Source organism: Ranitomeya variabilis, chromosome 1 (assembly GCF_051348905.1).
Source record: "Ranitomeya variabilis isolate aRanVar5 chromosome 1, aRanVar5.hap1, whole genome shotgun sequence".
Taxonomy (NCBI): Eukaryota; Metazoa; Chordata; class Amphibia; order Anura; family Dendrobatidae; genus Ranitomeya; species Ranitomeya variabilis.
The window spans coordinates 767,733,908-767,878,086 of record NC_135232.1 but is presented as its reverse complement, the minus strand read 5'-3'; positions in this window follow the sequence as shown (position 1 = coordinate 767,878,086).

Genomic DNA, 144,179 nt, shown 5'->3' with positions numbered 1-144,179 from the left:
CTGCTGCTGCCCAGCTTGCAAATTCCCAGGCACTCTGATAAGGGTTTTTGCGGTCCTGGTTTCTTAAAGGGAAAGCACGCAACATATTTAAGTGTCCCCAGCTAATGGCTGGGAGACACTTATTATGTCAGCCACCTCCACCAGTTAGGAGGTACCTGTGCAACGTGTTTAGCCAGCCAGTATGCATGCTTGCTAGTTCTCATGTCCCCTGTCTGTTAGTACCTGCTAGTACCCACTAGTGACTGTCAGTATCTACCAGTACTTGATTGTTCCTGCCCATTCCTGCTTTTATCTTTCAGCGTCTGCCCACCTGCATACCAGATTTACCTGACTGCACCTGGCATGGACACTTGCATACCAGCGGAGACTGTCAGCATCTGCCTTGCCCACCTGCATACCTGCTGCATCTGACGTTGCTGCCTGCATACCAGCTTTACCTGTCTGCACCTGCCATTGCCACTTGCATACTATTGATCTGTCTGCACCTGCCTTGTCTTCAAGCATACCTGCCGAGCCTGCCTGTACCAGCCTTCCCATTTCCCATGCTCCTGCCCCTTTGGGGGTCTGCTGTCTATCCAAGGTCTGTCTTGGAGTAGCACCTGGCGTCTATCTGGAGCCAAGTTTAACCACACCATCAGGGGCTCTAGCAAAGAGTCGGGTGTTCGCTTAGTCACGACCCTCTAGTCTCTCCTCGGTCCATGGCACACCACGTCCACCACCATTACAGGTTACTCAGGCCATGGAACCCGCTGGCTCTCCACCCTTTCCACTCTCAAACCTTTACCAAGAGGTCTCCCACCAAAATGACCAGCAGGACAAGGTCTTGTTCTATCTGTGGACTCTGACCACCTGCTTGGAAACGTTGACATCTGTAGCTGCATCTGCTCCTGCCAGTCTGGGCAACCTCAACCACAACTCTCCAGTGTGCCAGCTGTGTTCCTTGTACTGGAACCCGTCTGTCGGCTCGACCTTATTATGACAGTGATCCTGTGTTATGCCATGGATTCAGCAACTAATGCACGCTGCACTTTGAGCTCTTGGCTCGTCAGTTCCTATCAGATCAGGCCAAAGTGGCATTCATCATGTCCACTTTTACTGGCACAGCTCTGGTGTGTCTTAATCCCCTATGGGGAGAGGGGATCCAACTTCCAAATGTTTTTTTGACGTCTTCAGCAAGGTATTTGATGAACCTGGCCAGGTTTCTTCACAACATCCTACCTCCTCAAATTGCTCTAGGGAAACTTCACAGTCGGCCAATACGCCTTCTGATTCCGTATCCTGTTGGCCAAACCCGCTTGGAACAAATGGCCACCTTCTGGGAGGGCCTTTCCTGGAGAGTTAAAGACAAGCTGGCTGGTCATTATATTCCCGCCTCGCTGGATGACCTGGTGTCCCTGGCTACCTGGCTCAACATCAAGGTTCAGGAGCGCTCTAAGGAGGTGACTCACTAGAGAAAATCTATGCGCTTGGCTCCTACCTTTCAAAGGCCGATTATACCACAAACCTCAGCTTTGACTCCCTACTCTGAATGCATGTAAATCGACCAAGTAAAGCTGGTTAAGCATTGTCAGGAGGTCCGTTGTGTCAAGGGGAGGTGCTTCTATTGCAACAGACTCGAACACTTAATTCGCTCAAGTCCTGAAAAAACACTAACCTCCAAAGCCTAGGGTCTGTTGGAGAGGCTACCCTGGGCAAGGACTACTCCTCTGCTCCACTTACATGGCCTACCCAAACTCCGGTCCCCCAGGAACTTTTATTCAACAGTCCTGTCAGGACTCTGAACATTTTTTACCTTTTGTGCATTACTGCCCTTTTCCAACATGGCGTCTTTGGTCTCATGTGCACTTGTCTTCCTGCTATAAAACTCCTCCCCAGCCTTCAGTCTGTGCTAGATTACTCTGCTTTGCATCCAGCTCCTGATTACTCCCTGGCCTTGCACCTGCACCTGCTCCTGTGAACCTGTGTTGGAGATCCTGCCACTCTGCTCTGAGTTCCTGCTGCATGCACCAGTGTTCAGTAATCCTCCTTCATCTGCTGCTCGTGTTACTTCCATCTGCATTTGCTGGACATGTAAGCTGTTTCTGCTCTGCAAAACCTGAGACTATTAACCAGGCCTCCCTGGTTGAGCTAAGATATGATTTGAACTGCCTAATAGCATATCTATCTGTGTCTGGACTTAAGGTACCGTCACACTAAACGATATCGCTAGCGATCCGTGACGTTGCAGCGTCCTCGCTAGCGATATCGTTTAGTTTGACACGCAGCAGCGATCAGGATCCTGCTGTGATGTCGCTGGTCGCTGAATAAAGTCCAGAACTTTATTTGGTCGTCCGATCGCCGTGTATCGTTGTGTTTGACACCAAAAGCAACGATACCAGCGATGTTTTACACTGGTAACCAGGGTAAACATCGGGTTACCAAGCGCAGGGCCGCGCTTAGTAACCCGATGTTTACCCTGGTTACCAGCGTAAAAGTAAAAAAAACAAACAGTACATACTCACCCAGCGTCATACCTCCCCCAGCGTCTGCTTCCTGACACTGACTGAGCGCCGGCCCTAAAGTGAAAGTGAAAGCCGCTGTGCTGTTGGGGCCGGAGCTCAGTCAGTGTCAGGAAGCAGAAGCTGGGGGACGCTGGGTGAGTATGTACTGTTTTTTTTAACTTTTACGCTGGTAACCAGGGTAAACATCGGGTTACTAAGCGCGGCCCTGCGCTTAGCAACCCGATGTTTACCCTGGTTACCCGGGGACCTCGGCATCGTTGGTCGCTGGAGAGCGGTCTGTATGACAGCTCCCCAGCGATCAAACAGCGACGCTGCAGCGATCGGCATCGTTGTCGCTATCGCTGCAGCGTCGCTTAATGTGACGGTACCTTAAGTCAAGGATCTATTCGTGTCAAGTTTCCTCAAGTATAACTGTGCTTCATAGACTTTCTGTTTGTTTGCATCTACCTCTGAAGTTTCCTATTGACTGCTAAGCTGCGTTTATTATTTGCACCAAGTGTTGTGGACTTGAGTTTCTCTCTGCACCTGCTTGATTCACCGTGTGATAATATAAACTTTACCACTTATAAAACTGTGACCTGTTGTCTTGTTCCACGCAAAGAGTCTCCTGAATTATCCCTTATAATTATTACAGGATAATCTAGACATAAAAAAAAGGAGACTGCTGGAACAATGACTGCAGAGAGCAGATTAGAGCAGGTGTTTTCCATAATTAGATCACTGCAGAAAGATGTGGAAGGTCTACAAAAGAAGTTTGGAAGCTTTGAACACAATCAACAAGTGTTTGGGCAAACTTTGCAGGACTTAAGCAATCGCATGGCAGCCCAGGAAAACAAACTTGCTGGCATAGAGTCCCAGTATGGACGGGCTTTTCAGGACATAAGCACGCAAATAACTGCACAAGTGACTTTACCCTCTGGGCAACCGCCACCAGCTAGCCCACCTAAGTTGCCCCCATTCAGATTTAATGGTGATCGTGACAAATTTCGTGGCTTTGTGAATCAATGTATGCTATATTTTGATGTGCATGCTGACCGTTTTCCTACTGATATATCCAAAGTATTGTTACTGACCTCACGAGCGCTCGCCTGGGCGAATCCGATGATTGAGTCTCGTGACCCATGGATAAATGACTTGGATGATTTCTTGGCCGCTATGGCATTAATGTTTGATGACCCTAATCGCCGTGCAACCGCTGAATCTGCTTTGTTTTCTTTACTCCAGGCTAAACGTTCTGTTATTGAGTATGCCACTGAATTCAGGAGATTGGCGGTAGATACCAATTGGGACAGTTATGCACAATTGCCTATTTTTAAAAGGGGTCTGTCTAGTATTATAAAAGATAACTAGCTCGCTCAGAGTCACCACAAGAACTAGAGACATTTATACAGCATTGTGTGCGCATAGACATTCGCCTTACTGAGCGTAGGCAGGAGAAATTTGCTGCATATAACCGTATTTCTAACTTTTCCCTTCCTTCCAAAGAGCCTGCAGGTAAAACATCTCGGGAAGTAGAGGAGGTGCCCATGCAAATTGATTCCGTTCAGAGACGCGAGATCAATGAGCGCTGGGAGCATCGCCTTCGTGAAAGTCTATGTTTCTACTGCGTCCAGTCTGACCACTTCTTGATCAATTGTCCTAAGTGTCCTAGACGGCCTAACAAGGTGCTAGCAGCAATAGGGGAGTATGAGAACTGTGATGATGAATCTGACATCTCTGAATGTAGCCTGCCTTTAAACGCTGTATTCCATTCACTTTCTATGACTTCACCCCCCAAGGAACTGAAGGAAAAGAACTCTCACTGTTCTCTCCCTATTAAGATCCTGTGTTCAGGAAAGTGGATTTCCAATTCAGCTATGATTGACTCTGGTGCAGGTGGCAATTTCATGGATATCGCATTTGCCAAGGAACATGGTATTAAAATTCAGCAAAGAGCCTCTCCAATTACCATGGAAACAGTGGATGGGTCACCTTTAATCTCTGGGCCTGTGGATCAGGATACCGTACCCCTTGAAATTTTGTTGGAGCCTAATCATCAGGAGCAACTTTCTTTCTTGCTAATTTCTTCTCATTTTCCTGTGATTTTAGACATTCCTTGGTTGCGTTCTCAGAACCCAATTATCAACTGGGAGACAAAGGAGATTATCTTTCCAACAAGGAGCAACTCAGCATTAACAGAAGCTGTCCCTGAGTCCACGGCTATGGAACCACATGTACAGGTATCTTCTTTACCTCCAGCATATAAAGAGTTCTCTGACCTCTGTGACAAGAAGAATGCAGAGCAACTTCCTCCACACAGGCATTATGACTGCTCCATTGAGTTGCTTCCTGGGGCAGATATTCCTTTTGGTCACGTATACCCTTTGGCGGCACCTGAGCTTCAAGCCTTAAAGGAGTATATTGCTGAAAATCTGGCCAAAGGCTTCATACGTCCTTCTTCCTCACCAGCAGGGGCACCCATTTTTTTTGTAAAGAAGAAGGATGGGACCCTGAGACCCTGTGTTGACTATCGGGAACTCAATAAGGTAACCGTACGAAACCGTTACCCTTTGCCTCTGATTCCCGAATTACTGGAAAGAGACCGCCATGCTAAGGTATTCTCTAAGCTGGATCTTCGTGGGGCTTATAATTTGGTGCGTATTCGTCCAGGGGATGAGTGGAAGACAGCATTCAGATGCCGGTATGGACACTTTGAATCTCTTGTGATGCCCTTCAGGCTTTGTAACGCCCCTGCAGCATTTCAACACCTTGTTAATGACATCTTCAGAGATTTGTTGGACCAGTTTGTGGTGATCTATTTGGACGATATACTAATCTTTTCTGACTCTCTACAGGAACATGAAGAACATGTCAAAACTGTTTTAAGACGTCTGAAAGAGAATCAACTGTATATCAAGCCGGAGAAATGCGAGTTCCATCGTTCTGAGATACAGTTCTTGGGTTATATCATCTCTCCCCAGGGGCTGAACATGGAATCTGGTAAGATTCAGGCTATCCTTGACTGGCCAGCACCCAAGAACATTAAGGAGGTCCAACGTTTTATTGGTTTTGCAAATTTCTACAGACGCTTCATTCGAAATTTTTCTGATATTGTCCATCCCATTACTTCCTTGACAAAGAAGGAAAAGCCCTTTAAGTGGTCATCACAGGCTCAAGAAGCTTTTGATTGGCTGAAGATCTGTTTCACATCAGCACCGCTGTTGATACACCCAGATCCAACACATCCTTTCATTGTGGAGGTGGACGCTTCTGATAATGCTTTGGGGGCTATTCTCTCCCAAAGAACTGGAGAGAAGGGTCTGCTACATCCTTGTGCTTTCTTTTCCCATAGACTAACCTCAGTAGAGTAGAATTACGATGTGGGAGACAAGGAATTGCTGGCTATTATTGCGGCTTTCAAAGAATGGAGGCATCATCTGCAAGGAGCTGCACAACAGATCATAGTGCTAACTGACCATCGCAATCTAGAGTTCCTTAGATCCGCTAGATGTCTTTCTCCTCGTCAGGCTCGTTGGAACTTATTCTTAAATCAATTTAACTTTGTTATCTCGTACCGTCCAGGTTCTCGTAATGGGAAGGCTGATGCTTTATCCCAAATCCATGCTGCGGATTCCATACCTGGAGCCCCGTCCAAGACCATTCTATCTGATGCCAATTTCATTGGAGTTATCGATGATCAGGACTTGTGGAAGGAGTGCAGGAAGGCCTATGAAGGTGATGCATTTCTGGCCAACCCACCTGTGGATATTAATCTTGTCTTTAAGGGTGGCATGTGGTTCAGAGATCGACGTATCTACGTCCCGGAGGTCGTCCGTCTGCAGATCCTCAAGTTGGTACATGACTCCAAGCTGGCTGGTCACAGGGGGGTACATAAGACACAAGAGTTCCTGAGCCGATTCTTCTGGTGGCCAACTTGCCTGAAGGATACCAAGGACTATGTTCTCTCTTGCGAGGTATGTGCCCGTTACAAGACTCCTCATGTGGCACCTACGGGTCTTCTACAACCATTACCTGTTCCATCCCGCCCTTGGGGGTCTATATCAATGGACTTTATTGTGGAGCTGCCTACATCGGGGGGCATGAATACAATCATGGTGGTAGTTGATCGCCTGACTAAAGCTGCTCATTTTGTTCCATGCACCGGCCTCCCCTCTGCTAAAGATACAGTGAACTTGGTTATGCAGAATGTCTTTTGGTTGCATGGGGTGCCGGATGAGATCATCTCTGACCGTGGAGTACAGTTCACTTCAAGATTCTGGAAGGGGTTTTGCTCTGCACTCAATATTAATGTCTGTCTCTCTTCTGCTTACCATCCCCAGACAAATGGTCAGACTGAGCGTACGAACCAGACGCTGGAACAATATCTAAGATGCTATGTCAGCCACCTCCAGGATGATTGGTTGGAGTTGTTGCCGTTAGCCGAATTTTCATATAATAATTCTCAGAGTGCCTCCACTAAATTTACACCTTTCTTTGCCAATCTGGGTTATCATCCATGTATTTTACCTAGGTCTCCAATTAATTCTCCAGTTCCAGCAGTGGAGGAAAGGCTGACTGCGATGAGACAAAATCTGGAGGTTCTGAAGGAATCCCTGACCACGGCTCAAGAACGTTATAAGAGATCGGCTGATAGATTCTGTAAACCTGCACCCATGTTCAAGGTAGGAGATTCCATGTGGTTAGCAACTAAGAATCTGAAGTTAAATGTTCCTTCACAAAAACTTGGACAGAAATTCATTGGCCCTTTCAAGATCAACGGTATTGTGAGCTCTGTGGCCTGCCGGCTGAAGCTACCTAGGACAATGAAGGTACACCCAGTTTTTCATGTATCTTTACTAAAGCCTGTATCTCCTAATACCTTCCAGGGACGTGTTGTGCCACCTCCGCAGCCTGTGGTGATTGATAGGCAAGAACAATTCGTGGTGGAGGAAATTATTGATTCCAGGATTCGCAGGAATCGGCTCCAATATCTGATAAGATGGCAGGGATATCCCCCTGAGGAAGACTCTTGGGAACCTGTGGAAAACATCAATGCCCAACAGAAGATTTCTCGTTTTCATCAGAGATTCACTGAGAAACCAGGTCCAGCATCGTCCTGAGGCCGCTTCTAAGGAGGGAGTAATGTCAGGACTCTGAACATTTTTTACCTTTTGTGCATTACTGCCCTTTTCCAACATGGCGTCTTTGGTCTCATGTGCACTTGTCTTCCTGCTATAAAACTCCACCCCAGCCTTCAATCTGTGCTAGATTACTCTGCTTTGCATCCAGCTCCTGATTACTCCCTGGCCTTGCACCTGCACCTGCTCCTGTGAACCTGTGTTGGAGATCCTGCCACTCTGCTCTGAGTTCCTGCTGCATGCACCAGTGTTCAGTAATCCTCCTTCAGCTGCTGCTCGTGTTACTTCCATCTGCATTTGCTGGACATGTAAGCTGTTTCTGCTCTGCAAAACCTGAGACTATTAACCAGGCCTCCCTGGTTAAGCTAAGATATGATTTGAACTGCCTAATAGCATATCTATCTGTGTCTGGACTAAGTCAAGGATCTATTCGTGTCAAGTTTCCTCAAGTATAACTGTGCTTCATAGACTTTCTGTTTGTTTGCATCTACCTCTGAAGTTTCCTATTGACTGCTAAGCTGCGTTTATTATTTGCACCAAGTGTTGTGGACTTGAGTTTCTCTCTGCACCTGCTTGAATCACCGTGTGATAATATAAACTTTACCACTTATAAAACTGTGTCCTGTTGTCTTGTTCCACGCAAAGAGTCTCCTGAATTATCCCCTATAATTATTACAAGTCCGTTGTAGAGCGGTATAAGATCCCCATCCAACATCTACAGAATCGTTTGGTGGTATCATCCATGGATGGGAAACCTCTATCCGAGGCCGTTCTTTTCGCTTCCGAGCTGGTAGAACTTTGGATAGGAATGTTGCACTCGGAGAAGATCCCTCTTAATGTACTATTAGGTCTGTCTCATCCTCTGCTCTTGGACCTGCCATGGCTACAGAAACAAGAGCCTGTTTAGGATTAGATTACCAGAGAAGTACTCCATTGGGGCCAGGCCCCATGAGAGATGTCTTGTCCCCATTTGTCCTATTCGACCTCTGGCTATTCCATAAAATTTACCTGGCTTGCCTCCCGCTTAATGGATTTATGTGGATGTATTTGATAAAAAGAAGGTGGAGATGCTACCACCACACAGGTTGTACGACTTCCCTATAGATCTCCTTCCTGGCTCTTCTCCTCCACGAGGCCGTATCTACCCTCTGTCGCAGACTGAGACCTGAGCCATGTCAGAATATATCAAAGAGAACCTAGCAAAGGGATTTATCAGGAAGTCATCCTCCATGGCTGAAGCAGGATTCTTCCTTGTAAAGGATCAGGACAGCTCACTTCATCCCTGTATTGACTATAGGGTTCTCAACCAGATAGTGATCAAGAATAAATATCCTCTGCCCCATATATCAGAGTTGTTTGAGCGTCTCACAGGTTCCAGAGTCTTTACTAAGCTTGACCTGCTGGGGGCATATAACCTGATCTGAAAACATCAGGGGTACGAGTGTAAAACTGCTTTTAACACCTAGGATGATTATTATACGTATCATGTAATGCCGTTTGGGATCTGTAATGCCCCAGCAGTCTTCCAAGAACTGGTGAATGCCATCTTCCAGGATCTTCTCTACATGTATGTGGTGGTTTACCTGGACGATATATTAGTGTGTGGTGGTTTACCTGAACGATATAATAATAATCTTTATTTTTACATAGCGCTAACATATTCCGCAACACTTTATGCACATTATCATCGCTGTCCCCGTTGGGGCTCACAATCTAAATTCCCTATCAGTATGTCTTTGGAATGTGGGAGGAAACCCACGCAAACACGGAGAGAACATACAAACTCCTTGCAGATGATGTCCTTGGTGGGGTTTGAACCCAGGACTCCAGCGCTGCAAGGCTACAGTGCTAACCACTGAACGTGTGTGTGTGTGTGTGTGTGTGTGTGTGTGTGTGTGTGTGTGTGTGTGTGTGTGTGTGTGTGTGTGTGTGTGTGTGTGTGTGTGTGTGTGTATATATATATATATTCTCCCCCAATCTGCCCCTACACAGAAGTGATGTCTGCCAGGTTCTGCAGAGATTGAGGAAGAACTATTTGTATGCCAAGTTTGAAAAGTGCACCTTTGAGCAAACCTCTCTTACATTCCTAGGGTCCATCAACACTGAGAACAGACTGAAGATGGATCCCAAGAAGATATCCGCTGCCCTGAAGTGTCCCTGTCCTGACAGTCTGAAAGCAAACCAGTGTTTTTTTGAGTTAGCAAATTACTACCGCCTGTTCATTTCGCATTTCTCCTCTTGGACTGCCCCAATTTCTCCCTTTTCGTGAGAAAGCTAAACCTAGGAATGTGTACTCCGGAGGCTGAAAGCAACTTTGTCTCTTTAAAACAGCCTTCTCCACCGCTCCAGTGCTGCACCGGCCTGACAATAATAAGCAATTTTTTGGAAGTGGATGCTTCTTCCTCTGGGACCAGAGCCATCCTCACCCAGAAGTCTCATTTCAGCCTTATGGTGACCTTCGGTTTCTTCTCAAAGTCTTCTCTACTCCAGAACGCAACTATTCGATAGGCGATCAATAACTGGCTCTGGAGGAGTGGCGATTTTTGCTTGAAAGATCGATGCATCCTGTAATTATTTACACTGACCACAAGACCGTAGCCCATCTGCAGTAAGCACAGCCGCTAAATCCGCGTCAAGCCAGGTGGTCTCTGTTCTTCCCCCATTTTGATTTTGTTCTTAATTTTCGGCCAGCAGACAAGAACGTCAGGGCAGATGCACTTTCTAGGTCCTTTCTGTCTTCTAACCCCGAGTAAGAGCCTCAACACATGATTGAGTCCTCCAATATGGTACCTGTTGCTCCAGGGGATTTGTCCCGGGTTCCATAATAATAATCTTTATTTTTATATAGCGCTAGCATATTCCGCAGCGCTTTACAGTTTGCACACATTATCATCGCTGACAATCTAAATTCCCTATCAGTATGTCTTTGGAATGTGGGAGGAAATCGGAGAACCTGGAGGAAACCCACGCAAACACGGGGAGAGCATACAAACTCCTTGCAGATGTTGTCCAAGGTGGGATTAGAACCCAGGACTCCAAGGCTGCCGTGCTATCCACTGAGCCAACGTGCTGCCCATCCTAAATTTCCTTTATCACTGAATCAGACTGGAAATGGGTCATTCTGTGTGGTCACTCATCTAAATTGGCTGGTCATGCTGTACAGAAGAAAACGGCTCTGCTCATTTCATGGCATTATTGGTGGTTTTCCCTGTGCAAAGGTTTTGTGGATTTTGCCTCAGCCTGTCTCTCCTGTGCCCAGAATAAGACTCCGAAACAGCTTCCAACTGGTCGGTTAATTCTTCTCCCCATATCATCAACTCCTTGGTAGCACAACGCGATGGACTTCATTACCGATCTCCCAGTATCGACTGGATGTATCGTCATTTAGGCAGTTATGGAATCGGGTATCATGCTCGCTCCAGTTAGCTTTAAAGATGTTTTTGAGGTAGAAAATATTCTGGCCACTCAAAGGGTAAGATGAAAACCCTTTTTCTTGTGGATTACAAGGGATTCGGTACTGAGGAGAGGTCGTGGGAGCCTAAGAAGAACATCCATGCCCCTCTCCTCCTGGAGAGATTTCTTTGGACCTGAAGAAGGGGGGGCGCAAAGGGGAGTACTGTATCCTCCTCTCCCTCTGGCAGGAATACCGACTCATTCATCACCATGGCCCCCTTCCTGCACTTCCTTCTCCTCCTGCTGCTGCATGGTGTCTACACACAGCTGAAAAATTCATGGACACTGTGCTTAGGGCACACATGCTCCCAGTCTCTTAAAGAGACAGCACACCATGCAATGTCCTAAAGTTTCCCCAGCCAATGGCTGGGAAATAGTTATTATTTAAAGCACCTACACCTGTTGGGAGGTGTCTGAGCAAGATTGTTGGCCTTATGACCTTTTTGGACCCTTACTGATCCTGTGAATGTGGGCGACACATTTACTTGAATAAAGCTGTGTCGATGTACACCTGCAGAGCCAGTGGCCATGGTGCTGGGGAAAAAGTGAAGGAAACGATTCTATACCTTCACTGTGTCCCCTATATTTTCCATATTACTGAGGGTCTCACAGATTGGACCTCCACCGAAAATAAAGATATGGTATATTATAGCCATATGTAGTGTTGAGCATTCCGATACCGCAAGTATCGGGTATCGGCCGATACTTGCGGTATCGGAATTCCGATACCGGGATTCCGATACTTGCCGCGTATCGGATACCGGAATCGGAAGTTCCAAGATTCAAAATGCAGAAATTCAGCCAATGAGAATGATTCCAAGTGTGGGCACATCCTGTTTAGCATGGAGGGCATGAAACTACTGGCAAGGCTGTGATTGGCTGCTGAAATGATGTCATGATGCAGTTTAAAAGTCGCTGGCGCCATTTTGCGATCACTCTGCTGTGAATTCAGTTAGTGACAGGACGCTGTTTGCTGACTGAGGGACAGTTTAGAGATAGCGATTTGCTTCTTTGTGCTTTCCAAAGGCTAATTTAGCAACCGCTGTGTTCACCTACTATTCACCTTGCTTTTGCCTTGTAGCGCTGTTTTCACAGCGATCTGCAAGGTCTGTGTGTGTGTGTGTGTGAGTGCAGCCCACTCTCTAGTCTGAGTGCAGCCACATAGGCCATCCATAGCTGGTTGTATTCAGTTCAGGGAGGGTGGTTCATTGCCTCATACTGTTCTTTTTTTTTTTTTTTTTTTTTTCAAGTAGTGTAGTCTGCTGCTAATTTATTCAAAAAAATCCTATTAGTGTCTTTCCACCCGTCTCCAGCTAATTTGTGGAAAAACACTACATAGGATAACGTAGAGGAGGGTTTTTGGGCCTTGCAGCGCCGTTTACGGCTGTCTGCACGGTCTCCGTGTGACTGCAGCTCGCCCTGTAGTCTGTGAGCAGCCGTAGCCTGGTTGTCTCCAGCTCAGGGTTGTTCACTGCGTCATACCGCCAAATCAATTTTCATTTTGTTTTAAGTAGTGCAGGCTGCCGCACATTTTTTCAAAAAATTCCTATTAGTGTCTTTCCACCCGTCTCCAGCTAATTTGTGGAAAAACACTACATAGGATAACGTAGAGGAGGGTTTTTGGGCCTTGCAGTGCCGTTTACGGCTGTCTGCACGGTCTCCGTGTGACTGCAGCTCGCCCTGTAGTCTGTGAGCAGCCATAGCCTGGTTGTCTCCAGCTCAGGGTTCTTCACTGCGTCATACCGCCAAATCAATTTTCATTTTGTTTTAAGTAGTGCAGGCTGCTGCACATTTTTTCAAAAAATTCCTATTAGTGTCTTTCCACCCGTCTCCAGCTAATTTGTGGAAAAACACTACATAGGATAACATAGAGGAGGGTTTTGGGGCCTTGTAGCGCCGTTTACGTCTGTCTGCACGGTCTCCGTGTGACTGCAGCTCTATCTGTTGTCAGTTCAGCCCCCAAAAAATAAATAAATAATAAAGTTCACCAAACACACCAGTGACACCACTTTACATTTGTGTAGGCCACATTAGCTCATATTAAAGTCTAGTCCACACTTTAGAAAATTAGTGTTTCTTATACCTGTTAGGAGGAGTTGTTCAGGAATAAGCACACAAAGCCGTTAGTACTTTTCTGCTTATCTTTATCAGTCAACCAAGATGAAGAAGGCAGTGAGTAAGGCACGTGGGCGTGGGCGCGGAGCAGGGAGGGGACGTGGGGATTCTGTGCCTGCTGCGAGCACCGGTGACTCATCAGCACCCACTTTCACCAGGCAACAGTCGTTCATGCGCAGCTTTGTGTCAGAGCGCCGTACACCGCTGCTGCGTGAAGAACAAATTGAAGCTGTTGTTGGATGGATGGCAGCTAATGCATCAACTTCAATTAGTGCCACATCCTCTCAGACACAGAGCACTGGAGAGCAGCCATCTGTCTCTTCACCACCTGCCAAATTGCCCAGGCAGACAGAGAGCCCAGGACAGGAGCCGTCTCTACTTCTGTTCTCTGAATCTCTTGGCTTGGAAACAGGGGGCCAGCCAAGCAGCATTGGAGAAATGGAAGAAGAGGCAGGGTGCAGTGATGCCCAACAGCTCTTTCTCTCTTCCTCTGAAGAGGCGGGTGGGCCAGTGGCTCCGGTCACCACATCGCAGGCCGCATCAGCTGATGATGACACTCAGGTGCCACTTACTGGTGCGTGCTCTGCTGCTGAGACTACCCAGGAGGAGCAGTTGGGGGCAGAGGGTAGTGTAGATGATGAGGTCCTTGACCCATCTTGGCGTGAGGGACAGGAAGGTGGTGGGAGCAGCTCTGAGGAAGAGATTCCCCGTACGGCCCAAAGAGGGAGAGGGAGGGGGAAGACTGCGGATCCTGCAGCCTCCGCTTTGGCACCCGTTAGGAGCATGTCTCTTCCAAAAGCCAAAAAGGGCGCTCCCAAGACTTGCAGTGCCTGGTCCTTTTTTGACACAGTTGCAGATGACATTTGCTATGTCAGATGCAAGGTGTGTCATCAAAAAGTCAAAAGAGGTCGAAATGTCAGCAACCTCAATACCTCCAACATGTGGAAACATGTGCGCAACAGGCACCCGGCGGAGTTAGAAAAACACACTGAAGAGCTAGGCCAACCAACAGCGGCAGCTACCACCTCTTCAGCTCGTGTTGCCTCTTCCTCTAGCTCACACGCAGCTGGTTCGGCTTCCTCCCAGGATCGCCGTGGAAGAACCTCTGGCCCTGTTGTCCAGAGACCCGCTGTAATTCCACCCGCAGCACCACTTTCCCAGTCATCCACACACTCCCAGCCCAGTCTACAGCCATCGGTAGTACAGGCATGGGAGAAAAGGCGGCCTTTCTCGTCAAACCACCCACGAGCACAGGCTCTGACTGCAGGCATTGCCAAACTTCTGTCACTGGAAATGCTGTCATTCAGGCTGGTGGAGACTGACAGCTTCCGTGACTTGATGTCATTGGCAGTCCCACAGTACAATGTGCCCAGCCGCTTTTACTTCAGCAGGCAAGCCGTCCCTGCCCTGCACAAGCATGTGGAGGGACACATAAAACACGCGCTACTGAACGCCGTCAGTAGCAAGGTCCACCTCACCACCGATGCGTGGACCAGTCAACATGGACAGGGGCGATACCTTTCCCTCACTGCCCATTGGGTTAATGTCGTTGAGCCGGGTACAGACCGTGTGAGTGGCACAGGATGTGTCCTGCCCACTCCAAGGATTGCAGGAATCCATTCTGTACGCATTGACTCCTCCTCTTACACCAGTTCCTCAGAATCATCGCTGCAGGAGCCGTCACAGTCCACCTCCACATGGACCCGTGATGAACGTGTACCTGTTACGACCGACATGAGCACAGCCGTGGCCAAACGTCAACAGGCCGTCTTGAAATTAATTTTTTTGGGGAATCGTAGCCACACAGCGCAGGAGCTCTGGAATGCCATCAAGCAGGAGAGCGATGTGTGGTTTGTGCCAGCGAATCTCCAGCCAGGCATGGTAGTGTGTGATAATGGCCGAAATCTGGTGGCAGCTCTGGGCCTCGGCAACCTCACTCACATCCCATGTCTGGCACATGTGCTCAATTTGGTCGTGCAGAGCTTTTTGAGGGACTATCCGGATCTTGATGCACTGCTGCACAAGGTCCGCCTAGAGTGTGCTCACTTGCGGCGTTCCAGCACGGCAAAAGCGCGCATTGCGGCTCTGCAGCGCCGACACCGCCTGCCGGAACATCGCATCATATGTGACCTACCTACCAGGTGGAATTCCACGTTACATATGTTGGAGCGGTTGTGTGAGCAGCAGCAAGCTGTAATGGAGTACCAGCTGCTTCAGGCGCAAAGAAGTCGCAGTCAGCGCCGTACAGACTTCACAACCACAGAGTGGGCCACTATGAATGACGTCTGCCAGGTTTTGCGTCCCTTTGATTATTCCACGCGGATGGCGAGTGCAGATGATGCACTAGTCAGCATGACTGTCCCCCTTATCTGCCTGCTTGAAAAATCACTGCAAGCGCTAAGGGATGATGTTGTGGAAGAGGTGGAGGATTGTCATGATCTCCATGGCTAGAGAACATAGCATAAGCCTATATAGGAACAAGCTCTTGGAAGATGGGAACTGTACTGACCATGAACTAAACCTACCGCACAACTAGAAGTAGCCAGGTAGCATGTCCTACTTTTTATCCCTATATGCCCAGCGCCGGCCGGAGAACTAAATAATGCTAGCAGAGGGAAATATAAGACCTGGCTCACCTCTAGAGAAATGCCCAAAAAGGAGACAGAGGCCCCCCACATATATTGGCGGTGATTTTAGATGAAATAACAAACACAGCAGGAAAATAGTTTTAGCAAATTTGAGGTCCGCTTTCTAGATAGCAGAAGACAGAAAGAACACTTTCATGGTCAGCAGAAAACCCTAACAAAACACCATCCAGAAATTACTTTAGGACTCTGGCATTAACTCATAATACCAGAGTGGCAATTCCTGATCAACAAGAGCTTTCCAGACACAGTAACGAAACTGCAGCTGTGAACTGGAACCAAAAAGCAAAAACAAACATGGACGAAAGTCCAACTTATCTAGTAGATGTCTGGGAGCAGGAACAAGCACAGAGAGGCTTCTGATAACATTGATGACTGGCAAGCAACTAACAGAGAAGCCAGATTATATAGCGACACCCAGATCTGATGAGAACAGGTGAACAGGAAAGATGATGACACAAGTTCAATTCCACCAGTGGCCACCGGGGGAGCCCAAAATCCAAATTCACAACAGTACCCCCCCCTCAAGGAGGGGGCACCGAACCCTCACCAGAACCACCAGGGCGATCAGGATGGGCCCTATGAAAGGCACGAACCAGATCGGAGGCATGAACATCAGATGCAGTGACCCAAGAATTATCCTCCTGGCCGTATCCCTTCCACTTGACCAGATACTGGAGTCTCCGTCTGGAAACACGGGAGTCTAGGATTTTCTCCACAACGTACTCCAACTCACCCTCAACCAACACCGGAGCAGGAGGCTCAACGGAAGGCACAACAGGTACCTCATACCTGCGCAATAACGACCGATGAAAAACGTTATGAATGGAAAAGGATGCAGGGAGGTCTAAACGGAAGGAAACAGGGTTAAGAATCTCCAATATTTTATACGGACCGATGAACCGAGGCTTAAACTTAGGAGAAGAGACCCTCATAGGGACAAAACGAGAAGACAACCACACCAAATCTCCAACACAAAGCCGAGGACCAACACGACGGTAACGGTTGGCAAAAAGCTGAGTCTTCTCCTGGGACAACTTCAAATTGTCCATCACCTGCCCCCAAATATGATGCAATCTCTCCACCACCGCATCCACTCCAGGACAATCCGAGGACTCCACCTGACCGGAGGAAAATCGAGGATGGAACCCCGAATTACAGAAAAACGGGGACACCAAGGTGGCAGAGCTGGCCCGATTATTGAGGGCGAACTCCGCCAATGGCAAAAAAGCAACCCAATCATCCTGGTCAGCAGACACAAAACACCTCAGATATGTCTCCAGGGTCTGATTAGTCCGCTCGGTCTGGCCATTAGTCTGAGGGTGAAAAGCAGACGAAAAAGACAAATCTATGCCCATCCTAGCACAGAATGCCCGCCAAAATCTAGACACAAATTGGGTTCCTCTGTCAGAAACGATATTCTCAGGAATACCATGCAAACGAACAACATTTTGAAAAAACAGGGGAACCAACTCGGAAGAAGAAGGCAATTTGGGCAGGGGAACCAAATGGACCATCTTAGAAAAACGGTCACACACCACCCAGATGACAGACATTTTCTGGGAAACAGGCAGATCTGAAATAAAATCCATCGAGATGTGCGTCCAAGGCCTCTTAGGAATAGGCAAGGGCAACAATAATCCACTAGCCCGAGAACAACAAGGCTTGGCCCGAGCACAAACGTCACAAGACTGCACAAAGCCTCGCACATCTCGTGACAGGGAAGGCCACCAGAAGGATCTTGCCACCAAATCCCTGGTACCAAAAATTCCAGGATGACCTGCCAATGCAGAAGAATGCACCTCAGAGATGACTCTACTGGTCCAATCATCAGGAACAAACAGCCTATCAGGCGGACAACGATCCGGTCTATCCGCCTGAAACTCCTGCAAGGCCCGCCGCAGGTCTGGAGAAACGGCTGACAAAATAACTCCATCCTTAAGGATACCTGTGGGCTCAGAGTTGCCGGGTGAATCAGGCTCAAAACTCCTAGAAAGGGCATCCGCCTTAACATTCTTAGAACCCGGTAGGTATGACACCACAAAATTAAACCGAGAAAAAAATAATGACCAGCGCGCCTGTCTAGGATTCAGGCGCCTGGCGGTCTCAAGATAAATCAAATTTTTGTGGTCAGTCAATACCACCACCTGATGTCTGGACCCCTCAAGCCAATGGCGCCACTCCTCAAACGCCCACTTCATGGCCAAAAGCTCCCGATTCCCAACATCATAATTCCGCTCAGCGGGCGAAAATTTACGGGAAAAGAAGGCACAAGGCCTCATCACGGAGCAGTCAGAACTTTTCTGCGACAACACTGCCCCAGCTCCGATCTCAGAAGCGTCGACCTCAACCTGAAAAGGAAGAGCCACATCAGGCTGACGCAACACAGGGGCAGAAGAAAAACGGCGCTTAAGCTCCTGAAAAGCCTCCACAGCATCAGGGGACCAATTAGCAACATCAGCACCCTGTCTAGTCAAATCGGTCAATGGCTTAACGACATCCGAAAAACCAGCAATAAATCGACGATAAAAGTTGGCAAAGCCCAAAAATTTCTGAAGACTTTTAAGAGAAGAGGGCTGCGTCCAATCACAAATAGCTTGAACCTTGACAGGATCCATCTCAATGGAAGAGGGAGAAAAAATATATCCCAAAAAGGAAATTCTCTGAACCCCAAAAACGCACTTAGAACCCTTGACACACAGAGAATTAGACCGCAAAACCTGAAAAACCCTCTTGACTTGCTGGACATGAGAGTCCCAGTCATCCGAAAAAATCAGAATATCATCCAGATACACTATCATAAATTTATCCAAAAAATCGCGGAAAATATCATGCATAAAGGACTGGAAGACTGAAGGGGCATTAGAAAGACCAAAAGGCATCACCAAATACTCAAAGTGGCCCTCGGGCGTATTAAATGCGGTTTTCCACTCATCCCCCTGCCTGATCCGCACCAAATTATACGCCCCACGGAGATCAATCTTAGAGAACCACTTGGCCCCCTTTATGCGAGCAAACAAATCAGTCAGCAACGGCAATGGGTATTGATATTTAACCGTGATTTTATTCAAAAGCCGATAATCAATACATGGTCTCAAAGAGCCGTCTTTTTTTGACACAAAGAAAAAGCCGGCTCCTAAGGGAGATGACGATGGACGAATATGTCCCTTTTCCAAGGACTCCTTTATATATTCTCGCATAGCAGCATGTTCAGGCACAGACAGATTAAATAAACGACCCTTTGGGTATTTACTACCCGGAATTAAATCTATAGCACAATCGCACTCACGGTGCGGAGGTAGTGAACCCAGCTTGGGTTCTTCAAAGACGTCACGATAATCAGACAGGAACTCAGGGATTTCAGAGGGAATAGATGATGAAATGGAAACCAAAGGTACGTCCCCATGAGTCCCCTTACATCCCCAGCTCAACACAGACATAGCTCTCCAGTCAAGGACTGGGTTGTGAGACTGCAGCCATGGCAATCCTAGCACCAAATCATCATGTAGATTATACAGCACCAGAAAACGAATAATCTCCTGGTGATCCGGATTAATACGCATAGTTACTTGTGTCCAGTATTGTGGTTTATTATTAGCCAATGGGGTGGAGTCAATCCCCTTCAGAGGAATAAGAGTCTCCAAAGGCTCTAAAACATACCCACAACGATTGGCAAAGGACCAATCCATAAGACTCAAAGCGGCGCCAGAGTCGATATAGGCGTCCGTGGTAATAGATGACAAAGAGCAAATCAGGGTCACAGACAAAATAAACTTAGACTGTAAAGTGCCAATGGAAACAGACTTATCAAGCTTTTTAGTACGCCTAGAGCATGCTGATATAACATGAGTAGAATCCCCACAATAGAAACACAACCCATTTTTCCGTCTAAAATTCTGCCGCTCGCTTCTGGACAGAATTCTATCACACTGCATACTTTCTGGCGTCTTCTCAGTGGACACCGCCAGATGGTGCACTGGTTTGCGCTCCCGCAGACGCCTATCGATCTGAATAGCTATTGTCATGGACTCATTCAGACCCGCAGGCACAGGGAACCCCACCATAACATCCTTAATGGCATCAGAGAGACCCTCTCTGAAAGTAGCCGCCAAGGCACACTCATTCCACTGAGTAAGCACAGACCATTTACGGAATCTCTGGCAGTAAATTTCAGCTTCATCTTGCCCCTGAGATAGGGACATCAAAGTTTTTTCTGCCTGAAGTTCCAAATGAGGTTCGTCATAAAGCAACCCCAAGGCCAGAAAAAACGCATCTACACTGCGCAACGCAGGATCCCCTGGTGCCAATGAAAAAGCCCAGTCTTGAGGGTCGCCACGGAGCAGAGAAATCACAATCCGAACCTGCTGTGCAGGGTCCCCGGCAGAACGAGATTTCAGGGACAAAAATAACTTGCAATTATTTCTAAAATTCTGAAAACCAGATCTATTCCCCGAGAAAAATTCCGGCAAAGGAATTCTCGGTTCAGATACCGGAGCATGAACAACAAAATCTTGCAAATTTTGTACTTTCGTGGTGAGATTATTCAAACCTGCAGTTACACTCTGAAGATCCATAATAAACAGGTGAACACAGAGCCATTCAAAGATTAGAAGGAGAGAGAAAAAAAAGAAAGACTGCAGCATAGACAGACTGGCAAATGATCCAATTAAGAGCACAAAAAAAAAAAAAAAAAACTCTCAGCAGACTTCTTATTTCACTCCTTTCTCAGCCAAGGAATTAACCCTTTAGTGGGCCGGTCAAACTGTCATGATCTCCATGGCTAGAGAACATAGCATAAGCCTATATAGGAACAAGCTCTTGGAAGATGGGAACTGTACTGACCATGAACTAAACCTACCGCACAACTAGAAGTAGCCAGGTAGCATGTCCTACTTTTTATCCCTATATGCCCAGCGCCGGCCGGAGAACTAAATAATGCTAGCAGAGGGAAATATAAGACCTGGCTCACCTCTAGAGAAATGCCCAAAAAGGAGACAGAGGCCCCCCACATATATTGGCGGTGATTTTAGATGAAATAACAAACACAGCAGGAAAATAGTTTTAGCAAATTTGAGGTCCGCTTTCTAGATAGCAGAAGACAGAAAGAACACTTTCATGGTCAGCAGAAAACCCTAACAAAACACCATCCAGAAATTACTTTAGGACTCTGGCATTAACTCATAATACCAGAGTGGCAATTCCTGATCAACAAGAGCTTTCCAGACACAGTAACGAAACTGCAGCTGTGAACTGGAACCAAAAAGCAAAAACAAACATGGACGAAAGTCCAACTTATCTAGTAGATGTCTGGGAGCAGGAACAAGCACAGAGAGGCTTCTGATAACATTGATGACCGGCAAGCAACTAACAGAGAAGCCAGATTATATAGCGACACCCAGATCTGATGAGAACAGGTGAACAGGAAAGATGATGACACAAGTTCAATTCCACCAGTGGCCACCGGGGGAGCCCAAAATCCAAATTCACAACAGAGGATGAGGATTCACCATTTCCATCATCTTCTGGACAGTCAGCGCCACGTGGTTCCTCACAAACGCGTAGGCAGGGGACAGTTTGTGAGGAGGATGAGGAGGAGTCAATGGAGGAGGAAGACATCCGTCCAGAGGAGGGAGTTACCGAATTGTCCAGTACTCAGTGTGTACAGCGAGGGTGGGGTGATGACGAGCGGGCAGAGATCACGCCTCCAGCAGGGGACAGCGTTTCTTGGGCAGTTGGCAGTCTGCAGCACATGGTGGATTACATGCTGCAGTGCCTGAGAAACGACCGCCGCATCGCCCACATTCTCAACATGTCTGATTATTGGGTGTTCACCCTCCTCGATCCTCGCTACCGGGACAACGTAGAAAGCCTCATCACACCGTTGAACCGGGAGCGAAAAATGCGGGAGTACCAAGACACACTGGTCAATTCCATCATCTTCTCCATTCCAACTGAGAGAAGTGCTGCTAGTGCATTCCAAAGCAGCTCAGTGCGTCCAGGCAGTGGTGGAGGCTCTGCACAAAGAGGGAGCAGAAGCAGTGCCTCTGCCCAAGGCAAGACCAGTATGGCCCAACTGTGGCACAGTTTTCTGTGCCCCCCACAAAAGTCTACACCATCACAGACGGCTCCAGTCAGCAGGAGGCAACGGTTCCGTCAGATGGTGACAGACTACATGTCTTGCCCTCTTGCTGTACTCCCAGACGGCTCTTCCCCTTTCAAGTTTTGGGTCTCAAAGCTGGATACATGGCCAGAGCTAAGCCAGTATGCATTGGAGGTGCTGTCTTGCCCTGCGGCCAGTGTATTATCGGAACGTGTCTTTAGTGCTGCAGGTGGTGTACTAACTGACCGTCGCATGCGACTATCCTCCGATAACGTTGACCGGCTTACTTTCCTGAAAATGAACAAGGCCTGGATCTCGCAGGAATTTGCCACTCCTCCTCCTGATTAAATAATTAGGTCACTGTATACGTTATCCAGGTCTCCTGTTGTGTTCATCTTTCTACCACCTGAACTTAAATTCCTGGGCTCCAACACCGCCAGTTGAGGCTCAGAAGTGCCGTCTGCACAGTCAAAACATACGACCCAGTGTTATTGGGTTTCAGTAACGTCAGCTGATCCCCAGCTGTGTAGCCGGCAATGTGTCATGCGACCGCCACGCTGACACAACAACTGAAATGTAAGGGAATCTGTCCCCCCCCCAAGGCGTTTGTTACTGAAAGAGCCACCTTGTGCAGCAGTAATGCTGCACAAGGAAAAGGTAGCTATTTTGGTTTAGCTCCTTGCACACGCAGAACTTAACACTTATAAAATGTGTCCACTGATACCGTAAAACCGTCCCGGAGGTGGGACTTTCCTTCGTAATATGACGCAGTACAGCCGTCATTCCTCCCCCCCCCCCGGCGCCGCGCCCCGGCTCCTCAGCGTTGTTTGATTCCGTCCCGGAGCCTGCGCTGTTATGTTATCCCGTGGCCAGGCACACTTAGCGCTGCCCGTCTTCTGGCATCATTTAGTGTCAGGATGGCTGCGCCTGTGCGGCCGCGCTGGCCGAGAGCCCGGCTCGCAGTGTCTTCTGATTTAATCCCACTGGGGGCCTGGGATCCATGGACATGCGCAGTGCATATCTGAACCTCCACCTCTCACTCATCTCCCTATGGCTTCTTCAGACTGTTCGGTGTCAGCTGGTCCCTAATAGCATGCCACGGCCGTGACACCGCACAGTCTTAAGAAGCCGTAGGGAGGGGAGTGAGAGGCGAGGATATGCACTGCGCATGGCCATGGATCCCAGGCCCCCAGTGGGATAAAATCAGAAAACACTGCGAGGCGGGCTCTCGGCCAGCGCGGCCGCACAGGCGCAGCCAGCCTGACACCAAATGATGTCAGAAGATGGGCAGCGCTAAGTGTGCCTGGCCAAGGGATAACATAACAGCGCAGGCTCCGGGACGGAATCAAACTACGCTGAGGAGCCGGGGCGCGGCGCCAGGGGGGTAGGAATGACGGCTGTGCTGCGGCATATTACGAAGGAAAGTCCCACCTCCGGGACGGTTTCACGGTTTCAGGGGACACATTTTATAAGTGTTTAGTTCTGTGTTTGCAAGGAGCATGATGAAAAGAGCCACCTTTTCCTTTTGCATCTTTTGTGCTGCACAAGCTGGCTCTTTCAGCTACAAACGCCTTGGGGGGGGTTAAAGGTTCCCTTTCGACTTTCTCAGGCTTCGGCCTACATTGTGTTCCTCTGCTTTTCCACCTGTCCCTGGGCTCCAACACCGTCCAGAAGTGCTGTACGCACAGTCAACAGTCCCTCCTCTGTTATTGGGGTTCAGTAACGTCAGCTGTTCCCCAGCTGTGTGTGTGGCAATCCCTCCTACCTCCTCCTACCTCCTCCTCCTCCACCTGTCCCTGGGCTCCAACACCGCCAGTTGCCGTCCAGAAGTGCTGTACGCACAGTCAACAGTCCCTCCTCTGTTATTGGGGTTCAGTAACGTCAGCTGTTCCCCAGCTGTGTGTGTGGCAATCCCTCCTACCTCCTCCTACCTCCTCCTCCTCCACCTGTCCCTGGGCTCCAACACCGCCAGTTGCCGTCCAGAAGTGCTGTACGCACAGTCAACAGTCCCTCCTCTGTTATTGGGGTTCAGTAACGTCAGCTGTTCCCCAGCTGTGTGTGTGGCAATCCCTCCTACCTCCTCCTACCTCCTCCTCCTCCACCTGTCCCTGGGCTCCAACACCGCCAGTTGCCGTCCAGAAGTGCTGTACGCACAGTCAACAGTCCCTCCTCTGTTATTGGGGTTCAGTAACGTCAGCTGTTCCCCTGCTGTGTGTGTGGCAATCCCTCCTACCTCCTCCTACCTCCTCCTCCTCCACCTGTCCCTGGGCTCCAACACCGCCAGTTGCCATCCAGAAGTGCTGTACGCACAGTCAACAGTCCCTCCTCTGTTATTGGGGTTCAGTAACGTCAGCTGTTCCCCTGCTGTGTGTGTGGCAATCCCTCCTACCTCCTCCTACCTCCTCCTCCTCCACCTGTCCCTGGGCTCCAACACCGCCAGTTGCCATCCAGAAGTGCTGTACACACAGTCAACAGTCCCTCCTCTGTTATTGGGGTTCAGTAACGTCAGCTGTTCCCCAGCTGTGTGTGTGGCAATCCCTCCTACCTCCTCCTCCTCCACCTGTCCCTGGGCTCCAACACCGCCAGTTGCCGTCCAGAAGTGCTGTACGCACAGTCAACAGTCCCTCCTCTGTTATTGGGGTTCAGTAACGTCAGCTGTTCCCCAGCTGTGTGTGTGGCAATCCCTCCTACCTCCTCCTACCTCCTCCTCCTCCACCTGTCCCTGGGCTCCAACACCGCCAGTTGCCGTCCAGAAGTGCTGTACGCACAGTCAACAGTCCCTCCTCTGTTATTGGGGTTCAGTAACGTCAGCTGTTCCCCAGCTGTGTGTGTGGCAATCCCTCCTACCTCCTCCTCCTCCACCTGTCCCTGGGCTCCAACACCGCCAGTTGCCGTCCAGAAGTGCTGTACGCACAGTCAACAGTCCCTCCTCTGTTATTGGGGTTCAGTAACGTCAGCTGTTCCCCAGCTGTGTGTGTGGCAATCCCTCCTACCTCCTCCTCCTCCACCTGTCCCTGGGCTCCAACACCGCCAGTTGCCGTCCAGAAGTGCTGTACGCACAGTCAACAGTCCCTCCTCTGTTATTGGGGTTCAGTAACGTCAGCTGTTCCCCAGCTGTGTGTGTGGCAATCCCTCCTACCTCCTCCTACCTCCTCCTCCTCCACCTGTCCCTGGGCTCCAACACCGCCAGTTGCCGTCCAGAAGTGCTGTACGCACAGTCAACAGTCCCTCCTCTGTTATTGGGGTTCAGTAACGTCAGCTGTTCCCCAGCTGTGTGTGTGGCAATCCCTCCTACCTCCTCCTACCTCCTCCTCCTCCACCTGTCCCTGGGCTCCAACACCGCCAGTTGCCGTCCAGAAGTGCTGTACGCACAGTCAACAGTCCCTCCTCTGTTATTGGGGTTCAGTAACGTCAGCTATTCCCCAGCTGTGTGTGTGGCAATCCCTCCTACCTCCTCCTACCTCCTCCTCCTCCACCTGTCCCTGGGCTCCAACACCGCCAGTTGCCGTCCAGAAGTGCTGTACGCACAGTCAACAGTCCCTCCTCTGTTATTGGGGTTCAGTAATGTCAGCTGTTCCCCTGCTGTGTGTGTGGCAATCCCTCCTACCTCCTCCTACCTCCTCCTCCTCCACCTGTCCCTGGGCTCCAACACCGCCAGTTGCCGTCCAGAAGTGCTGTACGCACAGTCAACAGTCCCTCCTCTGTTATTGGGGTTCAGTAACGTCAGCTGTTCCCCTGCTGTGTGTGTGGCAATCCCTCCTACCTCCTCCTACCTCCTCCTCCTCCACCTGTCCCTGGGCTCCAACACCGCCAGTTGCCGTCCAGAAGTGCTGTACGCACAGTCAACAGTCCCTCCTCTGTTATTGGGGTTCAGTAACGTCAGCTGTTCCCCAGCTGTGTGTGTGGCAATCCCTCCTACCTCCTCCTCCACCTGTCCCTGGGCTCCAACACCGCCAGTTGCCGTCCAGAAGTGCTGTACGCACAGTCAACAGTCCCTCCTCTGTTATTGGGGTTCAGTAACGTCAGCTGTTCCCCAGCTGTGTGTGTGGCAATCCCTCCTACCTCCTCCTACCTCCTCCTCCTCCACCTGTCCCTGGGCTCCAACACCGCCAGTTGCCGTCCAGAAGTGCTGTACGCACAGTCAACAGTCCCTCCTCTGTTATTGGGGTTCAGTAACGTCAGCTGTTCCCCAGCTGTGTGTGTGGCAATCCCTCCTACCTCCTCCTACCTCCTCCTCCACCTGTCCCTGGGCTCCAACACCGCCAGTTGCCGTCCAGAAGTGCTGTACGCACAGTCAACAGTCCCTCCTCTGTTATTGGGGTTCAGTAACGTCAGCTGTTCCCCAGCTGTGTGTGTGGCAATCCCTCCTACCTCCTCCTACCTCCTCCTCCTCCACCTGTCCCTGGGCTCCAACACCACCAGTTGCCGTCCAGAAGTGCTGTACGCACAGTCAACAGTCCCTCCTCTGTTATTGGGGTTCAGTAACGTCAGCTGTTCCCCAGCTGTGTGTGTGGCAATCCCTCCTACCTCCTCCTACCTCCTCCTCCTCCACCTGTCCCTGGGCTCCAACACCGCCAGTTGCCGTCCAGAAGTGCTGTACGCACAGTCAACAGTCCCTCCTCTGTTATTGGGGTTCAGTAACGTCAGCTGTTCCCCAGCTGTGTGTGTGGCAATCCCTCCTACCTCCTCCTACCTCCTCCTCCTCCACCTGTCCCTGGGCTCCAACACCGCCAGTTGCCGTCCAGAAGTGCTGTACGCACAGTCAACAGTCCCTCCTCTGTTATTGGGGTTCAGTAACGTCAGCTGTTCCCCAGCTGTGTGTGTGGCAATCCCTCCTACCTCCTCCTACCTCCTCCTCCTCCACCTGTCCCTGGGCTCCAACACCGCCAGTTGCCGTCCAGAAGTGCTGTACGCACAGTCAACAGTCCCTCCTCTGTTATTGGGGTTCAGTAACGTCAGCTGTTCCCCAGCTGTGTGTGTGGCAATCCCTCCTACCTCCTCCTACCTCCTCCTCCTCCACCTGTCCCTGGGCTCCAACACCGCCAGTTGCCGTCCAGAAGTGCTGTACGCACAGTCAACAGTCCCTCCTCTGTTATTGGGGTTCAGTATCGTCAGCTGTTCCCCAGCTGTGTGTGTGGCAATCCCTCCTACCTCCTCCTACCTCCTCCTCCTCCACCTGTTCCTGGGCTCCAACACCGCCAGTTGCCGTCCAGAAGTGCTGTACGCACAGTCAACAGTCCCTCCTCTGTTATTGGGGTTCAGTAACGTCAGCTGTTCCCCAGCTGTGTGTGTGGCAATCCCTCCTACCTCCTCCTACCTCCTCCTCCTCCACCTGTCCCTGGGCTCCAACACCGCCAGTTGCCGTCCAGAAGTGCTGTACGCACAGTCAACAGTCCCTCCTCTGTTATTGGGGTTCAGTAACGTCAGCTGTTCCCCTGCTGTGTGTGTGGCAATCCCTCCTACCTCCTCCTACCTCCTCCTCCACCTGTCCCTGGGCTCCAACACCGCCAGTTGCCGTCCAGAAGTGCTGTACGCACAGTCAACAGTCCCTCCTCTGTTATTGGGGTTCAGTAACGTCAGCTGTTCCCCTGCTGTGTGTGTGGTAATCGCTCCTACCTCCTCCTACCTCCTCCACCTGTCCCTGGGCTCCAACACCGCCAGTTGCCGTCCAGAAGTGCTGTACGCACAGTCAACAGTCCCTCCTCTGTTATTGGGGTTCAGTAACGTCAGCTGTTCCCCAGCTGTGTGTGTGGCAATCCCTCCTACCTCCTCCTACCTCCTCCTCCTCCACCTGTCCCTGGGCTCCAACACCGCCAGTTGCCGTCCAGAAGTGCTGTACGCACAGTCAACAGTCCCTCCTCTGTTATTGGGGTTCAGTAACGTCAGCTGTTCCCCAGCTGTGTGTGTGGCAATCCCTCCTACCTCCTCCTACCTCCTCCTCCTCCACCTGTTCCTGGGCTCCAACACCGCCAGTTGCCGTCCAGAAGTGCTGTACGCACAGTCAACAGTCCCTCCTCTGTTATTGGGGTTCAGTAACGTCAGCTGTTCCCCAGCTGTGTGTGTGGCAATCCCTCCTACCTCCTCCTACCTCCTCCTCCTCCACCTGTCCCTTGGCTCCAACACCGCCAGTTGCCGTCCAGAAGTGCTGTACGCACAGTCAACAGTCCCTCCTCTGTTATTGGGGTTCAGTAACGTCAGCTGTTCCCCAGCTGTGTGTGTGGCAATCCCTCCTACCTCCTCCTACCTCCTCCTCCTCCACCTGTCCCTGGGCTCCAACACCGCCAGTTGCCGTCCAGAAGTGCTGTACGCACAGTCAACAGTCCCTCCTCTGTTATTGGGGTTCAGTAACGTCAGCTGTTCCCCAGCTGTGTGTGTGGCAATCCCTCCTACCTCCTCCTACCTCCTCCTCCTCCACCTGTCCCTGGGCTCCAACACCGCCAGTTGCCGTCCAGAAGTGCTGTACGCACAGTCAACAGTCCCTCCTCTGTTATTGGGGTTCAGTAACGTCAGCTGTTCCCCAGCTGTGTGTGTGGCAATCCCTCCTACCTCCTCCTACCTCCTCCTCCTCCACCTGTCCCTGGGCTCCAACACCGCCAGTTGCCGTCCAGAAGTGCTGTACGCACAGTCAACAGTCCCTCCTCTGTTATTGGGGTTCAGTAACGTCAGCTGTTCCCCTGCTGTGTGTGTGGCAATCCCTCCTACCTCCTCCTACCTCCTCCTCCTCCACCTGTCCCTGGGCTCCAACACCGCCAGTTGCCGTCCAGAAGTGCTGTCCGCGCAGAGCCAAACACCTCGCCAATGTGTTAGTGGGGTTCAGCACCGCCAGCTGTTCTCCTGCTGTGCAGCCGGCAACGTGTACTGCGACCGCCACGCAGGCACAACAAGTTAAATTTAAGGGAACCTGTCCCCCCCCCCCCCCAGGCGTTTGTTACTGAAGGAGCCACCTTGTGCAGCAGTAATGATGCAAAGGGAAAAAGTGCCTCTTTTCGTGGTGCTCCTTGCACATGCTGATCCTAACACTTATGAAAAGTGTCCCCTCCTACCGTGATACCGTCCGGTTGGTGGAACTTTCCTTTGTGATGTGACGCAGCACAGCCGTCATTCTTACTCCCTTGGCGCCGTGCGCCGCCTCCTCAGCGTTGTTTGAATCAGTCCCGGAGCCTGCGCTCTTAGGTTAGCCCTTGGCCATGCACACATTTTGCGCTGCCCGTCTTCTGACATCATTTGGTGTCAGGCTGGCTGCGCCTGTGCGGCCGCGCTGGGCGAGAGCCCGGCTCGTACTGTCTTCTGATTTAATCCCACTGGGGGCCTGAGATCCATGGACATGCGCAGTGCATATCTGAACCTCCACCTCTCACTCATCTCCCTACGGCTTCTTCAAACTGTGCGGTGTCAGCTGGTCCCTAATAGCATGCCACGGCCGTGACACCGCACAGTCAGAAGAAGCCGTAGGGAGATGAGTGAGAGGTGGAGGTTCAGATATGCACTGCGCATGTCCATGGATCTCAGTCCCCCAGTGGGATTAAATCAGAAGACAGTACGAGGCGGGCTCTCGGCCAGCGCGGCCGCACAGGCGCAGCCAGCCTGACACCAAATGATGTCAGAAGACGGGCAGCGCAAAATGTGTGCATGGCCAAGGGCTAACCTAAGAGCGCAGGCTCCGGGACTGATTCAAACAACGCTGAGGAGGCGGCGCACGGCGCCAAGGGGGTAAGAATGACGGCTGTGCTGCGTCACATCACAAAGGAAAGTTCCACCTACCGGACGGTATCACGGTAGGAGGGGACACTTTTTATAAGTGTTAGGTTCAGCATGTGCAAGGACCATAATTAAAAGAGCTAAGTTTACCTTTTCCAGCATTAGTGCTGTACACGATGGCTCTTTCAGCTACAAACGCCTGGGGGGGGGGTAAAACTTTCCCTTTCAACTAGCTCCAGTGCAGGCTTCGGCCTACACTCTGCTCCCTCTCCTCCTCCTGCTGACCCTGGGCTCTAACACCGCCAGTTGGGGCCCAGATGTGCTAGCTCCACAGAGCCAAACACCAGCCAATGTGTCAGTGGGGTTCAGCACCGCCAGCTGTTCCCCTGCTGTGCAGCCGGCATCGTGTCCTGCAAAAGCCACGCAGACACAAGAACTGAAATTGAAGGGAACCTGTCCCCCCTCCCCCAGGCGTTTGTACGTTTTTAAGGCCACCTTGTACAGCGGTAATGCTGCATGTGTGCAAGGTGGCTCATAAACGTATTCTCCTCGCACATGTGGAACTGAAAACACGTCTGAAATGTGTCCTCTGTGTGACCATTTAACCGTCCCGGGGGTGTGACTTTCCTTTGTAATGACACGCTGCAACCCCCTTGGTAGCGCTGCCCATCTTCTGGCATCATTGTTTGGCTGCCTGCGCCTCTGCGGCCGCCCTGACCCACACAACGCCCCTCGGTGTCTTATTTCTTGGGACTGCGAGGGTGTGATTGATGGGCATGAGCAGTGCATCACTTCGCCTGTCCCTCATCTCCTTCCGCCTTCTTCAGACTGTGCGGCTTCATGGCCGTGGCATGCGATAAGGGATCAGCTGACGCCGCACAGTCTGCAGCGGGTGTAAGGACCCGAGTGCGAGAGGCGAACATATGTGCTGCGCCAGGCCATGAATCACAGCCCCGCAGTGTTTTAACAATGTTAAGACACCGCGGGGCTGGGATTCATGGTCATCGCGAACCGCAGCGGCCGACATTAAATGAGGTCAGAAGATGGGCAGCGCTAACAGCGCTAGGCCAGGGGATAACACGACAGCGCAGACTCCTGTACAGCAAATAACAACGCTCAGGAGGCTGCACCCAGCACCAAGGTGGGATTCTTGACATCTGTGCTGCGTCTCATTACAAAGGGAACTCGCGCCTCCAACACAGTTTGACTGTATAAAGGGCTAAATGTTATACGTGTTTCATTCAGCGTGTGCAAGGAGCAAAATTAAAAGCGCAACCTTTGACTTGTGCAGCACTACTGCTGCATAAGCTGTGGCTCTTCTACTTTGTAACCCCTGAGGGGGGGTTAAAGGTTACCTTTGAAATTGGTTCAAGTAGGCTTCGGCCTACACTCTGCTCCCCCTGCAGAGCCCGGGCTCCAACACCGCCAGTTGGGGCCCGGTACTGCTAGCTGCACAGAGCCAAACACCAGCCAATGTGTCAGTGGGGTTCAGCACCGCCAGCTGTTCCCCTGCTGTGCAGCCGGCAATGTGTCCTGCAACTGCCACGCAGGCACAACAGACCCAAAGCTGCCGCCAGTGCAGGCTTCGGCCTACACTCTGCTCCATCTCCTCCTCCTGCTGACCCCGGGCTCTAACACCGCCAGTTGGGGCCCGGTACTGCTAGCTGCACAGAGAAAAACACCAGCCAATGTGTCAGTGGGGTTCAGCACCGCCAGCTGTTCCCCTGCTGTGCAGCCGGCATCGTGTCCTGCAAAAGCCACGCAGACACAAGAACTGAAATTGAAGGGAACCTGTCCCCCCTCCCCCAGGCGTTTGTACGTTTTTAAGGCCACCTTGTACAGCGGTAATGCTGCATGTGTGCAAGGTGGCTCATAAACGTATTCTCCTCGCACATGTGGAACTGAAAACACGTCTGAAATGTGTCCTCTGTGTGACCATTTAACCGTCCCGGGGGTGTGACTTTCCTTTGTAATGACACGCTGCAACCCCCTTGGTAGCGCTGCCCGTCTTCTGGCATCATTGTTTGGCTGCCTGCGCCTCTGCGGCCGCCCTGACCCACACAACGCCCCTCGGTGTCTTATTTCTTGGGACTGCGAGGGTGTGATTGATGGGCATGAGCAGTGCATCACTTCGCCTGTCCCTCATCTCCTTCCGCCTTCTTCAGACTGTGCGGCTTCATGGCCGTGGCATGCGATAAGGGATCAGCTGACGCCGCACAGTCTGCAGCGGGTGTAAGGACCCGAGTGCGAGAGGCGAACATATGTGCTGCGCCAGGCCATGAATCACAGCCCCGCAGTGTTTTAACAATGTTAAGACACCGCGGGGCTGGGATTCATGGTCATCGCGAACCGCAGCGGCCGACATTAAATGAGGTCAGAAGATGGGCAGCGCTAACAGCGCTAGGCCAGGGGATAACACGACAGCGCAGACTCCTGTACAGCAAATAACAACGCTCAGGAGGCTGCACCCAGCACCAAGGTGGGATTCTTGACATCTGTGCTGCGTCTCATTACAAAGGGAACTCGCGCCTCCAACACAGTTTGACTGTATAAAGGGCTAAATGTTATACGTGTTTCATTCAGCGTGTGCAAGGAGCAAAATTAAAAGAGCAACCTTTGACTTGTGCAGCACTACTGCTGCATAAGCTGTGGCTCTTCTACTTTGTAACCCCTGAGGGGGGGTTAAAGGTTACCTTTGAAATTGGTTCAAGTAGGCTTCGGCCTACACTCTGCTCCCCCTGCAGAGCCCCGGCTCCAACACCGCCAGTTGGGGCCCGGTACTGCTAGCTGGACAGAGCCAAACACCAGCCAATGTGTCAGTGGGGTTCAGCACCGCCAGCTGTTCCCCTGCTGTGCAGCCGGCAATGTGTCCTGCAACTGCCACGCAGGCACAACAGACCCAAAGCTGCCGCCAGTGCAGGCTTCGGCCTACACTCTGCTCCATCTCCTCCTCCTGCTGACCCCGGGCTCTAACACCGCCAGTTGGGGCCCGGTACTGCTAGCTGCACAGAGAAAAACACCAGCCAATGTGTCAGTGGAGTTCAGCACCGCCAGCTGTTCCCCTGCTGTGCAGCCGGCATCGTGTCCTGCAAAAGCCACGCAGACACAAGAACTGAAATTGAAGGGAACCTGTCCCCCCTCCCCCAGGCGTTTGTACGTTTTTAAGGCCACCTTGTACAGCGGTAATGCTGCATGTGTGCAAGGTGGCTCATAAACGTATTCTCCTCGCACATGTGGAACTGAAAACACGTCTGAAATGTGTCCTCTGTGTGACCATTTAACCGTCCCGGGGGTGTGACTTTCCTTTGTAATGACACGCTGCAACCCCCTTGGTAGCGCTGCCCGTCTTCTGGCATCATTGTTTGGCTGCCTGCGCCTCTGCGGCCGCCCTGACCCACACAACGCCCCTCGGTGTCTTATTTCTTGGGACTGCGAGGGTGTGATTGATGGGCATGAGCAGTGCATCACTTCGCCTGTCCCTCATCTCCTTCCGCCTTCTTCAGACTGTGCGGCTTCATGGCCGTGGCATGCGATAAGGGATCAGCTGACGCCGCACAGTCTGCAGCGGGTGTAAGGACCCGAGTGCGAGAGGCGAACATATGTGCTGCGCCAGGCCATGAATCACAGCCCCGCAGTGTTTTAACAATGTTAAGACACCGCGGGGCTGGGATTCATGGTCATCGCGAACCGCAGCGGCCGACATTAAATGAGGTCAGAAGATGGGCAGCGCTAACAGCGCTAGGCCAGGGGATAACACGACAGCGCAGACTCCTGTACAGCAAATAACAACGCTCAGGAGGCTGCACCCAGCACCAAGGTGGGATTCTTGACATCTGTGCTGCGTCTCATTACAAAGGGAACTCGCGCCTCCAACACAGTTTGACTGTATAAAGGGCTAAATGTTATACGTGTTTCATTCAGCGTGTGCAAGGAGCAAAATTAAAAGAGCAACCTTTGACTTGTGCAGCACTACTGCTGCATAAGCTGTGGCTCTTCTACTTTGTAACCCCTGAGGGGGGGTTAAAGGTTACCTTTGAAATTGGTTCAAGTAGGCTTCGGCCTACACTCTGCTCCCCCTGCAGAGCCCGGGCTCCAACACCGCCAGTTGGGGCCCGGTACTGCTAGCTGCACAGAGCCAAACACCAGCCAATGTGTCAGTGGGGTTCAGCACCGCCAGCTGTTCCCCTGCTGTGCAGCCGGCAACGTGTCCTGCAACTGCCACGCAGGCACAACAGACCCAAAGCTGCCGCCAGTGCAGGCTTCGGCCTACACTCTGCTCCATCTCCTCCTCCTGCTGACCCCGGGCTCTAACACCGCCAGTTGGGGCCCGGTACTGCTAGCTGCACAGAGAAAAACACCAGCCAATGTGTCAGTGGGGTTCAGCACCGCCAGCTGTTCCCCTGCTGTGCAGCCGGCATCGTGTCCTGCAAAAGCCACGCAGACACTTGCTCTTGTACCTTCTGCTCCCCATCCTGGTTCCAGTACCGTCAGCTGGTTCCGGGCAGAGCCTTTGGCTTAGGTGCCTCCCTCTGGGTATCCGAGTTCCACCAACGTCAGGTGGTCCTTGGTAGTGCTTTCAGGCACGGGTACCTCCTGCTTAGTAACCGGGTTCCAGTAACGTCAGCTGGTCTTCGGTAGTTCCATTGGCTCTTGGACCTTCGGCTACCCATCCGGGTTCCAGCACCGTCAGCTGGTTCTCGGCAGTGTCTTTTGCTCTTGTACCTTCTGCTCCCCATCCTGGTTCCAGTACCGTCAGCTGGTTCCGGGCAGAGCCTTTGGCTTAGGTGCCTCCCTCTGGGTATCCGAGTTCCACCAACGTCAGGTGGTCCTTGGTAGTGCTTTCAGGCACGGGTACCTCCTGCTTAGTAACCGGGTTCCAGTAACGTCAGCTGGTCCTCGGTAGTTCCATTGGCTCTTGGACCTTCGGGTAGCCATCCGAGTTCCAGTTCCATCAGCTGGTTCTCGGCATTTTCTCAGCCTTCTTGTACCTTCTGCTACATTTCCAAGTTCAAGAGACTAAACACGATGACCCGGAAGACCACCCCTAAGATGACGACGACACCAGAGACGACAACCACCGTGATGACGACGACCCTGGAGACGATGACCCTGAAGACCACCCCGATGACGACGACCCCGGAGACGACGACCCTGAAGACCACCCCGATGACGACGACCCCGGAGACGACGACCCTGGAGACGACGACGACCTGGAAGACCGAGAAGCAGAAGAACAAGAGGCTGCAGAACAAAGAGCAGAAGAACATTAAGCATAACACTAAATATCAGAGCAAAAAATATTATCTAAATTATAAGCAGAAGAAGACTAAGCAGTGTATGGGGGTGAGTCCGTTCCTCCTCGTGGTGCCCCTGGATAAAGCCTGATGCTGCAGGCCAAACTGAACGCGGACAAATGTAACTCTTTTGTGACAGGCAGAACGGAAGGTGTAATCTTCAAACTTTTATAGATAACAACTACGGGAATGCCTGTCACAAATAAGAATATGATGAAGAAGTAGAATATGATGAAGATAATAGTAAAATAAAAAGAATATGAACAATGTAACCAAAAAAATAATAGGTAGAAGATGAAGAAGAAGATGAATAAGGTGAAGAAGTTGATGTCAAAGAAGCTGATGATGAGGATAATGAAGAAGAAAGTGTGGGAGAAGTAAAAAAGAAGGTGAAGGGCGTGGAAGTAGTGAAACATCAATATCTGACAAAATAAAAAAAAAATTAACATAGTCAAAATCTTTCTACCGCCGAATGTCATAAAAAAAACAAAATCCTGCTATTCTATTACATTGGGCTAAACCTCTGTGCCTTTAATGTCTCCGCCACGTCCCCCAATACATCCTACATTATTCTTAGTTGTTTTCCTTCATGTAGAATGAACCTACAAGTTTATAAAGGGTTTATTTTAATTCCGATATTTTCGTCCCATTGACTTGCATTGGGATCGGGTATCGGTATCGGATTAGATCCGATATTTTGACGGTATCGGCCGATACTTTCCGATACCGATACTTTCCGATATCGGAAAGTATCGCTCAACACTAGCCATATGTCATCACTTTAAGAATTAGGAAAGCACAATAAATGTATGTTCTTGATGACAATAAAATGAAAGCCCAAGCAGTTTTTTTTTAAATAAACTATTCTGACAATTTGTCAGCATATTTCCATCCTCCAAAAGCTTGCAAATTCATTTTTTTAGTTAGCTTATAAATGTATCCCTTCTAGCTATAAAGGTATTTACTAAAGATAAGCAAATCTCCAGAAATTCGTTTTAGGCTGGGGTCACACTACCATAAAATGCGGACAAGTGCTATGCAAGTAAACATCCCATTGCACTCAGACCAGTGTTAATCTATGGGGCAGGCAGATTTGCTCGCATTTAACTGGCTGATATTAGGTCTGCAGAACATTTTGTCCAAATCGATACTTTCTCAATTGCTGTGAGGAAGGCTTGTCCTTCCTACATTCGACTCTCCATTCTGGTGCTCAAGCTAATTTGATGTGCATCGCTGCCATATATGTGTGTAAGGCCAATTACAGGACTTAGTTTGACCTCAGATATTCACGTGCATCAATCCCTCTCATGGCCAATCATAGGCCTCAGATTTGCCTTGGTGGTCATAAAGTAATGGCACAACCTTGCAAGTAGGGCTCTTTGAAGAAAGGTGAGCTTTTTTGCAATTTCTTCTTTCATTACAGTGGGTTGTGAGTGTTACAGTCGCTCATTCCCAATCAAGTGAATACAACTGATTTTGGTCAGGTCTAAGATCTGACATATTTTTTATTAGATTATTTTTATGCAATTTGAAGGACTCCTATAAACAGTTTGGGTTGCAACATACAAAATTGTAGACATAAGATTAAAAAAATGTGAATATAAAATGCAAGGCAATTCAAAAAGGATGAAGCAAAATTATAGCCTCTGTAATCCTAACCGAGAAAACAACACAGATTTTTTAACATGATAAGACACAATATCCAAATTCTATGTATACAATGCAAATGTTCAAAGTGATATCCATTTGGTGACATGGCAGATGTCTAGTCAAGCAAATAAGGCAGCACACTGAAGCGCTAACACATGCTAACATGAAACACGGAAATTGAACTGCATTACTGCACTAGAAATATGAAAAATGAGAGCGTTTAGCGCATAAAAAAGGCCAATTTTATGTGTACCTGGTAGCCACTTTACGGCATCTCTCTTATACCAGGTCCTACGCTTTCCTTCCTCGCTGAGAATAAACATCTCCATGTGAATGGGTACCTATGAAAACCTCTTCTTAGACAACATTCTCTCTCTGTGGAGGGGTACTGGACCTGTTGCAATTAAAACACCTGTGACTAGGAGGTGGAGTGCTCGGTCAGAAGGCTAAATAATACATTTGAAAAAACTGACCATCACATCCATACATAGATTAAGTGTGAACAGGTGCTGAACCTTAGAGTCACCAACTCTTATTTGCTTGACTGTATAAGAGTTGGTGACTCTATGGTTCAGCACCTGTTCACACTTAATCTATGTTTGGATGTGACGGTCAGTTTTTTCAAATGGCAGATGTCTAGTCTGTCCATACATGTGCCAGCATATCCTCAGGTATAGGCTCCACTCTTTCAGTGATACCTTGTCTCAGGTCATTCAGATCCTTTGACTGGTGGTGGGGGAGTGGTGACAAATACAAGGAGTCCTTGATGTACAGTAGTCCCACCACAGAAAGAAGTTGAATGGTGTTAGATGTGGCAATAGTAAATCAACCTGAGACCATGAATCACTGAAACAACGGAGTTCATGTCTAAGGATATGTTGGCACACATATAGACAGAACCGAACTACTTCCTAGACAACTGTCATGTCTCCAATGGAAATCACTTTGAAGATTTTGGTTATTATGAATACTGAGGCATTAATCACTTTGAATATCACGGTTACAAATACCGAGGCTATAACTTTGACCTGTCTGTTTCGAATCACCCTGTATTGCTACCATACCTATGCTAAACTAGTGCAGTAAGCACCGTCAGATGGCATGGGAAGGATTTTTGACCTGTATGCACTTTGTATGCCACTGGTGCATTGATTAATGGAGCACTCCCATAAAAGTTTTTATCTTCTTAATATATTGCAATCACCATAATATATAGCACTGTGTACTTGTTACAATTGCTAATTTTGCCTTTCTACCTATTTAATTCTTCTGTTTTCCATTAGGTCTATGAATTCACATTAAAAACTGACAAGCTGAATCCTAAATTCTATGTAAAAACAGGAGGTCAATGTTCTTGTATGAGTCACTGGAAAAGTCTCCGGCAGAGGGCAGGAGGAGGGCGCAGATGGGTCAGAGGTTGAAGCAGGCAATGATAAATGCAGGGACAAGAGACTTAATGATTCTACATAGAGCAGAGAAAAGAGAATTATCTGGGTAGAAAGGCAAAATGAGCAATTGTAAGTACACAGTGCTATATAATATGATGGCTGCAATATATTAAGAGGGTAAAAACGTTGATGGAGGTGCTTCATTAATACCAGGATTCTTTCTTATGATCACATAGCAGCCTATGTGAGGTGTTTTATGGATCTATACAGACCTTTTAAATTTGGCAGTGCCTATTTAAAGCATTCTTTTTGATGCTGATCACTATGATGTACTCATTTTGTGCATTTAATATCACTGAGCTAAAATCTAGAGGTAGTTTTTGGAAGCAGCACAAAGCAGTGTCAGTCCTGATGTTTATTTATTTTGCTATTTCTCTGTTAAGTTTCTATCTTCACTGTGACATGCAATTCATCTTTCAATAAGGAAATGTGGTAGAAAACCCATTAATCCCTCTCTGACAGGCCTTTACCCTTATTGGTAATCACTACCTTCAACTTTAATATTGTCTCTTCGAAAAAAAAGGTGTTAGATTTCCCCCACTAAACCTAGAGTAAGTGTTTTATATAAGCTTGTCCAGAGTGGAAGAGGTTAACACCCTAAAGATATATGGTTTGTGTTTTCACTTACACCAGATTCTGACATTTTAATAATAGAAGGAAAAAAAGGAGAAGCTGAGGTTTTTCCAATGGCAGACCTTATAAATAACGACATGCACTCCAGGCGTTTGTGGCCTGCTCTTTCCACTTGAGTAATTGTGAATGATCAAACTTTCCAGACAAGGGTTTCCAGAGTTGGCTCAATCCAGTGCTTTATTGGAGAATAACAGAACAAGTAAACAGACGTGCACAATCGGAGACGGAACATGTCTTGCTAGAGGGAGCAATTTCCTAAATATTCCTTGTTATAACTTACTAATCAAATATGTCTACTGCACTTACTCTGACAGTAGAGATGGACAGGTTGATTCACAAGACTCCTGCGCAGCGACAAGGTCAGTAACCTCTGGATGGGTGGCTACTAGATCTCTTACTTACTGGGATCCCCAGTGTGCTAGCTGGGATAATAAAAAGAAGAACCACTAATGCTGAAAGGGAAGGAGATTTGCAGGCCACCCGTCCAGTGCTCACAGATCACTGACCTGGCCGGTGGACTGAAGTTCTGCAAATCGATTCTCTACAGTATACCTGTCTCTGCCTGTATGAATGTTACTAACCGTACAACTGTCTCTATATGTCCTAATGAATGTTAGTCTATATTGGAAAATACTCCCTGCATACACTGCTGACTTGCCTGAAAAACTAGATGTTGCATTGGGGGAAAATAACTGTGTCACTTGGGACCTACAATTATTGTATTCTTCATCACAAGATTATAAAGATGAAAAAAAAAGTATACTGTCCCTGTCCTCATAAACTATAAAGATGAGAAAGCCAGTGCAGTTCTATTTTCTTTATAAGGCCACATTCCCACTTTCAGTATTTGGTCAGGAAAAGTATAATATAAACACTTCATCACTTCTGCATTTTTCACGCACTCCTGGTCTTGGATTATACATACTGATGTAAAATACTGACTAAATATTGAAGGTGGGGACATGGTCTAACACTTCAGTATGACAGGAGCTGCTCCTCACTACTCCCCCTCCCAGCTGGGACAATAGGTCACACAGCAGTCTGAAGCTTCATGCTCTGAGTAACAGCCAGTCCAAGAAGAGGAGATGTGACCACACCCCCTGTTCTCTGTAGAGAAACAGCTGTTTTCAGGAGACTGATGGTAACAGCATGGAGCTGCACACTGATACAATGTTCCTTATGGGAGGGGTGAGCAGTAAAGAGCAGCTCCTGTCAAGCCAGTCACCTGATAATGTGTCCTTGTCTGCAGTCTGAGGCTAAGTGCACACGTTGCAGAATTGCCGCAGAAATTTCCGTGGCAATTCTGCAGCTCCTGCCGCGGGTATATCGCATGTGGAATTGGCATGCATATTCCCGCTAAAAACTAGCGTTTTGCAAGCATAATTAGCTTGCAGAATGCTAGCGTTTTCCAAGCGATCTGTAGCATCTCTTGGAAAACTGATTGACAGGTTGGTCACACTTGTCAAACATAGTGCTTGACAAGTGTGACCAACTTTTTTACTATTGATGCAGCCTATGCAGCATCAATAGTGAAAGATAGAATGTTAAAAATAATTTAAAAAAAATCGTTATTCTCACCCAGGGGTGGATTAAGGGTAGCCAGGGCCCAGGGCTGTTCAGACACTGTGGGCCTCCCCTCGGTCATGTGACGGGGGTCATGTGACGGGGGTCATGTGATACCCGAACCAGATTATTCCAGAAAAAGGGCCGGGCCCTACTCTACTGTAACCTATTAAATATTTGTTAAAATCTGCAATACAATTTAGGTATATTTTGACCAATAACATCACATACAAGGAACAAATACCACCGCACCATGTCAAGACCACATATTACCACAACTTGGTGACCAAATAGCACATTCAAGGGACAAATACCACAACACCATTTCCAGACCACATATTACCACCACATAGTGACTGAATACTACAATACTGATCAGTAATAAAAAAAAAAAATCCACAATACTATCACCATAAGTGCCAGTATTCACAGGAGATCTGTACTTAGTATGCAGTGTCTGTGTAGAGGTAATACAGAGATCACTGGTGACATTATACACAGGAGCTCTGTATATAATGTATAGGTAATACAGTGATCACTGGTGACATTATACACAGGAGCTCTGTATATAATGTATAGGTAATACAGTGATCACTGGTGACATTGTACACAGGACCTGTATATAGTATACAGTGAATAGTGTCAGTGTATAGGTAACACTGACTCACCAGTGACGTCTCTAGGTGAAGTCCTCCATCTTTCATCCAGCAGAGACCGCCATCATTTCTTCCAGCCAGGACTCGTTTCTGCAGGAAATAACACAGTTATCTCGAGCTCCGCTTCCAGACCACATTACTTAATTTTTCACAACTTCTACATTACACCACATGGAGAAAAAAAGGCGATATAGTGTCACTCTGCACAGTAACAGGACCGCCCCCCCCCCATTTAAAACAGTATACTCAAAAAATAAAATAAATACATCACTGCAGTAATAATATCCCTTAATTAGCCCCTATGGTAATAATATTCCCCACCCTGGCCCCGTGTGTCTCATTCCTGGCTCCAGCCATATGTTCTCCCATCCTGCACTCATGAGTATCCATTCTACACCATATGACCTCCCCATCCTGCCCCATCTGTCTCCATCGTATCCATCCTGCCCCATGATCCAATCCTGCCCCATGTCTTTAATTCTGCCCCGTGTCTCCAATCATGCCCCGTGTCTACATTCTGCCCATGCCTCCAGTCTTGCCCCCAGTGTGTCCAGCAATCTGCCCCAGTGTGTCCAGCATATTACCCCCAGTGTGTCCAGCATATTACCCCCAGTGTGTCCAGCAATCTGCCCCAGTATGTCCAGCATATTGCCCCAGTGTCCAGCAATCTGCCCCAGTGTGTCCAGCATTGCCCCCAGACAGTGTCTCCAGCAATCTGCCCCAGTGTCTGACTCCAGCATATTTGTTATGACCCCAATGGCAGAGGGTCTCAGAAATAATTACTAAGTCTGCATACACACAAAAAAACAGCTCATAGGGCAGTGGTAACTGAGCTGACCATATATCTAATCCTAGCACCACAAATAGCAGCAGCCGGGGAACGTGCCTACGTTGGTTCTAGACGTCTCGCGCCAGCCGGAGAACTAACTAACCCTAGAAGGGAAAAGAAAGACCTTTCTTGCCTCCAGAGAAAAGACCCCAAAAGTTGGATACAAGCCCCCAACAAATAATAACGGTGAGGTAAGAGGAAAAGACAAACGTAAGAATGAGCTAGGTATTTAGCAAAGAGAGGCCCACTAGCTAATAGCAGAATATAGTAAGATGACTTATATGGTCAGCAAAAACCCTATCAAAATATCCACGCTGGATATTCAAGAACCCCCGAACCGTCTAACAGCCCGGGGGGAGAACACCAGCCCCCTAGAGCTTCCAGCAAGGTCAGGAATCACATTTAGTACAAGCTGGACAAAAATGAGAGCAAGCAAATAACCAAAAAACAAAGAAACAGGACTTAGCTTAATTTTGCACGAACCCGGACCAGCAGACAGGAGCAAACAGAAAGGATCTGATTACGACGATGCCAGGCACTGGACTAAGGATCCAGGAAGCTTATATAGCAACTCCCCTGGACTAACGACCCAGGTGGGTGCCAAACTGAGGAAAGACAATCCCAGAGTCATATCACTAGTAACCACAAGAGGGAGCCAAAAAGTCTAATTCACAACAGTACCCCCCCCTTAAGGAGGGGTCACCGAACCCTCACCAAGACCACCAGGGTGATCAGGATGAGCAGCGTGAAAGGCACGAACTAAATCGGCCGCATGCACATCAGAGGCAACCACCCAGGAATTATCCTCCTGACCATAGCCCTTCCACTTGACCAGATACTGAAGCCTCCGTCTGGAGAGACGAGAATCCAAGATCTTCTCCACCACGTACTCCAACTTGCCCTCAACCAACACTGGAGCAGGAGGCTCAACAGAAGGAACCACAGGTACAACGTACCGCCGCAACAAAGACCTATGGAACACGTTGTGAATGGCAAATGACACCGGAAGATCCAAGCGAAAGGACACAGGATTAAGGATTTCCAATATCTTGTAAGGACCGATGAAGCGAGGCTTAAATTTAGGAGAGGAGACCTTCATCGGAACAAATCGAGAAGACAGCCATACCAAATCCCCAACACGAAGTCGGGGACCCACACCGCGGCGGCGGTTGGCAAAACACTGAGCCTTCTCCTGTGACAACTTTAAGTTGTCCACCACATGATTCCACTGAGTAAGCACGGACCATTTCCGAAATTTTTGGCAATACACTTCAGCTTCATCCTGGCCCTGAGAAATAGCCAGCAAGGCTTTTTCTGCCTGAACTTCAAGATTGGGTTCCTCGTAAAGCAATCCGAGCGCCAGAAAAAATGCATCAATATTTGCCAATGCCGGATCTCCTGGCGCTAGCGAGAAAGCCCAATCCTGAGGGTCGCCCCGTAAAAAAGAGATAACAATTTTACTTGCTGAGCTGAATCTCCAGATGAACGGGGTCTCAGAGATAGAAACAATTTACAATTATTCCTGAAATTCCTAAACTTAAATCGGTCTCCAGAAAACAGTTCAGGAATAGGTATTTTAGGTTCAGACATTGGACTACTGGTAACAAAATCTTGTATGCCCTGCACACGAGCAGCAAGCTGGTCTACACTTGTAATCAAGGTCTGGACATTCATGTCTGCAGCAAGCACAAGCCACTCAGAGGTAAAGGGGAGGAAGAGAGGAAAAAAAAAAAAAAAAAAACTCAGAATTTCCTTTCTTATAATCCCACTTCAGCAATGCATAAACATTCAATGTCGGCCTGGCATACTGTTATGACCCCAATGGCAGAGGGTCTCAGAAATAATTACTAAGTCTGCATACACACAAAAAACCAGCTCATAGGGCAGTGGTAACTGAGCTGACCATATATCTAATCCTAGCACCACAAATAGCAGCAGCCGGGGAACGTGCCTACGTTGGTTCTAGACGTCTCGCGCCAGCCGGAGAACTAACTAACCCTAGAAGGGAAAAGAAAGACCTTTCTTGCCTCCAGAGAAAAGACCCCAAAAGTTGGATACAAGCCCCCAACAAATAATAACGGTGAGGTAAGAGGAAAAGACAAACGTAAGAATGAGCTAGGTATTTAGCAAAGAGAGGCCCACTAGCTAATAGCAGAATATAGTAAGATGACTTATATGGTCAGCAAAAACCCTATCAAAATATCCACGCTGGATATTCAAGAACCCCCGAACCGTCTAACGGCCCGGGGGGAGAACACCAGCCCCCTAGAGCTTCCAGTAAGGTCAGGAATCACATTTAGTACAAGCTGGACAAAAATGAGAGCAAGCAAATAACCAAAAAACAAAGAAACAGGACTTAGCTTAATTTTGCACGAACCCGGACCAGCAGACAGGAGCAAACAGAAAGGATCTGATTACAACGATGCCAGGCACTGGACTAAGGATCCAGGAAGCTTATATAGCAACTCCCCTGGACTAACGACCCAGGTGGGTGCCAAACTGAGGAAAGACAATCCCAGAGTCATATCACTAGTAACCACAAGAGGGAGCCAAAAAGTCTAATTCACAACACATATTGCCCCCAGTGTGTTCAGCATTGCCCCCAGACAGTGTGTCCAGCATATTACCACCAGTGTGTCCAGCAATCTGCCCCAGTGTCTCCATCAATCTGCCCCAGTGTGTCCTCCAGCATTGCCCCAGTGTGTCCAGCAATCTGCCCCAGTGTCTCCAGCATTGCCGCAGTGTCTCCAGCATTGCCCCAGTGTCTCCAGCAATCTGCCCCAGTGTGTCCTCCAGCAATCTGCCCCAGTGTGTCCTCCAGCAATCTGCCCCAGTGTGTCCTCCAGCAATCTGCCCCAGTGTCTCCAGCATTGCCCCAGTGTCTCCAGCAATCTGCCCCAGTGTGTCCTCCAGCATTGCCCCAGTGTGTCCAGCAATCTGCCCCAGTGTCTCCAGCATTGCCCCAGTGTCTCCAGCATTGCCCCAGTGTGTCCTCCAGCATTGCCCCCAGTGTGTCCAGCAATCTGCCCCAGTGTCTCCATCAATCTGCCCCAGTGTGTCCTCCAGCATTGCCCCTGTGTCTCCAGCAATCTGCCCCAGTGTCTCCAGCATTGCCCCAGTGTCTCCAGCAATCTTCCCCAGTGTCTCCAGCATTGCCCCAGTGTCTCCAGCATTGCCCCAGTGTCTCCAGCAATCCGCCCCAGTGTCTCCAGCATTGCCCCCAGTGTGTCCAGCAATCTGCCCCAGTGTCTCCAGCATTGCCCCAGTGTCTCCAGCATTGCCCCAGTGTCTCCAGCAATCTGCCCCAGTGTCTCCAGCATTGCTCCAGTGTCTCCAGCATTGCCCCAGTGTCTCCAGCAATCTGCCCCAGTGTGTCCTCCAGCATTGCCCCAGTGTGTCCAGCAATCTGCCCCAGTGTCTCCAGCATTGCCCCAGTGTCTCCAGCATTGCCCCAGTGTGTCCTCCGGCATTGCCCCAGTGTGTCCAGCAATCTGCCCCAGTGTCTCCATCAATCTGCCCCAGTGTGTCCTCCAGCAATGCCCCAGTGTGTCCATCAATCTGCCCCAGTGTCTCCAGCATTGCCCCAGTGTCTCCAGCAATCTGCCCCAGTGTGTCCTCCAGCAATCTGCCCCAGTGTGTCCTCCAGCAATCTGCCCCAGTTTGTCCTCCAGCAATCTGCCCCAGTGTCTCCAGCATTGCCCCAGTGTCTCCAGCATTGCCCCAGTGTCTCCAGCAATCTGCCTCAGTGTGTCCTCCAGCATTGCCCCAGTGTGTCCAGCAATCTGCCGCAGTGTCTCCAGCATTGCCCCAGTGTCTCCAGCATTGCCCCAGTGTGTCCTCCAGCATTGCCCCCAGTGTGTCCATCAATCTGCCCCAGTGTGTCCTCCAGCATTGCCCCAGTGTGTCCAGCAATCTGCCCCAGTGTCTCCAGCATTGCCCCAGTGTCTCCAGCAATCTGCCCCAGTGTCTTCAGCATTGCCCCAGTGTCTCCAGCATTGCCCCAGTGTCTCCAGCAATCTGCCCCAGTGTCTCCAGCATTGCCCCCAGTGTGTCCAGCATTGCCCCAGTGTCTCCAGCAATCTGCCACAGTGTGTCCTCCAGCATTGCCCCAGTGTGTCCAGCAATCTACCCCAGTGTCTCCAGCATTGCCCCAGTGTCTCCAGCAATCTGCCCCAGTGTCTCCAGCAATCTGCCCCAGTGTCTCCAGCATTGCCCCCAGTGTCTCCAGCATTGCCCCCAGTGTCCAGCAATCTGCCCCAGTGTCTCCAGCATTGCCCCAGTGTCTTCAGCATTGCCCCAGTGTCTCCAGCATTGCCCCAGTGTGTCCAGCGTATTGCCCAGGGCCCCCCGGATTGCCGTTCGCAAAAAAACAACAACAAAAAAAAAGAGTTCTCCTCACCTGTCCATGCTCCAGCAGCGAGCTCCCTCCAGCAGCTCACATTCGCCGGTGACTGGCAATGACGTCAGACGCCGGCGACGTGTGCACTGCGGCCGACTTCAGCTGCCAGCCTCCAGCTGTTGTTAACTAGTGACGTGCGGGCGCGCGCCCGCACATCAATAGGAAACCGCCGCAGAGCCGGAAGGGGCCCGGTGAGCAGATGAGAAGGGGCCCGATGCGGGCCCCCTCTCTCTGCCCACCGGGTCCGGGGGCACATAAATGCCGGCGGGCATTCAGTCACACTCGGGCGGATTGTCAGAGGGTCAATCTGTGCGGTAGCCCAGGGCCCCCCCACACCACTGGGCCCTGGGCTACCGCCCATATTGACCCTCTGATAATCCGCCCCTGTTCTCACCTTCCGCAGACAGCTGATCTCCTCAGCGGCTTCCGTTCCTATAGATGCTGTGTGTGAAGGACCTTCGATGACGTCGCAGTCACGTGACCGCAACGTCATCGCAGGTCCTTCACACACAGCATCTATAGGAACGGAAGCGGCCGCGTGCACCGCTGAGAGGCGGGAAGACTCCGGGGCCATCGGAGGTGAGTATATCACGATTTTTTATTTTAATTTTTTTTTTACCAATTATATGGTGCCCAGTCCGTGGAGGAGAGTCTCCTCTCCTCCACCCTGGATCCCAACCGCACATGATCTGCTTACTTCCCGCATGGTGGGCATAGCCCCATGCGGGAAGTAAGCAGATTAATGCATTCCTAGGTGTGCGGAATCCCTGCGATTCCGCAAATTTAATGAACATGCTGCGTTTTTTTCTGGAATGCGATTCTGCTCTGGAAAACAACGCAGCATGTGCACAAAAAATGCAGATTGCATTCTATTAAATAGGATGCTTAATGTGAGCGTTTTTTTTGGGCTGTTTTATAGCATTTTTATAGCGAAAAACCACAAAAAACGCTAAAAGTCTGCTACGTGTCCACACAGCCTTAAAGGGAACCTGTCACCCCCCAGGCGTTTGTAACTAAAAGAGCCACCTTGTGCAGCACTAATGCTGCATTTTTACAAGGTGGCTCTTTTATTATTATTATTTATTTATATAGCACCATTAATTCCATGGTGCTGTACATGAGAAAGGGGTTACATACAGGGTTATAGATATCGTTTACAGTGACAGACTGGTACAGAGGGGAGAGGATCCTGTCCTTGTGGACTTACATTCTATGGGATAGTGGGGAAGAGACAGAACTCTTTTAGTTATGCTCCTTGCATACGCTGAAATGAACACGCGATTAGGGATCAGCTGACGCCGCACAGTCTGAAAAAGGCGGAGGGAGATGAGTGAGAGGCGAAAATATGCACTGCGCATGCCCATGAATCCCAGCCCCGCAGTGTGAATAAATCAGAAGACACTGCGAGGTGGGATCTCGGGCAGCGCGGCTGCACAGGCGCAGTCAGCCTGACACCAAATGATGTCAGAAGACGGGCAGCGCTAACTGCGCATGCCCAAGGGATGACATTACAGCGCAGGCTACGGGACAGATTCAAACAATGCTGAGGAGGAGGCGCCCAGCGCCAAGGGGGTATGGATGACGGCTGTGCTGCGTCTGATTAAGAAGGAAAGTCTCGCCTCCCTGGCGATTTCGCGGTATGAGGGGGCACATTTTATAAGTGTTTTCCACCCTTCTCTGGCTCTATAAAGCCAGAGCTTTTGATTAAAAAAAAAGGCTGGGGATAGAGGAGAAATAAGAAGGTGGGATTGGGCAGTTCAGTGTTTGGCCACATCAAGGGTGCACCGAGCACCTAGCACAACGCAGGGTTTCTGTCGGAGTTCCTCAAAAAATGTATTCCACTGGGAACCCTGACAGCAGTTCACTTGAATGAAGCCAATGAAGTCACTATGGACAGTCTGGTCACAGGCAGTATACGTCTTTTTCACATATGAACACAAACCTGATGTGTGATGTTAGATTTGCAGAAGGTAACAGAATCATAGAGCATCAGAATTATATTCTGTCTTGCATTACGCTTAATAACATTAGTCATTTAAAAGGAAAACCCTACTTTCATTACAAGATCAGTTGCCATGACTAGGAAATGTAAAGAAGAACCCAGCACCCTCAGCTACTGCTAGATTCCTTGTAGAACAATGATTAAAGGAACCACGCAACAAAGAGAAAATCCCTATACACTAGTTACTTCATTTGGTTGCAAAAATACACTGTAGACCACTAGGGATGTGTCCACTAGGGATGTGTCCACTAGGGATGTGCCTATAAGCCTTTTCACACCAAGAGTATGTCATGCAGCTGAAATTTTCAACTGAGTACAAGCATCTAAAACCCATTTTTAATGTTTACCTTTGCATTAATGAAATTAAAGTCCAGATCTGCAGCAAATAGAAGTTTCGGAAAATCCTATATATTTGTTTGAAATTAGTTTCTCACTTTATTTTCCCCAAAGATGAGTGATATGTGTGAACATGTGTACAAGGACATCATCACTCTTCTTTTCAATCAATAAAAAGACTAGGTACACCCCTATTTGTAGCGTTTCACTTGGCAAACTAATCTTGAAGGCACGTGTTTACCTCAATTTCAACACCAAATGATGCTTGAGCAGTTTAATCCCTTAGTGACAGAGCCAATTTTCTGTTTAATGACCAAGCCAATTTTTACAATTCTGACCACTGTCACTTTATGTGTTTATAACTCTGGAATGCTTCAGCGAATCCCACTGATTCTGAGATCATTTTTTCGTGACATATAGTACTTCATGTTAGTGGTAAAATTTCTTTGATATGACTTGCGTTTATTTTTGAAAAAAATGGAAATATGTTGAAAATTTAGCAATTTTCAAACTTTTAATTTTTATGCCCTTAAATCAGAAAGGTGTGTCACACAAAATACTTAATAAATAACATTTCGCACGTGTCTACTTTACATCAGCACAATTTTAGAAACTTTTTTTTGTTAGGAAGTTATAAGGGTTAAAAGTTGACCAGCGATTTCTCATTTTTCCAACAAAATTTACAAAACCATTTTTTTAGGGACCACTTCACATTTGAAGTGACATTTGGGGGTCAATATAACAGAAAATACCCAAAAGTGACACCATTCTAAAAACTGCACCCCTCAAGGTGCGCAAAACCTAATTCAAGAAGTTTATTAACCCTTCAAGTGTTTCACAAGAACTAAAACAATGTGGAAGGAAAAAATGAACATTTAACTTTTTTCACAAAAAATTTAGGGTATCAGGAGAAAATTCACCACAAAATTTGTTGTGCAGTTTCTCCTGAGTACGCCGATACCCCATACAGTATGTGGGAAAAAGCCACTGTTTAGAAGTATGGCAGGGCTCAGAATGGAAGGAGAACCATTTGACTTTTTGAACGCAAAATTGGCTGGAATCAATGGTGGCGCTATGTCGTGTTTGGAGGCCCCCGACGTACCTAAGCAGTGGAAACCCCCAATTGTAACTTCAACCCTAACCCCAACACACCCCTAACCCTAGCCCTAACAATAGCCCTAACCCTAACTTTACCCCATCTCACTTTAGCCCAACTCTAACCCTAAAGGAAAAATAGAAATAAATATATATTTTTTATTTTATTATTTTTCCATAACTAAGGGGGTGATAAAAGGGGGGTTTAATTACTATTTTTTTATTTTGATCACTGTGATAGACCATATCACAGTGATCAAAATGAACGAATAGGAAAAATTTCCTATTGTTGCCAGGGACCCTGTGATTGCACATCAGAGGAGAGAGAAATTAAATGGAAAATCAGACTTTTTTTTTTTTGCGGTCGCTGTTATTAACGGTATAACGACGATCGCAACATCGGGGTTGGTATCATGTTCTCTTGGTTCTCGGCTACCAGAATAATACTTTTACATTTCTAATCATTAGTTTCATAATACCAAGTAAGCAATTTTGTAAGATATCTTATCAGAGAAATATTGTGTCATATTTCGAGACCCGTACCATCTCCATTTTTCAGGATCAGGAGCCGGGTGAAAGTTTATTTTTTGCGAGCCGAGCTGACGTTTTTATGGATACCAGTTTGGTGTAGATACGATGTTTTGATAGCCCTTTATTGCATTTTAAAGAAATGTTGCGGGAACCAAAAAAACGTAATTCTGGCATTTTGACTCTTTGTCTCGTTATACCGTTTACCAATCGGATTAATTCTTTTTATATATTGATAGATCGGGTGATTCTGAACGCAGCGATACCAAATATGTGTATTTTTTTTTTTTTTTATTGTTTTATTTCGAATAGGGCATTACTCTTAATGCTTCCATGTTTTTAAAAGGTATCACTTTTGGAGGACATTACATAGTCTTCAAAGAACAATTTTGCACAGTAAAGACATGGCTGTCATGGGGCTGTAATACTGATTACATTGATACCTTTGGTGAAGAAAATCGCTTTGTTGTTCTCCTTTAATGACCATATGAAATTTTCTGCTAATTAAATGTCAGTGCACAGGGGCCGGACTGTACTCTGGGTTTTCTCCTGGTCTGTGATTCCTCAACTCGTCCGTCTCCTTCCAGTTTTTGAATGCACCACCCATGGCAATGATGTAATTTTATTGAATGCCAGCTGGGAACTCAATCTGTGCACGCGTCACCCTTTACAATGATGGTGCTGGTATGAGATTTCAGACACAGGAGGCAGGTCAATGAAGAAGCAGTGACCTGTCATTTAAAGACTAGAGAGAGGCGTAGGGGTCAGGGAGTCACAGATCGGGAGGAGAAGACCCAGTGTACAGTCTGGCCTCTGTGCACTGAAATCTAATTAGCCGGAAACTTCATATGGTGATAAGCGAAGAACAACAAAGGGGATTTCTTCACCAAAGGTAATAATAATCAGTATTCCATCCCCATGACACCCACTTATTTACTGTACATTACAAAATCATGCTGACGAGTTCTCTTTAAAGAAATTCTGCATATAATCTACTTAAAAAAATAATTTAAGGGAGAGTCTCATGAAGACAGAACCTTTTTAAATGGAAGACTGATCAGCTTTTTACTCAAGTCTGGCTTTTTTCTCAAGAATTGTGGACTGCCACGAGGAAAATGTCAGCAACTTCTACCGGCTGTGCTACTGATAATGGCTACGAACCTGTTTAATTCCTAATAGCACAATTATTCTTTGTTCTACTTTTTATGTCTAATGGTAAGGCAGAATTTTGCAATTGTATTTCTAGGAAGCACAACATATAGAGATGACATTTACCCAGTTAGATCTAAGCCACATTTTTGACAGAATATTGTAAATATATTTGATATGGACTGATTATTCACATACATAGTTAAAATGACAAACTGAATCACAATTGGTAGTAAAGGAGCTGAAGTGCTGGTGGTGTGAATTTCTGGAATCTAGACAGGTGCGTATTATGCGGAGTATTGGGGTACTAAACCATCTGCTGTTATAACAGTTATAGCATTATGTAGAAAAAAGTAGTTTAAATTTGGAGTGCACAGCAGCGTGTACTGGACTTCACTTTTCATGCTGGTGTGCAGTACATGTAAAACTTTGTTTTCTACATGTTGTAGTAGTGCAGAGCTTTGATCGCAGTATGTTGAGTACCCTTTACATAAATTATGTAAAAAAAAAGCATTCCTGATCCCAAAACTAAAATTTTTATGTCCCAGCTCAGGCATCTAGTGAAGCTGGAAAGTTACCATTTTGCCAATTTGATAGTAGGTAAATATAGTATGAAGTGTCTCACCCTTGTATTTATCCTGGCATCTTTCCCATAGTTTCACATTTTTTAGGTTTGATAATCTCTTCAAGGTAACGTGCTAACAGAAGCAAAGCTCTTTTGAATCCATCAGTTTGAATCTTGGGAAATGGTTTTCCGGTTAAGCACTTAAAAGTGATATTTTATATGTTATCTTCCTATTTTTAGTGACCTGGGAAAAGCAAACAGATGAAGTTTTGCATGTCTGAGTTAAGCCCCCGTCTCACATAGCGAGATCGCTAGCGAGATCGCTGCTGAGTCACTAGTTTTGTGACGCAACAGCGACCTCCGTAGCGATCTCGCTATGTGTGACACGTACCAGCGATCAGGCCCCTGCTGCGAGATCGCTGGTCGTGTCGGAATGGCCTGGACCTTTTTTTGGTCGTTGAGGCCCCGCTGACATCGCTGAATCGGTGTGTGTGACACCGATCCAGCGATGTCTTCACTGGTAACCAGGGTAAACATCGGGTTACTAAGCGCAGGGCCGCGCTTAGTAACCCGATGTTTACCCTGGTTACCAAAAAAAACAAACAGTACATACTCGCCTTCTGATGTCCGTCAGGTCCCTTGCCGTCTGCTTCCTGCTCTCACTGACTGCCGGCCGTACAGTGAGAAGTGAGAGCACAGCGGTGACGTCACCGCTGCGCTCTGCTCTCACTGTACGGCCGGATCTCAGTCAGAGCAGGAAGCAGACGGCAAGGGACCTGGACACCGAAAGGCGAGTATGTACTGTTTGTTTTTTTTGGTAACCAGGGTAAACATCGGGTTACTAAGCGCGGCCCTGCGCTTAGTAACCCGATGTTTACCCTGGTTACCCGGGTGCTGCAGGGGGACTTCGGCATCGTTGAAGACAGTTTCAACGATGCCGAAGTCGTTCCCCTGATCGTTGATCGCTGGAGAGAGCTGTCTCTGTGACAGCTCCCCAGCGACCACACAGCGACTTACCAACGATCACGGCCAGGTCATATCGCTGGTCGTGATCGTTGGTAAATCGCTATGTGAGACGGGGCCTTTATTGTCTTCTAATCTCAAGTGAGAAGAGATTACGAATGTATAATTTATCATGACAGCACTTTAGGCTATGATTTGGCACTGAAGCTTTAAAGATTAGATGGGAATACAAGATTCAGTCTTCAATTAAGAGAAAAGAAGACAACAAGTGGCTTGTTCATGAACAAAATCTTCTTTTTCATACAATTGTTTTTCTATAAATTTGTTCTTCAGGCTAAGGACTTTTTGAGACATCTGTTTTCCATGTATGTGTCCCTGTAAGGGGGTTGACGAGGTAGCGGGTACCTGCGTGCCAGGTCCAGAACTGAAGGGGCTGCATCCTCTGTTTCCAGGCGTAAGAGAGCCGGACCTTCCCCTGTTGCCAGGGGGAAGTCTGAGGGAGCAGGACCAACCCTTGAACCCAGGAGACATAAAAAAGGGCACGCAGCGATGGAGACATAAAAAGAAAAAGCGCACGAAGCAAGTCAGTCAGGCGCCAGCTCAGAGCAGTGAGGAAGGCAGCGTAGAGAACAGCGCAGAAAGGTGCACGGTGCACTCTGCTTCCCTCATCAGAGAGTATTGGCGTGGCAGTGGGCTGTATAGAAGGAGCCCCTGTCGCCTGCAGAGCAGAGCCATGCGGAGCAGAGCTGTGCCAGCAGAGCCAAGCCGGATGCTGCTGCAGCCAAAGAGAGGAGTGCTCCATCTGGGGAGCATCAGAGCCACACAGATCAGTGACCGCTGTCGCCCCCTGTCAACAGCGGGGACCAGAGAGAGAGACGGGCAGTGTGTGCCCTGTGACCATTATAAAGCCAGGTGCCAGACGTTTCAGGATCGTGAATACCGTGCATGTGCCGCCTGAAAGAGACCGGGAGCGTGATCGTTATTTACATCCCGACCGTACTAGTGAATATCAGCCCAGAGACTTGTGACCTGACTTCGCCTGCGTATGTTAGCAGAGCCAAGCTGGGCTCGTACGGAACTGTGGCCCTCACCATTAAGTAGCCACTACAGTATATGGACTAGAAGCAGTGGACAGTACCGGAGACCACTGTCACCAGAAGACAAGGTATTGTTGTTTGCTAAACCCCATTAATAAAGATAGACGTTATAGTCTGCAGAAGCTTCTGACACAACTTCGTCACAGGAACTGTTACCGGAGCCGTCATTCTTATTCTTGGACTCTCCTATGTTCATTGTACCCTTGTTATCCTTGTTTAACCCTCTATCTCCCTGCATGGAGTAAAGGTACCTTCACACGAAGCGACGCTGCAGCGATAGCGACAACGATGCCGATTGCTGCAGCGTCGCTGTTTGATCGCTGGAGAGCTGTCACACAGACCGCTCTCCAGCGACCAACGATGCCGAGGTCCCCGGGTAACCAGGGTAAACATCGGGTTGCTAAGCGCAGGGCCGCGCTTAGTAACCCGATGTTTACCTTGGTTACCAGCGTAAAAGTAAAAAAAAACAAACAGTACATGCTCACCTGCGCGTCCCCCAGCGTCTGCTTCCTGACACTGACTGAGCTCCGGCCCTAACAGCACAGCAGTGACGTCACCGCTGTGCTTTCACTTTCACTTTAGGGCCGGCGCTCAGTAAGTGTCAGGAAGCAGACGCTGGGGGACGCGCAGGTGAGCATGTACTGTTTGTTTTTTTTACTTTTACGCTGGTAACCAGGGTAAACATCGGGTTACTAAGCGCGGCCCTGCGCTTGGTAACCCGATGTTTACCCTGGTTACCAGTGTAAAACATCGCTGGTATCGTTGCTTTTGCTTTCAAACACAACGATACACAGCGATCGGACGACCAAATAAAGTTCTGGACTTTATTCAGCGACCAGCGACATCACAGCAGGATCCTGATCGCTGCTGCGTGTCAAACGAAACGATATCGCTAGCCAGGACGCTGCAACGTCACGGATCGCTAACGATGTCGTTTCGTTTGAAGGTACCTTAAGACCCTGTTAATTAAAACCTGTTAACCCTTGGTCTGCCTCCTGTCAGTCACTGCATGCCGCATCCTGCTTACATCCCAACCTTGTTTTTCACGGATAAAACATCTACCCATCTTATACTATGGGGCTTTCACATGCCTGGACATTTTATTTACTTTTCACATATATGGAAAACTGATAAAACAAATAGACACACTACTAGGACATACTACAATCTATTTTGGTTTTTTTGCATTTTCCTACCCTTCTTTGAAGATTGGTAACTTTTTATTTTTCCTTCAACATAGTTGTATAAGGGCTTGTTTACTTTTGCAGGATGAGTTGAAATTTTGAATGACACTATTCATTTTACCATACAATGTACTGGAAAAGGGAAAAAATTCAGGTAAGGTATTGTAAAAATAACCCTGAAACATAATTCTCCAAGTCAATATCATTACGGTGATATCAAACATGCATAGATTTTTTTTTTTTGAAGTGGTGAAATAAAATCCAAAGTTTGTAAAAAAATAAAACTCCATAAAATTTAGATTTTTCCTCCAATTGAGCTGTAAGAGGGAAAGTTGACTGTTTTCTTAACACCCATAACATTTTTTTTCCTCTGCTATGTGAGGGCAAGCTGATGTTTTTTTTACAACAATTTGGGTACATGCAATATTTTGATGCCTATCAATATACCTAATTTGGACATGTCCGTGAGTCTGTGCACAATGAGTCATCCACAGCTGAACAGTAACTTAGGTATCCATAGTTACTACCACTAGCAGCTAACTGTCTCCCAGGTGTCGAGTTAAGGCATAAGCCTTTTTTGTGCAACAATGAGTCAACAGTGTGAGGCAACATTGCAAAGATGGATCAAATTGAGCGCACTGCTGCACATAGAGAAGCGAATCGTATATGGATGTGTAACCTGCATCTTAATGAAACAGAAGACGAACAAAATTGTTGAAGAACTGCTGATGCAGCCCGACAGAGGGTGACCAGAGCAAGAGAAACGAATGAAGTAACTGAATCACGTAGAGCATCTAATGCTGCATGACAACGAGCAACACGCAATGCACAAAGTGATACACATATTTCACAAAAAAGACAACAAGATAGAATACGTGTCCAAAATGCAAGAGCCACTCGACGACGGCAAGTTACATTTGCCACTAGAGGACTTCTCAATCAAATTGACGAGACACGTATTGAAGAGCACTATGCTGGCGAACTGACATTTCGATGTCAGTTCTGCCAATCTAAAAATTTCAAAGACGAAATGGTGCAGGACAGAACATCCCCTTCCTGCTGTAAGACAGGGCGCATCCAATTACGTCCCATTCGTATGGATGATCAATTAGTCAAGTTGATGAAGGAGAGCATCAGCACTCCACTAACTTTATGGCTAATATAAGGAAATACAATAGCTCGCTTGCTTTGGCATCAATGGGAGCGCAAGTAGCGCCACCTCCTGGGCATGGTCCATACTGTTTTCGAATTCATGGACAAATTTACCACAGAACTGCCCCATTGCATCCCGCTGTGGGTAGTACTCCCAAGTTTGCCCAGATTTATATCTTGGACAGTGAAGAAGCATTAAAGGGAACATGTCACCCCCAAAATGGCTGGTGAGGTAAGCTCACCGGCATCAGGGGCTTATCTACAGCATTCTGTAATGCTGTAGATAAGCCCCCGATGTTACCTGAAAGAGGAGAAAAAGACGTTAGATTATACTCACCCAGGGGCGGTCCCGCTGAGGTCTGGTCAAATGGGCGTCGTGGTCCGCTCCGGCGACTCCCATGTTCATTCCATGACGTCCTCTTCGGGTCTTTACACCGTGGCTCCGGCGCAGGCGTACTTTGTCTGCCCTGTTCAGGGCAGAGTAAAGTACTGCAGTGCGCAGGCGCCGGAAAGGTCAGAGAGGCCTGGCGCCTGCGCACTGCAGTACTTTGCTCTGCCCTCAACAGGGCAGACAAAGTACACCTGCGCTGAAGCCGCGGCGTAAAGACCCGAAGAGGACGTCATGGAATGAAGATGGGAGGCGCCAGAGCGGACCGGAGACACCCATCCGACTTGACCGCACAGGGACCGCCCCTGGGTGAGTATAATCTAACGTCTTTTTCTCCTCTTTCAGGTAACATCGGGGGCTTATCTACAGCATTACAGAATGCTGTAGATAAGCCCCTGATGCCGGTGAGCTTACCTCCCCAGCCATTTTGGGGGTGACAGGTTCCCTTTAAGTACAAGAAGTCAAGCAAATAAAAAGTGCCTCACAGCACTGCTATCATCTCTTGGAGAGAAAATGAAAGCAATTAACCTACTCGCAAGAGCCTTCCCAATGATGAGGGAATTTGAAATAGAGAAAGAGAGGATTGCTGAATTAGAAAATTGCGATCCACGTGAAATAACAATGTCAATTATAAATGACTACAATGATGACCAGAGGCGCTACAATGCACCAAGGTGCAATGAAGTAGCTATAATTTATCAAAATGCAATGGGTGAACCCCCATTTAATAGGGACATCAGAGTTCACCTCAAAAGTGAAAGCCAAACTGTTGAAATCAGCTTTCGTCACAGAAAGTGTGATGTAATGACATATCCACTTCTATTCCCATATGGGGACAGTGGATGGACAATAAATGTAACAACTCCAATTGCCCTAAGTGTGCAACATCAAGGAATTGGTGACATTCATCTACCATCCATACCACTGGATCAAGATCGACAAGAAAAAAATCACCCTGTTGCAGTACTATGCATACAGGCTTGCCATTCGTGACAAGTTCAATCCCCTTTTAAATGCTGGGAAGTTGACGCAACAATTTATCGTTGACAGTTACGTCAAAATTGAATCAGACAGGATCAAATATATAAAACAAAATCAAAAGGCATTACACATCAACAGTTATGCCGGCGTTATGGATCACGTCCATAATGCTGCGTTACACCAACTGCTAAAAGCTGGGACACCAGTAATTTTACCGTCCACATTCATTGGATGCCAATCAATGTTGAGATATGTGCATCAATAAAAAGTGTTAAATATCTTTTCAAAAATGTATACAAAGGACATGACTGTGCCAATATCAAGTTTGATACATTAAACTGGAATGAACCAGCCATGTACCTAGATTCTCGGTATATAAGCGCCCCCTGAGGGCATGTGGAGAATCAGAAAAAATGAAATGCATGATGCTTCACATACCATTAAAAGGCTTGCTGTTCACCTTGCAAACATGCAGCAATTGTTTTTCGAAGATGGTAATGTGGATATGGTTATTTAGGACTCAAAAGCCTCTACTCTGCAGGTTTATTTTGAGCTAAACAGAGTTGACACTTCCGCCCGTCTGTATTTGTACAGTGAAATCCCTGAACACTATGTCTGAGATAGAAAAGCTGTACCAGAAGGGTGGAAAAAACTACGGACTCAATTTGGGAAAACAATTGCCCGAATGTATACAGTCTCTTTAAGAGATGGTGAGCTGTATTACCTAAGACTCCTTTTACTTCACTTAAGAGGAGCAAAGTCTTATGCTGACTTAAGGACTGTCAATGGAGTCGTACATAACACGTATAAAAATGCGTGCATTGATCTTCATGTTTTGGAAGACAATTCCCAATGGGAAGACGGTATAATGGATGCAATCGCTTTCCAAATGTCCTACCAACTTCGTGAATTATTTGCTATAATTTGTGTATATGGGGAACCAGCTAAACCATTGGCATTATGGCAAAAATATAAAACCAAATTTATGGAGGATTACACCAGGCGGTATACTCCAGAAATTGCTGAGCAACTGGCTCTTTGTGATATTAATGAACAAATATCTAAGCAAATATATTAGCAGCATTTCAAAATATTCAACAGCATTTTTTAATATCAAAATTACACTGATCATTGTAATGCCGCAGATAATAGACCAAAGTCATGGGCCAATCATTAATAGCATATATAGAAAACGAGAGGAAAAATGATCAGTAGGCCAGGAATTATATAAAATTGTAGAAAAACTTTATTAGAATCAAGTACAAAAACAGGTATAACAATTAATACACCCACAATGCATATGTGCAATTTTGCAAACGTGGGACGTGGGAGTGCTGGCTAAAGTAATCAGAAGATATTAAAGTTTCCGTTGCCAGTATTGCCAGATACAATGTTATATAATTCCTGGCCTACTGATCGTTTTTCTTCTTGTTTTCATGATATTAATGAAGTGCTCTTAAGCAATAAAAAGTCCTGTGCTGACTACGGATTGCCAACTCCAGTAAATGTTCCAGATGAAATACTGGACCAACTGAATTATGCTGTAATAAAGCAGGAGGCTGAGCTACTGAAAGCTATGCTTAATGAAGCTCAGAAATCAGCTTTCAATGCAATTATGCAAGCAGTCAATACTGCATCACAGCCAGACGACACTAGCTCACACTGTTTTTTTCTGGACGGCCCAGTTGGCAGTGGGAAGACATTTTTGTACAACTGCTTGCACAAGACACTGCGAGCAGAAAATAAGTCTATTTGCTCAGTAGCCTCCACTGGATTGGCGACTACATTACTACAAAATTGTAGCACCTACCAATCCAAGTTTCGCCTTGGAATTACAACAAATTAGACCACAGTGTCAAAAATTAAGCCAACCTCACTTCAAGCAAAGGAGCTTAGGGAGTCATCTGTCTTTATTTGGGACTAAGTAACAATGATTCCCTGTTTTAATATGAACGCTGTGGATATTTTGTTCCAAGACATATGTGGAAAAAGAAAGACCATTTGGTGGAAAAGTTTTCATGAACGGTGTTGACTTTTGTTAATCCCTACCAATAGTGGAAGGTGGAAAAAGAGCCCAAATTGTACAGTCCACCATTAAATACTCAAAATCCTGGAATCAGTTTGCACGGTTCCAGTTACAACAGAATATAAGAACGTCTCAGGACAAAGTTGAGTACAACTCATGGTTACTGAAACTAGGCAATGGAGAGTTGTCAAATGTATAAGGTCTACCAGAAGACACAATTGAAATCCCGAATTCTTTTATTGAAGAGGGTGATTTAATTACAGCTATTTTTGGTGACTCGATTGAGATTACCGATGCAACGGTAGAAGCAATTGCCAATAAAGCAATTCTTACTCCATTGAATGATGACGTTCACGCCTTGAACGACAAAATTCTTAGCCAAGTTCAAGGTGAACACTCAACATATTGCTCCGTCTACACAATTGCGGAGGAGGGTGTGATTCTCACAGATTACCCTGTAGAGTTTAACTCTTTGAAACCAGGAGCTGTAATTATGCTCCTGCGTAATCTTAACAGAAAGCGTGTTCTTTGTAATGGCACAAGACTTTATGTGAAAAGCTTAAAAGCAATCATTATTCATGCCGTAGCTTTAAATGGAAAAGCAATGGGTCAGACAGTTCTTATTCCAAGAATTGACCTGATTTCCAAAGATAAAAACTTGCCAGTCCAGATGCGATGGCGGCGTCAGTTTCCTGTCATGTTGGCTTTTGCAATGACCATCAATAAATCTCAGGGACAGTCCTTGGATATTGCAGGAATTTATTTGGCTCTCCCAGTGTTTTCACACGGGCAGTTATATGTGGCTTTCTCCAGGGGAAGGAAAAGCCAACAAATAAGGGTCAAAATATTTGAGACACAGAAGCAAGGTAAACTTATCCCTAACGTTGATAAATGGTTTACTGTCAACTGTGTGTACAAAGAAGTCTTTTATTAAGCTTTTTAACAATTGTAACAGCCAAAAAATGTTGTACACAAAAGCGGGAGTAACTCCTAGCCGCGGTCTACGGACCAAACATTAGGCATGGGCAGGACCTTGGGGACAGACCCCAAGTGCACTCAATCATGTGAAATAGCTCAGGAACATTGAGGAATAGCGCTATTGGATAGCTCTACCCGTTCATTTCCTTTAGGAATAGGGCTATGGGATCGTTCTACCCATTCACTTTCTTCATGGATAGCGCTATCGGATAGCTTTACCCCAACAGTATTAACTGCAGAGCTTTTTCATACACAAGGTAGGAGTGGCAGGAGATGTACACCAGGTATTTATGTTTGCTACTAGTCTGCACATATGCCAGTCTGGTGTGTGGGTACATCCCATTGCGAGGTCAGTCTGCTGCATGGTTACACCCCATTGCGTGGTTCGTAATCACAGTGCGCACCCGGAGGGCGCGCAATCACTCGTTTATTGTATTTTTTTGTGGCGGAGAAGTGACCAAAAACACAATCAGGCCGGTTTCACACGTCCTGATATTTCTGGTACCGGTATCCGTGTCCATCTGTGTACTATGAGAGTGTTCCGCATCAGTACCACAAGGATGGCCACTGGGGAAGCAGTGCTACAGTAAGCGCTTCTACCCTGCGTGTGGTGCTGAACCCGGCTGTCATCCCTTCTCCCCTGCTTGGCCGACGAGCAGGGGAGAATGAATGAAAGAAAAAAAAGTGGGGTCCCCCTATATTTTTAAACCAACCTGGCAAAACTCACAGGTGCAGGCTGCTATTCTTCGGCTGGTAAGGGGCCATGGATATGCCCCCCCAGCCAAAAAACAGCAGTCCGCAGCAGCCCAGAAAAGGCGCATCTCTTTGAAGCTCCAATTCTGGAGCTTTGCCAGGTTCTTCCCACTTGCCCTGTAGTGATGGCAAGTGGGGTAATGAAGGGTTAACGTAACCTTCCTATTGTAAGGTGACATTAAGCTGGCTTAGTAATGGAGAGGCGTCAATAAGACACCTCTCCATTACTAATCCTATAGTTGTTAAAGGGTTAATAAAACACCACAAAGTAAGGAAAAAGTATTTTAATGAAATCAAACAATAACACAGTTTTGCCATTTTTATTAGTCTGCCATTCCAAGTGAAGCCCTCGATCTCCTGGAAAAAATGTCAAAATAAAAAAAAAACAATATCTCCATACCTGTCCGGCATACAGTCAGTCCCACGCAGTAATCCATATCTAGGGGAATGTACAGTTTACAACCGGGAGCAGTGCTAATGCTACCGCCCCCGGCTGTAAACTACTGGGGATGAATGAGAAGCAGTGAGCACTAGAGAATTAGTTGCAGTAAAATTCAATAAAAGGCTCTCAAATCATCATATCTACTCCAATATGGTATCCATAAAACCGTCACAGCAAAAAATAAGCCATCGCAGACGCCCAGATCCTGAAAAATTAGAATGTTACGGGGACAATTTTGACAAATTTCTAAATTTTTTTCACCACTAAAATAATTTAAAAAAATACGTGCTTGGTATCTGGGGAATCCCATTACTGGTTCAGTTTTACCATATATTGAACATGGCAAATAAAAAAAAGATTAAAAAAATGTGGAATTGAACTTTTTTGCAAGTTCACCACATGTGGAATTTGTTTCCGGCTTTCCAGTACATTGCGTGGTAGAATGAATGGTGAAATTTCAAAAACACATCTCGTTCCGCAAAAACCAAGCCCTCATACAGCTATATGGCTGGAAAAAATAAAAAAAAGATGGCTCTTGGAACAGGGGGAGGAAAAAAAAAAATCTTAAGCACGCCCATCAAAATTTGTGTCCTCTTAATATATTACAGTCATCATATTATATTGTGTACTTACAATTTCTAATTTTGCCTTTCTACCCAGCTAATTGTTCTCTTTTCTCTGCTTTATGTAGAGACATGAATCATTCCACTCTTCAACTTCTGACCCAGATTCTCCCTTCTTTGCGCTGCAGGGATTTTTGCAGTAACTTGTCACTTGTGCGGAGAAAAATTTACTTCTTGTTTTTACATAGAGCTAAAAAAGGATTCAGCTAGTCAGTTTTTCATTATGTTGTCAAATATGGTGGAGGTTAAAAGATGTTTTTGTGTTGTCTTGCTGTCTCTGGCTTCTGGGTGCCTTGACTGTGTGAAAATACACCAAAAACAAGCAGAGATGCTTACCTGTCTAAATAGGCCTCAATACAAATGCACAAGCAGGGTGCAGTGGACCCAAACAAAATAGCAAATGCACAGGTGCAATACCTAATGAAACAGCCAGCCTTCAATCAGGGTTTGGCCGTGTGGTACACCAATGCATTGAGATACATACTCTGTATGTGGCGTGTTCACACAAGGAATGCAAAGCATCTGGCTCCAACCTATTAATGATGCCCTATGGCGGGCTGCCCAGTGCTAAAATGCATCCTGTGTGAACAGAGGCCACAGTGTACAGAACCATTTGGGCCCAACTGCACCCTGCAAAAAATATACGTGCAAAACAAAACATATAAATATATGTAAGGTATTAGTTGATATTCTGGCCATAATATGCAAGCCGGCAACCCGCGCCAAGGGTCCTTACGTTTTGCCAGTCCAACTCTAACATCAAAAACACCAAAAAAGGAAAAATACAAGAAAATACACCAAAAACAGGCAGAGATGCTTACCTGTCTAAATAGGCCTCAATACAAATGCACAAGCATAGGTGTACGTGTCCGGGCCCATCTGAAGTTTGCTAGAGAGTATTTGGATTATCCTGAAGAGTATTGGAAGAATGTTATAAGGTCTGAAGAAACCACAGTAGAACTGTTTGGTAGAAACAAAACTCATCGCGTTTGGAGGGGACAATACTGAGATGCATCTAAAGAACACCTCACCTACTGTGATGCATGGGGGTGGCAACATCATGCTTTGGGGCTGTTTATCTGCAAAGGGACCAGGACAACTGATCCGTGTACATGAAGGAACGAATGGGGCCATGAGATTTTGACTGCAAACCTCCTTCCATCAGCAAGGGAATTGAACATGAAACGTGGATGGGTCTTCCAGCATGATAATGACCCCAAGCACACCACCAGGGCAATGAAGGAGTGGCTTCATAAGAAGCATATTAAGGTCCTGGAATGGCCTAGCCAGTCTCCAGATCTCAACCCCATAGAAAACCTTTGGGAGGGAGTTGAAAGTCTGTGTTGCCCAGCGACAGGCCCAAAGCATCACTGTTCTAGAGGAGAGCTGCGTGGAGGAATGGGCTAACATACCACCAACAGTGTGTGCCAACCTTTAATAATAGTAATCTTTATATAGCGCTAACATATTCCGCAGCGCTTTACACACACTATCATCGCTGTCCCTCACAATCTAAATTCCCTATCAGTATGTCTTTGGAATGTGGGAGGAAACCCATGCAAACACAGAGAGAGCATACAAACTCCTTGCAGATGTTGTCCTTGGTGGGATTTGAACTCAGGACTCCAGCGCTGTAAAGCTATGGTGCTAACCACTGAGCCACCGTGCTTGTGAAGACTTTCAGAAAATGTTAGACCACTGTCATTGCCAACAAAGGATATATAATAAAATATTGAGATGAACTTTTGTTACCAAATACTTATTTTCCACCATAATTTGCAAAATAAATCTTGCCAAATCAGACAAGGATTTGTTTTCTCATTTTGACTCTCATAGTTGTGGTCTACCTATGATGTCAATTACAGGCCTCTCTCATCTTTTTATGTGGGAGAACTTGCACAATTGGTGGCTGACTAAATACTTTTTTTCCCCACTGTTTATACAGTGAAGGAAATAATTATTTGATCCTTTGCTGATTTTGTAAGTTTGACCACTTCAAAGACAAGAATAGTCTATAATTTTAAGGGTATGTTAATTTTAACATTGAGAGATAGAATATCAAAAATAAAATTAAAATCCAGAAAATCACATTGTATAAATTATATAAATTTATTTGCATTTTGAAGTGAGAAATAAGTATTTGATCCCTTATCAACCATTAAGAGTTCTGGCTCCGCTCCCAGGCACCCAGGGAGCTCACAGCGAGTCCCGCAGGCTCCAGTATCACCAGGTACATGTCGGTGTCTGGAAGCACGGGAAAGAGAGCAGTTCCTTCAGCCATGATGGAGGAGGGAGGTGCCTCCTCCATGCAGCAGCACGCACACAGGAGCTCCCCACCTGGGACTGCAGGCACACGAGGGAATGGGGCCACAGCAGAGAAGGAACAGGAGAGAGGACGAGTGGCTGCTGCACTAGAGACCAGCCGCTCACCACAGAGGCTGACGGGAGGGAGCCAGGGACAGAGCAAGGGAGAGGTGAGAGATGCGACCTGCCCCTCCCCTCCCTGGACAGACCGTGACACAGGCTGAGCTGGCTGATGACCTGTCTCCCCCTATACTGCACCCTTATCAGGCTCAGGAAATTGAAATGGGCCCCCCACTACTACCACCAGGGGGACATGAGAGAGGGGCTTCTCCCAGCCTAGTGCCCCAGGACGATGTGCCCACCATCAATGCATCTCTTGGCCTCCCCACACAGGCTCCTGTTATGTCCCTGGTCTCTGATGACTATATAACTGCCTCTGAGCTGAGAGCGCAGCTGAGTGCCTTCCCTACAAAGGCTGACATGGAGGGCTATATACAGCGTCTGGAGGCAGTGTGCAGGAGTGAAGTGGGATCCCTTAAGGAGGACGTGTCCCATCTTACCACCACTGTCTCTGCATTAGAAACTAAAGTGGAGTCGCTTTCCTCACAATTGCAGAGTCAGCAGCAGCTTCTGGACCTACACTCGGAGACTTTCAATGTGGTCCTAGATATGCTGGAGGACTCTGAGAACAGGGACCGGAGGAATAATATCAGTCTCCGTGGGATCCCTGAGTCCGTAGCCCCACGTGATCTCTCCTCGGCCCTCCATGGCATTTTCAATTCTCTCTTAGGGAGGTCACCCACTGAACACATTGAAATGTTCAGAGCCCACCGCTCGCTAGGCCCAAAGAACCCTGATACATCTAAGCCGAGGGACGTCATCTGTAGGATTCACTACTTCCAAACTAAGGATGACATCATGCCTAAGGCGAGGGACCACGATGCTATTGACTTTAATGGGTCTGATGTCCTTCTCTTGTCTGACCTCTCACTCTTCACCCTGGCTAAACGGAGGGCTCTGCACCCCCTCCTGGAGGTGCTGCGGGAAAATAATATCCCCTACAGTTAGGGTTACCCATTTCAGTTACAAGTACGCAGTGATAAAGGATTGATAGTTTTGAGATCCCCGTCAGACCCGCAGAACTTCACCGCTGCACTGGGCTTACCTATGGTCACAGTGGGAGACTGGCCTCGCCTTACTGCGTCTGACCTATGGGGCCCACGCCGTGCTGATCGCCCCCCCGCCGAGTCGCTGAGAAAGAGGAAACGGGGCTCGCACGTTAGATGTGCCTCAGTTTCTCATGCTGATGTCACTTGATCATCTAATTCAGATGTGCTAATGTTATTCTATGTTGGCTAACACTGCTCTTTCTCCTGAAATTTGTCTTTTGATGATACCCCTTAGGGGGCTTGTTATGATTGCTCATTTCAACAACTGTACTTGGCCCACGATCCGCTGTTATGTTCATTAACAATGTTTATGTTACCAGGGTCATGGGACTACTGGGTAGAGTTGGATTTTTTTTATTTTCTTTTTTGCTGCAGGGGCTCGGCTGGTTGCTCTCTGCTCAATCACCTCCCCACTAGGGTGCGTCTCTGACACTACTTCTCAGAGTTTTCTCTGATATTGTCCTGTACCCTTGAGGCCTAGTGGCTTCTTGGTTTTTCTCTTTCTTCTTGGTCGGAATCCTGTCTTCCAGCTGAACTACTATCTTTCCTTGGTCCTTTACTTTCTCTGTTTTTATTTTTCCCCACTTTCCACCCTTCCTACTCCTCTCCGACCCGATTGTACCACCTGCAGGCCCGATAGTCCCTATGGCATCTCTACAACTCTGCTCGCTTAATGTCAGGGGGTTTAATGTCCCTGAAAAGCGATCGAAGGTTTTATATGGTATGCATAAGAAACGGGTTGACATACTTCTGCTGCAGGAGATGCATTTCCGATCAGACAGAATCCCTAAGCTTAACCATAAATACTACAAATAGTGGTTCCATGGCAGTAGCTATGACTCCAAGTCTAAAGGAGTCAGCATTGCATTGCACAAGTCTTTACAGGCTCAGGTAGTTGCCTCTATAGTTGGATTCTGATTGTCGATATGTGTTTCTGAAGCTTAAAATTGCCCATGATTTGTTCACCATAGCTAAAATTTATCTCCCCAATCAAGACCAGGTCCGAGCGTGCAGAAAGTACCTACGGGACCTCTCAGCCTTTGCGGAAGGCTATGTGATTATGGGAGGGGACTTCAATATGGTGTTGGACCGCGCTGTGGACTCCTCTTCGGGCAGGTCGGCTGTGTCCCTCTCACAGCTGAAGAGGCTGCGGCGGGCCCTGATGGACTCAAGGTTGGTGGATGTTTGGAGGTTACTGCACCCCACTACCCGAGATTATACCTACTTCTCCACAGTACATAATTCCTATAGTAGATTGGATTATTTTTTGATCAGCCACGGGCTCCTGTCTCTTGACCCAAAGTCTGACATTGACACGATGTGGTCAGACCATGCCCCAGTTTTGCTCTCCCTCCGGCTGCCGAGCCTTTCTCCGAGGGAATGGACCTGGTCCTTAAACCCTGGTCTCCTTGGACATCTAATGTGTCAGGTGGCCGTGCGAACAGCAATCTCGGACTTTTTAGATTTTCACAAGCATGGCCATCCCATACCAATGGGAGGCTTTGAAAGGAGTTATATGGGGAGTATTTATACAACAGGGGGCCCGACTGAAGAGAGAGGGAGGCTAACATTGTGGGTTTGTTGACTCGTGTCCAAACTCTGGAGTTGGATCATAGACGGACTGGAGATGCTGGGGTGCTGGCTGATCTCCGAGCACGCTGTGAGTTGAGTGCCTTGTTGGACACGACGCTAGCACGACAGAGGGACCGCTTTCATAAATTTCTGTACAAGTACTCTGATAAACCCGGGAGAGCTCTAGCGAGGTTTTTTGCACCCCCGTGCCCCCACCACTTATATCCATACCATGAGGTCTGCTACGGGTGAACTGGTCCATTTTCCTGAGGAGATTGTGGACTCATTCAGAGCATATTATGACTCTCTCTACAATTTAAGTGGCCCGTTGTTTGATATGTCCCCTTCCGAGATTCAAGCACGGGTGGACAACTACATCAGGGACACTGAGCTCCCACCTATGTCGGTGGAGGAGTCTGAGGCCCTGGAGAGTCCTCTCTCGGAACAGGAGGTTTTAGACACGATAAAATCTTTGGCTAATGGTAAAAGTCCTGGTCCTGATGGATTCTCCGCCGCCTTCTATAAGTTATATGCGAATTCCCTGGTCCCCTTCATGACCAAACTGTTTAACTCCATCTCGGCCAACTTCCCCTTTGCCCACCAAACGCTGATGGCCACAATCACTGTGATTCCTAAACCGGGAAAAGATCCCCTATTGTGTGCAACCTATAGGCCCATATCCCTCATTAATGTGGATGTGAAGGTGTTCGCGAAAGTGTTAGCTGGTAGACTGAACCCTGGGTCCATCCATAGTGATCAGGTGGGCTTTGTGCCGCACAGGGAGGCCAAGGATAACACGGTGAAGATGTTGCTTCTGACCTCGTACATGCGCACAGGAAAGGTACCAGCATGTTTATTATCTATTGACGCTGAGAAGGCGTTTGATCACCTAGGTTGGACCTTTCTACGTGCCTCCCTGAAGCAACTGGGAGTGGGACCTAACATATTGGAGAGGATTTTTGCTTTGTATCATAGGCCTACGGCCCGTCTTAGAGTGAATGGCACCCTTTCCCGCCCATTGATATAAGAAACGGGACCCGTCAGGGTTGCCCCCTTTCCCCCTTACTTTATAACCTTGCGATGGAGCATCTGGCAGTGGCATTACGGAAGACACCTGATATTGAGGGTCTGCGGATTGGACAACATGAGTTTAAGATATCCCTGTATGCGGATGATTTATTGTTGTACATTACCAACCCGACCGTGGCTTTCCCTGTACTCCTCCGTGAGTTCCGTAGGTTCGGGGAGGTTTCAAACTTTAAAGTCAACTACTCCAAGACGGAGGCGCTCAATATCTCCCTGCCTGATGATCTAGTCTCTCAGCTCCAGGCGTCCTTCTCTTTTAAGTGGAAGACCGACGCCTTAAAATATTTAGGAGTCTTAATACCTGCTGACATTAGCGCAACATATGCTCTGAACTACGTCCCGCTCCTGCAGAAAACTATCTCGGACCTTAAATGGTATGGCAGACCTCAGCTATCCTGGTTCGGACGGGTGGGAGTGGTCAAAATGGATATTTTACCCCGATTCCTCTATCTCTTTCAGACTGCTCCAGTGCAGGTTCCGGATTGCTTTTTCAGGCGCCTGCAGTCGGCCATCAATAGCTTTATTTGGGGAACTAAGAAGCCGCGGACTCGATTCTCAGTGTTAGTGAGACCCAAGACTAAAGGGGGGGTAGGCCTTCCTGATTTTAAACGTTATCAGGCAGTCTTGCCCTCTAGGATTGTCGACTGGAGGTTCAGTGATGCTCATAAACTGGGTGCTCCTGGAGAAACTTTTATCGCCCTCTTCTTTGAACTGGCTGCCTTGGCTGGGGGGGACTGGACGCCCACCTGTGTCGAGTTTTGCTCCACTCACACAGATTGTTTTGAGGTTTTGGGATAGGTCCTATGTGAAATTACGCCTGACCTCCCGATTGAGCAGACTGAGTCCCCTTTTTGACAATCTGGCCTTTCCCCCAGCAATGAATAGATCTACATATCTGTGTTGGTCACGACTTGACGGGGTGGGACTGGGTCAGGTGAAGGATAAGCTTGCAGGGCTCTCCGGCGTGCGGGGGTTACGAGGTTCTGGTCTTACGACACCGCTGTCCTGGCTGGAGTTTCTGCAATTGCAGAGCTTTCTTTCCAGTGTGCCGATGGGGGCGCTGATGCCATTTGAGTCCCTGATGCTCCCTACCGAGGGTCCTTCCCACGTGGTTTCGGTGCTCTATGGCCTGGTCTTGAATTCACTTCCCCCTACTACACTTGGATTTATGGAGGCTTGGGAGAGGGACCTGGGGATCACCTTTTCTGAGGCAGATAGTCTGAAAATCTTCACTCTTGCACATAAAATGACGATGTCCAGTCAGGCGCAGGAGAGGAATTATAAATTACTGACACGCTGCTATAGGTTTCCTAACCTTCTCCACAGGATTAACCCTTAGATCTCGGACGCCTGCTGGAGATGTGGCTCCGCCACGGGCTCTATGCTTCATGTTTGGTGGTCCTGTGGTCCCCTGCAACCCTTCTGGAACTCAGTTTTCGATGCCTTTCACTTGATGACTGGGCTCCGCCACGAGCCCTCCCCCCAGATGGCCCTACTGTCCCTGATACCTAGTTCGATAGCTTCCGTTCAAAAGGGGATCTTGAGATTTTGCCTAATAGCTGCGAGGGCAGTTATTCCCCGGCATTGGAGGTCTACTGAGGTGCCCTCCACGGAGGAATGGATAGCTGAAATGGATAGATTACATTGTCTGGAGTCGCTGGTGGCGGGTGATGGTGATGCTGCATATGACCAGGGACGCACCTGGTTTCTCTGGCAATCCTTCAAGGAGAACACAGGGTTTCTGACTTGGCTCCATACATACTCATAATTCTCAATACGTGGGCGTGTACATTGCTGGGTCTCCCTTAACCCCCCCTCCCCTCTCCCTCCTTACTCCCCTTCTTCCCCATTCCCCCCCTCCCCCCTTTTTTCTCTTTTTCCCTTTTTTTCTCTTTCTTTCCTTTTCTCCTATCTCTACAATTGCTTTTCTTACAGGTTCTGTATTCTGTATATAAGGTCCGTGTCCCGAGGTGATTCTCAAGATGAGAAGCATGTACCCTTTATGTGCCAGAGTCCTTGTTCAAATACACTTGTGCTGTGTTCTCAGAGGCATAATGTTTAGCTCTGGCCATTGTAATGATTCTTTTTATTGTTTTTCCTGTTTAAAAATTTCAATAAATATATTTACTGAAAAAGGTTTAAAATCCTGCAGTGCCCCCAAGGTCCCCTGCTCAAGAAGGCACATGTGCAGGCCCGTCTGAACTTTGCCAATGAACACCTGGATGATTCTGTGAGTGAGAAGAATGGGAGAGGGTTCTGTGGTCAGATGAGACAAAAATTGAGCTCTTTGGCATTAACTCAACTCGCTGTGTTTGAAGGAAGAGAAATGCTGCCTATGACCCAAAGAACACCATCCCCACTGTCAAGCATGAAGTTGGAAGCATTATGTTTTGAGGGTGTTTCTCTGCTAAGGGCACAGGACTACTTCACCGCATCAATGGGAGAATGAATGATGAAGCCATGTACAGTTAAATCCTGAGTGACAACTTCCTTCCCTTCGCCAGGACATTAAAAATGGGTCATGGCTGGGTTTTCCAGCAAGACAATGACCCAAAATATACAGCCAAGGCAACTAAGGAGTGGCTCAAAACAAGCACAATAAGGTCATGGAGTAGACTAGACAGTCTCCAGACCTTAATCTCATAGAAAATTTATGGTGGGAGTTGAAGCTACGAGTTGCCAAATGACAGCCTCAAAATCTTAGTGATTTAGAGATGATCTGCAAAGAGAAGTGGACCAAAATTCCTCCTGACATGTGTGCAAACCTCATCATCAACTACAAAAAACGTCTGACTGCTATGCTTGCCAGCAAGGGCTTTGCCACCAAATATTACGGTAAGTCTTGCTTGCCAGAGGGAAGAAATACTTATTTCTCACTGCAAAATGTAAATAAATTTATATGGTTTATACAATGTGATTTTCTGGAGTTTATTTTTGATATTCTATCTCTCAAAGTTAAAATTAACCTACCCTTAAAATTATAGACTGTTCATGTCTTTGTCAGTGGCCAAACTTACAAAATCAGCACAGGATCAAATACTTATTCCCCCACTGTATAAGAGTTAAAAGTTGACCAGCGTTTTTTTATTTTTCCAACAAAATTTACAAAACCATTTTTTTTAGGGACCACTTCACATTTGAAGTCACATTGAGGGGTTTATGTGAAAGAAGATACCCAATAGTGACACCATTCTAAAAACTGCACCCCTCAAGGTGCTCAAAGCCACATTCAAGAAATGTATTAACACTTTATGTGCTTCACAGGAATTTTTTGAAAAAAATGAACATTTAACTTTTTTCACGAAAAATTGACTTTAGATCCAATTTTTTTTCATATTTACAAGGGTAAGAGGAAAAACTGGACCCCAAAATTTGATGTGTATTTTCTCCTGAGTACACCGATACCCCATTTGAGGGAGAAAACCACTGTTTTCAAAATTTCCTGGAACAATTGGCGGACGCAATGTCATGTTTGGAGAGCCCCTAATGTGCCTAAACATTGAAAATCCCCCATAAGTGACACCATTTTGGAAACTAGACCCCTCAGGGAACTGATCTAGAAGTGTGGTGAGCACATTGAACCCTCAGGTGCTTCACAGAAGTTTATAACATTGAGCTGTAAAATTGAAAACAAAATCTAATTTTCCGCAGAAATATAATTTCAGCACAAAATATTGCATTTTCATAAGGGCAACAGAAAAAATTGCACCATACAATTTGTCATGCAATTTCTTCTGAGTACGACGATACCCCATATGAAGGAGAAAACCACTGTTTGGGTGCACGGCAGAGCTCAGAAAGGAAGGTGCGCAATTTGACTTTTTGAATGCAAAATTTACCAGAACAATTGGCGGACGCCATGCTGCGTTTGGAGAGTCTTTGATGTGCCTAAAAAGTAAAACTCCCCCCCAAGTGACACCATTTTGGAAACTAGACCCTTCAGGGAACTGATTTAGATGTGTGGTGAGCACATTGAACCCTCAGGTGCTTCACAGAACTTTGTAACTTTGAGCTGTCAAAATTAAAAAAAAAACAATTTTTCCCCACAAATATTTATCACACAAAATATTGCATTTTCATAAGGGTAACAGGAGAAATTGCACCATACAATTTGTTGCGCAATTTGTCCTGCGTACGCCGATATCCCACATGTTGGGGGATACTACTTTTGAGGCACAGTGCAAAGCTCTGAGGGGAAGAGGTGCCATATTGGAGTTCAGATTTTGCTGGAATGGTTTGAGGGTGCCATGTCACATTGGCAGAGCCCCTGAGGTGGCAGAAGAACAGAAACCCCCTATATGTGAACTCATTTTACAAACTACACTCCCCAATGAATTCTTCTAGTGGTGCAGTAATTGTATTGACACCACATGTGCCTTACAGAATTTTATACCACTGAGCGGATGGAGAAGAATAAATTACATTTTTCCACTAAAATGTTGTTGAGCCCCAAGTTTTTAATTTTTCTAAGGGCTAATAGGAATTCTTTTTTACAACAAACTGATCTCTATTTCTTTCTGAGTGTGCCAATACCCAACATTTAATCGGGAAATATTTTTCAGGCACCGTGCAAAGCTCAGAAAGCTAGGAGCGCCAGATTTTACGGTTATGGTTAGCAGGTGCCATGGCCCACTGGGAGAGCCCATGAGGTGCAAAAACAGCAGAGCTCCCCATAATTGACCCCATTTTACAATCTACACCTCTCAATGAATTTATCTAGGGGTGCAGTGATCATATTGACACCACGGGTGAGTCAGATAATTTTATACCATTGGGCAGTAAAGAAAAAATAACTATGTTTTTACCACCAAAATTTAGTTTTAGCCCCAGATTTTACATTTTCACTCAAGAAGTGGGTAAAAATTACACCAAACTTTGTCCCACAATTTCTACTGAGCTTGGCGATACCTCATATGTGGCTGTACAGTACTACTTAGCCATGTGGAGAGACTTTGGAGGAACGGAGCGCTATTTGTCTCCTGGAACGCAGATTTTCCTAGAAGAGTTTGTGGAGTCCATATACAGAGCCACTAATTGCTAGAAAAGCAGAATCCCCCTTCACATGACCCCATTTGGGAAACGATACCCCTTGGGGAATTTATCTACAGGTTTAGTAACGATTTTGATACCACGGGTATTTTCCAAAAACAATCAGCAATCAATGTTGCCGTGTCAAAATTGCAAACTGCCGTTGTAGTGACCAGTATGCTGTTGTGACCAGTACGTTGCAGTCACTAGTACGTTATGCCCAGCCCATGCTTCTGGAGGCATGCACCTGTAAGTTAGGTGGGCTCTCATCGCTTCAGAAATGCCAAACGTGGATGATATATGTGGTTTAGATACACTGTGGGGCTCAGAAGGGAGGGTTGGGCTTTTGGGTTTGGGAGCGGAGAATTTGCTGAATCTCTTTTGGCGGGTGAGGACTGGAGCCATTTTGCTTTGACAGACTCTTTGTGCTGCCAGTAACGTGGAAGCCCCCTATATTTCCGTTGACAGATGACGGAGTCAGGGCTTGCTTTTTTTGTGGATTAAGTTGAAGCTTTTATTGAGAACATTTTACATAATGTTTGGGATCACATTTATCCGGCGCTCTACACTGAGCACTTACTTTGGGGTTTCTATCTAAATCTCCAAGTGGCGTGATTTAGATGAAATCTCCAAGGGATGCATTCATTATATTGAGGCAGCAGAGTTACTCTGGACTCCGTCTGGTCTCTGTTCAGCGGTGTCCTTCTTTTCAGAAGTGCACAAAACTGTGACTGTTGGCACTTTTATGCAATCCTAAAAAGATGGACACCACCAGATCACAGGTCACACACTGTCCTCAGTGCCTCCATCTGCCTCATTATAGGGAGTCTTCTGCCAAGGGTTCAGTCTGAATCATGTATTTCAGAGATTTACATCAAAATACTGGTGAAGAGCTCAACGCAGAGCGCAGGATATATGTGTGCCGAGCCTTACTGCGATCTTTGGGAGGCAGAATGAGAAAATCAACAGCATGTGAGGAATTGGTTATATTTATTTTTGACGCCATTCATCGTCCAGTATAAGTGATTAGGTGACTTTATTCTTCGGGTTGGTGCGATTACAGAGATACCAGATTTTTATTGGGTTCTTATGTTTGGTTTCAGTCACACACTAAAAGATGCTTTTTATTGTAAAAAATAGTTTTTGCATCACCTCATTTTGAAAGCTATAATTTTTCCAGATTTTGGCCCACACAGTCATGTGAGGACTTGTTTTTTTGTGGGACAAGTTGATGTTTTCATTGGTACCATTTTCGGGCACATGATATTTTTTGATCGCTTTCTATTCTGATTTTTGAGAGGCAGAATGAGCAAAAACCAGCAATTCAGGAATTTCTTTTGTGGTGGGGAGGGGTTTATGCCGTTCTGTGAGTGTGGTAAAATTGATAAGGCAGTTTCATTTTTCGGGTCAGTACGATTACAGCGATACCTCATTTATATCTTTTTTTATGTTTTGGCACTTTTATACAGTAAAAACTACTTTATAGAAAAAATTATTGTTGCATCGTTTTATACTGAGAGCTATAACTTTTTATAACTTTTTTATTTTTCAGCTGACAGAGCTGTATGGCAGCTTGTTTTTTGCAGGAAAAAATGACGTTTTCAGCGGTACCATGTTTTTTTTAATCCGACTTTTTGATCGTGTTTTATTCCACTTTTTTTCGTCAGTATGATGATAAAGCATTGTTTTTTGCCTTGTTTTTTTATGGTGTTCACAAAAGGCGTTAGCTTGTGGGCCGTTGCGGACGCGGTGATACCAAATATGTGTACGTTTATTTTTTTTTTTTTTCTTCATTCAAATATTTATTTTGAGATACAATATCGTTAGATTTTTTATTTTTTGATTTAAAAAAATATATTTTTAAAATTATTTATTTTTATTGTTTTACTTTTTTCTAACTTTTTTACTTTGTCCCACTATGGGACAATTTTTTTTGCAGGCTGATCACTGGTGCAGAATGGAGATGAAGCAGCATCTCCATGCTGCCGAAACTGTCAGCTCTGCACAGACAGAGAGACTTGCAGATCATGCACTGCGCATGCGTTTGCTAGCTGTGGGGTCCCGGATGTCGTGATGATGACATTGGGTCACCATGGCAACGATCGAGACCCCGTGTAACGCCAGAAGGTCCCCGATCCAAAGGCAGAGGGGCTGTCAGCCCTCTGCCTGATCGCGGAATGCTGTAATTGTGTTCGATTGCAGCATTTTGGTGGTTAAAGTTTTGGAAGCGGTTTGTGACCACTCCTGTCACTTAGTTTGCGCTGGCGATTGCGATGATGTAATGATCCGAGCCTGGTCACATAGGCCCAGGGCACATGGATGGATCACTACTTCTAATGTCAGAAAGGGGTTAAGACTGGTGTACGTAATGGCAATCTTAATGAGTCGGGGTTTATGGCTTCTATTATTGAGCAGGTGAGAGCTTCTTCTAAATGTATCAATCGTTTTTACTAAAAATAAGATATTTGTTTCTTTATAGTTTGCTCTTTTTTATCTATTTCTTGTTTTTGAACAATTTTTTTAAAATGAACAAAAGGGAGTTAAAGTTAGGTGAGGCTCAGAGAGACTTTAGTTGCAAACCAGGCAATCAGCTGCCAGCACGCGTGTTTCCAACATATGTGACCTCTACATTCCATTTTAATAGGGAACATCCCAAGGTCTTAAATTGCATCACATGGAGTGTGTAGAGAGTGCCACACTAAAGTCATATGCATGCTAAAGATACATTGGCCAGACACGTGGAAAATGACGGAGCCTTCTGCTTGAGTTTATGCACTCTTTCCTTTATTTCTGCGGGCAGATCTTGGTTTGGCCATTCTCAGTTCTGGGAAACATAAAGGGCATGGCACAAACATTGAGTGATAATTAACTGTTCGTGATATTTGTTCTATAGTTCATACTTTTACCATGAAACAGTAAGATGACATTATCCAGTGTATGAAATATAATTCTTCCAGTCTTTTACTAATACGTACGTGATAGAAATAACCAACCAAAACAACAGAATTTAATGAAGCACAAGAAGGCTCTGGTCATATTTCCATTTATCTTTTGCATTTGTCTATTCTGTTTAGAACAGACAAATGGAACAGATAAATGGAATTAGTACCCTGTGTATTCCGGTTTAAGATGGAAGTTGATATATACTGTATGGGATCCACATAGTTTGCTTTATTGTTTATTTTTAAAGAGAAAGAAATAGTTCTGCATGCCAGACTTTTTTTCCATTTTAATAATAAACAAGCTAATTTAGATATTATTTTAGGTCTATTGTATGTTCAGGTTTTTTGATGGGTGTTTACTTTGACCTGTTCCCCTGTATTCTGTTTTGGTGTTGTTTGCCAGGAATAACTTCAGTTATGTCTGATGGCATTATGTTATACAGTTATGGCTGAAAGTTTTGCACCCTTGAAATTGTTCCAGAAAAATAAGTATTTCTCCTAGAAAATTATTGCAACTACACATGTTTTGTTATACACGTTTACTTCCTTTGTGTGTATTGGAAAAAGACAAAAAAAAAAAGGAAAAAAAAAGGTTAATTGGACATAATTTAACAGAAAACCCCCAAAATGGTCTGGACAAAATTGTTGGCACCCTCACCGTAATATTTGGTTGCACGCCCTTTGGAATAAATAACTACAATTAATCGCTTCCTATAACCATCAAAAAGCTTCTTACACTTCTCAACTGGAATTTTGGACCTCTCGTCATTTGCAAACTGCTCCAAGTCTCTTATATTTGAAGGGCGCCTTCTCCCAGCAGCAAGTTTAAGATCTGTCCACAGATGTTCAATGGGATTTATATCCAGACTCATTGCTGGCCATTTCAGAACTCTCCAGTGCTTTGTTTCCATCCATTTCTGGGTGCTTTTTGGGTATGTTTGTGGTCATTTTCCTGCTGGAAGACCCATGACCTAGGACACAAACTCAAATTTCTGACACTGGGCACTACATTGCAATCCAAAATCCTTTTGTAATCTTCAGATTTCATGATGCCTTGCACTCAGTCAAGGCACCCAGTGCTAGAGGCAGCAAAACAAGCCCAAAAAATCTTCGAACCTCCACCATATTTGACTTTTGGTACATTGTTCTTTCCTTTGTAGGCCTCATTCGATTTTTGGTAAACAGTAGAATGATGTGGTTTATCACTGCTATGCTCGCGCTTGGACTTTTTAGCGTGAGCATGGTTTGTGGACCCACTGTGCCATGGACCAGACATTCCCTGGAGGGTCATAACTAAGCAGATACCTTGGTCTTCGTTGGAGTCTCTAGTGGTGAGGTCAAGTTTGTGCAGCAGGTAGCTGGGAAGTACCACTTCAGGGCGGCATCTGGCAGTAGCAGCTGACCCTCAAAGGGACAGGACAATATAACGGCAGGTTCAGTCAGGTGCTGTAGGTATACTGTTTGGCACAGCTGATTCACAGGCAGTTACTGGCAGCCAAGGCTGGTATGCAGAGAGGTCAATGCAGGTGGGAACTACTGATATACTGGCATGTAGGCAGGCATGGCTGATATACTGGTAGACAGGCAAGCAGGGCTGACATACATGCAGGCGGCTATGGCTCACCCACTGACAGGTGGGCACGGCTGACCCACTGAAAAGCAGGCAGGCACAGGTAGGACCCAGTTCAGTGTGGATGGACAAGAACAGCTTCAGGAACAACTGGATCACTGACGAGTACGATTGGAATAAAGGAATGGGTAAGACCCAGTTCAGACTGGATGGTCAGAAACAGCTTCAAGAAGGACTGAGTCACTGGCAGGTGTGACTGGAATGTGTAGTTAAGCAGGAAACCGCAGATGCGGTCCAACGAAAAACTGCATATGTGGTCAAACAGCAAACCGCAGATGCGGTCAAGCAGAGATGCGGAGTTTTCCACAGAACAAACATGAGCAGGTTCACATAGAACAGACAATGTAAGGGTAGGTACAGACAGGACAGACTGGACCATGTTCATACAGGGTGAACATAAGGAAAAGTACACACCAGCCCGGCAGAACCAGATTCAAACAAGGTACTTAATATGAAGTAGCAAGTGTACACACAGATCACTAATGTAGCACAGTGACAATAGCCTAGAGATAGGTACTGGTTCAGGCACTGCAGGTTGGGAAAGGTACAGAGTCAGACACAGCAGATTAGGAAAGGAAGCTGCAACAGCAGGTATAGGGTAGGTACTAATTCAGACAACAGGTTTAGAGGAAGGAACTGAATCAGATACAGCTGGTGTGAAAACAGGTGCTGATTCAGACACAGACGGATACAGAGACAGGTTCAGATACCCACACAGCAGATACAGGGAAAGATACAGACTAGATACAAACAGGATAAAAGTCAAGTCCTTATTCAGACACAGGTACAGACCTGGACATACAAACCCACGGACACAGGTTCAGGCAAGCACAAATACAGGTTCAGGGTTCATGCCTGGGTGGGTGGCGAAACATGTCGGGCAAGAAGTGGACCTGACAAAGGACTTAGCAGCTTACAGACAAGCTAGACACTAAAATCCATGATGTTGAACGGGCACCTCTCAATGGGAGAATGTGCTATAAGTACCAAATGCCTCCCAGGTATTGGCTGGGGACATCTTAGGAGCGAACGCACTGTCTCTTTAACACCCAGGAAGTACCAGCATGTGTGCCCTAAGCATGCTGCCAGGAAACATCCAGAGCAAGTAGAGGACACAGAGCTTACAGCACGGCCAGGAGTGGTGAGTACACCTACATCCCTGCCAGGAGGAGTAGGCACATAGGGACGATAGCATTACAACCAAAATTCTATCTTGGTCTCATCTGTCTACAGAACGCTTTCCCAGAAGCATTTTGGCTTACTCACGTACATTTTGGCAAACTGCAGTCTAGCTTTTTATATCTCTGTGTCAGCAATGGGGTCCTTCAGGATCTGCTGCCAAAGCATTTCATTTTATTCAAAGGTTGATGGATACAATTACAATACAATTTTGGTTCCCTAGTCCTCAGACAGTTCTCTTCTCCTGTTTCTGCTCTCCATGATTAGTGTTGCACACACAGACACACAGTTCAAATATGGAGTCCACTTATCTCCTTTTTATCTGGTTTCAGGGATGATTTTCGCATTGCCCACACCTGTTACTTGCCACAGGTGAGTTTGAATGAGCATCACATGCTTGAAACAAAGTTACTTACCCACAGTTTTGGAAAGCTGCCAATAATTTTATCTGGCCCATTTTTGGGGTTTAGTGTGAAATGATGTCCAATTTACCTTTTTGTTTTTTTGTGTGTTGTTTCAATACACACAAAGGAAATAAACATGTATATAACAAAACTTGTAATTTAAATAATTTTCTTGGAGAAATGCTTCATTTTCTGGAACAATTTCAAGGGTGCCAACACTCTTGGCCATGACTGTATATGTTTTTAAATGTGTACCTTTTTCTGTATCTAAGAAAGATTAAAATAGTTATGCATAATTTTTGGGCATTCACAGATTATTTAGTTTATGTATTTCCTCTGTCATTTGAACTTTTTAAATTACATATACTACAGATACAGTGACTGGGAGCCAGGCAGGATAGAAAACGCCCATGCCCTGGAGGAGTGAGATTATTATCCCCACATACTGCTCCTCTGTACCTGAAGAAACAGGACGTAATCTAAAGTACAATTTACAGGTCTCCCTGAACACGGCAAACTTGTCACGCCCCTCAGAGATCCTGTCAGGCAAAGCGATCTTGGGCTCCACTATAGTTTGCCTGGGAGACGAGATGTATTAGGTTGCTGTAAAACAACCGTGCTTAAATCTGTCACCTCCAGACTGAGCTGCCACAGTTGCCCTGTCAGAGCAGTGATTGGATCCATAATGGATCAGAAAAAATGGTTACTAGTGTTGAGCATTCCGATACCGCAAGTATCGGGTATCGGCCGATACTTGCGGTATCGGAATTCCGATACCGAGTTCCGATATTTTTGTGGTATCGGAAATCGGAATCGGAAGTTCCCAGTGTATGGTTCCCAGGGTCTGGAGGAGAGGAGACTCTCCTTCAGGCCCTGGGATCCATATTCATATAAAAAATAAAGAATTAAAATAAAAAATATGGATATACTCACCCGTCCGGCGGCCCCTGGACCTTACCGATTGTAACCGGCAGCCTCCGTTCCTAAGAATGAGGAGTTTAGGACCCTCGATGACGTCGCGGCTTGTGATTGGTCACGTGCCGCTCATGTGACCACTCACACGACCAATCACAAGCCGCGACGTCATAGAGGGTCCTAAACTCCTCATTCTTAGGAACGGAGGCTGCCGGTTACAATCGGTAAGGTCCAGGGGTGTTGTGAACTCTGTTTTTGGGCTCCCTCTTGTGGTCACAAGTGGTACTGTGTGAGTGCTATCTTTGGGCTCCCTCTGGTGGCTCTTTTTGTCATTCTGCAGGTCTGTGGCTGGGATCAGCTGTCTCATTATCTGCTAGTTGGTTTCCTATTTAGCTCACCTGGACTTTCAGTTGTTGCCTGCTGTCGATGTATTCAGTGCTATTTTGATCTCTCCTGACTACCTTCGTTATCAGTCTCTCCAAGAGAAGCTAAGTTTCTGTTTGTTCATTTTTTGATCATCAGTGTTCAATATGTTTCTTGGTTTATTATCTGTCCTTGTCCAGCTTGCTAATATGTGATTTCCTTGCTTGCTGGTAGCGCTAGAGGGCTGAGTTTCTCCCCTCACACCGTTAGTTGGTGTGGGGGTTCTTGAATTCTCAGCGTGGATATTTTGTATAGGGTTTTCTACTGACCGCACAGTTTCCTATCTGTCTTCTGCTATCTAGTACTAGCAGGCCTCATTTGCTGAATCTGTTTTCATTTCTACGTTTGTATTTTCCCCTTACCTCACCGTTATTATTTGTTGGGGGCTTTCTATATCTTTGGGGTTATTTCTCTGAGGCAAGTGAGGTCTTACTTTCTATCTCTAGGGATAGCTAGTTTCTCAGGCTGCGTCGTGACGTCTAGGAATTCAGGCACGTTCACCGGCTACCTTTAGTGTGTTTGGTTAGAATCAGGATTGTGGTCAGTCCAGTTACCACCTCCCTAGAGCTCGTTCTATGTTCAGTTACTTAGCTCGTCAGTTCTGTGATCCTCAGCCACTAAGGATCATAACAGTACAGCAGGCCAAAGAGTGTTTAATGCATCGCAGAAGTGGGATAAGAGAAGTCCTGAGTGCAATTTTTTTTTCTCCCTTTGCTGCAGTCTGTCCAGCTTCTCTCATCCCCTTAATCTCTGGGTGGCTTTGAGTTCAGCTGCAGACATGGATATTCAGAGTCTGACTTCTAGTGTGGATCATCTTGCTGCAAGGGTGCAAAGCATTCAGGATTTTGTTGTTCACAGTCCTATGTCAGAGCCAAAAATACCTATTCCTGAGTTGTTTTCTGGAGATAGATCTAGGTTTCTGAATTTTAAGAATAATTGTAAATGATTTCTTTCCTTGAGACCTCGTTCCTCTGGTGATTCCGCTCAGCAAGTTAAAATTGTTATCTCCTTGTTACGTGGCGACCCTCAAGATTGGGCTTTCTCCCTGGCGCCAGGAGATCCTGCATTGCTGAATGTGGATGCATTTTTTCTGGCGCTTGGACTGCTTTATGAGGAACCTAATCTTGAGAACCAGGCAGAAAAGGCTTTGCTGGCCCTATCTCAGGGACAGGATGAAGCAGAGGTGTATTGTCAAAAATTTAGGAAATGGTCAGTGCTTACTCAATGGAATGAGTGTGCCCTGGCTGCAAATTTCAGAGAAGGTCTTTCTGAAGCCATTAAGAATGTTATGGTGGGGTTCCCCACGCCTGCAAGTCTGAATGACTCAATGGCTTTGGCCATTCGGATTGATCGGCGTTTGCGGGAGCGCAAATCTGCGCACCATCTGGCGGTGTTTTCTGAACAGAGACCTGAGTCTATGCAATGTGACAGAATTCTGACCAGAATTGAGCGGCAAAGTCATAGACGTCAAAATGGGTTGTGCTTTTACTGTGGTGATTCTACTCATGTTATCTCAGCATACTCTAAGCGCTTAAAAAAAATCGCTAAATCTGTCACCGTTGGTACTATACAGCCTAAATTCATTTTGTCTGTTACTTTGATTTGTTCTTTGTCATCCTACTCGGTTATGGCTTTTGTGGATTCAGGTGCTGCCCTGAATCTGATGGATTTGTCGTTTGCCAGGCGCTGTGGTTTGGTCCTGGAGCCTTTAAAATTCCCTATTCCACTGAGGGGAATTGATGCTACACCATTGGCTGAGAATAAGCCTCAGTATTGGACTCAAGTGACCATGTGCATGACTCCTGTACATCAGGAGGTGATTCGCTTTCTTGTGCTGCATAATTTGCATGATGTTGTCGTTTTGGGTCTGCCATGGTTGCAGGCCCATAATCCAGTTCTGGATTGGAAAACTAAGTCTGTGTCAAGTTGGGGTTGCCAGGGGATTCATGGCGATGCTCCTTTGGTGTCAATTGCTTCTTCCACTCCTTCTGAGGTCCCTGAGTTTTTGTCGGACTACCAGGATGTATTTGATGAGCCCAGATCCGGTGCCCTGCCTCCTCATAGGGATTGTGATTGTGCTATAAATTTGATTCCTGGTAGTAAGTTCCCTAAGGGACGACTTTTTAATTTGTCTGTACCAGAACATGCCGCTATGCGGAGTTATATAAAGGAGTCTTTGGAGAAGGGACATATTCGGCCGTCCTCATCCCCTCTTGGTGCAGGATTCTTTTTTGTGGCCAAGAAGGATGGTTCTCTGAGACCTTGTATAGATTATCGTCTTCTAAATAAAATCACGGTCAAATTTCAGTATCCTTTGCCATTATTGTCTGATCTGTTTGCTCGAATTAAGGGGTCCAGTTGGTTCACCAAGATAGATCTTCGTGGTGCGTATAACCTTGTGCGTATTAAGCAGGGGGATGAATGGAAAACAGCATTTAATACGCCCGAAGGCCATTTTGAGTACTTGGTGATGCCTTTTGGACTCTCTAATGCTCCTTCTGTGTTTCAGTCCTTCATGCATGACATCTTCCGAGAATATCTGGATAAATTTATGATTGTGTATCTGGATGACATTTTGGTCTTTTCTGAGGATTGGGAGTCCCATGTGAAGCAGGTCAGGATGGTATTTCAGGTCCTGCGTGCTAATGCCTTATTTGTGAAGGGCTCAAAATGTCTCTTCGGAGTACAGAAGGTTTCCTTTTTGGGTTTTATTTTTTCTCCTTCTACTATTGAGATGGACCCAGGCTATTCATGACTGGACTCGGCCTACATCTGTTAAGAGTCTTCAGAAGTTCTTGGGTTTTGCTAATTTTTACCGTCGCTTCATTGCTAATTTTTCTGGCGTGGTTAAACCCTTGATGGATTTGACCAAGAAGGGTTCTGATGTGACTAATTGGTCTTCTGTGGCCGTGGAAGCCTTTCAGGAGCTGAAGCGCCGGTTTTCTTCGGCTCCAGTTTTATGTCAGCCTGATATCTCTCTTCCTTTTCAGGTCGAGGTTGATGCTTCTGAGATTGGAGCAGGGGCTGTTTTGTCGCAGAGAAGCTCTGATTGCTCTGTGATGAAGCCTTGTGCTTTCTTTTCAAGAAAGTTTTCGCCTGCCGAGCGGAATTCTGATGTTGGTAATCGGGAGTTGTTGGCTATGAAGTGGGCATTTGAGGAGTGACGACATTGGCTCGAGGGAGCTAAGCATCGTGTGGTGGTCTTGACTGATCACAAAAATCTGATCTATCTCGAGTCTGCCAAGCGGCTGAATCCTAGACAGGCTCGTTGGTCGTTGTTTTTCTCCCGTTTCGATTTCGTGGTCTCATACCTGCCTGGTTCGAAGAACGTGAAGGCTGATGCTCTTTCTAGGAGTTTTGTGCTTGACTCTCCGGGAGTTTCAGAGCCGGCTGGTATCCTCAGAGAGGGAGTGATTTTGTCTGCCATTTCCCCAGATTTGCGACGAGTGCTGCAGGAATTTCAGGCGGATAGACCTGACCGTTGTCCACCAGAGAGACTATTTGTCCCAGATAGATGGACCAGCAGAGTTATTTCCGAGGTTCATTCTTCGGTGTTGGCAGGTCATCCTGGGATTTTTGGTACCAGAGATTTGGTGGCTAGATCCTTCTGGTGGCCTTCTGTTGTGAATTTGCTTTTTGCTCCCTCTAGTGGTTACTAGTTTTTTGACTCTGGTTTTTCTGTCATTCCTTTTATCCGCACCTGGGTCGTTAGTTAGGGGTGTTGCTATATAAGCTCCCTAGACCTTCAGTTCAATGCCTGGCAACGTAGTTATCAGAGCTAGTCTGCTGTGCTCTTGTCTACTGATCCTGGTTCCAGTTATATCAGCTAAGTCTGCCTTTTGCTTTTTGCTATTTGTTTTGGTTTTGTATTTTTGTCCAGCTTGTTCCAAATCTATATCCTGACCTTTGCTGGAAGCTCTAGGGGGCTGGTGTTCTCCCCCCGGACCGTTAGACGGTTCGGGGGTTCTTGAATTTCCAGTGTGGATTTTGATAGGGTTTTTGTTGACCATATAAGTTACCTTTCTTTATTCTGCTATCAGTAAGCGGGCCTCTCTGTGCTAAACCTGGTTCATTTCTGTGTTTGTCATTTCCTCTTACCTCACCGTTATTATTTGTGGGGGGCTTCTATCCAGCTTTGGGGTCCCCTTCTCTGGAGGCAAGAAAGGTCTTTTGTTTTCCTCTACTAGGGGTAGCTAGATTCTCCGGCTGGAGCGTGTCATCTAGAATCAACGTAGGAATGATCCCCGGCTACTTCTAGTGTTGGCGTTAGGAGTAGATATATGGTCAACCCAGTTACCACTGCCCTATGAGCTGGATTTTTGTATTCTGCAGACTTCCACGTACCTCTGAGACCCTCGCCATTGGGGTCATAACAGCCTTCCTTGTCGCGGGATGTGCGTTCCTTTGTGCAGTCCTGTGGGATTTGTGCTCGGGCTAAGCCTTGCTGTTCTCGTGCCAGCGGTTTGCTTTTGCCTTTGCCTGTCCCGAAGAGGCCTTGGACGCACATTTCCATGGATTTTATTTCGGATCTTCCAGTCTCTCAGAGAATGTCTGTCATCTGGGTTGTGTGTGATCGTTTTTCTAAAATGGTCCATTTGGTGCCCTTGCCTAAGTTGCCTTCCTCCTCCGATTTGGTTCCTCTATTTTTTCAGAATGTGGTTCGCTTGCACGGCATCCCTGAAAATATTGTGTCTGACAGAGGATCCCAGTTTGTGTCCAGATTTTGGCGGATCTTTTGTGCTAAGATGGGCATTGATTTGTCTTTTTCGTCTGCCTTCCATCCTCAGACGAATGGCCAAACCGAGCGAACTAATCAGACCTTGGAAACTTATTTAAGATGTTTTGTTTCTGCTGATCAGGATGATTGGGTTACTTTTTTGCCATTGGCCGAGTTTGCCCTTAATAATCGGGCTAGTTCTGCTACTTTGGTTTCGCCTTTTTTTTGTAATTCTGGCTTTCATCCTCGTTTTTCCTCGGGTCAGGTGGAGCCATCTGACTGTCCTGGGGTGGATTCTGTGGTGGATAGGTTGCAGCAGATTTGGAACCATGTGGTGGACAATTTGAAGTTGTCACAGGAGAAGGCTCAGCGCTTTGCCAACCGCCGTCGCGGTGTGGGTCCCCGACTTCGTGTTGGGGATTTGGTATGGCTGTCTTCTCGGTATGTTCCTATGAAGGTCTCCTCTCCTAAGTTCAAGCCTCGCTTCATCGGTCCTTATAAGATTTTGGAAATCCTTAACCCTGTGTCATTTCGTTTGGACTTCCAGCATCGTTTGCCAATCATAATGTGTTCCATAGGTCTTTGTTGCGGAGGTATGTGGTGCCTGTGGTTCCTTCTGTTGAGCCCCCTGCTCCGGTGCTGGTTGAGGGAGAATTGGAGTACGTAGTGGAGAAGATCTTGGATTCTCGTATTTCTAGACGGAGGCTTCAGTATTTGGTTAAGTGGAAGGGCTATGGTCAGGAGGATAATTCCTGGGTTGTCGCCTCTGATGTTCATGCGGCCGATTTGGTTCATGCCTTCCATGTTGCTCATCCTGATCGCCCTGGGGGTTTTGATGAGGGTTCGGTGACCCCTCCTCAAGGGGGGGGGGTACTGTTGTGAACTCTGTTTTTGGGCTCCCTCTTGTGGTCACAAGTGGTACTGTGTGAGTGCTATCTTTGGGCTCCCTCTGGTGGCTCTTTTTGTCATTCTGCAGGTCTGTGGCTGGGATCAGCTGTCTCGTTATCTGCTAGTTGGTTTCCTATTTAGCTCACCTGGACTTTCAGTTGTTGCCTGCTGTCAATGTATTCAGTGCTATTTTGATCTCTCCTGACTACCTTCGTTATCAGTCTCTCCAAGAGAAGCTAAGTTTCTGTTTGTTCATTTTTTGATCATCAGTGTTCAATATGTTTCTTGGTTTATTATCTGTCCTTGTCCAGCTTGCTAATATGTGATTTCCTTGCTTGCTGGTAGCTCTAGAGGGCTGAGTTTCTCCCCTCACACCGTTAGTTGGTGTGGGGGTTCTTGAATTCTCAGCGTGGATATTTTGTATAGGGTTTTCTACTGACCGCACAGTTTCCTATCTGTCTTCTGCTATCTAGTACTAGCAGGCCTCATTTGCTGAATCTGTTTTCATTTCTACATTTGTATTTTCCCCTTACCTCACCGTTATTATTTGTTGGGGGCTTTCTATATCTTTGAGGTTATTTCTCTGAGGCAAATGAGGTCTTACTTTCTATCTCTAGGGGTAGCTAGTTTCTCAGGCTGCGTCGTGACGTCTAGGAATTCAGGCACGTTCACCGGCTACCTTTAGTGTGTTTGGTTAGAATCAGGATTGCGGTCAGTCCAGTTACCACCTCCCTAGAGCTCGTTCTATGTTCAGTTACTTAGCTCGTCAGTTCTGTGATCCTCAGCCACTAAGGATCATAACACAGGGGCCGCCGGACGGGTGAGTATATATCTATATTTTTTATTTTAATTCTTTATTTTTTACATGAGTATGGATCCCAGGGCCTGAAGGAGAGTTTCCTCTCCTTCAGACCCTGGGAACCATCCAGGATAGCTTCCGATACCTGTGTCCCATTGACTTGTATTGGTATCGGGTATCGGTATCGGCGATATCCGACATTTTTCGGGTATCGGCCGATACTATACGATACCGATACTTTCAAGTATCGGAAGGTATCGCTCAACACTAATAGTTATGGTCAGAGCTAATGTCACGACTCAGCTGTTGGGTGATCTGGGACCAGGGGCTCCTTTACTGACCCTACCACTAGGGGATGCCCTAGCTCGCCCTATTCCCCAGGATACTTCTGGAGGTGATGATGCCGGGGCCGCCACACTTGCCTTATCTCTTGAGTTAGCCCTCCATCTGTTCTTTTTCCCCACCCAGGGAAGAGGGGCGCTATTGTGCACCACAGTGCATCAACCCAACAACCAACCCCTATTCTGCCAAAAGGAATAAACACCATTAAAACGAATGACACAGCGGTCTTCTGTTGCAGTACCCACATCACACAAGCATTTTTATACATATATATACAATACAGACCAAAAGTTTGGACACACCTTCTCATTTAAAGATTTTTCTGTATTTTCATGACTATAAAAATTGTACATTCACACTGACGACCTCAAAACTATGAATTAACACATGTGGAATTATATACTTAACAAAAAAGTGTGAAACAACTGAAATTATGCCTTATATTCTAGGTTCTTCAAAGTAGCCACCTTTTGCTTTGATGACTGCTTTGCACACTCTTGGCATTCTCTTGATGAGCTTCAAGAGGTAGTCACCGGGAATGGTCTTCCAACAATCTTGAAGGAGTTCCCAGAGATGCTTAGCACTTGTTGGCCCTTTTGCCTTCACTCTGCAGTTCAGCTCACCCCAAACCATCTTGATTGGGTTCAGGTTTGGTGACTGTGGTGGAGGCCAGGTCATCTGGCGTAGCACCCCATCACTCTCCTTCTTGGTCAGATAGCTCTTACACAGCCTGGAGGTGTGTTTGGGATCGTTGTCCTGATGAAAAATAAATGATGGTCCAACTAAACGCAAACAGGATGGAATAGCATGCCGCTGCAAGATGCTGTGGTAGACATACTGGTTCAATATGCCTTCAATTTGGAATAAATCCCCAACAGTGTCACCAGCAAAGCACCCCCACACCATCATACCTCCTCCTCCTCCATGCTTCACGGTGGGAACCAGGCATGTAGAGTCCATCCGTTCACCTTTTCTTCGTCGCACAAAGACACGGTGGTTGGGACCAAAGCACAGATTTCCACTGGTCTAATGTCCATTCCTTGTGTTCTTTAGCCCAAACAAGTCTCTTCTGCTTGTTGCCTGTCCTTAGCAGTGGTTTCCTAGCAGCTATTTTACCATGAAGGCCTGCTGCACAAAGTCTCCTCTTAATAGTTGTTGTAGAGATGTGTCTGCTGCTAGAACTCTGTGTGGCATTGACATGGTCTCTAATCTGAGCTGCTGTTAACCTGCAATTTCTAAGGCTGGTGACTCAGATAAACTTATCCTCAGAAGCAGAGGTGACTCTTGGTCTTCCTTTCCGGGGGCGGTCCTCATGTGAGCCAGTTTCTTTGTAGTGCTTGATGGTTTTTGCCACTGCACTTGGGGACACTTTCAAAGTTTGCCCAATTTTCTGACTGACCTTCATTTCTTAAAGTAATGATGGCCACTTGTTTTTCTTTACTTAGTTGCTTTTTTCTTGCCATAATACAAATTCTAACAGTCTATTCAGTAGGACTATCGGCTGTGTATCCACCATACTTCTGCACAACACAACTGATGGTCCCAACACCATTTATAAGGCAAGAAATCCCACTTATTAAACCTGACAGGGCACACCTGTGAAGTGAAAACCATTCCCGGTGACTACCTCTTGAAGATCATCAAGAGAATGCCAAGAGTGTGCAAAGCAGTCATCAAAGCAAAAGGTGGCTACTTTGAAGAACCTAGAATATAAGACATAACTTCAGTTGTTTCATACTTTTTTTTTAAAGTATGTTAATTCATAGTTTTGATGCCTTCATTGTGAATGTACACTTTTCAGAAAAATCTTTAAATGAGAAGGTGTGTCCAAACTTTTGGTCTCTACTGTATATTCACATGTTCTAAAGGCTGTCATCATCACAAAAAAAGCTATTTCTAAATTAAGGTCTGCCACCTACCTGGATCATCCCATGTCCTCTTGTTTGAGTAACCTTGCCTTTTATATGGTTGTATGATCTAAAGAACTTAAATAAAAATATAAAAATATTTTTGTTACTTTGCTTTAGGGTTTTTTGCATCACTCATTTATTTCTGGGAGCCATATTCAGTAAATATTTTCATTGCATACATGCATATGTATCCACTGAGCAGATTCACACACATATGTACATGCGCAGAGCACATACATACAGACTGTAACAACTCTGCTGGCATCACTACATGGCCTCCCATCCCTCACACACCATCTTACTCACTGCTCCATGTCATGTTGTGTTCTGTCTGTTGCCAGCTCCATATTCTGTGCCTCTGCTCTCTGCATGCTTCCTGGCTGTGTGCATAGGGGGGCGGTGCCAGAACTCTCTGGTTCTTATAGAATCAGGACCCACCTGTCTAATCTGTTCCTGACCAATTACCAAGAGGCCTGCAGTATTTAGGGCAGTTCCACTCTGTGGACTGGGCCTGTTCAATGTGTTAACTCAGTTAGTGTTTTGCTTCTGAGCTGCCAGGCCTTGCTCTGTGTTCCTCCTTCTCTGGAGGTTCTACTCCTAGCTTTGCCTTGATCTTGTCTGTCTGCCCTCCAGGAGGCTGTATATCCTGGTCTCAGTGTTTCTGTTCTAGCCTTGCCTTGATCTTGTTGTCCGCCCTCCAGGAGGCAGAATATCCTGGTCCCTGTGTCTTTGTTCTGGTACCTTGTCTTGTCCCATTACCTTGTCTGAACTTTGTCCTACCTCTGTCTCCTTGTCTGTGGCTTCTTTCCCTGCTGTGTCTTTCCTTGTGTCCTCTGTTTGCTTATGCTCCGCACTCTTGCGGCTCTTGTGGCTTTGCCTGTGCTCCACTCTCTTGCAGCTTTACCTCTGCTCTGCACTCCTGCGGTTTTGCTCTGTTCTACTCTGCTCTGCTCCTGCTGCTGCAGATATCTCTTGCTGCAGCTCCTCTACGCATTCCTTGCAGTTCTGCTCTGCTTATCTTCTGCTGCTGCAGAAATCTCTTGCTGCAGCTCCTCTCTGCATTCCTTGCGGTTCTGCTCTGCTTAGCTTTTGTTGCTGTGCTATCTCTTGCTGCTCTGCCGCTCCTATCCACAGCCTTGCGGTTCTCTTCCTGTATGAACAGGTCCCAACCTTGTCCTTCATTCTCCTTTCCTACTGGCCTGTTTCTGTACCTGCATCTCCTGTGTGAACAGGTCCCAACCTGTTCCTTCATACTTCTTATCCATACCTGCACCTCCTGTGTGAACAGGTCCCTACCTGTTCCTTCATACACCACACCAACCTGCCCTGTGTCTCTGCCATTCCTGCCAGCTCTGTGTCTCTGCCGTTCCTGCCAGCCCTATGTCTCTGCTGTTCCTGCCAGCCCTGTGTCTCTGCCGTTCCTGCCAGCCCTGTGTCTTTGCCATTCCTGCCAGTCCTGTGTCTCTGCCAGCCCTGTGTCTCAGCCGTGCCAGCCTACTTGTCTGAGTTTCATCTGTGCTCATCTGCTAGTCCTGCCTGATGCCCGCACCTGTCCTAGTGTTCCTGTTCTCCAAGTGGGATCAGCAGCCACAGCCAGACACCGCCCTGGAGTAGCACCTGGCAGCTGTCTGCCGCACAAGCCTGACCTCACTATCAGAGGCTCCAGTGAAAACCAAGGCAGCTGTCATAGTCACGCCCCTTCCAGGGTAGTCTGGTTCGTGGCATAGTGGGGCCACAAACCCCCTTGGCTCACGCCCATCAGTCAGGGCGTGAGTGTGACAGACATCTACAGTGAAGGAAATAAGTATTTGATCCCATGCTGATTTTGTAAGTTTGCCCGCTGACAAAAACATGAACAGTCTATAATTTTAAGGGTAGGTTAATTTTAACATACTTATTTCCCCCACTGTATTTATACAATAAGCATAGTCATACATACATGTGTATATAGAGAGCAGATACACACACACATGTACATACAAAGAACACATGCATACACATATGTATGCACATGCATACAGCACATTCTTGCATACATATATATACACAGAGCACTCATACCTACACACATATATATACGCACAGAGAACATACACTGTAGGGTACTTACCAATCTGTCTGCTGTTGTTCAGTTCCTCTATACTCCCGCAGTGTACAGGACTATTGATTACATGATGGTCACGTGACTGATGTCACCAAAGGTTCTGCTGTACTTTTAACATTGTAAACTGTACTGATAATGCAGGACTGATATTTTTAATGCAGTTTGTACTACTAATCACTGTCAGCATTAAAATGTTTGATACTGTCAGCAAGAGCTTGATCCTTCAATAACAATGGCCTGTTTTGGCTTTAATGGCCTCTTCTTTATATCTCTACATTTCAGCATCATCATTTTTTTGTTTTAATTTTAATGTGGTATCATTGTGCGATGTCTTGTCATATGTAGAAAAAAATTGTACTTTTCTTTGTTTGGGTTACTTAAGGATTACTGTGATATTTATATACATTGTTTGTGTGTGAAGATAGAAAAAACGATTTCTTGGGATTGTTTTGTTTTTGTGATAACCTTTTACACTGATTTACCTGGTAAAAGTTTATGCCAGATTATGACCGACTAATCCACCTGTACCCCATCGCTATTCCCCAGCGTCTCCACTCTGACAATCCCTGCACTGGCTTCCCATTTCCTAAAGACTCCAGTCCAATCCCTAACCATGGCATACAAAGCCATTAACAAACTGTGTCCTCTTTACATCTGTGACCTCGTCTCCCGGTACTTACTTGAATGCAACCTCCGATCCTCACAAGATCTCCTTCTCTACTCCCCTCTTATCTCCTCTTCCCACAATTGGATACAATATTTCTCCCATGCATCCCCCTACTCTGGAACTCTCTACCACAACACATCAGACTCTCACCTACCATGGAAACTTTCAAAAAGAACCTACAGACCTACCTTTCCGACAAGCCTACAACCTGCAGTAACCACCGATTGACCAAACCGCTGCATGACCAGCTCTACCTTCACCTACTGTATCCTCACCCATCCCTTGTAGATTGTGAGCCCTCGTGGGCAGGGTCCTCTCTCCTCCTGTACCAATTGTGACTTGTTTTAAGACTACTGTACTTCTTTTTTATTTTGTATACTCCTTCTAACATGAAATGTGCCTTGGAGAAAATGACGCTATAATAATAAATAATAATAATTACCGCAGTGTGATCTTGGCTGTCACGACACTCATGCCATCGTAAAATGCCAAACTGATAGTCAAAAACTGTTTATAAGTCTCTTCCAACCTCATGAAATGTTCTTTAAAAATAACTAATAAAGGTATAAAATGACAAAAAAATAATTTATATTGACCCTACTATTTCAGTGCCTATGTTTTTTGTTTCCCCTGCCTGTCTGTGTTCTACTAGGCTCCAACCTTGATGTGTCAACGGAACATGTGAACAACACAGCACTATACTCTGTGATGTAGACACATAACTCTGAAATGGTCACATGAATGCCAGAGCTTGATGAATAGAAACATACTTAGCACACATTTAGTACACGTGACTATAAGGTGTTAATCAGCCATGACAGATTGATTATGAGCAGCTGAATAGTTTGGAGAGACAGCTGAATAGTTGGGAGAGACAGCTGCACACCATATCTCCACCCCTGGGTGTGGTTCACTTTGTAAACTGAGACCTGTTTATCTCACACACGTGTGTGTAGGTGGAAGTATGTAGATCTCCTAGATTGAGTGCCATCGCTAAAGGACTAAGAAGCTAGACTCTAAGCCAGGCAGGCTAACCTGCACTATTGTATGGACTTGTTACTTTATGTTTCACTTTGTACTGTACAAAGGCTGTACTTAAGTTTTCCTGTGATATGATTTATGAGGACTGAAATAAGCCAGCCTGACTTTAAATAGAAACAGTTCCTGTGATACCTCAGATCGCTACCCAGTGATAAGCATATTAAACCCAAAAACCGTCTCTCATATCTAGAGAGGGTAACATCTCACAGTAACCAGAACCATAATGACCCCTATGACCATAAGTCTATTAAGGATCAAAAAGTGTTTGTACAGCTACAGCTCTGGCAAAAATTAAGAGACCACTGCAAAATGTTCAGTTTGTCTGATTTTTCTTTTAATAGGTGTTAGGGCTCGCGGAATGCACCGAATAAATATAAAGATAGTAAAAGGTGCGTTCGCACCCTGGGGTCCACCATGCAGGAATGGAACCTGCTGCTAGGATATGGCAGCACTATATGGCGGTACTATGCCAGAATAAACACGGGTTCCGTCACTCGGTATGTACAGATGCGAACTCTGTTGCTTCACAGAGTTGCAGGGAAACAAGGAAATGCTGTGCCCTGTTAACAGTCACAGAGTGCAGCAGATGAATGCTAGTGGGATCCCTGCAATTCACCCCCACTATGCTGATGATTGATCTCGCTCTGACCCTCGGTGGCTTTTGAGCCAGCGCCACCTTCCTAGTGGTCCAATAGGAGCTGCTACAGGACCTGAGTGTGTGACCCCCGACCTCCAATGAGAGGTCTTCCCTTGGGCATGCTCAGAAGAAGAAAAGCAGGACCTAGTCCCAGGTTGCCACTGATCAGTACTGGTTATAATGGCTGAACCTGGAAGGGCAGCAGTAACCAAATGCGCAGTATCTGCCTGAGCCAGGCGCTGGGACCGACGTCTCTGCTGAGCAGGCTCCACTGCGGCTGGAGGAGAATAAGAGACCTTAGTGGAGGTGGTTCGAGATTCCCCCTGTGCAGTGGCGGGAACTCAACACCTTAAATTACCCCTCCTAGGGCAGCCCCACCTTGGACCTCGCTACGCTCAAAGTCAGTAATAAGCTGCAGAGCCTGAATGTGCTCAGCAGGCTCCCAGGACCTGTCCTCTGGGCCATAACCCTTCCAATCCACCAAATAGAATTTTTTGCCACATACCACCTTACACCCCAAGATAGCGTTCACCTCATAATCGTCCATGGACGAACCCGATGTCCCCCGGCAGATGACCCGGAAAACCGGGACATGTGAACGGGCTTTAGAAGGGACACATGAAAGGTGTCGGTGATATCTAGGTGTGGAGGAAGGGCCAGATGGTAGACCACAGGGTTAACCTGTTCCAGGACCTTGAAGGGAACCAAGTAGCGAGGTGCAAACTTAGTGGACTCAACTGACTTCCAGCAGGAAAATGACCACAAACTTACTCAAAAAGCACCCAGAAATGGATGGAAACAAAGCACTGGAGAGTTCTGAAATGGCCAGCAATGAGTCTGGATATAAATCCCATTCAACACCTGTGGACAGATCTTAAACTTGCTGCTGGGAGAAGGCGCCCTTCAAATATAAGAGACTTGGAGCAGTTTGCAAATGACGAGAGGTCCAAAATTCCAGTTGTAAGAAGCTTTTTGATGGTTATAGGAAGCGATTAATTGTAGTTATTTATTCCAAAGGGCGTGCAACCAAATATTACGTTGAGGGTGCCAACAATTTTGTCCAGACCATTTTGGGTTTTTTCTGTTAAATTATGTCCAATTAACCTTTTTTTTCTTTGTTTTTTTCTGTCTTTTTCCAATACACAAAAAGGAAGTAAACATGTGCATAACAAAACATGTGTAGTAGCAATAATTTTCTAGGAGAAATAACTTCATTTTCTGGAACAATTTCAAGGGTGCAAAACTTTCAGCCATAACTGTATAACATAATGCCATCAGACATAACTGAAGTTATTCCTGGCAAACAACACCAAAACAGAATATAGGGTAACAGGTCAAAGTAAACACCAACCAAAAAACCTGAACATACAATAGACCTAAAATAATATTTAAATTAGCTTGTTTATTATTAAAATGGAAAAAAAAGTCTGGCATACAGAACTACTTCTTTCTCTTTAAAAATAAACAATAAACGCAAAATATGTGGATCCCACACAGTATATATCAACTTCCATCTTAAAGAGGAATACACAGGGTACTAATTCCATTTATCTGTTCCATTTGTCTGTTCTAAACAGAACAGACAAATGAAAAAGATAAATGGAAATATGACCAGAGCCTTCTTGTGCTTCATTAAATTCTGTTGTTTTGGTTGGTTATTTCTATCACGTACGTATTAGTAAAAGATTGGAAGAATTATATTTCATACACTGGATAATGTCATCTTACTGTTTCATGGTAAAAGTATGAACTATAGAACAAATATCACGAACAGTTAATTATCACTCAATGTTTGTGCTATGCCCTTTATGTTTCCCAGAACTGAGAATGGCCAACCCAAGATCTTCCCGCAGAAATAAAGGAAAGAGTGCATAAACTCAAGCAGAAGGCTCCGTCATTTTCCACGTGTCTGGCCAATGTATCTTTAGCATGCATATGACTTTAGTGTGGCACTCTCTACACACTCCATGTGATGCAATTTAAGACCTTGGGATGTTCCCTATTAAAATGGAATGTAGAGGTCACATATGTTGGAAACACGCGTGCTGGCAGCTGATTGCCTGGTTTGCAACTAAAGTCTCTCTGAGCCTCACCTAACTTTAACTCCCTTTTGTTCGTTTTAAAAAAATTGTTCAAAAACAAGAAATAGATAAAAAAGAGCAAACTATGAAGAAACAAATATCTTATTTTTAGTCAAAACGATTGATACATTTAGAAGAAGCTCTTACCTGCTCAATAATAGAAGCCATAAACCCCGACTCATTAAGATTGCCATTACGTACGCCAGTCTTAACCCCTTTCTGAGTTTAGAAGTAGTGATCAATCCATGTGCCCTGGGCCTATTTGACCAGGGACGTATCATTACATCATCGCGATCGCCAGCGCAAACGGGGTGTGTGCGTGCCATCGCTGCCGGGTGTCAACTGATTCTGCAAGCTAATAGAAACACTCCCACAGAGATAACACAGGTCCCACACACAAGGTGTGCAGGTATAAACATGTAGTTACCTTTACCCATGTATATATAAGAGGACAATGGTGTATACTCCGGAAAATTGAAACTGAACAAAAAAAGGAGTTCTATACGAAAATAAAATTCATAGTTTTATTACCATAACTTGTAAAAAGACATAATAGTCCAAAATTTTATACACAAAATTTACAATCAAAGAAGAAAAGGAGACCCTAGTACAAAAAACATCCGAGTTACAGGCAATAGAAGTGAAAGATACCATGGTAGTAAAAACATAAACAAGCACCCATACTGGCATAAAAAGATGTAATATAGGTAATCAATTTGGTTATACCAGTGTCCAAGTGGACATGTACGCCATATACATAGAGAGCGCTAGTTAGGGTGCAGTTATAACACAAGTGCATTGCAGAATTCCTTACCCATGGTAAAAATAGTTGTTGCCTGGGACTCCGAGTACCCCCTAACGCGCGTTTCGCGTTGCTTTCTCAAAGAGGGAATAGGATTGATTCTGCAAGCTGACATCCGGCACTAAGTGACAGGAGTGGTCACAAACCGCTTCCGAAACTTTAACCACCAAAATGCTGCAATCAAACACAATTACAGCATTCCTCGATCAGGCAGAGGGCTGACAGCCCCTCTGCCTTTGGATCGGAGACCTTCTGGCGTTATGCAGGGTCTCCATCGTTGCCATGGTGACCCGATGTCATCATCACGACATCCGTGACCCCACAGCTAGGAAACGCATGCGCAGTGCATGATCAGCAAGTCTCTCTGTCAGTGAGAGAGGTCAAAGACTTTGCAAACATCTCTCCTGTGGGAATCCAAATCTGGAGAGTAGATGAGAATATCATCCAGATAGACTACCACCAAGGTGGAGAGCATATCCTGGAAGATATCGTTCACAAAGTCTTGAAAAACAGCTGGGGCATTACAGAGCCTGAAGGGCATCACCAGGTATTCATAGTGCCCATCCCTGGTGTTAAAAGCCATCTTCCATTCATCCCCCTCACGGATGCAAATCAGGTTGTAAGCACCTGCAGATCTAGTTTAGTAAATACCTTGCTCATCGTAGCCTATCGAAGAGCTCAGATATCAGGGGCAAAGGGTACTTATTCTTAACAGTGATGGCGTAAAGAACCCTGTGGTCTATGCATGGACGTAGTTCTCTGTTGTTCTTCTTCTGCACGAAGAAGAACCCGGCCCCTGCAGGTGACACTGACTTCCTAATGAACCCTCTTACCAAATTCTCCTGGATGTATTGAGTCATTGCCTCCATCTCCGGAAGAGACAGGGGGTAGACCCGACCCTGGGGAGGCTCTGCCCCAGGCAAGAGATCAATAGGACAGTCATAGGGATGGTGAGGTGGAAGGGTCTCCGCAGCCCTCTTGGAGAACACGTCCGCATAGGACCAATAGCGCTTGGGGAGAGAAGAAAGATCTGCGGGTACCTCTGTAGTGGCAACCTGAACGCACTCCCTCAGACATCTGCCCTCATAAGATTCACTCCATCCCAAAATTCTCCCTGAGGACCACTCTATATGAGGGGAGTGGTAACGTAGCCAGGGTATTCCTAGCAGGATCTTGTCTGTTCCCTCGGGAATGACAAGGGAAATAATCTCCTGATGGGATGGAGACATAGATAATGTAAATGGGATGGTCTGGTGTGTTATTTGTGAGGGCAGTGTTGACCCATTCACTACTCGTACAGTCACTGGCTTGGCGAGCATCACCAGGGGTATTGAGTGGCATTGGGTGAAGGCAGAGGACATAAAATTCCCCTCCACCCCGGAATCCACACAAAGCTCAACTGTAAGGGTGGATGAGCCTATGATGATTGTCCCTTTGAAGGACAGTTTGGAGGAAAATGCCGTTGTGTCTAGTGAACCTCCTTCTACGGTTACTAGACGCGGTCGTTTGCCGACCGCTGGGGACATTTCTTGGCATAATGTCCTGACTGCTGGCAGAGATTACAGACCATGGGCATTCGAGCAGCCCGGGACTTAGGTCCCGCTCGAGAAACCTTCATGGCCTCATGGGACTCAGATGCCTGAACTGCAGATTCCAGAGGCCTGGTGAAGGTAGGAGCCAACCGAAACCTCTGCCTACAATGGGTTTGCTCCAACCTTTGTTTGTTAAAACGAAGGTCGATGAGGGTGGATATAGTTATAAGCTCTTCCAGTGTGGTGGGAATCTCTCTAGTAGCCAAGGTGTCCCTCACATGGTCAGCCAGTCCTTTCCAGAACACAGGGATAAGGACTTTATCTGGCCACTCCAGCTCAGATGCAAAAGTCCGGAAGTGGACAGCGAAATGACTGACCATGGATGAGCCATGTGTCAATGCCAGCAGTTGGAGCGCCATATCTAGGGTGACACGAGGTCCCATAAAGACCTGTTTCAGAGAGTCCAGGAAGCAAGGAGCACTTTGCACCACATGATCGTCACGCTCCCACAGCGGCGATGCCCACTCCAGCACCCTGCCAGACAGAAGGGATATAATAAATCTCACTTTAGCCCGTTCCATGGGAAAACGTGCAGCCAGGAGCTCTAGATGTATGGCACACTGGCTCACGAATCTCTGACACAGTTTACTGTCACCATCAAACTTGTTCTTGTCTGGTAACGGCAGACGGGATAATGTCGGAGCAGGGATGGCAGTGGACAAACTGGCTGCAGCTATGCTAGCAGCCTGAACAGCGACTGCGGTAACATCTACGGCTGAGGTTGTGCGCTCAAGAGCTGCCAACATACCCTCCAGCTGCTGGATGTACCGCTGTAGATGCTGATCATCCGCCATTACTAGCTAGACCCTGGTGCTAGTATACTGTTAGGGCTGGCGGAACGCACTGAATAAATATAAAGATAGTAAAAGGTGCGTTCGCAGACCGGGGTGCACCGTGCAGGAATGGAACCTGCTGCTAGGTAATGGCGGCACTATATGGTGGTACTACGCCAGAATAAACACGGGTTCTGTCACCTGGTATGTACAGATGTGTTGCTTCACAGAGTCGCAGGCAAGCAAGGAAACGCTGTGCCCTGTTAGCAGTCACAGGGTGCAGCAGATGAATGCTAGTGGGATCCCTGCAATTCACCACCACTATGCTGGTGATTGATCTCGCTCTGACCCTCGGTGGCTTTTGAGCCCATGCCTGAGGATACCCTGAGTCAGATGCTGAGATCAAGCGGGAGTTCCCACCCTACACTGACCGGTTGTCAGGAGTAATTAAAGATTGCCGCACAGAGTGCGTACAGCGCCGCACTGGCAGTCACTGCTGGTTAGATGCAGTAAGGATCGTGCTCTTGTGTATAGGTTAGCACTGTCAAGCGCTAAGTAGCTCCAACTTTCGCGAGCATTCAACATCCCAAGGAATGGGAATAATTAAGGAGCAATCACCAGAACAGGCATATAACCACACACACACGATAACAGGTGTATACTAAGGCATGGCCGTGTGGCCATGCAAACCTTTTATAGCTGTAGCTCTCCAGGACCTTCCTAGTGGTCCAATAGGAGCAGCTACAGGACCTGAGTGTGTGACCCACGACCTCCAATGAGAGGTCTTCCCTTGGGCATGCTCAGAAGAAGAAAAGCAGGACTTAGTCCCAGGAGCACCTGCTTGCCGCTGATCAGTACTGGTTATAATGGCTGAACCTGGAAGGGGAGCAGTAACCAAATGGGCAGTATCTGCCTGAGCCAGGCACTGGGACTGATGTCTCTGCTGAGCAGGCTCCACTACGGCTGGAGGAGAATGAGAGACTGCAGCAGAGGTGGTTCGAGATTCCCCATGTGCCGTGGCGGGAACTCAACACCTAACAATAGGTATATTTTTGAGTAAAATGTAAATTGTTCATTTATTCTATAAACTTCTGACCACGTCTCTGAATTTCCAAGCAATACGTTTTGGTTTTTTTTCTGAAAAGGAGAAATGGTCAAAATTAAAAAAAAAGAGTGCCTTCAGACCTCAAATAATGCAGTAATCATTTAGAAACAACAATACTAATGTTTTAACTCAGGAAGAGCTTAGAAATCAATATTTTGTGGAATAACCATGATTTTTAATCACAGCTTTCATGTGTCTTGGCATGGTTTCCCCCAGTCTTTCACACTGCTTCTGGTGCAAACGTTTAAGCAGTTATTCTTTGTTTGATGGCTTGTGACTAGCCATCATTCTCTTGATTACATTCCAGAGGTTTTGAATGGGGTTCAGGTCTGGAGATTGGGCTGCCCATGACAGGGTTTTGATGTGGTGGTCTCTTAATTTTTCCCAGAGCTGTATATGATGTAAAAACTAAATTCTTCATTAAAGGGCCACTGTCACCCCCCCCAGCCGTTATAAACTAAAAGAGCCACCTTGTGCAGCAGTAATGCTGCAGTCTAACAAGGTGGCTCTTTTAGTTTTTGATTCATTTATTACCTCAAAAAAGCGTTTTAAAAATTGGCCACACATACCAGATATTGTACCAGGAGGCGGTCCGAAGCGTCCTGTATGAAGCTCCCAACTGCCGTCACTCTTCTCTTCAGGGGCGATGGTACCCGCCCCCTGAGCGCTGTTATCTTCTGAAATCCGGCGCCTGCGCTGTGCGTGCCTGCCTGGGGCCTGCGCAGTGTTCATTGTCAGTGCGGCCACACTGTTGCTGAATCCCCCGCCCCGCACTGTTATTCATTATGCACAGTGCGGGGCTGGGGTTCCTGGGAAGGCAGGGGAGCTGGGGAGCGTCGGAGCTGGGGAGCGTATAAACCGCGCAGTGCGCATGCCCAGGAACCCCAGCCCCGCACTGTGCATAATGAATAACAGTGCGGGTTGGGGGATTCAGCAACAGTGTGGCCGCACTGACAATGAACACTGCGCAGGCCCCAGGCAGGCACGCACAGCGCAGGCGCCGGATTTCAGAAGATAACAGCGCTCAGGGGGTGGGTACCATCGCCCCTGAAGAGAAGAGTGACGGCAGTTGGGAGCTTCATACAGGACGCTTCGGACCGCCTCCTGGTACAATATCTGGTATGTGTGGCCAATTTTTAAAACGCTTTTTTGAGGTAATAAATGAATCAAAAACTAAAAGAGCCACCTTGTTAGACTGCAGCATTACTGCTGCACAAGGTGGCTCTTTTAGTTTATAACGGCTGGGGGGGGGGGTGACAGTGGCCCTTTAAATAAAAATAATACAGAGCACATACATAAAAATTATAAAAAAGGTGCTTCAAACCAAAAGGGTAACCAGCTCAAAGATCCTAATCACATTCCAATATACAGGAAAATAAACTTGTAAGTACAACCCCTGGCAAAAATTATGGAATCACCAGCCTTGGAGGATGTTCATTCCGTTGTTTAATTTTGTAGAAAAAAAAGCAGATCACATACATGGCACAAAACTGAAGTCATTTCAAATGGCAACTTTCTGGCTTTAAGAAACACTAAAAGAAATCAAGAACAAAAAATGTGGTAGTCAGTAATGGTTACTTTTTTAACCAAGCATAGGGAAAAAATTATGGAATCACTTAATTCTGAGGAAAAAATTATGAAATCATGAAAAAAACAAACAAAAAAAAAAACACTCCAAAACATCACTAGTATTTTGTTGCACCACCTCTGGCTTTTATAACAGCTTGCAGTCTCTGAGGCATGGACTTAATGAGTGTCATACAGTACTCTTCATCAGTCAGGCTCCAACTTTCTCTGATTGCTGTTGCCAGATCAGCTTTGCAGGTTGGAGCCTTGTCATGGACCATTTTCTTCAACTTCCACCAAAGATTTTCAATTGGATGGAGATCTGGACTATTTGCAGGCCATGACATTGACCTTATGTGTCTTTTTTCAAGGAATGTTTTCACAGTTTTTGCTCTATGGCAGAATGCATTATCATCTTGAAAAATGATTTCATCATCCCCAAACATCCTTTCAATTGATGAGATAAGAAAAGTGTCCAAAATATCAACATAAACTTGTGCATTTATTGAAGATGTAATGGCAGCCATCTCCCCAGTGCCTTTACCTGACATGCAGCCCCATATCATCTATGACTGTGGAAATTTGCATGTACTCCTCAGGCAGTCATCTTTATAAATCTCATTGGAACGGCACCAAACATAAGTTCCAGCATCATCACCTTGCCCAATGCAGATTCGCGATTCATCACTGAATATGACTTTCATCCAGTCATCCACAGTCCACGATTGCTTTTCCTTAGCCCGTTTTTTTCTGTTTAGGTGTTAATGATGGCTTTCATTTAGTTTTTCTGTATGTAAATCCCATTTCCTTTAGGCAGTTTCTTACAGTTCGGTTACAGACGTTGACTCCAGTTTCCACCCATTCATTTGTTTTGTTGTGCATTTCCTGTTTTGTAGACATATTGCTTTACGTTTCCAGTCTTTATGATTTGATGTCTTCCTTGATCTACCAGTATGTTTGCCTTTAACAACCTTCCCATGTTGTTTGTACTTGGTCCAGATTTTAGACACAGCTGACTGAACAACCAACATCTTTTGCAACATTGCGTGATGATTTACCCTCTTTTAAGAGTTTGATAATCTTCTCCTTTGTTTCAATTGACATCTCTCATGTTGGAGCCATGATTCATGTCAGTCCACTTGCTGCAACAGCTCTCCAAGGTGTGATCACTCCTTTTAAATGCAGACTAACGAGCAGATCTAATTTGATGCAGGTGCTATTTTTGGGTATGAAAATTTACAGGGTGATTCCATAATTTTTTCCTCAGAATTGAGTGATTCCATAATTTTTCCCCTATGCTTGGTTTAAAAAAGTAACCATTACTGACTGCCACATTTGTTGTTCTTGATTTCTTTTAGTGTTTCTTAAAGCCAGAAAGTTGCCATTTGAAATGACTAGTTTTGTGCCATGTCTGTGATCTGATTTTTTTCTACAAAATTAAACAACGGAATGAACATCCTCCAAGGCAGTGATTCCATAATTTTTCCCCTATGCTTGGTTAAAAAAGTAACCATTACTGACTGCCACATTTGTTGTTCTTGATTTCTTTTAGTGTTTCTTAAAGCCAGAAAGTTGCCATTTGAAATGACTAGTTTTGTGCCATGTCTGTGATCTGATTTTTTTCTACAAAATTAAACAACGGAATGAACATCCTCCAAGGCCGCTGAGTCCATAATTTTTGCCAGGGGTTGTAGTATCAATATAGGAAGAATGAAAAAATATTATTCTACAGAAAAAAATGCAATTAATACTTATGGTATATGGGCAAATTTTCCTCTGCTAGTATTCCTGATAATTTTTTCAACAAACAAATATTATACACAATTTATACTGCACCAGTGCTGCATCAAAATAATAAATCCTGGGTTGTTTTTTTTTAGAAATAGCATTGCTATATTGCTCCAGCACATTAACAAGTCCATGGGAGGTGGGCAAATTTTTCTCTGCTAGTATTCCTGCCAATTTTTTTCAGCAGGCAATTATTATACGCCATGCTGAAGTGGGCAAATTTTCCTGTACTAGTATTTCTGCCAATTTTTTTTCAGGCTAATATTATACCCTACTTATGCTGCACCAGTCCTGCATCAAAATAGAAAGATATTGTTGGTTGGTTAGAAATAGGCATCGCTATATTGATTCGGCACTGTAACAAGTCCATTTGAGGTGGGCAAATTTTCCTGCGATAGTAATACTGCAATTTTTTTTCAGCAGTGAAATTTTATACGGCATTTATACTGTCCAAGTGGAGCATCAAAACAATAAAAACAGACTTGGTTGGTTAGAAATAGCAGTGCTATAATAATACTGCAGTGTAAGGCTACGGTCACACTATCAGTATCACTATCTTTGAAATCCATATTAGTAACTCGGGAAGTCTGTTTGAAAGTAGAAAAATACTTGATAAACATATTAAACCCAAAAACCATCTCTTATATCTATAGAGGGTAACAATTCACAGTAATCAGAACCATAATGACCCCTGTGACCATAAATCATGATATGATGTAAAAACTAAATTCTTTATTAATTAATTGAAATAGTACAAAACACAGAAATAAAAATATTAAAAAAGGTGCCTAAAACTAAAAGGGTTGTAGCGTTATTGACGGCGCTCCTGCATGGTGTCCCCTTCTCCCTCCATGAAGGGATGCTGGCGTTCTCACTGCCCTGGCCCACCTTGAAGCGGTCCCCTGCGTGCTCCTGCTTCCTGTGTGCAGTTCCTGGCTGTGTGCCTAGTACACACACTCCCTTGTTCTTAAAGGGGCAGTATGCATATACTAAATGCTCTCAGCATTCAAAGGGTTGAATCATTAGTGAGTAAAGGGTGCTACTAGTGAGTTGTAAGGTCCCTTGGTCCTGGTGTCACCAGTGTCTTGGACCTATTCCTGGTGCAACCAGTATCCTGAGCCTTGTCCCCTGGTCCCGGTGCCATCTTTGCCTGAACCTCGTTCCCTGGTCCTGGTACTGCCAGTGTCTTGAACCCGAATTCCCGGTCAAGGGGGGGCCAGTGCCTGAACCTCATCTTAGGAAGAAGTGAGGCGAAACTTGCGTCAGGATGAAAGGACGTGGCTCAGATCTTTCACAATTTTGGCCAGCATACTTACCATTTTGGTAATATATTCATATTATATAGTTGTTTCTGGCTTATCTCATACATATTGTAGAGATTTGTACTCACTCAGCTGCGGTTGAGGTAGGAACATGATGTGGTACCGCTGAAATGTCCAGGCAAGTTTATTTCATAAATATTCATAAACTGCACAGGATAGCAAACAAAAGAAACAGCCTTTTCTGGCACGAGGTGACAATGCAAAGTAAAAAGTCTATACAATACAGGGGGTCCGCCCACTCAGGATAGTGTCCGGTTCTTTAGGTCTTAGCACAGACCAACACACAGGAGATCCAGACATCTCCAGGTCCAGACACTGAATGAGACACTTGGTCTCCATTTTATCTGCCAAACCAAACCGTCAAGTATTAAGTCTTGTTTACCAGAGGGATCAAATACTTATTTCTCACTGCAAAATGCAAATACGTTTATATAATTTATACAATGTGATTTTCAGGATTTTATTTTTGATATTCTATCTCTCAATGTTAAAATTAACCTACCCTTAAAATTATAGACTGTTCATGTCTTTGTCAGTGGGTAAACTTACAAAATCAGCAAGGGATCAAATACTTATTTCCCCCACTGTATTTGTACAAACACTTCTTGATTCTTAAAAGACTTATAGTCATAGGGGTCATTATTGTTTTCGCTCCCAAATGAGTAGCATTGTTACAATACATACTTCATGATTTTTATTATTTTTAAATGTATTCTTGCCTTTGGTAATTCGGCTGGTAGAATCTAAAGAAGAGTAGTTGCAATTAAAAATACAGTTGCACAAAATGTTTATTCAACTATACACATGTGCCAGTCTTTATTAAATAAGACATTGTCCATATTGAAATAATATTTTATGGCTATTTTAGAACCTGTAAAAATTTTTTAGACCCCAATTAAAGCATACATTAGTCGTAGAACAATTAGCATATTGCTGCCTTTATGTTCAGTGTTTTACAGTATTTCACATATTGTCATTGGTTATTTTAGGATAGTTGAAAATGAATCAATATAAATTATTTTCAGATGGGAAATTAAAAAAGCACAGAGAAAACATTCAAGTTATAGCCAGATCATGCATTCATTTACAGCTCTCCAATCCAAGAGTTATTACCTTGTCACAAATGGATTTAGATTTCGACGTCTGTAAATGAATCTGTCACTGACGGAGGGAGCTGGAGACCTTAAATTGCCTAAGAGCCACCGAGATTCGGAAATGAAATACAGAAATGTTGAGCCATGGCTGAAAGTGATCTCAATAGGTAGTGCTCTTTCTAAAGTAATCTCTTTCTGTGCCAGAAATAAATGAAGAATAATGAGGCCTTTCAAATAGCTTGTTTTGATCATTAAACATACGGTTACTGCAAGTAAGAGTTCTTCAAGACAAACGATGCATAAAATCACCCTACTCTTTTCAAACAATAATTTGTAACAGACAAAAAAATTCTGTGGTAATTTTTGACATTGATAGAACCTGCATGAGTTTTGTACATTCTGTCCTTCCTTAGTCCTGTTAGCAGCACGAAAGAAAAATAGAATTTTTAATTGATATTTCATTCTATTATTAACCATGACTAAAAGAGGCACACATCCAAGCTCTGATTATGAAAAAGATGAAGCTTTTGCACGTACTTCTTCTTTCACACTTTTTACACATACACCCTTACTCCGGGCCTTTTGGCAAAAGATAGAAGAACTTTTTAATTTCCCGGTCGAAGGTCTGGTCAGTTTTACTCTGTGAACTCCTTCACTATTTATTTTATTTGTTTTTCACTATGTGGTCATCCTTTCCATGAGTTTGTTATTATGACTTTTAAGGGTGCGGTTACCTAATGAGTTCCCCCCTGACCGGTCTAAAGGATGAGTGTGTGGCCATCAGGTTCTTTTCCTGTCTCTTTCAATCCTTAGGCGCATCTCGTTCTAGAGGAGAGCCGCTCTAGATTGGACTACTAGGGAGGCAGCCCAGGTGGATGTTGTGAGGACAACTGGCTCTCAGTCATTTTCGGCAGTGATATAGTGCGGTAAGGAAAGGGTGCTGTGACCAACCCTGCACCCAATGAGCACCGTTTCCCTGATATGCTTCTTCTTATTGGGGCCATCCGGGGTCATTTGGATGTTTTGGGTTGTCATTATGATTTAAAAGGAGAAAACACAGTAGTTTGACAATAAATGGCTTCAACCAACCACTGACCATGAGTGGAGAAACAGTTTTGAGCACAACTGTATATCACATACTTGCGGTCACATGACTGGCTGTGCATGCTGTGAGGATTGACAAGTCTGCAGTCACATATAGTGACTGCAGACTTTCGTGCTATACCTGGAAAATCCCTCTAGGTTATTTTTAATAACATTTTTACTAACGTCATTACATTGCAATATATACAGTGATGCTCATAGATTTACAGCCCTTGGTATAGTCCAGCCTTCTATATAAATAAGCTTTACAATGGTATTGAGAGATAGATAGTACTGACAAGTTTATTGACCCTCTCTGAACTATTTTGCATATTGTAATTAATTACACTTTTGCTACTTTAAAATCTTTAAACCCTTTACCCCGAGGGTGGTTTGCATATTAATGACCAGGTCAATTTTTACAATTCTGACCACTGTCCCTTTATGAGGTTATAACTCTGGAACGCTTCAATGGATCCTGATGATTCTGACAATAATTTCTCATGAAATATTGTACTTTATGACAGTGGTAAAATTTCTTTGATATGACTTGCATTTATTTGTGGAAAAAAATGGAAATTTGGCGAAAATTTTGAAAATTGTGCAATTTTCAAACTTTGAATTTTCATGCCCTTAAATCACACAGATATGTCGCACAAAATACTTAATAAGTAACATTTTCCATATGTCTACTTTACATCATCACAATTTCGGAACAACATTTTTTTTTGTTAGGGAGTTATAAGGGTTAAAAGTTTGAATCCTGTCATAGAGAAATGCGGCAGCACTCACCGATGTCACCTCCTGCACCTTCCTGCTTTCTTTGCACATCCCCCGAGCCGTGAAGATGTACCTGCACACGTCTTAATAAAGACTTTGTTCACTCCATGATCGGTGAGTGCTGCCGCATTTCTCTATGACAGGATTCATTACTTACCTAAGTTTTCATGCGAGCACCCGGGATCAGTGGTCAGGAATCCAGCTCATGCAGCACGCATTTTTGTTGCATACTGTTCTTTGCTCCGGAGCCCAGCAGTGCGGTTCTACTGTTTCTTGGTTTGACAAGGGTTAAAAGTTTATCCAACGATTTCTCATTTTTACAACACGATTTTTTTTTAAGGACCACATCACATTTGAAGTCACTTTGAGGGGTCTATATGATAGAAAATACCCAAAAGTGACAGCATTCTTAAAGCTGCACCCCTCAAGGTACTCAAAACCACATTCAAGAAGTTTATTAACCATTCAGGTGCTTCACAGGAATTTTTGGAATGTGTAAAAAAAAAAATGAACATTTAAGTTTTTTTCACAAACATTTTTACTTCAGATCCAATTTGCTTTATTTTACCAACGGTAAGAGGAGAAATTGGGCCCCAAAAGTTGTGCAATTTGTCCTGAGTACGCTGATACCCCATATGTGGGGGTAAACCAATGTTTGGGCTCATGGCAGGGCTCGGAAAGGAAGAAGCGTCATTTGGCTTTTCAGCGCAGAATTGGCTGGAATTGAGATCAGACGCCATGTCATGTTTGGAGAGCCCCTGATGTGCCTAAACAGTGGAAACCCCACACAAGTGACCCCATTTTGGAAACTAGACCATGAAAGAAACTTATCTAGATGTGTGGTGAGCACTTTGAACCCCCAATTGTTTCACTAAAGTTTATAATGTAGAGCCGTAAAAACTAAAAAATATTTTTTTCCATAAAAATGATATTTTAGCCGGCAATTTTTTAATTTTTCAAGGGTATCTGGAGAAATTGGACCCCAAAAGTTGTTGTAAAATTTGTCCTGAGTATGATAATACAACATATGTGGGGGGGGGGGGGGGGGACCACCGTTTGTGCACACGGCAGAGCTCGGAAGTGAAGGAGCGCCGTTTTGGAATTCAGACTTTCATGGAATGGTCTGAGGGTGTCACGTTGTGTTTGCAGAGCCTCAGATGCACTGTACCTAAACAGTAGAACCCCCCACAAGTGACCCCATATTGGAATCTAGACCTCCCAAGGAACTTATCTAGATGTGTTGTGAGAACTTTGATCCCTCAAGTGTTTCACTAAAGTTTATAACGCAGAGTCGAGAAAAAATTTTTTTTTTCCCACAAAAATGATTTTTTTAGCCCCAATTTTGCATTTTCACAAGGTTAACAGGAGAAATTGGACCCCAAAAGATGTTGTCCAATTTGTCCTGTGTACGCTGATACCTAATATGTTTGAGAAAACTACTGTTTGGGCACATGTCGGGGCTCGGAAGGGAAGTAGTGACGTTTTGGAATGCAGACTTTGATGGAATGGTCTGCGGGCGTCAGGTTGCGTTCGCAGAGCCCCTGATGTACCTAAACAGTAGAAACCCCCCACAAGTTACCCCATATTGGAAACTAGACCCCCCAAGGAACTTATCTAGATGTGTTGTGAGAACTTTAAACCCCCAAGTGTTTCACTAAAGTTTATAACGCAGAGCCATGAAAATAAAAAATAATTTTTTCCCCACAAAAATAATTTTTTAGCCCAAACTTTAATTTTCACAAAGGTAACAGGAGAAATTGGACCCAAAACGTTGTTGTCCAATTTGTCCTGAGTACCCTGATACCCAATATGTGGGAGTAAACTTCTGTTTGGGCGCACGGCCGAGCTCGGAAGGGAAGGAGCACCGTTTGACTTTGTCAATGCAGAATTGGCTGGAATTGAGATCGGACGCCATGTCGCGTTTGGAGAGCCCCTGATGTGCCTAAACAGTGGAAAACCCAATTCTAACTCCAACCCTAACTGCAACTCACCCTTAACCCTAATCCCAACCCTAACCATAACCCTAACCACACTCCTAATCCGAACACTCCCCTATCCCTAATCCCAACCCTAACCACAACCCTAAGACCAACACACCCATAATCCCAACACACCCCTAACCCTAATCCCAACACTAAACATTACCCTAATCACACCCCTATCCTTGACACACCCCTAACCCTAATCCCAACCGTAAACGTAATTTCAGCCCTAACCCTAATCCAAACCCTAACACTAACTTTAGCCCCAACCCTAATCCTAATTTTAGCCCCAACCAAAGTGTAAATGAATAAGCGTGTGCACAGCCATTTAAGGGAGGTGCCAGAGTTGGTTCCCACACTGTAAGATATATAGCAAAGAAACTTGGCACTCAACTTAACGTAATCAAGTGAGGTTTTAATGGTGTCCACAAGGTAGTAACAGAAACATTTCGGTCCTGGTAATGGACCTTCATCAGTCACTACAAAACAATAATGATGAAATAAAACAAATAAACAAAGTATATACAAACAAAAAATGGTCAGACAGATATAAATATATAATATGGAGAATGCTAACAAGAAATTTAGACCAGAGTGTACATGTAGACAGTATTTGAGTAATTCATAGTGGCATAGAGAGTGAAAAAACGTACCCGTTATAGTATATGTAGAGATATGGGTGGAGAAAAACAATTGGTGCAATTGTCACCATCCACCTCTCGTGTCTCCCCTTTTCCTCATAGTTTGTAAGCTTGCGAGCAGGGCCCTCATTCCTCCTGGTATCTGTTTTGAACTGTGATTTCTGTTATGCTGTAATGTCTATTGTCTGTACAAGTCCCCTCTATAAGTTGTAAAGCGCTGCGGAATATGTTGGCGCTATATAAATAAAAATTATTATTATTATTATTATTAATTGGTGGCAGTGGAAGCAGATGATGTGGTGAGATGACATATTGTGGAAGCATACCAGGCTATAACTGAGACTGCTGCCCATTTAAGAGAAAATGTGGCCAATAAGACGGTTATTGAATCTGAAAATAGGAATAGAAAAAATTCTTTGGCAATGACAAAAACCATATAGCGGGAGTATTATATAGTAAAGGCATAGCAGGCAAGCAGTTTCTGGCCGTGAAAGAGTTACCAATATTAATATGGGGATAACCAGTGGTGGGATTCAGCCGGTACGACCCGGTACGGGGCAGCCGTTTACTAAAATTTCTATCTGCCAGCGTTCCGGTAATTGAAAATGGTTACCACGCCCCCGGACCGCCTCCGGACCGCCCCCGGACGGGTTGCTGTGCTGCTGGTGGGGATTGTTCACCCCGGGAGGGTGTAAACTACAATCCCCATAATGCAGTTCGCTCACACCGGAAGCGCCTCTACTGCAGGGCACGGGTAGAGTGGCGGTTAATGTGAGTGGCCGAGATAACTAGTAAACGCAGTGGCATGGTGGGAGGAGACTGGGAGCTATCGGCTGCCATGGTAACAGTGAGACGCCCCGTGCTGTGCAGCAGCTGCGGTTCCGGCCTGAGCGCGGCTTTATGAGTCCCACTCCCAGCAGGAGCCGTGTATGAGGCGGCCCGGCGCTGCGCTATGGTGAGTGAGCCCATCATCTGGGGTCCTCCAGGGTCATGTGACCGGCGCCTGGGATTCACTGCTGACTTCTGTATTTCAGGCTGCCAGGAATAAGGCTGGATTTAAGGGTGAGTGCGCCGCTGTGTACTTGTCACTTAAGGTGCCGTTACACTGAGCAACTTACCAGCGATCGCGACCAGCGACGTGATCGCTGGTAAGTTGCTGTGTGGTCGCTGGGGAGCTGTCACACAGACAGCTCTCTCCAGCGACCAAGCGACTTCGGCATCGCTGAAACTGTCTTCAGCGATGCCGAAGTCCCCATGTAAAAAAAAAAAAAAAAACACTACATACGCACCTTCTGTCGTCTTTCATGTCCCTCGGCGCTTGCCGCACTGACTGTCTCAGCGCCGGCCGGCCGTAACAGCGGTGCCCAGCGGTGAACCGCTGTTACTGCAGGTTCACCGCTGGGCTTTGCTTTACGGCCGGCCGGCGCTGAGACAGTCAGTACGGCAAGCTCCAGGGGACGTGACGGACAACAGACGGTGAGTATTTAGTGTTTTTTTTTTTACTTTTACCATGGTATCCATGGTAAATATCGGGTTACTAAGCGCGGCCCTGCACTTAGTAACCCGATGTTTACCATGGATACCAGTGAAGACATCGCTGGATCGGCGTCGCACATGGCGATCCAGCGATGTCAGCGGGAGAGTTGCGACGAAAGAAAGTTCGTCCACTCTCCCTGCAACCAGCGATATCCAGCAGGATCCAGATCGCTGCTGCGTGCCAAACATAGCGATATCGCTATGCAGGACGCTGCAACGTCACGGATCGCTGGCGATATCGCTGCAACCTCGCCCAGTGTGACGGTACCTTTAGGGATTTGCAATATTTCCTATGAATTATGTGAAGGACTGGTGCAGTAATTACCAAAACATACCTCTCCGGATGTTATAGTCCCCAGCATGAATCTGCCAGGGCATGCTTGGAGTTGTAGTTCTACAACTGGACACTGCATAACTTACAAGGTTTTGTCAAATTTAGCAATTTTCAAACTCAATTTTTGTGCCCTTAAGGCCGGGATCACACACAGGGCCATATTTGCCACTAGGCATGCGAGGGCACGTGCCTAGGGCGGCGACATTGCGGGGGGGCGGCACCTGAGCAAGGTTTTTTGTTTTTTTTTAGTCCCGGGTCACAAACGCGACCGACCGCCCCCGCCCGCCTCCGAGTCCCACCCTCCCTCCTTGAAGACGATACTCACCCTGCTCCAGCGATGCCTGGTCTCAGCGTCTGTAGCACGTCCAGAGTGAGCGGTCACGTGGTACCGCTCATTAAAGGTCATGAATATGCGCATATTCATGACCTTAATCAGCCGTACCACATGACCGCTCACTCAGGAAGAAGGCGCTGCGGCGGGACAGAGCCAGAGGGAGGATGTCGGCGCGGTGTGTGGGACAGCTGACAGGTGAGTATGGGGGGCGGAGGGATGAAGGAGGAAGGTAAGCCGCCCGAGCCATGCAAGATGGGAGAAGGAGCGGGGGAGGGGGTGGAGAGATGAGCCATGCATACCGGGGAGTATGAGCCATCAGCCATGCATATGGGGGGGGGGGAATATGAGCCATCAGCCATGCATACAGGGGGGGGAATTATGAGCCATCAGCCATGCATACAGGGGGGGGAAATTATGAGCCATTAGCCATGCATACAGGGGGGGAGGAATTATGAGCCATGCATACAGAGGGGGGTGGAGAGATGAGCCATGCATACGGGGGGTGGGGGGGTGGAGAGATGAGCCATGCATACAGGGGGGAGGTGGAATATGAGCCATGCATACAGGGGGGAGTGAATATGAGCCATGCATACGGGGGGGGGGGAGTATGAGCCATGCATACGGGGGGGGGAGTATGAGCCATGCATACAGGGGGGGGGTCATTATACAGTATGGAGAACTGTGTGTGGCCATTATACAGTATGGAGCATCATGTGTGGCCATTATACAGTATGGAGCATCATGTGTGGCCATTATACAGTATTGAGCATCATGTGTGGCCGTTATACAGTATGGAGCATCATGTGTGGCCATTATACAGTATGGAGCATCATGTGGCCGTTATACAGTATGGAGCATCGTGTGGCCGTTATACAGTATGGAGCATCATGTGTGGCCATTATACAGTATGGAGCATCATGTGTGGTCATTATACAGTATTGAGCATCATGTGTGGCCGTTATACAGTATTGAGCATCATGTGTGGCCATTATACAGTATGGAGCATCATGTGTGGCCATTATACAGTATGGAGCATCGTGTGGCCGTTATACAGTATGGAGCATCGTGTGGCCGTTATACAGTATGGAGCATCATGTGTGGCCATTGTACAGTATGGAGCATCATGTGTGGTCATTATACAGTATTGAGCATCATGTGTGGCCGTTATACAGTATTGAGCATCATGTGTGGCCATTATACAGTATGGAGCATCATGTGTGGCCATTATACAGTATGGAGCATCGTGTGGCCATTATACAGTATGGTCCATGACTTTAATACCGTATGTCACAACGTATTCTTGTCATTAAGGGAGACAAACTGCTTCCAAAAATATGAATCGTGCCACTGGGCGTGGCTTATTAGTATGGGCGGGGTTATTGAAAATGGGCGTGGCCAAAATTCCGGCCGCCGCGACTTAGAGGACCTGTTGTTAAAAATTTGAATCCCACCCCTGGGGATAACGTTTAATAAAACATACCACTCCAGGCTATTTGTGAAATTACTGCCTTTATTGAGGTGTGAGTGGTCAGGATAGGGGCTGACAGATCTGTAGCTAAAAAAACAGTTTATAGCCGTAAAAAAATGGAAGTGAGATTGTGGAGATGGTATTAAATGAAGCATACCAGACCATATAGTAGAGTGCTGCCTGCATATATAGGAATGACTTGTATGAGGGCTAGCTGGTCAAAAAATAGAATAGCGGTAAGGCAATGTAAACTCATGGACAGTAAGTAAACGCTGTCTAGTGAGTAGGTAACTAACCTCCTGAAAACCCGGGTAGTGTGCGCCTGCCTGCATGGCGTAAGGATGCGGTATCCACTGCTCGTCCGTGCTAGTGTGTATACTGATGTGCAGGGTTAAAGAAAGGTGGAGGCGGGCTAAAGGGATGGCAGCAGGCCAATGAGCAGACAAGTTAAGTTGAGTGCCAAGTTTCTTTGCTATAGCCCCAACCTTAACCCTAACTTTAGCCCCAACCCTAACCCTAACTTTAGCCCTAACACTAACCCTAAATTTAGCCCCAACCCTAACCCTAACCCTAAGTTTAGCCCCAACCCTAACCCTAAGTTTAGCCCCAACCCTAACCCCAATGGGAAAATGGAAATAAATAATTTTTTTAATTTTATTATTTTTCCCTAACTAAGGGGGTGATAAAGGGGGTTTGATTTACTATTTATAGTGGGTTTTTATGTTTGGTAGCTGTCACACGCTAAAAGTTTTTTTTATTGTTCTCTCTTGGTTCTCCTCCTATCTCTCTGGCCGATCCTTCACTGTTTGTTTTGCTGGTTCCTCCTCCTCTCACCTTCCCCTTACTGTTGGGGTTCCTCAAGGATCAGTCCTAGGCCCCCTCCTCTTCTCTTTGTATACTGCCCCTATTGGACAAACAATCAGTAGATTTGGTTTCCAGTACCATCTCTATGCTGACGACACCCAATTATATACCTCTTCTCCTGTTATCACGCCGACCTTTTTAGAAAACACCAGTGATTGTCTTACCGCTGTCTCTAACATCATGTCCTCCCTCTATCTGAAACTGAACCTGTCAAAAACTGAACTCCTCGTGTTCTCTCCCTCTACAAACCTACCTTTGCCCGACATTGCCATCTCTGTGTGCGGTTCCACCATTACTCCAAAGCAACATGCCCGCTGCCTTGGAGTCATCCTTGATTCCGAGCTTTCATTCACCCCCCACATCCGATCACTGGCTCGCTCTTCTTATCTGCATCTCAAAAACATTTCCAGAATTCGCCCTTTTCTTACTTTCGACTCTGCAAAAACTCTTACTGTCTCACTTATTCATTCTCGTCTGGACTATTGTAACTCTCTACTAATTGGCCTACCTTTTACCAGACTCTCCCCGCTCCAATCTGTCCTGAATGCTGCTGCCAGGATCATATTCCTCGCCAACCGTTACACCGATGCCTCTACCTTGTGCCAGTCATTACACTGGCTACCCATCCAATCCAGAATCCAGTACAAAACTACTACCCTCATCCACAAAGCACTCCATGGCTCAGCACCACCCTACATCTCCTCTCTGGTCTCAGTCTACCAACCTACCCGTGCCCTCCGCTCTGCTAATGACCTCAGGTTAGCATCCTCAATAATCAGAACCTCCCACTCCCGTCTCCAAGACTTTACACGTGCGGCGCCGATTCTTTGGAATGCACTACCTAGGTTAATACAATTAATCCCCAATCCCCACAGTTTTAAGCGTGCACTAAAAACTCATTTGTTCAGATTGGCCTACCGCCTCAACGCATTAACCTAATTATCCCTGTGTGGCCTATTAATAAAAAACAACAACATAATCACGTTCCTCCATCATGTTCTCATACACTTTATGCAGTTAATAGCCTCTGTGTCTGTACTGTTACATACTTAGGCAGTTAACTGGTTCATGCAGCTTTACATGAACACCCGAGCCTTACACTATGGCTGGTCCAAATAACTAAAGCAATTGTTACCATCCACCTCTTGTGTCTCCCCTTTTCCTCATAGATTGTAAGCTTGCGAGCAGCAGGGCCCTCATTCCTCCTGGTATCTGTTTTGAACTGTGATTTCTGTTATGCTGTAATGTCTGTTGTCTGTATAAGTCCCCTCTATAAGTTGTAAAGCGCTGCGGAATATGTTGGCGCTATATAAATAAAATTATTATTATTATTATTATTATTATTATTATTGCAAAAAATAGTTTTTGCATCACCACATTTTGAGAGCTATAATTTTTCCATATTTTGGCCCACAGAGTCATGTCAGGTCTTATTTTTTGTGGAACAAGTTGATGTTTGTATTGGTACCATTTTCGGGCACATGACATTTTTTGATCGCTTTTTATTCCTATTTTTGGAAGGCCGAATGAAAAAAACCCAGCAATTCATGAATTTCTTTTGGGGGGGCGTTTATACCTTTCTGCATGTGGTAAAATTGATAAGGCAGTTTTATTCTTCGGGTCAGTACGATGACAGTGATACCTCATTTATATCATTTTTTTATGTTTTGGCGCTTTTATGCAATAAAAACTATTTTATATAAAAAATAATTCTTTCTGCATTGCTTTATTCTGAGAGCTATAACTTTTTTATTTTTTTGCTGATGATGCTGTATGGCAGCTAATTTTTTGTGGGACAAGATGACGTTATCAGAAGTACAATGTTTATTTATATCCTTCTTTTTGATGGCGTGTTATTCCACTTTTTGTTCGGCGGTATGATGATAAAGTATTGTCTTTTTGCCTTGTTTTTTTATGGGGTTCACTAAAGGGGTTAACTAGTGGGACAGTTTTATAGGTTGGGTCTTTACGGACGCGGCGTTACTAAATATGTGTACTTTTATTGTTTTTTTTTATTTACGTAAAGAAATGTATTTATTAGAAAAATATTTATTTATTTTTATTTATTTAGGAATTTAAAAAATATATATTTTTACACATGCCAATATTTTTTTTTTATTTTTTTTTACATTGTCCCAGAATGGGACATCATTATATAAAGTCAGATCGCTGATCTGACACTTTGCACTGCACTGCATCAGATCAGCGATCTGACAGGCAGTGAAGGAGGCTTGCCGGTGCCTGCTCTCAGCAGGCACTGAGAAGCCACCTCCCTGCAGGACCCGGAAGGACCCTGCCGCCATCTTGGTGCCAGAGGTCTCCATGGAGACCCTCAGGACAACGTGATCACATCACGTTGTTCTGAGGGAAGCATGCAGGGAACACCCTCCCTGCGTGATGCTTTTCTATATCACCGGAACGCTGAAATCTTGTTTGATCACAGTGTTCCAGGGGTTAAAGTGCCGGGAGCGGTCCATGACCTGTGAGAATCAGCTGACACCCGGCCCCAATCAGCCACACACGCACACCACCCGTGTGCGCGGCCGATCTGCTGCGACGTACTATCCTGTCCATGGTCAGTCGAGCCCAGCCCACATGGATGGGATAGTACGTCGGATGTCAGAAAAGGGCTAATAAATAGTGTTGAGCATTCCGATACTGCAAATATCAGGTATCGGCCGATATTCGCTGTTTCGGAATTCCGATACCGAGTTCCGATATTTTTGTGATATCGGAAATCGGAATCGCAAGTTCCTATAAGTTCCCAGGCGTGTGCGGTGCGTATGGTTCCCAGGGTCTGGAGGAGAGGAGACTCTCCTTCAGGCCCTGGGATCCATATTCATGTAAAAAAATAAAGAATAAAAATAAAAAATATGGATATACTCACCCCTCCGACGGACCCTGGCTCTCACCGGTGCAAGCGTCTGCCTCCGTTCCTAAGAATGCAGTGAGTGAAGGACCTTCGATGACGTTGTGGTCACGTGACCGCTCACGTGACCGCTCATGTGACCGCGATGTCATCGAAGGTCCTTCACTCACTGCATTCTTAGGAACGGAGGCAGACGCTTGCACCGTTGAGGTCCAGGGTCCGTCGGAGGGGTGAGTATATCCATATTTTTTATTTTTATTCTTTATTTTTTACATGAATATGGATCCCAGGGCCTGAAGGAGAGTTTCCTCTCCTTCAGACCCTGGGAACCATCCAGGATAGCTTCCGATATTTGTGTCCCATTGACTTGTATTGGTATCGGGTATCGGCGATATCCGATATTTTTTGGATGTCGTCCGATCCAATCCGATACCGATACTTTTGAATATCGGAAGGTATCGCTCAACACTACTAATAAATTATTATGGGGGTCTGGCTCAGAACACTGCTCTGAAGTGCGCAGCTTCTGTAGGACCATATACTGTACATAGAGCGGTGTCCATGCACAGTAGTAAGTCAATAGTTTATCTATCAGTGGAGGCCTGCTGCATCCTGCTAAATGTGCATTTGTCATCAGACAGGGTTTTGGGAAGGCTGTATCTCATGGTATGTATTTTTTCAGAGTTTTTTCTACAAGGCTACAGACAAGGAAACAAACGGACACAGGTATAGGACTAAGTTCAGACAGGGTCTGGAACGGTACAAGGCACAGAAACAAGGATTCAGACCAGGGTACGAAGCCCCCTGGGTAGCTGAAGCAAGAGACACAGGACACAGGTACAGGCCAGGGTACGAAGCCCCCTGGGTGGCTGACACAATAGATAAAGCAAGACAAGGCTTGGCAACTCAGCAGCAAGACACTAACTGAGTAAATATGTTGCTCAGGCATTCCCCTAGAGGTGGGAATGCCTTAAGTACCCGATGCCTCTTGTAAATTGGCAGGGGACACCTTAGGAAGGTGCACACAGTCATTATAAGAAACAGGAAGTATCGGGGCTGCCACCCTAAGCATACAGCCAGGAGGGATGCAACAATCAAGGACATGAGGCCCAGAGCATTTAGCCAGCAGAGGACAGAACTCACAGCATGGCCTGGAGTGGTGAGTAAGAGGGGAGATGGGAAGCCATGCAGTGATGCCGGCCGGGATGTTACAGAATGCAAGTGTAAATACGCACCCACCCATCCACAAGCCACAATGCTAAATGGCCACATTTCCAGACTGCTTGTCCTGAAAATGTTGCCGTTTAGGCTTGTGGAGACAGAACCTTTCCGCAACCTAATGGCGGCGGATAGGGAAGTCTTGGCTGTTGGTGGTCTGGCACACATGGCTGAGATAATGTTCCACTGCCTTTCCTGTAACCCTCGCATTGTACTCATTTGGCCAACACTAATCAGTGGTTGGTCACCCTTGTAGACCCACGCTACAAGGACAACTCTACATCTCTCCTTCCTGTGACAGACAGGTCTTATAACATCTTATAACATGTTGCAGTACCAGAAGGTCGTAGTTGAAGAATTATTAGAAAAATTCCACCTGACAATGCTGGCTATAGAGGTCACACTTCCTTGTTTATCCAAGGAGGGGAGACTGGGGAGACACATACCAGATGCATCAGAGGCAGGGGAACACTCTCAAAGGTCTGGGACAGTTTTCTCAGGCCCTCCCATCACCCAGGCCTTGATGCGCTGAATACTCTGACAAGCAGGGAAAATTTTGGGAAGATACTGAAAGAGTACCTTGCCGACCGTACTAGCATCCTCCATGATTCCTCTGTGCCTTACAACTATTGGGTATCCAGGTTAGACACGTGACATGAATTGTCTCTCTACTTTTTGGAGTTCCTGGCCTGCCCTGCCGCTAACGTTTTGTCAGAGCAGGTTTTTAGTGATGCTGGGGGTATTATAACTAATGCTGACAGGCTGAGTCTTATCAAAATGAACAAAGGCTGGGGTGGGCCAGACTTCTGTACACCACCGAATGACAGCAGCGGAACATAAACTCAAATGCAGTGTTTTTTTGTTTTTTTTTCAGCTGTATTCCCATGCACCCCTTCCCACCGAATATGGGCATGCGGTTCAGGAATTCATCTTTTTTGTGTTGTCCTCCTCCTCCACCATAATAGCAACAGGATGATCATGCTACCCTCGAAATAAATTTTTGAAGGGTGTTTAAGATGCCCGCATTAACAATTTTTAGAGGCCTACCTCGAACATTCTTTTATATGTATGTATATCCCCCAGGGGTAAAGGTGGGCATTACCACTCTACTACAATGTATTGGACACAGTGAATCTGCACAGTTCAATGAATACATGCGGATTCACCTGCAATAGCCAAAGCGTCCAAAGCGCTGCCAATTTCTGATCGTGTGCACATACCCTTAAAGGTTCATACGAATAATAATAATAATCTGTGTTTCTTGACCAATCAAAGAACAAACACATAAATTCAAAAGTCAACATAAAGACAACAGTCTATGCCTCCTGGCTTACTTAAAATAGATAATAATGATAATAGATAATTAAGATTAAATGCTGTGTTGTCACAGGTTAGGCTGGTTTCACATTTTCGGTTGTGTCCGCAGCGTTTCTGACGCATACATCCGCATGCATCTTGATTTCCTATCTTAAACAATGTAGACACAAGTGAATACGTTTGCATGTGTTCGCCCGCATTTGCTTACACATGCGTTTTTTCGTGGTGTGCGGCTGGGCGCGGCTGACGCACCAAGTTATAATTTTTGAGGCGGCAAATTTCTGTCAAATATGCGCAGGCATGCGCATGGGGATGAGTGCGTTAAAAAAAGTATTGCTGTCTATGGGAACACATGCGTACGCATGTCTTTGCGTACGCATGCGTGCGATGCGCTTGCGTACGTCGGACTGCGCATGTCCAAGAACTGATTTAGACACGCCCATTGAGACACGCCCTCCTGGAAATATCAAACACATGCGCATAAAAAACGTGAACGCATGCAAAAACGCATATAAACGCGTGCAAATGTTGCGGTTTTTAACCGTAATGTGATGCGGATAAAAAACACAGCGTTAGCATGCATTTTGCAATGCGTTTGTGGTTGCGGATGAGACGCTGCAGACTCAACCACAAATGTGAACCTAGCCTTACTTCTTTGTTCAGAATGTCATGTTTTAAATAAAGCTGCTTAGTTTTTGATACTTCCTGGTATTTGTCATTTGAAGATTTTACCTGTGGATTTTCTGCATCTAATGCAGTTCTATGGGGAAAATCTACATACATAACTCAGTGTACCCGCAATAGAAATTCACATATTACAGATTTAAAGCACGCACGGCAGGTCATTTTATGGTGAATAAAAAAGAAGCCCAGTTAGCATAAGATATCTGTAAATCCCATCCACTTTGCTGGAACTGCAAGGCCGGAGTCACACTAGACTGTAATACGGACGAGTGCTATGTGAGAAAAAATCGCATCGCACTCGGACCAATGTTAATCTATGGGGCAGCTTGCATCATGTGTAATTTTCTCAGCCGTATAATACGTGCGTTGGAAATTGCAGCATGCTGCGATTGTCACCGTATTACGCCCCTAAATGCGTCAATGGAAGTCTATGGGTGCGAGAAAAACCCGCACACCACACAGACCATCAGTGTGACTTGCGAGAAATATGCATCGGTGTGCTTTAGAAAAGCCGACAATTCAGTGCGGTGGACAGTAAAATCACACTGACAGGTTAAAATAGAATAGATAAAATAAATGTCTACACATAGCATAGGTGTATATATATATATATATATATATATATATATATATATATATATATATATATATATATATACACTCACCGGCCACTTTATTAGGTACACCTGTCCAACTTCTTGTTAACACTTAATTTCTAATCAGCCAATCACATGGCGGCAACTCAGTGCATTTAGGCATGTAGACATGGTCAAGACAATCTCCTGCAGTTCAAACCGAGCATCAGTATGGGGAAGAAAGGTGATTTGAGTGCCTTTGAACGTGGCATGGTTGTTGGTGCCAGAAGGGCTGGTCTGAGTATTTCAGAAACTGCTGATCTACTGGGATTTTCACGCACAACCATCTCTAGGGTTTACAGAGAATGGTCCGAAAAAGAAAAAAAATCCAGTGAGCGGCAGTTCTGTGGGCGGAAATGCCTTGTTGATGCCAGAGGTCAGAGGAGAATGGGCAGACTGGTTCGAGCTGATAGAAAGGCAACAGTGACTCAGATCGCCACCCGTTACAACCAAGGTAGGCCTAAGAGCATCTCTGAACGCACAGTGCGTCAAACTTTGAGGCAGATGGGCTACAGCAGCAGAAGACCACACCGGGTACCACTCCTTTCAGCTAAGAACAGGAAACTGAGGCTACAATTTGTACAAGCTCATCGAAATTGGACAGTAGAAGATTGGAAAAACGTTGCTTGGTCTGATGAGTCTCGATTTCTGCTGCGACATTCGGATGGTAGGGTCAGAATTTGGCGTAAACAACATGAAAGCATGGATCCATCCTGCCTTGTATGGAGCATCTTTGGGATGTGCAGCCGACAAATCTGCGGCAACTGTGTGATGCCATCATGTCAATATGGACCAAAATCTCTGAGGAATGCTTCCAGCACCTTGTTGAATCTATGCCACGAAGAATTGAGGCAGTTCTGAAGGCAAAAGGGGGTCCAACCCGTTACTAGCATGGTGTACCTAATAAAGTGGCCGGTGAGTGTATATTTCATAGAGAGTTAGATAGCAGAATAGCCGATAATTCAATTGTCGGGTTCTGTAAAATCATTACCGAACCCGACAGGATATGAGACATGGTTTACATACAATAAACCATTGCATATCCGTTAGATTTTTATATGTCCCTCACTAATAATGTTAGTAGTGTGTGTGTAAAATTTTGCAGCTGTAGGTGTTAAATTAAAGGATTAATTCACGAAAAAAACTGGCGTGGGCTCCCGAGCAATTTTCTCTGCCAGAGAGGGAAAGCCAGTGACTGAGGGCAGATATTAATAGCCTAGAGAAGGACCATGGTTATTGGACCCCCCTGGCTAAAAACATCTGCCCCCAGCCACCCCAGAAAAGGCACATCTGGAAGATGCGCCTATTCCGGCACTTAGCCTCTCTTCCCACTGCCCAGTAGCAGTGGGATATGGGGTAATAAAGGGTTAATGCCACCTTGCTATTGTAAGGTGACATTAAGCCAGATTAATAATGGAGAGGTGTGAATAAGACACCTATCCATTATTAATCCAATAGTATGAAAGGGTTAAATATACACACACACATTAAGAATAAAGTCTTTTAATGAAATAATGAAACACACAGGTTTAACATCTTTATTGTACGCTCAATCCTAGCGAAGCCCTCGTTCTTCTGTAAAAAGAATCCAAAATAAAAAAGCAACAATATAATAGATGCAATCCATCTCAAGGGGTTAAATAGTTTACAACCCGGAGCGGTGCTCCGTGACTACCACTGACGTCACTTAGACTGCGCTGACTCCCCACCTGATGCGGTGAACTTGACAGCGTGGGAAAATGTTCAGAAATGTTCTCATGTTAATGAGTTCATGTCCGGTCAGGCGGGGAGGCTGGGCAGACAGCTTTTCATTCATTCCTCCGTGGTTTACAGCCCGGCCGGTAGCATTAGCACTGCTCCAGGTTGTAAACTATTTAACCCCTTCAGATAGATTGCAGCGTGGGACTTGACTGTATGACGGACAGGTATGGGATACTGTTGCTTAGAAAGGTGACATTAACCCCTTATTACCCCATATGCCACCACCACAGGGCAATGGGAAGAGAGAGTCTAAGTGCCGGAATAGGCGCATCTTATGGATGTGCCTTTTCTGGGGTGGCTGGGCAGATGTTTTTAGCCAGGGAGGGGGGCAATAACCATGGTCCCTCTCTAGGCTATTAATATCAGCCCTCGGTCACTGGCTTTCCCTCTCTGGCGGAGAAAATTGTGTGGGAGCCCACGCCTATTTTTTCCGTGAATTAATCCTTTAATTTAACACCTAACTCCAAAATTTTACACACACACACACACACTACTAACATATAAAAATCTAACAGATATGCAATAGTTTACTTATGTAAACCATGTGTCATATGCTGTCGGGTTCTGTAATGATTTTACAGATGCCGACAATTGAATTACCGTATATACTCGAGTATAAGCCGACCCGAGTATAAGCTGACCCCCCTAATTTTGCAACAAAAAACTGGGAAAACTTATTGACTCGAGTATAAGCCTAAGGTGGAAAATGCAGCAGCTACCAGTAAATGTCAAAAATAAAAATAGATACCAATAAAAGTAAAATTAATTGAGACATCAGTAGGTTAAGTGTTTTTGAATATCCATATTGAATCAGGAGCCCCATATAATGCTCCATGCAGTTCTTTATGGCCCCATAAGATGCTCCATATACAAATATGCCCCATGTAATGCTCCATGCAGTTCTTTATGGCCCCATAGATGCTCCATGTAATGCTCCATGCAGTTCATTATGGCCCCATAGATGCCCTATATAATGCTCCATGTAGTTCATTATGGCCCCATAGATGCCCAATATAATGCTCCATGCAGTTCTTTATGGCCCCATAGATGCCCCATATAATGCTCCATGCAGTTCATTATGGCCCCATAGATGCCCTATATAATGCTCCATGTAGTTCATTATGGCCCCATAGATGCCCAATATAATGCTCCATGCAGTTCTTTATGGCCCCATAGATGCCCCATATAATGCTCCATACAGTTCTTTATGGCCTCATAGATGCCCCATATAATGCTCCATGCAGTTCATTATGGCCCCATAGATGCCCCATATAATGCTCCATGCAGTTCTTTATGGCCCTATAGATGTTCCATATGACATTGTGCCCCATATAATGCTCCATACAGTTCATTATGGCCCCATAGACGCTCCATAAAACATTGTGCCACATGTAATGTTGCTGCTGCACTAAAAAAAAGCCATACTCACCTCTCGTCGCTGCCCGCTGCTCCTCAGCATCCCGTCTCTCCACAGTAACTGTTCAGGCAGAGGGCACTAATACGTCATTGTGCCCTCTGACCTGAACAGTCAGTGCAGAGGACGCGGAAGACGGAGCGTCAGTGGAACGAGGGAAGGTAAATATGAAATACTCACCTGCTCCCGGCGCTCCTGACATGGTCCCTGCATGTCCCACGGTCTCCGGGTGCGGCAGCTTCTTCCTGTAGTGAGCGGTCATGTGGCAACGCTCATTACAGTAATGAATATGCGGCTCCACCCCTATGTGTGGAGTCCATATTCATTACTTTAATGAGCGGTACCAGTGACCGCTGAACAGGGGAAGAAGCTGCCGCGCCTGGAGACCGTGGGACATGCAGGGACCACGTCAGGAGCGCCAGGAGCAGGTGAGTATTTGACAGTCGTCGCTCCCCCTCACCCGCCGACCATGACTCGAGTATAAGCCGAGAGGGGCACTTTCAGCCCATTTTTTGGGGCTGAAAATCTCGGCTTATACTCGAGTATATACGGTATTATTATTATTATTATTATTATTATTTATTGTTATAGCGCCATTTATTCCATGGTGCTTTACATGTAAGGAGGGGTATACATAATAAAAACAAGTACAATAATCTTAAACAATACAAGTCATAACTGGTACAGGAGGAGAGAGGACCCTGCCCGCGAAGGCTCACAATCTACAAGGGATGGGTGAGAATACAGTTGGTGAGGATAGAGTTGGTCATGCAGCGGTTTGGTTGATCGGTGGTTACTGCAGGTTGTAGGCTTGTCGGAAGAGGTGGGTCTTCAGGTTCTTTTTGAAGATTTCGATGGTAGGCGAGAGTCTGATGTGTTGTGGTAGAGGGTTCCAGAGTAGGGGTGATATGCGAGAGAAATCTTGTATGCGATTGTGGGAAGAGGAGATAAGAGGGGAGTAGAGAAGGAGATCTTGTGAGGATCTGAGGTTGCGTGTAGGTAAGTACCGGGAGACGAGGTCACAGATGTATGGAGGAGACAGGTTGTGGATGGCTTTGTATGTCATGGTTAGGGTTTTGTACTGGAGTCTCTGGGCAATGGAGAGCCAGTGGAGGGATTGACAGAGGGGAGAGGCCAGGGAATAGCGGGGGGGACAGGTGGATTAGTCGGGTAGCAGAGTTTAGAATAGATTGGAGGGGTGCGAGAGTGTTGGAGGGGAGGCCACAGAGCAGGAGGTTGCAGTAGTCAAGGCGAGAGATGATGAGGGCATGGACTAGGGTTTTTGCAGATTCTTGGTTGAGGAATGAAGGGATTCGTGAAATATTTTTGAGTTGAAGTCGGCAGGAAGTGGAAAGGGCTTGGATATGTGGTTTGAAGGAGATAAGGCCTAAGATGCTGCGTTTTTGTGCAGCAAAACAAAAAATGTACCAAAACCTCATTGTGGGAACTTAACTTTAGTGTTCAGGCCAATATTTGCAGTCGTGTTCCATTTGTGAAGTTGGTTTAACCCCTTCCCGACATGTGTCATACTAGTACTGCTCTGCGTGAACTGCATTCCCACAAACAGCAGTATTAGTACGGTGCACCGATCAAGTGGCCTCACGTTGAGCGCTGCGGCGATCGGGTGTGGGTGTCAGCTGTATGTGACAGCTAACACCCTCACAGCAATGCCCAAGATCAGTGCTAGCACCGATTCGTGGGCATTTAACCCCTCTGATGCCACTGTCAGTGGTGACAGTGACATAGAGAGGCATCGTGCAGGGAGTGGGCTCGCAGCACGCTTCCATCTGGACAACACTATGCGATCGTGTTGTCCTGATAGTCTCGATGGAGACCCCCTGCCCCAAGATGGCTGTGAGGTCCTTCCGAGTCCTGCAGGGAAGGTGGCTTGAGCGCCTACTGAGAGCAGACGCTGGCATGCCTCCTTCCCTGCCTGTCAGATCCTGATGTGATATTCTGCAGTGCAGAGTATCAGATCAGCGATCTGACACTATACAGTGATGTCCATCCTAGGACAATGTAAATAAGTTTAAAATAAATTAAAAAGTGTAGAAATATTTTTTTTTTTAAAATTGCTAAATAAGGGAAAAAAAAGAAATAAATATGTTTCCAATAAATATATTTATTTATGTAAATAAAAAACAATAAAAGTACACAGATTTGGTATCACCGCGTCTGCAATGACCAGCTGTACAAAACTATCCCACTAGTTAACCCCTTCAGTGAACACCATAAGAATAATAAAAAAGGGGCAAAAAATGCTTTATCATCATACTGCGGAGCAAAAAGTGTAATAAAACGCAATAAAAAAGATAGATGTACATAAAAATGGAACTGCTGAAAGCGTCATCTTGTCCCGCAAAAAACAAGCCACTATACAGTCCCATGAGGAGAAAAATAATAACGTTATAGCTCTCAGAATAAAGCGATGTAGAAATAATTATTTTTTCTATAAAAGTTTTTATTGTGTAAAAACGCCAAAACATAAAAAATGATATAAATGAGGTGCAATGCAGTGGATTATAACTGTGATCAGGCTGCTGAAAGTGAAAGTCTCATAGTTGGACTACCGTATATACTCGAGTATAAGCCGACCCGAGTATAAGCCGATCCCCCTAATTTTGCCACAAAAAACTGGGAAAACTTATTGACTCGAGTATAAGCCTAGGGTGGAAAATGCAGCAGGTACCAGTGAATTTCAAAATTAAAAATAGATACTCCATACCGTTCATTATGGCCCCATAGATGCTCCACATAAAGCTGTGCCACATATAATGCTCTGCACCGTTCATTATGGCCCCATAGATGCTCCACATAAAGCTGTGCCATATATACAATGCTCTGCACCGTTGCCCCATAGCTGTGCCATATATATAATGCTCTGCACCGTTGCCCCATAGCTGTGCCACATATATAATGCTCTGCACCGTTGCCCCATAGCTGTGCCATATAGTGCTCTGCACCGTTGCCCCATAGCTGTGCCATATAGTACTCTGCACCGTTGCCCCATAGCTGTGCCATATAGTGCTCTGCACCGTTGCCCCATAGCTGTGCCAAATAGTGCTCTGCACCGTTGCCCCATAGCTGTGCCATATAGTGCTCTGCACCGTTGCCCCATAGCTGTGCCATATAGTGCTCTGCACCGTTGCCCCATAGCTGTGCCATATAGTGCTCTGCACCGTTGCCCCATAGCTGTGCCATATAGTGCTCTGCACCGTTGCCCCATAGCTGTGCCATATAGTGCTCTGCACCTTTGCCCCATAGCTGTGCCATATAGTGCTCTGCACCATTGCCCCATAGCTGTGCCATATAGTGCTCTGCACCATTATTGCCCCATAGCTGTGCCATATAGTGCTCTGCACCATTGCCCCATAGCTGTGCCATATAGTGCTCTGCACCGTCCATTATTGCCCCATAGCTGTGCTGCTGCAATAAAATAATAAAACACATACTCACCTCTCTTGCTTGCAGCTCCTCGGCGCCATCTTCCCGGCGTCTCTCCGCACTGACTGATCAGGCAGAGGGCGGCGCGCACACTATATGCGTCATCGCGCCCTCTGCCTGAACAGTCAGTGCTGAGAGACGCCAGGAAGATGGCGCAGTGCCCGGCGTGTGGAACGAGGACAGGTGAATATGAGATACTTACCTGCTCCCGGCGTCCCCCTCCTTCCCCCGGACAGCTGGTCTTCGGTGCCGCAGCCTCTTTCTCTATCAGCGGTCACCGGCACCGCTTCATTAGAGAAATGAATAGGCGGCTCCGCCCCTATGGGAGATGGAGCAGCCTATTCATTTCTCTAATGAGCGGTCCCACGTGACCGCTCAGAGGAAGAGGCTGCGGCACCGAAGACAGTGTGACAGGCAGAGGGAGCGACAGGAACGCCGGGACTAGGTGAGTATATGACAGTGCTCACCCGCCGACCCCACCACCGATCATGACTCGAGTATAAGCCGAGAGGGGCACTTTCAGCCCAAAAATTTGGGCTGAAAATCTCAGCTTATACTCGAGTATACACGGTAAGTAAAAAAGTAAAAAAAAAAATGTAAAAATATATATATATTTTTAAATCAGAAAAAAATAATAATAAAAAAGTATTGTTCTGATAATTTTCTATTTTTAAGTAAAAAAGAAAAAAGAAACAAAAAAGTACACATTTGGTATCTCCACATCTGTGATGACCTGCCCCATAAAACTGTCCCACTAGTTAACCCCTTCAGTGAACAACATCAAAAATATAAATAAAATGGGACAATAAATAAAACCATGCTTTTTCATCAATTTGCCGAACAAAAAGTGGAATAAAACACGATCAAAAAGACAAATGTAAATGAAAATGGTACCTCTGATGACATCTTCTTGTCCGGCAAAAAACAACTGTCATACAGCTCATCAGTGGAAAAATAAAAATAAAAAAGTTATAGCTCTCAGAATAAAGCTACACAAAAATAATTTTTTCTATAAAATAGTTTTTATTGTGTAAAACCACCAAAAACATAAAAAATTATATAAATGAGGTATCGCTGTAATCATACTGACCCAAAGAATAAAGCAGTCTTACCAATGTTACCACACGTGGAACAGTATAAAAAACAAAACAAAAAGCTATCCCTGAATTGCTGGTTTTTGTTAATTCTGTCTCTCAAAAATCAGAATAGAAAGCGATCAAAAAATTTAATGTGCTCGAAAATGGTACCAATAAAAACATCAGCTCATCCCACAAAAAACAAGCCCTCACATGACTCTGTCGGCTGAAATATGAAAAAATTATAGCTCTCAAAATGTGGTGATGCAAAAACCAGTTTTCGCAATAAAAAGGGACTTTTAGTGCTCAAAAGTAGTTTTCGACCACATATGGTGCTCGGTGAACTCAGGAGAAATTTCACTACAAACTTTGGGGTGCATTTTCTCCCTTTACCCTTGTGAAAATACAAAATTTATAGCTAAGGGTATGTTTCCACGTTCAGGAAACGCTGCGTGTTTGAGGCTGTGTAGAGCCGCAGCGTCAAACACGCAGCGTCCAGATGTTACAGCATAGTGGAGGGGATTTTATCAAATCCCGTCTCCACTATGCGTGGTAACATGCACCCGGCAGCCCTGCGATTCCGGACATGCGGCGCGTCTTTTTAGATTGCAGCATGTCCGTTTACCATGCGGTGATGCTGCGCCGCCGCAAGGTAAAACACAGGGCCCTATGTGTAGGGTGCGATGATGCCGGATGTGTGCAATGAACACATCTGGCATCATCGCGTCTACAGAAGGGGGCGGAGCGGGTTTTCCGCTCCGTCAAAAGCGCCGGCCATCATGAACTTGAACACGTACCCTAAAGATGATTTTTTGGGAAAAATGTGTTTTTTTTATTTTTAAGGCTTAATGTTGTAAATAGTGTTGAGCGATACCGTCCGATACTTGAAAGTATCGGTATCGGAAAGTATCGGCCGATACCGGCAAAGTATCGGATCCAATCCGATACCGATACCCGATACCAATACAAGTCAATGGGACTCAGGTATCGGACGGTATTCCTGATGGTTCCCAGGGTCTGAAGGAGAGGAAACTCTCCTTCAGGCCCTGGGAACCATATTAATGTGTAAAAGAAAGAATTAAAATAAAAAATATCGCTATACTCACCTGTCCGACGCAGCCGGGACCTCAGCGAGGGAACCGGCAGCGTTGTTTGTTTAAAATTCGCGCTTTTACTTGGTTACGTGAGGTCCCGGCTTGTGATTGGTCAGGGCGGCCATGTTGCCGGGACGCGGACCAATCACAGCAAGCCGTGACGAAATTACGTCACGGCTTGCTGTGATTGGTCCGCGTCCCGGCAACATGGCCGCCATTAACCAATCACAAGCCGTGACGTCACGGGAGGCTGGACATGCGCGTATTTTGAAAAGCGCGCGTGTCCAGCCTCCAGTGACGTCCCGGCTTATGATTGGTCCGCGTCCCGGCAACATGGCCGCCATTAACCAATCACAAGCCGTGACGTCACGGGAGGCTGGACACGCGCGCTTTTCAAAATACGCGCATGTCCAGCCTCCCGTGACGTCCCGGCTTGTGATTGGTTAATGGCGGCCATGTTGCCGGGACGTCACTGGAGGCTGGACACGCGCGCTTTTCAAAATACGCGCATGTCCAGCCTCCCGTGACGTCCCGGCTTGTGATTGGTTAATGGCGGCCATGTTGCCGGGACGTCACTGGAAGCTGGACACGCGCGCTTTTCAAAATACGCGCATGTCCAGCCTCCCGTGACGTCACGGCTTGTGATTGGTTAATGGCGGCCATGTTGCCGGGACGTCACTGGAGGCTGGACACGCGCGCTTTTCAAAATACGCGCATGTCCAGCCTCCCGTGACGTCACGGCTTGTGATTGGTTAATGGCGGCCATGTTGCCGGGACGCGGACCAATCACAGCAAGCCATGACGTAATTTCGTCACGGCTTGCTGTGATTGGTCCGCGTCCCGGCAACATGGCCGCCCTGACCAATCACAAGCCGGGACTTCACGTAACCAAGTAAAAGCGCGAAATTTAAACAAACAACGCTGCCGGTTCCCTCGCTGAGGTCCCGGCTGCGTCGGACAGGTGAGTATAGCGATATTTTTTATTTTAATTCTCTTTTTTACACATTATTACATTAATGTTGTTGCGATACCCGATACCCGATATCACAAAAATATCGGATCTCGGTATCGGAAATTCCGATACAGCAAGTATCGGCCGATACCCGATACTTGCAGTATCGGAATGCTCAACACTAGTTGTAAACCTCTGTGAAGCACCTGTAAGTTCAAGGTGCTCAATACACATCTAGATAAGTTCCCTAAGGGGTGTAGTTTCCAAAATAATGCCACAAGTTTGGGGTTTCCACTGTTTAGGCACATTAGGGGTTCTCCAAACATGACATGACACCTGCTACTTTTGCATTCAAAAAGTGAAATGGCCCTCCTTCCCTTCTGAGCCCTGCCGCCCAAACAGTAGATTTCCCCCACATATGGGGTAGCAGCATGCTCAGGAGAAATTGCACAACAAAATGTATGGTCTATTTTCTCCTGCTACTCTTGTGAAAGTAAAAAAAAATAGGTCTAAAGGAAAATTTTTGTGAAAGACAAGTAAATGTTTATTTTTTCCTTCCACGTTCCAAAAATTCCTGTGAATCACCTGAAGGGATAATAAACTTCTTGAATGTGGTTTTGCGCACCTTGAGGGGTGCAGTTTTTAGAATGGTGTCACTTTTGGGTATTTTCTGTCATATAGGCTCCTCAAAGTCACTTCAAATGTGATGTTGTCCCTAAAAAAATGGTTTTGCAAATTTTGTTGCAAAAAATGAGAAATTGCTGGTTAAGTTTTAACCCTTGTAACGTCCTAACAAAAAAATTATGTTTCAAAAATTGTGCTGATGTAAAGTAGACATGTGGGAAATGTTACTTATTAACTATTTTGTGTGATATGAGTCTCTGATTTAAGGGCATAAAAATTAAAAGTTTGAAAATTGCAAAATTTTCTACAAATTTAAATTTTTTTCACAAATAAGCGCAAGTCGTATCAAAGAAATATTACCATTTTCATAAAGTACAGTATGTCATGAGAAAATAATGTCAGAATCACCGGTATCCGTTGAAGTGTTGCAGAGTTATGACCTCATAGAATGACAGTGGTCAGAATTGTAAAAATTGGGTGAAGGGGTTAAACTTTTGTTACCAAGAAAAAAACTTTTAACAGACTTATGTGTAAAATGCTATGACCTCAATTCATCAAAATTGTTTTATTAGTTGCAAAATCTTGGCGCAACTTGAGATGGTGTAAACATTTTACAACTTGAGCCATTTTTACAACAGGCCGAGCTGAGGCTGGATGGAGGCTGGATGGAGGTGTGATGCCACAGCTTGCATAATTCTTGTTGACTTGTGGCATATCTTATACCATAAATCTTACTCCAGTCCCTGACTGGAGTAATATTTGTGGTGAGATACACACTACTTTTTAGACACTTCTGATTCATTAAAAGCTCTGTGCCTCTCAATGAATCAGGAGTGTCTGACTCCCACAACAAGACCAGTGTTCTTCCCCCTGGTCTTAATCGGAGCCTAAGTGTCTCAATGTTTCCAGGTGCTCTCTGTACTCAGAAATCTTCACCTTGCTGAAACCTTTCTAGTCTTTATGATTCTATTCTTTAATTACCACAAGATGGCAGCACAGCACAGAACATATTAACCTTTATTAACCAGCCTTAGGAAATAGAAGGAAACATTCAGTATTCTACACATAGCATAGAGACAAACCAAAAAAATATATGCAATATTTGCTATTTCAATATCAGAAAGTATTGAAATAAAAAGCTGCATATTTTGATTTTTAGCCAGCATGTGTCCAAATATTAATCTGCATACATGTGCAATGGCTCATGAATGGGCTCAAGGATGGGAGGTTTCTAAAAGGTCTCCTCCAGAAGTACTTTCGGAGCACAAAAGAGTGAGGCTTGAAGCCGGACATGTTTTTTTTTTGCAGTGACACCAATACATTCAATGACATTCTCGTCCTTACCATACACAGTATCAACTGGTTTCCTGGCTTCCCGCTCGGCACCTTGTGTATGACACATGAACATCAGATGGAAGCGACAGTTACGCTTGTGAAACGCGCGTCGGGGAGAGTGGTCACCCCTGGACTGGACTGGAGATACTATTACCATGGGTAATTAACCCTTTACTTATTTCATGCTCCATATGCTTTTCTGGTGCAGCGCTTTAGTATGATTTATATGCGGCTCTCATAGCCTATTTTAGCCATACGTTTTGACTGGGAACGCCTTACCTTTTTTGTAAGCACTATATGTGGGCTAAGGACTTATGACCTTCCCTTGTTACTACCATATGGCTATATATATACATGTCCACTTTGACATTGTTTTTAGTGCTGTATCATATGGGTCCAGGTTAGCGGCCACTCAATATTTTCACCTTTCAGGATCACACTTTTATCCATACCAATGAAATATTTATTTAACCCCTTCATGACCCAGCCTATTTTGGCCTTAATGACCTTGCCGTTTTTTGCAATTCTGACCAGTGTCCCTTTATGAGGTAATAACTCAGGAACGCTTCAACGGATCCTAGCGATTCTGAGATTGTTTTTTCGTGACATATTGGGCTTCATGTTAGTGGTAAATTTAGGTCGATAATTTCTGAGTTTATTTGTGAAAAAAAACGGAAATTTGGCAAAAATTTTGAAAATTTTGCAATTTTCGCATTTTGAATTTTTATTCTGTTAAACCAGAGAGTTATGTGACACAAAATAGTTAATAAATAATATTTCCCACATGTCTACTTTACATCAGCTCAATTTTGGAAACAATAATTTTTTTTGCTAGGAAGTTATAAGGGTTAAAATTTGACCAGTGATTTCTCATTTTTACAACAAAATTTACAAAACCATTTTTTTTAGGGACCACCTCACATTTGAAGTCAGTTTGAGGGTTCTATATGGCTGAAAATACCCAAAAGTGACACCATTCTAAAAACTGCACCCCTCAAGGTGCTCAAAACCACATTCAAGAAGTTTATTAACCCTTCGGGTGTTTCACAGCAGCAGAAGCAACATGGAAGGAAAAAATGAACATTTAACTTTTTAGTCACAAAAATGATCTTTTAGCGAAATTTTTTTTATTTTCCCAAGGGTAAAAGGAGAAACTGGACCACGAACGTTGTTGTCCAATTTGTCCTGAGTACGCTGATACCTCATATGTGGGGGTAAACCACTGTTTGGGCGCACGGCAGGGCTCGGAAGGGAAGGAGCGCCATTTGACTTTTTCAATGAAAAATTGGCTCCAATCTTTAGCGGACACCATGTCGCGTTTGGAGAGCCCCCGTGTGCCTAAACATTAGAGCTCCCCCACAAGTGACCCCATTTTGGAAACTAGACCCCCCAAGGAACTTATCTAGAAGCATAGTGAGCACTTTAAACCCCCAGGTGCTTCACAAATTGATCCGTAAAAATGAAACAGTACTTTTTTTTCACAAAAAAATTATTTTAGCCTCAATTTTTTCATTTTCACATGGGCAACAGGATAAAATGGATCCTAAAATTTGTTGGACAATTTCTCCTGAGTACACCGATACCTCACATGTGGGGGTAAACCACTGTTTGGGCACATGGTAAGGCTCGGAAGGGAAGGAGCGCCATTTGACTTTTTGAATGAAAAATTATCTCCATCGCTAGCAGACACCATGTCACGTTTGGAGAGCCCCTGTGTGCCTAAACATTGGAGCGCTCCCACAAGTGACCCCATTTTGGAAACTAGACCCCCCAAGGAACTTATCTAGAAGCATAGTGTTTCACTCAAAAATCAATGGGTTGGTATAGTGATCAGAACAAATCATACAAAAACTACTAATACCTAAAATATTAAATTTTATTAGAATACTTTAAAAACTATGTAGGACAATACCCGCAAAAACTACAAACCTATAACAATAATAAATAAGGCTCTAAATTCCCTTTATATCCGTACCACCAAAATCGATAATACCCCAGCCAGTAGTTAATATAATTACTCTTGTTATACCCTTTATCCTAGTCGGTCATACTGCCCGCGGGGCTGCTCCATATGCCAATCTCCCTACCAGGCGTGCCGTCTAATGGATAAAAAAAGGGGGATGGTGATTTCTACGGGTACCAATTTTTATTGATAACGGGAATGTACTGGCCTAATTAGGTCCAATATTATCAGGACACCCCCAGTAGTTGTACCTCGGGGTATAATATGCAGATAAAGGTGCCAAAGGTCTAGCCCTAGTGATCCCTAAACAGGCTGACCCTGCCTAGCATGCGGAGGTTGGCACCCCTGAATAAACCACGCAAATGGCGCCCCCGGTCTCGTCGACTAGCCCTCGATAGCCCTATCCACTTTAATTATCTCAAGTATAACCAAGGGCCCCGAAAATGATTAAACCCAAGGGGAAGGGACAAGGAGAGGGATAATGTCTCCGGATGGGCCAAAAAGAATAAGCCTGCACAGGTAGGTACAGGAGGTGAATAGATGCTTATATTCAAATTGACATCATAGCATATATACCATCTTTGTCTTATCACATGTATGCTACTTATAAATATAAAGGACCATAATTATTCTCTCAATTTCCCATATATATTTAGATATCTCAAAGGGATAAGTAGCAGAATAATGACCCATTCAACAAATATTGCACACATGCCATAGCCTCATATCTCTATATAATTAGCATCCACAGTCCTTCAAAGAAGACAGCCAATATAATAGAGAATATAAGATATATATTTTTTTAAAAATGCTTAAGATGCCTACACTCCTAGAGGCTGTATAAAGCCACAAAAAAACAACCAAAACAAAACGTTCCTCCCCTTTTTTTTATGCAAACCACCCTGCAGTTAATATAACGTGATACCCTGAAAGATCTGCATGACTTATCTGGTGTCCAGATGATTATCTAGTGCCATTGTCCAGACACTCTTTTAATGCCTCAACGCGTTTCCCTGCCAGGATGCCAGTTCGTCAGGAGGCTGCTGGAAAGACCGTTGTGCAAAGATACAGCATACGGCCGTCATGCTACAGTAATTGTAGACATGCGGTGCCCCTAACAGCAGGGATTTTATGCTTACCGCTGTTGCAGTTAGACCTTCCCCCTCTAGACTCCGGATAACAACAGAGGAAAAACCTCAAGGGGCGGAACTTACAGCTGATGTCTTCACATCAGAAGTGCGCATGTCTCAGCCTTTCAAACACTAGAGGTATTCGGATTTCCTCTCCTTGCCTACCTCACATACGTCACCTAACACTGCCATGCGCAGTTCCAGTCTGGAACACCCCTCACTACAGTCGTATTAAGGACCAATGTATATTGCTACATAATCACATGCCCATAATTAGTGTCATTATAGCATAGTTTCAGTAGCGCTACATGGCCTTAATTACTGCAGATGTAAGCACTATCATTGCTGCATTCATATTGTGGCGCTCCCAACTTCAGCATGCACGAGGTTATCTTTGCGGCGTATTCATTATGGTGCTCCACCGCATACATCGGTATCGTTATAGCGTTATTAATTCTGGCCCTCTACAATCTTAATGTACGCTACTGTCTTTCCAGCGCACAGCTACTAGCGCTCATAAGAGATGATAACGCTACATCGTTGTAATTAAAGCGTTCCACAGTCTCTAATCCAGCGCTCATCAGAATTCATAACGCTTCAATGTACCAATTAAAGCGCTCCACATTCTTGATTCCAGCAAGTGTATCAGCCGGTTTCAGAACCCAACATTCAATTAGAGCTCTATTACTAGCTGATTACACATGAAATATACCTACATAAATCTACAAGGGGTTAGTTCATATCTTTATGGTCCTTATTTGACTACAACATCAAAGCACTTACTTATCCCCGGCCTAGAGGGGCCAGCAAATTTGCCCATATAGTACATAATACTCAAAATTAATGACTGAGGGGCAACCAAAAAATGAATCTTCATCCCTCACAAGATCATGCTCACATACTATCTCGTAAGTATGTGCAACAGGCTGGAAAGGTCTACTCGGGTAGAGTAGTCAGTACAATATAGTCTGACTAAACAGTGACAATCTTTTCAAATGAAACAGCTATAAGTAAGTAATTCGTTTAGTCCCTTAGGTGTTATGGACTCCATTCTAAAAATCCACTGGGATTCCCTTTGTAACAGGACCCTATCCCAGTCGCCTTGTCTACCATTCGGTTTCACAACCTCTAAAACACAGAACTTTAGAACCTCCGCATCCCCTTGATGGCATTCCCAGATGTGTCTGGCTACAGGGGTATCTCTTTTATTTCTCACATCACCAAGATGCTCACCTATCCGTTTCCTTACTTCCCTCTTTGTCTTCCCTATATAGTTCATGGGACAAGAGCAAGTTGCCATATAGATAACGCCCGTGCTTTTACAATTGGCAAAGTCTCTCAGGAAGTATTGCCGATTGGTTGATGCACTTGAAAAACATTTACCCGTTGCAATCACCCTACAAAAGGAACAGTTTCCACATCTGAACATGCCACAGATCTTTCTATCCAACCACGTCCCTTCAGGTGTCTTCCTAACATAATGGCTATGTACTAGGCGATCCCTGAGGGATTTCCCCCTCCTGAATGTAATCCGTGGTTTGGAAGGAATAAATTCATCAAGTGTATCATCTGCCTTAAGGATCTGCCAATGTTTCCTCAAGATCCTATAGATGTTATCCGATTGGGAGTCAAATGTACCTATCACCCTACAGATGTTTCCCTCCTCCTGTTGCTCCCGAGGTCGAAGGAGTGTCCCTCTATCTTTTTCAAGGGCATTTCTAAAGGCCGGATTTAAGACCTCATCAGGATACCCACGTTCCCTAAACCTATTTCTTAGGTCATATGCCTGTGTCCTGAACGTCTCGACCTGAGAACAGTTCCTTCTTAGGCGTAAGTACTGTCCGCGCGGAATGCCTCTCTTGAGAGGCTCAGGATGATGGCTGTCCCATCTCAAGAGGGCATTGGTGGATGTAGGTTTGCGGAACACCTTGGTTTCCAAGAGCCCTGAACCATTTTTACTGATCATAACGTCCAGAAAGGCTAACTCAAACCGTTGACACTCAAAGGTAAAATGTAGACCAAATATATTAATGTTTAGCTCTCGTATTAAACTCTCAAACTCCTGCTCTGTTCCATTCCAGATAACAAAGACGTCGTCTATATAGCGGTACCACGCCCAGATTTTTTCGGTCCACCATACCTCTACATCAGGGAATATGGTCATTTCCTCCCACCAGCCCAGGAGGAGATTAGCATATGAAGGGGCACATGAACACCCCATTGCAGTCCCCCTGCGCTGGTGGAAGTACTTGCCATCAAACATAAAAAAATTATGAGTCAAAATATATTCCATAAGTGATAATGTAAACTCATTATGTCCCTTGAACTGGACAGACCTGGTTTTTAGATAGAACTCCAGGGCTTTCAAACCATAATGATGTGGGATACTACTATACAGAGCCTCAACGTCTATGGAACAGAGCAGAGTTTCCTTGTCTACCGAGATACCTTCAATTTTGCCCAATAAGTCAGATGTGTCTCTTACATAGGATGGAAGAGACATAACAAAAGGTCTAAGGACATGATCCACATATATACCCGCATTCTGGCTAAGAGATCCTACCCCAGACACTATGGGGCGTCCCTTTAACGGGGACAACCCCTTATGAATTTTGGGTGTAGCATAAAATGTTGGGATAGTGGGATGCCGAGGTGCCATAAACTTGTATTCGTTCTGTGAAATGAGTCTATCCTCCAAGCCCTTGTCTAGGATTATCATAAGTGCTTTTGTAAATTCAATGGTGGGATTTGTATCTAGGAGTCTATATGTCTCTCTGTCATTGAGTATGCGTTTGCACATATCAACATATATTACATGGTCAAGGACAACTAAATTCCCCCCCTTGTCCGAGGGTTTTATGATTATGTCCCTATTTTTCTCTAATAACGACAGAGCATCTTTTTCTTCCAAACTAAGATTCGAATGAAACTGTTGGTTGACTCCTCCCAAGCGTTTCAGATCTTCTTCCACCACTTTGAGGAAGATGTCGATATTTGCATAATTCCCCGGGGGGGGCATTCTATTGCTCTTTAATTTAAGATTTGTACATGGACCAGTGCCAATATCTTGCTCATTTTCCTCCAAGAGGTATATCAAGTTATCCATATCACTGAGATCTTCCTCAGCGATGCCCAATTCACGGCATCTTTCTTGGTCATTCAATTTAAAGAACTTCTTCCATTTCAATTTGCGGCAAAATAAATTTATGTCCTTGACCCATGTAAATGTGCTGAACTGTGTAGTAGGGACAAATGTCAACCCCTTGCTTAGAATACCCATATCAGCTGAAGATAGATTATATTGGCTCAGATTAATAATTTGATTCTCTGGTTGTATCTGGTTTAGGGACGTTTTCTCAGGTCGTAACCCGTCGGAGCTCCCTGATCTAAAAAACCAACAGAAGATGAAGAAGCTGAAGAGGCTCCTGTTAAGGATGCCACAGGCCTTAGGATATTGGGAGGTTGACCCGACTGGATATTTCCCTGAGGGCCTTGATCTCGACCTCTTCCCCCTTGATACCTTCCTGAGTATCCCCTCTGATTTCGCCATCTTCCCCCCTGTTGGAAGGTATAACCTCTACCCCTGCGTTTCCAGGTACTTATTCCTGGAGGTCTTTCGGTATCGGACGTCTCTGCTTCAGACGACGAAATTTCTGAACCAATAGTTCCTGAATGACTAAAATTATAAGCTGTGTTGTCCTTGAACTCAGCAGAATCCCTCAGGAATTGAGAGTGTTTACGATTTTTAATCTGCGTTTGGTACCTCTCTATTGATACCTGTAATTCACTCTCTTTCCTATTAAAACTTGGATCTGACTTGTATTTAAGAGTTTTTTCTATCAGGTCATTCAGCTTTTTGGATGAGGTTTCCAAGATGATTTTTTCCTCCTCCAATAGAAGTTTCATAAGCCTAACAGAGGATGCAATTAATTCCTCCTTCCAGGCCTTCAGGAGCGTTGGATTACTCACCCGTGGCGAAGGGGAAATATTAATGCGGAGACCCCTAGGTACAATGCTATTCTTGATGTAATTCTCTAGGGCTTTTGTCTCCCACCAAGATTTAAGATAATTTTTATAGACACCAGTTAATTCCTTAAAGACAGTGTGAATTGATGGGCTGGAGTTAATGCTACTATAGTCTATTTCCTCCGAAAAGACCTTGCTTGCCTCGTTTACCCAAGACTCACTATTAATTGGTCCAGAGAGAAAACCAGCCATATCCAGTAAAATCAGAATTTCACTCAAAAATCAATGGGTTGGTATAGTGATCAGAACAAATCATACAAAAACTACTAATACCTAAAATATTAAATTTTATTAGAATACTTTAAAAACTATGTAGGACAATACCCGCAAAAACTACAAACCTATAACAATAATAAATAAGGCTCTAAATTCCCTTTATATCCGTACCACCAAAATCGATAATACCCCAGCCAGTAGTTAATATAATTACTCTTGTTATACCCTTTATCCTAGTCGGTCATACTGCCCGCGGGGCTGCTCCATATGCCAATCTCCCTACCAGGCGTGCCGTCTAATGGATAAAAAAAGGGGGATGGTGATTTCTACGGGTACCAATTTTTATTGATAACGGGAATGTACTGGCCTAATTAGGTCCAATATTATCAGGACACCCCCAGTAGTTGTACCTCGGGGTATAATATGCAGATAAAGGTGCCAAAGGTCTAGCCCTAGTGATCCCTAAACAGGCTGACCCTGCCTAGCATGCGGAGGTTGGCACCCCTGAATAAACCACGCAAATGGCGCCCCCGGTCTCGTCGACTAGCCTAGGGCTATCGAGGGCTAGTCGACGAGACCGGGGGCGCCATTTGCGTGGTTTATTCAGGGGTGCCAACCTCCGCATGCTAGGCAGGGTCAGCCTGTTTAGGGATCACTAGGGCTAGACCTTTGGCACCTTTATCTGCATATTATACCCCGAGGTACAACTACTGGGGGTGTCCTGATAATATTGGACCTAATTAGGCCAGTACATTCCCGTTATCAATAAAAATTGGTACCCGTAGAAATCACCATCCCCCTTTTTTTATCCATTAGACGGCACGCCTGGTAGGGAGATTGGCATATGGAGCAGCCCCGCGGGCAGTATGACCGACTAGGATAAAGGGTATAACAAGAGTAATTATATTAACTACTGGCTGGGGTATTATCGATTTTGGTGGTACGGATATAAAGGGAATTTAGAGCCTTATTTATTATTGTTATAGGTTTGTAGTTTTTGCGGGTATTGTCCTACATAGTTTTTAAAGTATTCTAATAAAATTTAATATTTTAGGTATTAGTAGTTTTTGTATGATTTGTCTAGAAGCATAGTGAGCACTTTAAACTCTCAGGTGCTTCACAAATTGATCCGTAAAAATGAAAAAGTACTTTTTTTTCACACAAAATTTCTTTTAGCCTTAATTTTTTCATTTTCACATGGGCAACAGGATAAAATGGATCCTAAAATTTGTTGGGCAATTTCTCCTGAGTACGTTGATACCTCATATGTGGGGGTAAACCACTGTTTGGGTGCACGGCAAGGCTCGGAAGGGGAGGCGTGCCATTTGACTTTTTGAATGGAAAATTAGCTCCAATCGTTAGCGGACACCCTGTCGCATTTGGAGAGACCCTGTGTGCCTAAACATTGGAGCTCCCCTACAAGTTACCCCATTTTGGAAACTAGACCCCCAAAGGAACTTATCTAGATGCATAGTGAGCACTTATAACCCCCAGGTGCTTCACAGAAGTTTATAACGCAGAGCCGTGAAAATAAAAAATAATTTTTCTTTCCTCAAAAATGATTTTTAGCCCAGAATTTTTTATTTTCCCAAGGGTAATAGGAGAAATTGGACCCCAAATGTTGTTGTCCAGTTTGTCCTGAGTACGATGATACCCCATATGTGGGGGTAAACCACTGTTTGGGCGCACGGCATGGCTCGGAAGGGAAGGCATGCCATTTGGCTTTTTGAATGGAAAATTAGCTCCAATCATTAGCGGACACCATGTCGCGTTTGGAGAGCCCCTGTGTGCCTAAACATTGGAGCTCCCGCACAAGTGACCCCATTTTGGAAACTAGACCTCCCAAGGAACTAATCTAGATGTGTGGTGAGCACTTTGAACCCCCAAGTGCTTCGCAGAAGTTTATAACGCAGAGCCGTGAAAATAAAAAATAATTTTTCTTTTCTCAAAAATGATTTTTTAGCCCACAATTTTTTATTTTCCCAAAGGTAACAGGAGAAATTGGACCCCAAAAGTTGTTGTCCAGTTTCTTCTGAGTACGCTGATACCCCATATGTGGGGGTAAACCACTGTTTTGGCACACGTCAAGGTTCGGAAGGGAAGTAGTGACGTTTTGAAATGCAGACTTTGATGGAATGCTCTGCGGGCGTCAGGTTGCTTTTGCAGAGCCCCTGATGTGCCTAAACAGTAGGAACTCCCCACAATTGACTCCATTTTGGAAACTAGACCCCCAAGGGAACTTATCTAGATGTGTGGTGAGCACTTTGAACCCCCAAGTGCTTCACAGAAGTTTATAATGCAGAGCCGTGAAAATAATAAATGTGTTTCCTTTCCTCAAAAATATTTTTTTAGCCCAGAATTTTTTATTTTTGCAAGGGTAACAGGAGAAATTGGACCCCAAAAGTTGTTGTCCAGTTTCTCCTGAGTACGCTGATACCCCATATGTGGGGGTAAACCACTGTTTGGGCACATGCCGGGGCTCGGAAGGGAAGTAGTGACGTTTTGGAATGCAGACTTTGATGGAATGGTCTGCGGGCATCATGTTACGTTTGCAGAGCCCCTGATATGCCTAAACAGTAGAAACACCCCACAAGTGACCCCATTTTGGAAACTAGACCCCCAAGGAACTTATCTAAGTGTGTGGTGAGCACGTTCAACCCCCAAGTGCTTCACAGAAGTTTACAACGCAGAGCCGTGAAAATAAAAAATCATTTTTCTTTCCTCAAAAAAGATGTTTTAGCAAGCAATTTTTTATTTTCACAAGGGTAACAGGAGAAATTGGGCCCCAATGTTTGTTGCCCAGTTTGTTGTGAGTACAGTGATACCCCATATGTGGGGGTAAACCACTGTTTGGGCACACGTCAGGGCTCGGAAGGGAAGTAGTGACATTTGAAATGCAGACTTTGATGGAATGGTCTGCGGGCGTCACATTGCATTTGCAGAGCCCCTGATGTGCCTAAACAGTAGAAACACCCCACAAGTGACCCCATTTTGGAAACTAGACCCCCCAAGGAACTTATCTAGATGTGTGATGAGCACGTTCAACCCCAAAGTGCTTCACAGAAGTTTACAACGCAGAGCCGTGAAAATAAAAAATCATTTTTCTTTCCTCAAAAAAGATGTTTTAGCAAGCAATTTTTTATTTTCACAAGGGTA